The 144,179-nt window shown below is 44.3% G+C and overlaps 5 protein-coding genes across 18 annotated transcripts in view; 3 read left to right on the top strand and 2 right to left on the bottom strand.

Moving 5' to 3' along the window:
* LOC139373012 (histone deacetylase 4-like) overlaps positions 1–7,676 on the top strand; it is a 70,555-nt gene extending 62,879 nt beyond the window's left edge. For 3 of the 4 annotated variants that reach the window (XM_071112973.1, XM_071112971.1, XM_071112974.1), the window contains 8 exons: positions 74–217; positions 357–476; positions 562–659; positions 1,495–1,613; positions 3,210–3,343; positions 3,507–3,591; positions 3,822–3,954; positions 4,041–7,676. In XM_071112973.1, the coding sequence (XP_070969074.1) occupies positions 74–217; positions 357–476; positions 562–659; positions 1,495–1,613; positions 3,210–3,343; positions 3,507–3,591; positions 3,822–3,954; positions 4,041–4,083 (876 nt within the window). In that variant the 3' untranslated portion in view covers positions 4,084–7,676. The remainder of the gene's footprint in view (positions 1–73; positions 218–356; positions 477–561; positions 660–1,494; positions 1,614–3,209; positions 3,344–3,506; positions 3,592–3,821; positions 3,955–4,040) is intronic. The other variant, XM_071112972.1, reaches the window with a different exon arrangement.
* Positions 7,677–30,645: 22,969 nt separating this feature from the next.
* Positions 30,646–78,721, bottom strand: LOC139373011 (lysine-specific demethylase 6A-like). Of its 2 annotated transcripts, XM_071112969.1 has the most exons (29): positions 78,219–78,721; positions 78,017–78,080; positions 66,124–66,232; positions 64,921–64,970; positions 60,697–60,755; positions 59,498–59,618; positions 58,763–58,817; positions 53,644–53,678; positions 52,962–53,055; positions 52,610–52,835; positions 52,079–52,298; positions 51,089–51,223; positions 49,359–49,490; positions 49,095–49,172; positions 48,886–48,993; positions 48,346–48,711; positions 47,352–48,136; positions 47,040–47,169; positions 46,729–46,834; positions 45,598–45,803; positions 40,932–40,993; positions 40,767–40,841; positions 40,515–40,663; positions 39,901–40,015; positions 39,133–39,320; positions 38,797–38,938; positions 37,084–37,210; positions 32,689–32,865; positions 30,646–32,471 (listed from the first exon to the last, which is right to left on the bottom strand). In XM_071112969.1, the coding sequence occupies exons 1-29, from the start codon at positions 78,392–78,394 to the stop codon at positions 32,445–32,447; spliced, it is 4,317 nt and encodes a 1,438-aa protein (XP_070969070.1). In that variant the 5' UTR covers positions 78,395–78,721; the 3' UTR covers positions 30,646–32,444. The 2 variants fall into 2 exon arrangements, with proteins under 2 accessions (XP_070969070.1, XP_070969071.1); XM_071112970.1 differs by lacking the exon at positions 51,089–51,223 and having other exon boundaries at positions 78,219–78,689.
* A 1,099-nt stretch (positions 78,722–79,820) lies between these two features.
* Positions 79,821–86,412, top strand: LOC139373010 (FUN14 domain-containing protein 1-like). Its single transcript, XM_071112968.1, has 5 exons — positions 79,821–79,839; positions 80,582–80,761; positions 82,958–83,034; positions 83,426–83,539; positions 84,052–86,412. The coding sequence occupies exons 1-5, from the start codon at positions 79,821–79,823 to the stop codon at positions 84,127–84,129; spliced, it is 468 nt and encodes a 155-aa protein (XP_070969069.1). The 3' UTR covers positions 84,130–86,412.
* Positions 86,413–90,981: 4,569 nt separating this feature from the next.
* LOC139373008 (peripheral plasma membrane protein CASK) lies at positions 90,982–141,836 on the top strand. 9 transcript variants are annotated; one of them, XM_071112956.1, is made up of 29 exons: positions 91,089–91,936; positions 100,761–100,873; positions 111,819–111,924; positions 112,130–112,207; positions 112,847–112,919; positions 118,020–118,122; positions 118,234–118,412; positions 118,814–118,936; positions 119,907–119,990; positions 120,087–120,186; positions 121,430–121,447; positions 123,570–123,691; positions 123,913–123,990; positions 124,167–124,247; positions 126,226–126,414; positions 126,491–126,569; positions 126,644–126,729; positions 126,872–126,976; positions 127,069–127,137; positions 127,224–127,259; positions 128,211–128,249; positions 128,679–128,875; positions 130,664–130,779; positions 131,750–131,830; positions 135,454–135,534; positions 138,403–138,605; positions 139,582–139,665; positions 139,807–139,833; positions 140,063–140,818. In XM_071112956.1, the coding sequence occupies exons 1-29, from the start codon at positions 91,878–91,880 to the stop codon at positions 140,237–140,239; spliced, it is 2,886 nt and encodes a 961-aa protein (XP_070969057.1). In that variant the 5' UTR covers positions 91,089–91,877; the 3' UTR covers positions 140,240–140,818. The 9 variants fall into 9 exon arrangements, with proteins under 9 accessions (XP_070969061.1, XP_070969059.1, XP_070969057.1 ...); XM_071112959.1 differs by lacking the exon at positions 139,807–139,833 and having other exon boundaries at positions 118,234–118,409; positions 126,872–126,940; XM_071112958.1 differs by lacking the exons at positions 121,430–121,447; positions 139,807–139,833 and having other exon boundaries at positions 91,077–91,936; positions 118,234–118,409; positions 140,063–141,834.
* On the bottom strand, positions 114,905–118,159 carry LOC139373009 (probable G-protein coupled receptor 34). Of its 2 annotated transcripts, XM_071112967.1 has the most exons (3): positions 118,138–118,159; positions 117,200–117,246; positions 114,905–116,216 (listed from the first exon to the last, which is right to left on the bottom strand). In XM_071112967.1, exons 1-3 carry the CDS (start codon positions 118,157–118,159, stop codon positions 115,116–115,118), a joined length of 1,170 nt encoding a protein of 389 aa, XP_070969068.1. In that variant the 3' UTR covers positions 114,905–115,115. The 2 variants fall into 2 exon arrangements, with proteins under 2 accessions (XP_070969068.1, XP_070969067.1); XM_071112966.1 differs by lacking the exons at positions 117,200–117,246; positions 118,138–118,159 and adding an exon at positions 116,801–117,036 and having other exon boundaries at positions 114,905–116,386.
* Positions 141,837–144,179: the final 2,343 nt, after the last annotated feature.

Here is a 144,179-nt window from a genome sequence, read left to right as displayed (position 1 = left end):
CAAAGAATGCACTCAATCTCTCCCCCTCATGGATGGAGTTGTGGGTAATGTAGTTGTTGCATCTGGTTCCCAGAACGGCTTTGCTGTGGTTCGACCCCCTGGACACCATGCAGAAGAGAGCACTCCCATGGGCTTCTGCTACTTTAACTCAGTAGCCATCGCAGCCCGGCTGCTCCAACAGAGACTCAACGTCTGCAAGATCCTCATAGTAGACTGGGTGAGTTTGTGCTGGTCCTTCACCTGACCTTTTAAAGAGAAAGTGGGTTTTGTATTAGACTGTAGAATTACCATTGGATGTAAGAAGAAGAAAAAATTGGACAATGGTCATCTGATTGGCCATGTGTGCTGTCCATCAGGATGTTCACCATGGCAACGGGACCCAGCAGGCATTTTACGACGACCCCAACGTGCTGTACCTGTCTCTCCATCGATACGACGATGGAAACTTCTTCCCTGGCAGCGGAGCACCCGACGAGGTAATGTTGACACATCTCATGGGAACGTGTGTGTGTGTGTGTGTGTGTGTTCTCATGGCTATTCCTCCCATCCTTTCTCTGTCAGGTGGGCAGTGGTCCAGGAGTAGGTTTTAACGTTAACATGGCCTTCACCGGGGGGCTGGAGCCACCTATGGGAGATGCAGAGTACCTGGCAGCCTTCAGGTAACACACAACACTTATCCCTCCAGACATGTCACCGGGGGTCTTTTCATAGTCCCCAAATCCAGAGCAAATTCAGGCAAGCGTACAGTATTATATCGAGCCATTATTGCATGAAACTCCCTTCCATCTTATATTGTTCAAATAAACAGGAAACCTGGTTTCAAAATACAGCAACACCTCATGGCACCATCCTCTCCCCTATTTGACCAAGATAGTTTGTGTGTACAGTATGTATTGATGAGTGTATGTATTGATGAGTGTATGTATTGATGAGTGTATGTATTGATGAGTGTATGTATTGATGAGTGTATGTATTGATGAGTGTATGTATTGATGAGTGTATGTATTGATGTGTGTATGTATTGATGTGTGTATGTATTGATGAGTGTATGTATTGATGAGTGTATGTATTGATGAGTGTATGTATTGATGTGTGTATGTATTGATGTGTGTATGTATTGATGTGTGTATGTATTGATGAGTGTATGTATTGATGAGTGTATGTATTGATGAGTGTATGTATTGATGTGTGTATGTATTGATGTGTGTATGTATTGATGTGTGTATGTATTGATGTGTGTATGTATTGATGAGTGTATGTATTGATGTGTAGGCGATGTGTGCCATTTTTAAATTGATGTAGTTCTGTCCTTGATCTGTTCTATTAATGTTGTGTATTATGTCATGTTTCATGTTCTGTGTGGACCCCAGGAAGAGGAGCTGCTGCTTTCACAACAGATAATGATTCTAATAAAATACCAAATATCAAAAAACACACATGCACTGAATTTGCGAAACTGACCAACTCTCTCTCCCCCTCTCTCCCTCTCCCTAGGTCTGTGGTGATGCCCATAGCTAATGAATTTGCTCCTGACGTGGTGCTGGTGTCCTCAGGCTTCGACGCCGTCGAGGGTCACCCTCCTCCCCTAGGCGGTTACACCCTCACCTCCAAATGTAGGTTTATGTGTAAAGTAGCACTGGTGCAATGATGTCTGGATCTGTTCTTTCTGTTCCAGACACACAACATGACAGACAGGAGATGTAGACACCACTCATTTAACAGGGTGTCCACATACTAGTGTATGTCATGCACTATATTCTTTGCTGCTGTGGTGTACGGTGCATTCTGGAAGTATTCAGACCCCTTGACTTGTTCCACATTTTGTTGCGTTACAGCCTTATTTTAAAATGGATGAAATAAAAAATGTTCCTCATCAATCTACACACAATACCCCATAATGACAAACATTTTGCAAATGTATACAAAAAAAACTAACAAATACCTTATTTACATAAGTATTCAGACCCTATGCTATTAGACAAAACATTTTGCTCAGGTGCATCCTGTTTCCATTGATCACCATTGATTGGACTTGATTTGTAAAGGCACATACCTGTCTATATAAGGTCCCACAGTTGACAGTGCATGTCAGAGAAAAAAACAAGCCCCCAACAATCTTCCTAGAGCTGGCTGCCCGGCCAAACTGAGCAATCGGGGGAGAAGGGCCTTGGTCAGGGAGGTGACCAAGAACCCGATGGTCACACTGACAGAGCTCCAGAGTTCCTCTGTGGAGATGGGAGAACCTTCCAGAAGGACAACCATCTCTGCAGCACTTCACCAATCAGGCCTTTATGGTAGAGTGGCCAGATGGAATCCACTCCTCAGTAAAAGGCACATGACAGCCCGCTTGGAGTTTGCCAAACGGCACCTAAAGACTCTGACCATAAGAAACAAGATTCTCTGGTCTGATTTAAACCAAGATTGAACTGTTTAGCCTGAATGCCAAGCGTCATGTCTGGAGGAAACCTGGCACCATCCCTACGGTGAAGCATGGTGGTGGCAGCATCATGCTGTGGGGATGTTTTTCAGCGGCAGGGACTACGAGGCTAGTCAGGATCGAGGGAAAGATGAACGGAGCAAAGTACAGAGAGATCCTTGATGAAAACCTGCTCCAGAGCGCTCAGGACCTCAGACTGGGCCAAAGGTACAGCTTCCAACAGGACAACGACCTTAAGCACACAGCCAAGACAACATAGGAGTAGCTTTGGGACTGAATGTCCTTGAGTGGCCCAGCCAGAGCCCGGACTTGGACCCGATCGAACATCTCTGGAGAGACCTGAAAATAGCTGTGTAGCAACGTTCCCCATCCAACCTTAGAGCTTGAGAGAATCTGCAGAGAAAAATGGGAGAAACTCCTCAAATACAGTTGTGCCAAGCTTGTAGTGTCATACCCAAGAAGACTTGATGCTGTAATCACCAACAGTGCTTCAACAAAGTACTGAGTAAAGGGTCTGAATACTTATGGAAATGTGATATTCTGTATTTTTTAATACATTTGCAAAATTTCCAAAAACCTGTTTTTGCTTTGTCATTGTGGGGTATTATGTGTAGATTGACGAGGAAAAACATTTATTTAATCCATTTTAGAATAAGGCTGTAACGTAACAAAATGTGGAAAAAGTCAAGGGGTCTGAATACTTTCTGAATGCACTGTATTGATGATCCCTCTCTCTGCCCCTCCCTTCACACACACACACCCTCCCCTGCAGGTTTTGGGTACCTGACACGTCAGCTGATGACCCTGGCGGAGGGTCGCGTGGTGCTGGCATTGGAGGGAGGTCACGACCTCATGGCCATCTGTGATGCTTCCGAGGCCTGCGTCTCCGCTCTGCTGGGAAACCAGGTGAGGGAAGGAGGGAGAAAGGAAGAGGGGATAAGACTAGATCATTTATAGTGGTCTGGTGAAGAACTGAAAAGGAGAGGGAATGGATGAATGGTGAAGATGGAATGATGTGTGTCCAGTTATCAGATACACACTCTCAAACAGTGATTTGTGTTGTCCACAGCTGGATCCTCTCCCTCAGACGCTTCTGGAGCAGAGACCCAACCAGAATGCTGTGTGCTCCATAGAGAAAGTTATAGAAACACACAGTAAGTACCAAGCACAGTTTCCTATCTGAGATTGAAATGGCAGGTAGTTCTTCCTCAACTTATTCCTGTCTTAAAGGTTGAGTAAGTTATCCATCCCTCCCTCTCTCTTGCTCCATCCCTCGCTCCCGCCCTCCCTCGCTCGCTCGTTCCCTCCCTCGCTCGTTCCCTCCCTCTCTCTTCCCTCCCTCCCTCGTTCCCTCCCTCCCTCTCCCTCCCCCCTCTTTCTCCAGGTAAGTACTGGCGCTCCATGCAGCGTGACTCCCCCAGGCTGGGCCTGTCTGTGCTGGAGGCTCAGAGAGGAGACTCGGAGGAGGCTGAGACCGTCAGCGCCATGGCCTCTCTCTCTGTGGCCAACAAACAGAGGTAGGTCACTATAGCTACTATCATCCAGTTCTATTGAGATGCACCTGTTTTGCTAACGCACCTTTCTCTCCTCTTGTTCCCCTTAGCAGGTCGGAGGAGGAACCCATGGAGGAGGAAGCACCATTATAGCGGGGGAAGCATAAGGGCGTCGCACCGTGACTGTCGGCCTCTGCAGCTCGGAAGACTACCTTCTGGAGAGTCTCGACTGTCCCTTTCATTTAGTCCCTCCGCGCCGTGCCTATCACCTTGATTGGCAGCTCCTCTGCCAATGAGAGAGAGGGATGGGCTTCAGAGTAGGGAGTCAATGGGGATACGATATGAAGGACGGAAGTGACAAAGCGCTGCAGCCAGGCAGCTCAGCGTGGTCAGCTCACCGTTTGTTTCTGCCAGTCAGACTGAGGCAGCCCCAGAAGACACCCTAGCACCGAGGCAGGGCGTGGGTTCTCGGAGTGGAGGCGGATAATGGAAGTCTTACTCCTGAAGGGAAAGATCTGGTGCTTTACAGAGCTCCCCCGTGGCCAAATATGGAGACAGAGGACAGGACAAGTCCGGCTGTCACACACAGCGTGGACATTTATTTTCTCTCCTGCTTTTGTCCCGCTAAATGGAGGACATGCTACTGATGAGAGATGGCGGACAGTAGACTGTGGTTGGCCGTTGAGCAAGCGTTGGCCGTTATTGGATGATGAGGCTATTGGATCTTTGCCTTACTGATGCAGCTGGTAGTTCTGTGATGGAGGATCCACCAATGAGAGAGTGCCTTTGTGAAGCTCTGATGGATTTCAGGATTGTGTCAGAAATGAAGATTGCCTTAAATGATGATCCTGACCAGGGGAGAGAGAGAAATACATTTTCCTGTTTGACAGAGGACGGGATGGTGGAAACAATGATCTTTCAGCATGTTTACCAGGATTGTGATGTAGACAGTGTTTGTCTTTCACAGCCTCTTTTAGAGGTCATTATACCTTTGGATTGATATATTTTTCTGTAAAAATGCTTCAAAAAGGTAGTTGCAAGCAAACATTTGAAACGTTCGACTTCCAGTTGATTCGTAAAGCACTGTTGAAGGTTAGCATTTAGCCTTATGTAGCTTCCCTTTATCACATTACCAATCGCTAACGGAGAAAAAGCATGTCTCACCAGAAAGACCTGTCGGTTGCAAGGTTAGAAAGTTATCCAAAAAGAACTAGTCGAGCAAAAAAAAAGCCAAAGCATGAGTTTGCATCCAGCTCTTTTGTACCACTAGTAACAGCAGGCATACACAGTATTACTACTGGCTTTTCATACCAAGCACACTGTCCGAGAGCTAACGGATCAAACATGTCTGTCTCAACCCTTTGGTTAAATAATTATTGAATTCCAATGTATTGTTTGGCAACTACCTTAGTTAATAGTTACTATAAACATCTTGTCATGTATATTGAATTGAACATATTGTGAAGCCAAGTGTTAATTTGCCATCTTTGAAACTATCATTTCCACATCGAGCTAGTCAATTGACTATACCATCATCAACTTTTTCTTAATCAACGATCTCAAGTGTGTGACAATTCTATTTTTGGCATGTATGAAAATCTCTAGTTTTGAACATACTTTTTATATTTGCATATTTGTCATTTTGCGTTGTTACTCTGTACAGTTGATGTGCCACATGCTCTTAGTGTCCTCATCATGCATTGGGATGGAGATCAGCCTTTCTACTTTATACCATGATTCCAGCAATTGTCTATTTACTTACAGAATGATCCTGTTTACAGAGAGGTTCTACATGGAAAACCTAGAAATATATTATATTCGTAGCCTACATGAGAGCTATGACGTTGTGAAAGAGAATAGTTATGGCAAAGATGGTCTCACTCCAGTAAATATCTCTAAAAACCTTATGTGGGGGGTTGAGGTTGACTGTTTTTTAACTGGCCCTGGTTGGAGCAGCCCTGCACTCAGCAGCACTGGATTTGGTCTCTGTTCCACACATCACTCTGAACACAAAAAGGGGAACACACTGGTTTGTTTTTGTACTGTATTGTTCCTGGCTGCACTGTAGCTAGACTAGACTAGACTAGACTAGCATGGGGCATTTTAAAGACACTTAGCTTTCACGTTTGACTTCATTGGGACCAACCAAAATGACATACCGAGGTTACTTTTGACACCATAACACACTGTTGTTGATTTGATAGCATGGTTACTGCTGTCCTGCCATGGTTACTGCTGTGTTGCCATGGTTACTGCACATTAGCATACCTCAACTTCAGAAAATGTTGTGACATCACTTCTTCCTGTCGTAGCTACATTAGTCGGGTTGTCAAGAAACCGGAGTCATGATATTAGTGGGTTGGCATGGTCTCATTGTAGTTCAAACTATTCTCATCCCTAGTAAATAACTCTTTAGTTTTCAATAATTTTCTTACACTAATTTTGGTAGTATCATATTTCCTTTTCATGATTTAGTAAACATTCTATTTATTGTTGCTTTGCTTTGTGTTTGCTCTCAGATTCACCATTCCTATGAATAGTTTCAGAGCCCCAGGGTTTGGTATGCTTTAAAAAACATTTCTTTAACGGCATCTAATTCTCTGCATGGTTTGTCTGTCCGCATGCCTGTCTGGCTGTACGTCTGTGTAACACTGTATTTGCACAGTAGAAGAAAACTGGAGGACTAAATCCTATCCCAGAAAACCCAGCGTGAATGTCTCTTCTTCTTTGGTGTACTAAGGATACAAAGGACTTGTCCAAATGAATTCCACATTAGATTTTTTTTAAATAATTAAATGCTCAGTTTTTGTAGGGAAATTACCCAGCACTTAAACAAGATAATGGACAATAGACTTGACTGTGTTCAGAGTAAGAGGAATATGGATTAGCTAGGCTAATCTCCGAGTGTATTTATGCTGGCTTCACATGCTCATGGGAAATGGGGAAGTGGAACAATTAAGTCCGACATGATTGTGTTTAAGTGCTTTTGAAGTCGGAAAAATTCTTCAACCAATAGGATTTTAGCTAGCTTATCAAGGTTGCTAATAATAAAGTTAGCTAGCTTATCAAGGTTGCTAATAATAAAGTTAGCTAGCTTATTAAGGTTGCTAATAATAAAGTTAGCTAGCTTATCAAGGTTGCTAATAATAAAGTTAGCTAGCTTATCAAGGTTGCTAATAATAAAGTTAGCTAGATTGCTTAACATTGACAATATGATGAGGTCGTAGTTGTCAAACTGATTTGTTATTTTTTGGTTGAAAAGGTCAAAGGTCAGTGGTGAAACATCATAACTCACCTACCTGGGCAACAACATTTTCAGAGTTTCCCACTTGAAATTCCGACTTGGAGGTTCGCTCAAGTGAAACTTCTCAGTTGGAAATAGGAACTTCTGATACCACATGAACGTGGCATTACACCCATCTAGACTGCTTGTCTCACCCTAAGAGTGTTTCTAGGGTGTTGGGAACAGACACAAAAAGTAGACAATGGCTAAAACATCGGACCTTTAAAACACTCCATATGTGGTTGATTGGGAAGGGAATTTTCTGCAGACTCTTATCCACTTAAGCCAGTTGTATTTAAAACCACTGTGGTTAAAAAGAGCTATTCTCGGTTTACATATGTAAATGTTAGTTATTTTTGTTTTCTTTCCATTCCATTGTTACAAATGATATCTTGTTGGGACCTATATGCTTTTGACATTTTGTCTCAGACATAAACTCTAAAATATATTTCTGAAAAATGAAGCCGTCTTGTGTGTTAATTGTGATGCTATATTTATGAATCCAAAAATGTATAGTTACCAGACCTATGTCAAGTCAATGTGTTCTTGAGTGTCAAAGGCCCTGTCCAGAAACCACAACCGTCCTAGGCACTGGTGTAGATCTGGGCCAGTATTCATAAAGCGTCTCAGAGTAGAGTCCTGATCTAAGTTCAGTTTGGCCTTCTTGATAATGAATTAAGATTACTGAACAGAAGACCCTAGATCAGCACCCCTACTCTGAGACGTTTGATCCGTACGACCACTGAAATGATTAGAGACCCCAGGAGTTTGGGGAGAGAGTCTCTTTGTTTGCTACTCGCTGGGTGAACCATGTACCTGCAGGGGGGTCGTAACAGCAGTGTGACACATTGTACTGTGACTTCCCCTGCTACTCGCTGGGTGAACCATGTACCTGCAGGGGGGTCGTAACAGCAGTGTGACACATTGTACTGTGACTTCCCCTGCTACTCGCTGGGTGAACCATGTACCTGCAGGGGGGTCGTAACAGCAGTGTGACACATTGTACTGTAACTTCCCCTGCTACTCGCTGGGTGAACCATGTACCTGCAGGGGGGTCGTAACAGCAGTGTGACACATTGTACTGTAACTTCCCCTGCTACTCGCTGGGTGAACCATGTACCTGCAGGGGGGTCGTAACAGCAGTGTGACACATTGTACTGTGACTTCCCCTGCTACTCGCTGGGTGAACCATGTACCTGCAGGGGGGTCGTAACAGCAGTGTGACACATTGTACTGTAACTTCCTCTGGAGTTTCACTAGATGTCAGCAGAGATGTGAAATAAGATGTCTGTGTTGGAGAAACACATCTGAGGAAGAAAACAATATGAGACCGACCGTTTGTTAGCTGCCCAGATATCTGTTCGGCTTCAACTCAGTTATTCATCACAAAATGCATCAAAGCCATACATTACCAGGTGTATTTCAACAGTATCGCCATAGGAACTACAACCAGCTATCACAATGTTAGGAGAAAATAATAAAATCTAGTTGTAAATAATCTAGTCTCTTTCTCCTAATGTGAAACACTAACAATACTGGTGTTTAGTTCTCAACACTGAACTGTGAAATGGTGAGGTACTATCCTGATTAAACCAGACTTAATCCTGTGCAGGCTAACCAGGCTTTAACCAGGCTAGTTAATGACTAATATGTAAGGGAAATATGAGGACAGCTCTGGTAGATACTGGTACACCTAAAGGCCTACAAGTGCAAAGGTAATGCTAGAAGATAGAGGCCAATGCTCTATAATAATTTAGCATGTACTGTCGCTTAGCAGCAGGCTGGATGCTTCTAAATCAGTGTGATGCATAATTACATTCAGAGAGAGAGAAGAGGGACACCCACACATCCTTGCCCGTGCATTTCAATGTACTCCCCTACCCCACTCAGCCTGCTCATAACAACTAGGAGAGCCCGTGATAATTATCTTGTGTAATGTGTGTGTTAGCCTGGAGGGTGGAAATGCAGTGCTAACTTCAAGTGTATATTGTGTCTCTTCTCTCACCTACTCTGGCACAACACATTTACATTTTAGTCATTTAGCAGAGGCTCTTATCCAGAGCGACTTGCAGTGAGTGTGTTAATCTTTAAAATGGCTAGGTGAGACAACAACACATCACAATCGTATCAAGTGCATTTTCCCTCTAAGTATTTGTTAGCTAGCAGGAAAAGTGGCTTCTTTCTTTAAGATCCTCACCAGTGGAACACAGATGGAAGCATTCAATAAGAGTCTGAAATAAACGTTTTATTAGTCAAACACACTCAGGCTCATGGCTGTTTCCTAAGTGATGCTGTAAGCAATGGTAATAGGCTGGCCTTAACAGAGATTAACAGGTGCTGTAGTGGCAACCAGGATCTGGCAACCAAACTAACATAAGCTTTGGATTGGGGATAGGATCTGGTGATTCATCTTGTTGGCAACTTACATAAACATGAACAGTACATATATCTATCTGTCTTTATACTATGGACATGGCCAGATTACCAACTGGGCACAAGCCCCGGGCCCCCGGCCTTCAAGGGGCCCCCAACCCCCAAAAATGATTATTACGAAGAGCGAAAAGATACGAAGAGAAAATTCAGCAGTTTAAGAGCTAATTTCCTGCAATTCTACACAGTATATTCTTCTCTCTGCCCTATGGTAAGTCTACTGGGCCCCAAATGCGGTAGTCTGTCCCTTTTTATAGCAGTAATAGTTCCTCCGGGACTTAAGTTTTACGTCACTGGTTATTTGGATGAGATGATCTGATGCTAGATTGTGTGATTAAGTGATTGTAATAGTAATATTAGACATAATAAATAGACACTCCCTTTTTATTATTATTTTGGGGTAATAACTTTCGACATGTGGCTCATTCACATGGTACTGTGAAGCAGACTAGTATTTTAGTATATGAGATGGTTTTGTGGTTATTACTGAGTACTGCCTTGTCAGGCACCGTTAGGCCAGCTACGAGGTTTTAGGGGTCGTCACTAGTTACCAGAGCCACAAAGTCATAAACCCTGCCTATTTCTTCAATTTCTCTTATTAAAATGTTAATCCTAACCTTAACCACACTGCTAACCTTATGCCTAACCTTAAATTCATCTCGTAAAAAATAATGGAAACCAAAAATAGTTTTGGTCTTTAATTTTTTGCCAATTTTGACTTTGTGGCTATGGTAAGTAGTGGAAACCAGTCTTAGGGGTTTTAGATGATTGACCATCAGTTGAAGGAGACCTAGTGATGATACAGGCAGCATGTCTGATGTACCCAGTATGTCTTGTGGTTTCAGGTGAGTAAAGATGTCCTTAAGTGCATAAAAGTGTTATTACACATGTTAAGTGAATGTATAAACAAGTAAGGGTAGCCTAGTGGTTAGAGCGTTGGACTAGTAACCCGAAGGTTGCGAGTTCATATCCCCGAGCTGACAAGGTACAAATCTGTCGTTCTGCCCCTGAACAGGCAGTTAACCCACTGTTCCCCAGTAGGCCGTCATTGAAAATAAGAATGTGTTCTTAACTGATTTGCCTAGTTAAATAAAGGTTAAATAAACCAAATAAAATAAGGGTATCAGGGAAATAAGTGATGCTAAAGTCACAGATATAGAGAAATATACCTACAGTAGTAGGATCTTAATTTGAGACTGTTTACTACAGCAATTATTATATGGATTATAATTCATGGACATTTTATGTAGGGGTTGGTACCTTTTTGTTAGGGCAACTTTAAAGTGGACATGGCAAACTTTAGAAGCCTTTTTAAACCTTGAATCCACGACATGTTTGCATTTCCTGCTGTGCAGGGAAATTCTCATCAACAAAAGAGTGATCAAATTAAGATCAAACAGCTGTACTGTGTTGTATACTTAGTGCCTAGCTAGCCAACTGGCTAGGTGGTACGTCATAGTGAGATATGAAATTAGCCATCTGTAACCTAGAATTTGAGTGGAAATGTATCCGTTTTTCACTGTTTATTAATGTGAGAGAAGTGTTTTGCACAAGTTTAAATCCTTTAAGAGAATGAGAATTGACATATTTGTGATTGAGATGATTGACCAACAGTGGGAGACCTAGTGATGAGAGGCAGCATGTCTGATGTACCCTGTCTGTCTTGGGATTTCAGAATAGAGAGGTACACGTTGTAAACTGCTACATGTGACAATAGGACCCCCTTGCTTCTCCAATAGGGTCAACATGTTGGATGAGAGTAGAAGAGGTTAAGACACAGGGGCTATGCCAGGAATGTGGGGAATCCCATTGATCCCATTGTGTCCCGGTATGGCTCCGAGCATTCCCGTAAACGTTATGGGAAACCCAAGCCAGCTACCTGAAGGGCTGAAACGTGACACCTGTTGGAACATGGTAGACAGAGACCGGAGAAACTGCACTACGGGTTCTGAGAGGAGAGTTAACCTGGGGGAAGTGCTCTCTCTCTTTCCTTTCCTTCTTTGTCACATTGTTTTCTCTTTCCTTCTCCCTCTCTCCCTGTGATTCCTCTCTCTCTCCCACTGCATGGAGGAGGTGGAGGTTGCATTTGCCCTCTGACCCCTCTCTAACTTCCTGTGACGGGGCCACTCAGTAGCAGCAGGGGATTGTGGCTGTCGGTGGAGAGGCCAATAAGAGCCCTCCTGAAACTCCTCCAGATCAAGAGCATCACTACCCGAACGCCTGTTCTTCATCCGTTACCCTGGCAACAACACAGCACGAGTTCTTCTCTTGGCCAGAAAGTGTGTGTATGTGTGCGTGGGTAGCCAAGATTCTTCCGAGCTGTTCAGCAAGCCTCCCTGCTGTACGTTGCCATACAATTCTAGCAACTGCTAGATAGAGATGGAGTAAAACAAAAGAGCTGGAAAAGTACATGTTTACTGCATGGCCTAAATGCAGAATTGATTTTTCTCTCTGTCACTGAAGTTAATCTCAAACTGGTCCTTGGACAAGATTCTGTCATCTATTTTAGAAATACCTTAGAGGATTTGGAATGGTGTGGGTGGGTGTGTGTGTGTGTGTGTGTGTGTGTGTGTGTATGGACAGCAGTAGGCACCATTACATTGGTGTGGGTTATATTTATTCATAGTTGTGTTGATCCACAGGCTTAGATGGTTTCATCTCTCTCTCCCTTCTACACTGGTGAATTAGGAACACGTCTGGGCTTTTGTGTTCTGTTCCTACAACCCACGTGTGTGTGTGTGTGTGTGTGTGTCTGAGAGTGGCCCCATGTTCTCCATCCCTCCTCCTCCTCCTCTGTTCACTGAAGACACTTCGCCTTCTTCTCTTAAAATGAGTGGGCTTTAAGGCTGAACATTGAATGTTGTAGGATCAGTCAAAGTTCGACACATGTACAGGTGTAGGCAGGACAGCAGGCTAGAATAACTCATGCAGATCAATGTCTAACAAGACATATTATTCAAATGACTCATTGTCGATCACTCATATTGTGTAACACCACCAGTCACTGCAAAAAAGTACTTTTTCAATAACTTTTTGAATGTATCATTGTTTAACTTCCAAATCACACTTTGTGACTTCAGCTGTATGACAACCCAGGGCACATCTTGATTCTGTTAAGAGCCAGTCACACCAACCCCTGGCATGACTTAGCCTGGAGCCCTCACCAGGTGCCCCCCATGAAGATCACAGCCCCCTCACCAGGTGCTTCGGAAAATGAGGGCGTCTTCTTCTTAGCATTTTAGCAGCGTTGCCTGGCAACGGAAAATGAGCCCTGGCTCTGTCAAACACAACATTGTGATTGGGCAAAATGGTCACTTGTTGTCAGTCGAATTCTGATAATGCCTGTTGATCCAACGACAATGTTTCCCTGCTCAGAACATGTGCTCTTCAACAGGAGCTGGGCTTGAGGGGGGCACTGATTTATGTGTTCACATGAAAGATATGCCTGTCTTGCTTTGTGTTGAATCTATTCATCACACACACACACACACACACACTCCTTGCGCATTCACACTTCTCCTTCGTTGCTATGGATTCGGGAGTCATATCTCTTTGTGTACAATTGATGTCTGCCCGTCAAGGCTGTTGTCTTGAAAAGATGAATCATTTTGCTCCACACTGTATGTGCTGCCTTGAGACTACTGATGGAGGGAAACTCATATGAGAGTCCAACACAATTCTCTTCAAATACAGCAGCTCAAACAACTGAAGACGATCGGGAATCTTTGTGGCTCAACCTTTTTGATCGAAAACATCGACATCCTATTTATGAAATGCTCAGACCTGAACTAAATTGCATTGTTGTCGTGTACAGCATATGATACTTCACATCACAGCTGTGGAGGGTTTGCAGTGTTACAATTCTGTGCACGTTTCATTTACAATTTCATTTTGATCATGTTGATCATGTTGATTGTGCTTATAGACAGCAAAAGGCAGTACCTCCAATATTTCCTGCTTTTTTAAAATCCAGGAGTCAAGAGAGCGGTTCTTTGCCAGAATACACCTACACACCCCATGTGTTCTCTTTCTCCCTCTGAGAACACACACACACACACACACACACACACACACACACACACACACACTGCATGTTCACAGATACATTCATACATAGAAGCATGCATTTCAAAGAGCGATTGAATAGGCTGTTCAGGGTCAGCTCCCCAAGGCAGAGATACATCCCATGGTCTTTATGTGGTACGACAGAGCAAATACCACTCACTTACTTTAGATCCTGTTCTAACATCATCCTATACCAACTTAAGATATGTTGTATAAAGCACAAGTGGGAATGAATAAACATTTCAAATGTGTCCTTGTACTTAGTATTGTTTTGTCATGTATCTTTCAATGTGACCTTCCATTATCCATCTATTACATGGTAGTTAGTGTTTGCAGTAGTAGTAGTAGCAGTAGCAGCAGTGGTAGCCTTAACAGTAGTAGTAGTAGTAGTAGTAGTAGCAGTGGTAGTAGTAGTAGTAGTAGCAGTAGCAGTAGTAGTAGTAGTAGTGGTAGCAGTAACAGTAGTAGTAGTAGCAGTAGTAGTAGCAGTAGCAGCAGTAGTAGTAGTAGTAGTAGCAGTAACAGTAGTAGTGGTGGTAGTAGTAGTAGCTGTGACAGTGTAACTACCGATATCCAAATAAAGGGATATCTTTTTCATATAACATCAGTATTTATGCTGCAATTAAAGTAATTTATTATTATTATTATTACCAGCCCTATGAAACAGTGAGTTCCATTTCAGGGTGATTCCTCCTCTGCCTGTAGCAGTGTTCTCTCCACAGACCGCACTGTGAGTCAGTATCACACAGAACCCACGCCTGCACCCACACACACCCACCGGCCGGCCGTATGCACACACTCACGCACGTATACACACAACGTGTTCTCACACACACACACACATACTCTCCAACAGTTATGTTACAGAACAGTGGCTATGTGAAATCCTTCAACGAGACTCATTTGACTGCTACTAAGGTTTCAGCTGCAGCTGTCATCCTCCTGGGTCTGGTGGGTTCTTGGCCCTTCACCAACTACAGATGCAGGTTATGGAGGTAGTCAGAGGGGGATTCCCACACATTCCTCTGTGTGTGTGTGTGTGTGCGCACGTATAATGTGATTGTGTGCATGTGGTATGCATGTGTGTGCATGTGTGTGCATGCATACAGTATATGATTGTGTGTGTGTCGTACCTGGCTGACTAGCTTTACGTGACAGTTGTGGACCTTTTAAAGAGGCCTCTCCCTGAGGTCACAGGGTTCTCCTGAACAGTACATCTCTGCTCCTTTTGTCCTGGGCGTTGTAAAGCACATTCCATAGCAAGAGGCTGACCACTCAGCAAGAGGAACAGGATTCGCTACCCGCCTGGGGCGCCTGCAGAAAAAATACCAGCCCACCTAAAACCAGTAGGATGAATGTTCCAGCTCACCCAGCAGGATGAGTGTTCCAGCAGGATGAGTGTTCCAGCAGGATGAGTGTTCCAGCAGGATGAGTGATCCAGCAGGATGAATGTTCCAGCAGGATGAGTGTTCCAACAGGATGAATGTTCCAGCAGGATGAGTGTTCCAGCAGGATGAATGTTCCAGCACACCAAGCAGGATGAGTGTTCCAGCAGGATGAATGTTCCAGCGCACCCAGCAGGATGAGTGTTCCAGCAGGATGAATGTTCCAGCACACCCAGCAGGATGAGTGTTCCAGCAGGATGAATGTTCCAGCGCACCCAGCATGATGAGTGTTCCAGCAGGATGAGTGTTCCAGCAGGATGAATGTTCCAGCACACCCAGCAGGATGAGTGTTCCAGCAGGATGAATGTTCCAGCACACCCAGCAGGATGAGTGTTCCAGCAGGATGAATGTTCCAGCGCACCCAGCATGATGAGTGTTCCAGCAGGATGAGTGTTCCAGCAGGATGAATGTTCCAGCACACCCAGCAGGATGAGTGTTTCAGCAGGATGAGTGTTCCAGCAGGATGAGTGTTCCAGCACACCCAGCAGGATGAATGTTTCAGCAGGATGAGTGTTTCAGCAGGACGAGTGTTCCAGCGCACCCAGCAGGATGAGTGTTCCAGCAGGATGAATGTTCCAGCGCACCCAGCATGATGAGTGTTCCAGCAAGATGAGTGTTCCAGCAGGATGAATGTTCCAGCACACCCAGCAGGATGAGTGTTTCAGCAGGATGAGTGTTCCAGCACACCCAGCAGGATGAGTGTTTCAGCAGGATGAGTGTTCCAGCGCACCCAGCATGATGAGTGTTCCAGCACACCCAGCAGGATGAGTGTTCCAGCAGGATGAGTGTTCCAGCAGGATGAGTGTTCCAGCACACCCAGCAGGATGAGTGTTCCAGCAGGATGAGTGTTCCAGCGCACCCAGCAGGATGAATGTTCTAGCCACCTAGTCTATATTATTGTGTACTTTGTGTGCCGGTGTGGGAAGTGTGTCCTCTCTTGTCTTCTATTGTTTCACTAACTGTTGCTGACTGTTTTTTGTAAAGAGGGAGGCCGCCCTCAACAAGACTCCCCAAGCTTTGCCGCAGAAAAGAAAACATTGGAATGATTGGCAGAGTTGTCTATTGCAGTTGCAAAATACAATGTTCTCTTTAGAAATGGACAACTTCCCGAGAATGGTAGGAATTGTACTAAATCGGTCAAATTCTTCCAATCATGACACTGCAGAATCTCTAGGACTATTAATATACAGCTAGTCCTGTATTGAATTGACTGATTTTAGAAAATGATATTAAAATAGAATAGTGAATCGTCATGAACCATAGTCCAGATGTAGAGAAGACATAAGAGAGTGAACAGACCCTCCGTCTTTATAAAAGGCTTTACTTCAGCAGTAAAGTTTGAGGTTCTGCATGACACACCGCAGGACATGGGGAAACTGGTTCCTTGTTTGCCCTTCATTTTGAAACGCCTACACATCTCCAAGCCAGAGACACAACAGGGATGGTGTAATTAATACGGGGCAAGCCCCAAAAATGATACTGTCTAATATGGGTTCTTGTTGTGCTCTGTCAATGTTCTGTGCTTGCATGCAAAGCATTCTCCCTAAACACATGACAACACTCCTCTTCTCATTTTGCCCAGTGCCCAACAACTATCTCTTAGAGAGTACTGTTTCCTTCCCAGCGGTGATTTGATATGTAATTAATCGTAAACTCTGAGTGACTTAACTGTCTGATAGCCTCTCCCCCCTTTCTCTCTCTCTCTCTCCATCATACTCTCTCTCTCTCTCTTTCTCCCCCTCTCTCTCCATCATTCTCTCTCTCTCTCTCCCCCTCTCTCTCCATCATACTCTCTCTCTCTTTCTCCCCCTCTCTCCATCATACTCTCTCTCTCCCTTTCTCTCTCTTTCTCCCCCCTCTCTCCATCATACTCTCTCTCTCTCTCTCTCTCTCTTTCTTCCCCTCTCTCTCCATCATACTCTCTCTCTCTTTCTCCCACTCTCTCCATCATACTCTCTCTCTCTTTCTCCCCCTCTCTCTCCATCATACTCTCTCTCTCTTTCTCCCCCTCTCTCCATCATACTCTCTCTCTCCCTTTCTCTCTCTTTCTCCCCCCTCTCTCCATCATACTCTCTCACTTTCTCTCTCTCTCTCCCTTTCTCTCTCTCTTTCTCTCCCCTCTCTCTCCCTCTCTCTATTTCTCCCCCCTTCTCTCTCTCTCTCTCTCTCACCCTCTCTCTCTCACCCTCTCTCTCTCTCTCTCTGTCTTTCTCTCACCCCCTCTCTCTCTCTCACCCCCCTCTCTCTCTCTCTCTCTCTCACCCCCCTCTCTTTCACCCCTCTCTCTCTCTCTCACCCTCTCTCTCTCTCTCCATCATACTCTCCCTCTCTCTCTCTCTTTCTCACCCTTTCTCTCTCTCTGTCTCTCTCTCTCACCCCCCTCTCTCTCTCCCTCTCTCTCTCACCCTCTCTCTCTCTCTCTCTCTCCATCATACTCTCCCTCTCTCTCTCTCTTTCTCACCCTATCTCTCTCTCTCTCTCTCTCCTCTCTCTCACTCGATCTCTCTCTCTCTCTTTCTCACCCTATCTCTCTCTCTCTCTCTCTCCTCTCTCTCACTCGATCTCTCTCTCTCTATCTCTCTCTCTCTCTGTCTCTCTCTCTCTGTCTGTCTCTCTCTCCTCTCTCTCTCTCCTCTCTCTCACTCGATCTCTCTCTGTCTTTCTCTCACCCCCCTCTCTCTCCTCTCTCTCACTCGATCTCTCTCTCTCTAACAGTCAGTCTGTTTTCATATTCCGGTGAAGAAGTGTATATTTTCCACCCACCCAGATTTGAGCCCTTTAGACACCAACACATTACCTGAATGTAAATGACTATGGTGTGAGCCAGCCACTCTGGGAATATTGCTAAAACATTCAGTGAGATGTTTCAAGCTACACCGCACAGAGACTCGATAACGCATACTTTCATTACATAAGTCAGTTACTCTGTCTTTTTCCATACAATTGTCACATACTGTAGGCTATACAGAAAAACATTGGAAACCTTACATCTAGACTAGCTTCAATAACATTGGTCTAGATTCACCCGTTTGGGTTGGGTCGAGGCACAGCAGGTCTTCTGATCCATGGATTTCTCCCCAAACTGCTGGTTAATTCATTCTAATTAGATTTGACCCTTGTGACTCTTCAGGTTAAATAATTCCCATTGATTGTGTGCTGGTTGCTGTTGCTCAGATAGTGGATGGAGCAGAAAGATACTGTGGCTGTTATATAAGGGTTATAGCTAGTCTCTGTGTCCATACAAGGCCTGAATTAAGAACACATCTTCCTAGTCACAAGGCTGTCAATATAATAGCTGATGAAGGAAGGGAAATGGGTAATGACATTCAATACTAAGATGTGAATTGTGTGTGTGTGTCGGCGCTGGAGTGCTTTGCGTGGGGTATGGAGTGGTCAGCTGGCGGGTGTTTTCTGGGTAGGCACTGTGGGGGCTAAAAGCTCTGGAAAGCAGTGTGTGGGAAGGAAGCCTCCTCTCTCTCTCACACACACACACACACACGCCGACACGCACACGCCGACACACACGCTCGGGAGTGTTAAACTGAGGGTGGGAGGCGCTAGGTAGTTAAGCTTGCTTGCAGCTAGCCCATTGATCAGTATGGACTGGGACTGCCACAACAGACACTGCTCACAGACAGACTGACCAACAGACAGACAGATGGACAGACAGACAGAGGACAACACCTATACTCTGTAGGCTACTGCAGAGAGAGAGAGAGGAAAAGAGAGTGAGATTGCCACAACAGGTTTCCATAGACTGCTGTAGAGAGAGAGAGTGAGAGGGAGGGAGACGGAGAGATGAGAAAATAGAGAGAATTGAAGATCAGATAATGAAAGAACGGTGACCAGTGAATGGAGAGAAGAGAGAGAAGATAAATAATAACAGAAAAAATATGCAAAACAAGACTAAGACAAAAACCGACATTGTGAAGAGAGAGAGTGAGAGAGAGAGAGAGAGAGAGAGAGAGAGAGAGAGAGAGAGAGAGAGAGAGAGAGAGAGAGAGGAGCCAGAGCACGTTGTTCAGAGTGTTCTGAGCAGACACTGTCTGGACCATGTGCACAGGTAAGAACTCACTATCTCAGCTGTGCGTGTGTCTGTGTGTGTGTGCATACTGTATGTGGTTGTATATGTGTGTCTTTGTATTTGGAGCACTGCAGACGATTCACAGCTACAGCTGTGTTAAATTTGCCTAGATATTGCTCTGCAGTCAAACAGTCACGCTGCTGATTACTCTGAAATCCTATCAGTACTGTTCCGCTTACAGTACTCTTTCAAAATGAGCTCTACCGATCATGTTGTAGAAATGTGATAAGGATATTTGTCTTACCAATGTCTCCAGTCTTGTTGAGATGAAGGAGAAGGAATCATTTACCATTGACAACAGCTGCTAACGAAAAAGATGGTGTTTGTGCGTGTGTGTGTGTGTGCGCGTGTTCACTTATGATTTGTTCCCGGACATTTCTTTCGGAAGCAATGATATTGGGAAAGTGGTGAGAGTGCCGGTGTGTGTGTTGGGGGTATGGTGAAGGCTGAAGAGGGTGGGGCCCAAGATAGGTGGTTGATATTGCCTTTTTTTAAATACTTGTTTAAGTAGATTTCACATTAGTGTTCCTTATAGCAGAGTTTTGCCACCTTAGACTCTTTGGTGTCTTTTTTGTATTTCTTTATGAGTGTCTGTGGGTTTAGACTTGGCAGTGAAAGAGCAGGTGTTAGGGGGAATAAATAACAAGTAGTCTGCCACTCATCCAAGAAATGATTTTACAAATGCAGATTGACCACACAAATAATTATCACTCTCTCTCTCTCTCCCAGTCAATTTCTGAGATGTTGACTGGCATTACCTTTTGACTTCTTTGATTTTCAATTTCTAATTGATTTGAAGCAATCGATGTGTCATGTACTTGCGACAGTATACTCACAGTCTCGATGAACCGTCTGTCTCCGTCTTCATTGCCAGACGTCGAATAACCAACCATGGCATGAAAAACACATTTGATTGTGACATTGGTTAAGCCTATATTGACCTACAAGAGACCCCTCCCACGACTGGCCTGGGGGTTTCGGAAGTGTTTGCGGTAGACAATGAGATCAGCGGTAATTATGGAGAATGTATGTCTTCTGTGGATAGGCACCAACTTGCCTTCGCGGAAGGCATTACGAAGCGAGGCACTTCCGACCAATGCCTTGGTGTGCGGTCCATAAAAGAAAACCCTCGAGGCCCAGGGCAGGCAGGCTAAGGATATGGACGGGGAATCGACACGAGGAGGAGATGAGAGGATATTGGTAAGACATCATGAGGTAGCCTTGGCTACATTCTCGATAATGCACTTTTTACGCATTTGTAAGAACTTTCCTGTCTACTTCTTGGAAACAAGTCAGTTTGTTTCTCAATGTTTTCTCAGATCAGCTACAACTCGGCGTGGACCGTTCAACACATGCAGTCACAAAAGGTAGGCTGGTTGAATGGATAAACCATTTTCTTTAGCTTAGGGGTTGAGCTACTTTAGTGGTAAGAATAATGGCTAGATGTTCTGAAATATGGTTGTTCTGAAAATAATGTTATATAATGTTTGCTTGCAGGGCAAAATAGAATGCCAACATTCCAATGCGCTTATCACATTTGTTTATTCTGTAAATTAAACTGATGAAAGTTGTAAGAGTATTCTACGTTATCATTAAAGTTGTTAAGGCAATGCTATAACGAAGCTATAGATAGGCTACTGCAGAATTATGGGACAAGTTGTGTTCCGGTGTGTGTGGTAGGTAGCGCAACAAAGTGTGTGGTCTCGCGGCTTGGCGCAGCCAGGGTCTCACGGTCGGACGATGTTGGCTCCAGATCACTGGAATGCGCATAGCGTTTTGATCTCTTTTAGAAACACAACGGTCGCTCATTAACTAAATGACATTTGTCTATTTTAACATAGAACCGTGAACCAACCATACTGTTAAACGAAACTGGTTTTGAGAAAGGTTTCTGAAGTTAACTGTTTTTTTTGCCTTTTGGAGGAGAGAATGGACAGCCTGGTCTCATAGACTAGACGTAACATATCAACACTCAAGTCAGAATATTTTACATTTGAACATATTAACACTCAAATTAGTATATGTTAAGTTTGGTATGGTTATATAAGATAGAAGGTTACTTAATGCAAAAACGAAAGGAGGGTGGTATAACACAAACCCAAAGGTTCATCGCAATGGTTGCGTTCGAATCTCATCACGGGTGTCTATCAAAAAAAGTTGTGTGTTCGAAACTCATCACGGACAACTTTAGCAATTTAGCTAATTAGCAACTTTGCAACTACTTACTACTTTATAGCTACTTTGCAACTACTTAGCATGTTAGCTAACCCAAAGCCTTTAACCTAACTCCTAACCCTAACCTTAAAGGAAAGATTCACCCATTTCTGAGTGATGTTCTATCCATTCCTGGGGTCATTTCATGTGTTCATGTGTATCTGAGCTATTGCCATTCTAGCAGGTAGAAATTAGGCCGGTATGACGTAACATTGTGATACAGCTGCTCTCACAACCCTGGAAGTTAATAAGAATACAACTTTTGGATTGCGAAAACGTCTAACGTACATGTCCGATTTCAATACATGTCGATGTCAATACGGGAGGTTGTCTTCTCTTGAATGAGCCATTACAGTATTCCTACCTTGAGAAATGTGTAATTTAACAGAGGGTCCACCACATTGTCTGCCTCTTCAGTCCAGGGTGCATTGCATGGTGCCATTGCATGGCCGTTGTGAATGTCAGACTCCACTCTGTGAGGCACATCGATCTGCAGGTTGAACATGGTGACATTGTAGTCTCCTAAATTGATAGTGTAGTTTGTTTAGGCTATTTTACAGCTAACTAGCTACTTCATGTGCTGATATTGACTTTGGTATTATTGTGTGTACGTTATTATACGTTTGCTAGCTAGATAGCTAGCCAGCCAGCAAAAAGAGAGGATTGTATTGTGGGTTTTGTAGTTGACTTGAGCTGCAACAGATTTCCACAATGATTTTCACATGTTGCTACCAACCTTATTATAACGATAAAAATAAATATTTGTTCACAAAATATATGGTTTAGCACTGTAAATTATAGGAATTAGTTAGGTTTTAGGTTTTTCTTTTAACCCTAACTTTAACCCATAGCCTAGCTAATGTTAGCCACCTAGTTAACGTTAGCCACAACAAATTGGAATTCGTAACATCATACGTATTGCAAATTCGTAACATATCATACGAATTGTAAATCATAACATATACGAAATGGATGATGGACTTCCACAAATTAATACTTATCATACTAATATGAGCATCTCGGATGTTCGTTTACTATGTTACATCTACCCCTGATTCTAGGTTGGAGGGGTGGTATGTGAGGAGAGGGGGAATTCTTGTGTGTTTTGGAATGTGATTACCCAGGGGAGAACCCATGACTGAAAAGAGGGAGAGAAGGGGCCAGAAGGAAGAATGAGGCAAGTTCTGAAAGGACTACGCACATTCCTTGGCTTCCTCATTAGTTCTAAACGGCATTTGGGTTGCTGACATGTTGTTTCGTCTTCACATGATACTGTCTATGCTGATGGATCTGCAGACTGACAGCCCAGTGTCCAAGGGAAAGTAGTCAGATGACGAAGACTAACTAGGCTACTAGCACTCTCACCTATTTTACACCAAAACTATTGTTTCTTTCACTCAAAGGTCAGTCTTTTAAATAAATAGAAAAAAAGCACATGATTATGCTACCACCTGCACATTTCTTTGTTTGCACTGCAGCATTGTAGATATAGCCTGAGCCTAATGTAAAATGCGTTCACAGTTATAGGTTAGTTTGGATTTCTGGCCTGTTTTTTTCCAATCCTTTCCAACAGGTATGGTAGGCTACTGAGCTACAGGTGTAGGTTATTAATTTGACCAGTTTCTCACAACAGGAAAATAATCCTGCAGCAACAGGAAATTTCAATTATTGTGTGGATTATAATTAAAGGACATGTTTGTAGGTGTTGATACAAACTTTAGAAGTATTTTAAAACCGTGAACACACTACATGTTTGCATTTCCTGTGACAACGGGGTGGTCAAATTAAGATCCTACACCTGTACAATGGTTTTTGCTAAGGGTCAAAATACCTGACAATGGAATCTCCTAAATATTCCAACTATCCACTGTCATAAAGAAGGTAGACAAAATTTACATTTTATCAACGCATATTGACAGTTAGCCTATGCTCAGTGGTGTAAAGTACTTAAGTAGTACTTTAAGTATTTTTTACTTAAGTTGTTTTTTGGGGTATCGGTACTTTACTATTTATATTTTTAACAACTTTTACTTTTACTTCACTACATTCCTAAAGAAAATAATGTACTTTTTACTCCATACATTTTCCCTAGACACCCAAAAGTACTGGTTACATTTTGAGTTCTTAGCAGGACAGGAAAATGGTCCAATTCACACACTTATCAAGAGAACATCCCTGGTCATCCCTACTGCCTCTGTTCTGGCAGACTCACTAAACACCAATACTTTGTTTGTAAATTATGTCTGAGTGTTGAAGTGTGCCCCTGGCTATCCGTAAATGTAAAAAACAAGAAAATCATGCCATTTGATTAATATAAGGAATTTGAAATTATATAATTTAAAGTATATTTTAGCAATTACATTTACTTTTGATAATTAAGTATATTTTAAACGAAATACTTTCAGACTTTTACTCAAGTAGTATTTAACTGGGTGACGTTCATTTTTAATTGAGTCATTTTCTATTACAGTATCTTTACTTTAACTCAAGTATGACAGTTAGTGGTTAGAGTGTTGGGCCAGTAACCGGAAGGTTGCTGGATCGAATCCCTGAGCTGACAAGGTAAAAATCTGCCGTTCTGCCCCTGAACAAGGCAGTTAACCAACTGTTCCCCGGACGCCGAAGACGTGGATGTCGATTAAGGCAGTCCCCCCCACCTTTCTGATGGAAGACACGTTTCAGTTGAATACATTGTTGGACAACTGACTAGGTATCCACCTTTCCAATTGGGTACTTTTCCCAGCACTGCCTACGCTTCCCCAAATATTTCAAGTAGATAAATGCAGAAATGAAAATATGAGACACACGTAATAGATATCAGTAATTAATATAATAGTGTAGCTCAAAGGCATATATCTACCAGAGTTTACTATGGTTAGAGCTGTAATGGTGGTGCTGGATTAGCATAAAATCATCTGAGATTGTCCACTCTTCGACGCCTGCCTACAAAAGCAATCGCCCACTCACAAATGACAATTATTCCAATGAGCAACCCGATCCTGAAGTGGGATTCTATCAGCTCTCAGCACCCACATCAGATTGGAATGACTAGTCTACCACACATTCCTCAACATTGCATGTTGCAATGAAAAGAGGAGAACTTGTGGTGCATTTGCTGTGTGTGTGTAGACTTGTGGATGTGTGTTACAGTTAGTGATGTGCAGGCGGCAGTATCTCCTGTACTGTAGGTGTGTTTGTCAGATGTTTGAGGTGGATGACTTGTGTGAGAGGACTAGTGAGTGTCCATGTGAGCAGTGTTTTACTGTTTCCCTCCCCATAGGGGCAGTGTTTTACTGTTTCCCTCTCCCCATAGGGACAGTGTTTTACTGTTTCCCTCCCCATAGGGACAGTGTTTTACTGTTTCCCTCTCCCCATAGGGACAGTGTTTAACTGTTTCCCTCCCCATAGGGACAGTGTTTTACTGTTTCCCTCCCCATAGGGACAGTGTTACTGTTTCCCTCCCCATAGGGACAGTGTTTAACTGTTTCCCTCCCCATAGGGGCAGTGTTTTACTGTTTCCCCCCCATAGGGGCAGTGTTTAACTGTTTCCCTCCCCACAGGGACAGTGTTTTACTGTTTCCCTCCCCATAGGGGCAGTGTTAACTGTTTCCCTCCCCATAGGGACAGTGTTTTACTGTTTCCCTCCCCACAGGGACAGTGTTTTTACTGTTTCCCTCCCCATAGGGACAGTGCTTTACTGTTTCCCTCCCCATAGGGGCAGTGTTTAACTGTTTCCCTCCCCATAGGGGCAGTGTTAACTGTTTCCCTCCCCATAGGGGCAGTGTTTTACTGTTTCCCTCCCCATAGGGGCAGTGTTTTGCTGTTTCCCTCCCCATAGGGACAGTGTTTTACTGTTTCCCTCCCCATAGGGACAGTGTTTTACTGTTTCCCTCCCCATAGGGGCAGTGTTTTACTGTTTCCTTCCCCATAGGGGCAGTGTTTAACTGTTTCCCTCCCCATAGGGACAGTGTTTTACTGTTTCCCTCCCCATAGGGACAGTGTTTTACTGTTTCCCTCTCCCCATAGGGACAGTGTTTTACTGTTTCCCTCCCCATAGGGACAGTGTTTTACTGTTTCCCTCCCCATAGGGGCAGTGTTTTGCTGTTTCCCTCCCCATAGGGGCAGTGTTTTACTGTTTCCCTCCCCATAGGGGCAGTGTTTTACTGTTTCCCTCCCCATAGGGGCAGTGTTTTGCTGTTTCCCTCCCCATAGGGGCAGTGTTTTACTGTTTCCCTCCCCACAGGGACAGTGTTTTACTGTTTCCCTCCCCATCGGGGCAGTGTTTTGCTGTTTCCCTCCCCATAGGGGCAGTGTTTTACTGTTTCCCTCCCCATAGGGGCAGTGTTTTACTGTTTCCCTCCCCATAGGGGCAGTGTTTTGCTGTTTCCCTCCCCATAGGGGCAGTGTTTTACTGTTTCCCTCCCCACAGGGACAGTGTTTTACTGTTTCCCTCCCCATCGGGGCAGTGTTTTACTGTTTCCCTCCCCATCGGGGCAGTGTTTAACTGTTTCCCTCCCCATAGGGGCAGTGTTTAACTGTTTCCCTCCCCATAGGGGCAGTGTTTTACTGTTTCCCTCCCCATAGGGGCAGTGTTTTACTGTTTCCCTCCCCATAGGGGCAGTGTTTAACCGTTTCCCTCCAGATAGGGGCAGTGTTTTACTATTTCGCTCCCCATAGGGGCAGATGAGGGCGGTGCACAATTGGCACAGCGTCGTCCGGGTTAGGGTTTGGCCGGGGTAGGCCGTCATTGTAAATAAGAATTTGTTCTTAACTGACTTGCCTAGTTAAATAAAGATGAAACCAAAAAAATCCATCTCTACACGCTTACACGCACATAACTCCTCCACTTTGAACAGCCAAGTACCCTTGGCTCCAGGTTTCCATGGCAACACACTGCAGAAATGCAGCACAGGAAGAACCAATGGAAAACCATCTAGGTCACCTGATGGCCAAACTAAATTTGACAGAACTACCGTAAATGAATTGTATTCATTTATTTGATTTTAACACTGACACAATGAATGATCAAGAGTCAGATGCAACACAATATGATTGCACTGTACTTGAGATCATGGCACTTTCTCTGGGTCAGTTGCTACACGGAAAACCAACTCCCCTAGTTTTTCTCAATGAGTGTCCTCTTCCAAGCCTCCCCATTCACAAATATGTCAGAGTTTCTTGCGCCTCCGGACCAGTCGTTGACTGAGAAAGCCCAGCCCCCTAATGCTACCGGCTCCTTTTAAAGAGGTCAGCCATCTCCATGTCACACTGCGTGACTGAATGATTTTCTGTCACACATGCATACTGAAGTATGTGGATTCATTGAGAGATAAAAGACTGAGAAATATAGGATAGGAGAAGTACACGATGGACACAGGTGAGAAAAGAGCCAAAGAACAGACAAGTAGAAAGAAATAGAGAACACTGGGCCCTGCCTCAAGACACATCTACAGCTCATTACTTATTGAACACACTGGAATGCTGTTTCACATGGAATCTCTCTCTCTTTCTCCCCCCCCTCTCTGCCCCCTCTCTCTTTCTTCTTCCACCCCCACTCTCTCTTTCTTCCTCCCCCTCCCTCTCTCTCTCTCTGCCCCCTCTCTCGTTCTCCGCAGAGGAAAGAAAGGTGACAAGGAAAAGAGCTGCCACTGAGCGAGAGAGAGGAAGAGAGAGAGAGAGTATGTGAATGGTGAAGCTGGACTGAAAGAGATGCCAGGAGCCCTGGGTCTGGGAATCACACACATCAAACACAGTGAGTACAAAACCTGCTGGGGTGAGTGTGTGTCATCGTGGTATCCTCGTACCATCGTGGTATGTATCCGTCAGATGTTTTACTAGTTGTACAGGTCTCTCATGTGTGCAGCAGTGTGTGTGTGTGCATGTGGTTGTAACTATTTTTATGTATGGTAATGTTTAGGGCTTGGTGTCACTCGTACACCCTCTGAGCATATGGCTGTGTTATGAATGAATGGACTTGGTCTCTGGAGGAACAGCATGTGCCATGTTCTATAGGACCCTGACTTTATCAATGGGCTACATGAGAGAGACCTGGCATTGGCTGGGGACAGGAGCCAATCAAAATACAGCATGTTAGTTGTAGAAGTCCGAATGAATGAGTCAGAGATGATGAAGGTGAGTGTGTTGGTGTGCGTGTGTGTATGAAGAGAGTTGTCCGACTGACCCTCACACACTGAACCAGTTGGTTGATTGCAGGCCCATAGCTGTGAGAACCCCATCGGGACAATGAACAGGGCTAAAATTAGCAGTCAAGGCCACCTGTCTGCAACACGGCCAGAGAGGAAACAGGAAGGAAACGGAGAGGGGGAGACGGGGGCCATTAAGGGCACAGCTCACACTTACCCCTGCAGAAAAGTTGCCTCTCTCTTCAAATACCTCTCACGTCGCCAGCTCTCACAGAGGAGAGAGGGAGGGGAGTGAAATGGGCCATGACTGTTGGTTAGTGCTCACATGGTGGTGGAAAGACATATTCAGTGTTATGAGTTCTGCTAACTCTTTAACATGTTATCATGCCCCGCTAGTTTCCTGTCTACCTGACAGCAGACAAGCCAGGGAGTCTCCTCTGTCTCTCACCTGCTGCCCCTACCTTCCCCCCCAGTCTCTAGGACAAGGGGAGGTCTAGGAGAATTCAATCATCATGGGTAGTAGGAACCTAGCCATAGACTGTGTTTGCAGAACTGGTTGTAAATGGAACTAGCATTTAAAGCCTCCATCCTAAGAAGCCTGCGAGTCACATGATGGACTTGACTATTCATTTAGTGCTCTATTCAATCAGATCTGCTTTGGCCGACATCTGCATAGCGGTTGTTTTGGCGGTGTCGGTGGTGGAGCTGTCAAATCCACAAGCGGCTCCTGGCGTTATACCAGAAGTGGACATTGCCATTGGCTGAAGGGAGTCGCATTAACAGAAATCCCATGCAGCCTTCTTTACAAGTTTGAACACTGGATTGTGTATTACGTTGAATGATTTTTTAATTTGAGCGTAATTATTTCTAAATAGCCTAAATGTTCTCATTCTGAATTTCTAACGCGTGGGTGTGGCTTCATGACAATTATCGCAAGAGCAGCTACTCACCGATTTGAGGGCTTCAACCCAGTTCCACTTCCAACACCGCCAAAACATCTGCTATGCGGGTGTCTGCAATCGTTGTTTAACGCTTGATCTGATTGAATCTAGGCCTTGGTGTTGTCTGCTCTGTCCATTATAGCCAGACAGGTCAGAGGGGAAAACAGAGAAGTCAGTGGAGTAGCAGTTAGCAGTTAAGTTGTCTTGACATTTCAAGGTCATTTCAGATTGAGTCAACATCTGCAGCGTTTAACATGACTTGTCGGCAGCGCTCTACCAGCGCGATCGTATTGAATCCTAGCCTAAGTGATAGTCCCTCAGCACACAAACACACACGCCTGACTGTTGTGTCTCTATACCCATATATGGCAGTTGACCACCCAATTCCCTTACCTGGGACTCAAGATTTCAACCAAAGAGAGGAGGCCACCCCATAGAGGTAGATAGAGGACTCATCCACCTTTTTAAAGTAGTCAAGTAGTAAACTGGGTGGGGATTCCTATGGGTTGTAACCTCAATGGCGCTACCCATGCTGTCACAGATGCAAAGATGAGTCCTCTATCAATCTCTATGGGTCAGCCAGGTTCAGTGGCATCATGGAAAAGTGCTTTGTCACTCTAGTGACTAGTCTACTTAACAACTGCACCTGGATCAGTGTCATAATAATTAAATCAGCAGTTCAGAGCAGAAATGTCTAGGGCACATCTGGTGTCCCTGGTCTAAATCAGTCCCTGATTAGAGGGGAACTGGCTTTGAGGTCCAGAGTTGAATTTGAGGGGTCTAGGGCATCATATTGTATAATCTCCCTCCTAGTGCGACCTATAGCATGTGTAAAATTCACTCCGACACCATCACATAAAATCACACTGCACAAACACATGTGGGGGAGGGGCTACATGTGTGGGGAAAGAACAGGGTTTATCACTATAACCTGGGGATTGCTGTTAGGTTAAGGTGGGGTAGAACTCTGCTCCCCTGTTTGACTTTCCATTCTCTTCAACCCAAGGCCACCAGATTCCCTTTGATCGTCTGTTTCCAGGTCACAACAGGCTGATTAAAGGAGAATCAATCTCCCTCCAACTAGAAGTCCTCAGTATAATAATACAACAGGAACTATTAACCTGGAAGAGATGTGGTCAACTGAGCTCCATTGACTGCATGTCAGTTCTATGCAACTGACCTCTCTTCTCTGTTCACTGTATAGGTATGAAGCTGCCTGGACCGGATGATGGCGCTGCTATACAGACTGGCTGCACCTTGCAGAAAAACTCCCTCTTTGTAGATGAGTGGCCCAGTCAGGATTACTCACTGCAACGGTCTTAACACGCAGTACTCCATCTCAGAGGCTAAAAACAGACACGGAGACACCCTTAACAAGGCCTTATTATATTACTAGTGATCCTCTGCTGAATGTGTTTAAATAAGTCACAAGCTCCTAGGTATTCAGTGCTAACCCAGTGACAAGAGACGGCCGTCTTTGCTTGGACTGTGCCAAGCAAGGTTGGCCATTTTTGTTCGGTGTCTGTCAGCTGCTCAGTAGTCAGTGTAGATCCTGTGGGGCAGTCAGCAGCTACATCTGGCTACTGGGTCGTTGATGGCTGCCATGTTCTTCATGTCTCAAATATTGTGGATGTATCAATTACATGTACTGTGATTTAGTATAGCTTGTATTTTAAATTTACATACAGCCATCTTTAGTTCAGTTTGCTGGTAGGTTGTTGACCTGGCATACAGTGTAGAATTCTGTGTGGGTGATTCTACAGCTACATTGTCTGCTGGGTTTTAGGCCCTACTCAAATAATCCCTCACTTGTCACTTAATCTCACGGTAAGTATTTTCTCCCAATTCAGAGACCGTGTGACAATGATTGTGCATCATCAAATAAATACAAGTTCTAGAAGCAGAGTTGTGATTCCTAATGTGTTGAGGTCCGCTGGATTTGGATTGGGCCCTGCTTTGTCTAGAAAGAACATTTTACTGGGTTCCTTTGTTCACTGTGGCCTTGAAATGTACATCGTCTTAGAAGTTGAAACACTCCAATGCAAAACAATTCATTATTTCTGCAGACATACTGTACGCACACACTGGTGAAAGCAATTACATCCATGGATTATTTGACAATTGTGTTTAATGACTCGTCATAAAACATTCTTCAAAACAATAAAACAATTTTAAATGTCAGTTTCTGTACAACGCTTGCTAAGCAGTTTTATTTATATATAGAAAATGTACGAGGAGTTGTGTTAAAATGACAAAACTCCTTCAAATTTAATGGCAGGTACTCTGGAAAAAAATAACAGCATTCCATCAACAAATATTTTCAAGCAATAAATATGTATTTATAAATAGTGTAAATTTACATCAAGATTAGAAACATAAAAATCACAAATCAAACTTTATTCCTTAAAAGGAGAAGTTAGCTCTTTTTAAACAACCAAATCTGTATTTTGATGTAAATGGCATGTTATAGTAGTCCACATTTTTAAGCAATTTCACTTGTTTGAGAAACTTAACACAACCAGCAAATCATTTCCTCATCCTCGTTGTGCAGTGTGGGGGCCCTGAAAAAACATGATGCAGGTCTTTGAAATTGTGTCACTCCGCAGTGCTATATTCCATTTTGTGCGTCTGAAGACGTTTCCCATATCCAGCTGTTTCATTCTCCGTGTAGACTGCTGCTACAGGTAACTGCCAAAATAAAGGAAACACCAACATAAAGCCTCTCAATAGGGTGTTGGGACAACAAGCCAGAATAGCTTCAATGCACCTTGGCATAGATTCAACAAGCGTCTGGAACTTCCTGTGTGGAAGCATCTCCGTTCAATATACTTTGTACCCCTCATTTACCCAGATGTTTTGGCTGTAGAATGGACGGAGGTATCGCCTGAGTCGCAACAAAATGGAATATAACGTTGCGGATAAAGTTCAGAATGACGACGTCATCTGTACACAGTGTTTCCATTTCAAAAAGGACATATTGGGGTGTTTTTGAAGCCATTGTTCATTTTTCAGAGCCCACATACTGCACAACGAGGATGAAGGAATTCAAATCGCTGGTGGCGGACAGTTTCTCAAATCCAAGTGAAATGGCAAAAAACTGTCTGGACCCTTCAATTAACATGCCATTTACATCAAACATATTTGGTTATAAAAAAAAGCTCAATTCTCCTTTAGGTCAATGTGCAACCCATTTTTCTTTGTGACTTGGCTATTGATTTTCCCCAACATTTTTCCTCTTTTTTTTTTTTTACCTAATAAACAACCAAAAACTGAACGTCATAGCTCCAAAATAACAAAGATAAAACATAAGCTGTAAAAAAAAATTAAAAAAGACAATCACCTAAACTCTTCACATTACAATTTTTTTGTAGATTTTGCCATCCAAAGAGTCTTAAAATTACTATCTACCATAGAAAAAGACCAGTTAGGCTAGTGCTCCTTAGAGGGAAGGAAAACAAAAGGGATCACATCTCAGCCTGTTAACAGAATTAAAAAAAGAGAGAACAGGTTGTCCAGTCAGTAGTCTTTTAGGGTGGTGTTGCCAGTTGTGACAGATACAATATCTACAAAACATCTTCACTCAATAATAATTCCCACCCCTTTCCCCATATGTTTTTGGATTAAGTCCTCCATTAAAAAGAGCTGAACCATTGTTACAAGGGGGGGGTCCTGTGTTGGGAAGTGCGCTCTCTGGCGCCCCCCAGGGGGAAGAGGGGGGTTGACACGGCGCACTTGACAGGTTGCATAGACACACGCAGCCGCTGCTGCCTCCAGCCGTCGCTGTGGAGAACAGCCATACGGGGAGACTGTCTCGACTTTCCTGAATATCAGAAATGGTCCATTTTTCCTTTGAAATGAAAGATCCTGTAATGCTTGATCGCCCCAGAGAAGCTGAAGGGATGTCTAATGTCAAGATGAAGATGAATGCAGAGGGGCCTGGCGAGAAAGAGGGGGAGAGTTCAATACCGATTCAGCGCATGAAACAGGAAACAAAAAAAAAGGTATTTTATAGAATTCCATTTATTGAAATGCACATGGAACTCACTCGACAAACACTGGCCAATATACCAATCAAATGAGGAAGTAGTCCTTTAATAGGATCTCTATGTACATCCCAACAATGTCAATAGAGCCAAAACAAAGTGTGACTTACTAGTGTGAACTGGTCGTAGACCTGCATGAGATCATCCATCCGGTGTTTCTCTACAACCACAAAGTTGTCCAGCTCGGCGCTGCCTTTCCGGGCACAGTCCTGGCAGTGAACCACGTACTGCTTCTGCTTCCTGGAGAGGAGCTCGCTCCGCACAAACAGCAGGTTAAACACCTCCACCTGGAACAGTCAACCACCACACACCAATCAGTAACACAGTCAACCAACACACGTCAGCAACTAGGGATGGGCATGAGTAGTGGACCTGAGGTGTAAACTCCACCTTGAAGCTGTTCAGTCATATCCCTGTAAGCCGGGATTCATTTAGAATTTTAACACCCCTTGAAGTAGAATTAACATACATACTACAGTTTGGGGTCACTTAAATTCCCTTGTTTTCCATTAAAATATATATGAAATGAGTTGCAAAATGAAAAGGAAATAGTCAAGATGTTGACAAGTTTATAAATAATGACTTTTAATTGAAATAACTGCTTCAAAGAATCCTCCATTTGCTTTGGCATTCTAGTTGTCAATTTGTCGAGGTAATCTGAAGAGATTTCAGCCCATGCTTCCTGAAGCACCTCCCACAAGTTAGATTGGCTTGATGGGCACTTCTTACGTACCATAAGGTCAAGTTGCTCCCACAACAGCTCAATAGGGTTGAGATCCGGTGACTTTGCTGGCTACACCATTATAGACAGAATACCAGCTGACTGCTTCTTCCCTAAATAGTTCTTGCATTGTTTGGAGCTGTGCTTTAGGTTGTTATTCTGTTGGAGGAAATTGTCTCCAATTAAGCGCAGTCCACAGGGTATGGCATGGCATTGCAAAATGGAGCGAGTCTTCCTTTCAAGATCCCTTCAACCCTGTACAATTCTTTACCACCACCAAAGCACCCCCAGACCATCAGTTTGCCTCCACCATGCTTGAGATGACGTCAAGCACTCCTCCAGCATCTTCATGTTTTCTGCGTCACAAATGTTCTTCTTTGTGAGCCAAACACCTCAAATTTAGATTCGTCTGTTCATAACACTTTTTCCAATCTTGTGTGTTTCTTTTGCCCATCTTAATATTTTAGTTTTATTGGCTAGTCTGAGACCTGTTTTTTTCTTTGCTACTCTGCCTAGAAGGTCAGCATCCCGGAGTCACCTCTTCCTTCACTGTTGACGTTGAGACTGGTGTTTTGCGGGTACTATTTAATGAAGCTGCCAGTTGAGGACTTATGAGCCGTTTTTCTCAAACTAGACACTAAATGTACTTGTCCTCTTGTTCAGTTGTGTACCGTGGCCTCCCACTCCTCTTTCTATCCTGGTTAGAGCCAGTTTGCACTGTTCTGTGAAGGGAGTAGTACACAGCGTTGTACTAGATCTTCAGTTACTTGGCAATTTCTCGCATGGAATAACCTTCAGTCAATTCTTGTTCTGAGAAATGATGATTTTCATAAGTAGTTCTTTGTTTCTGGCCATTTTGAGCCTGTAATTAAACCCACAAATGCTGATGCTCCAGATACTCAACTTGTTTAAAGACTGCCAGTTTTATTGCTTCTTTAATCAGAACAACAGTTTTCAGCTGTGCTAACACAAATGCAAAAAGGGTTTTCTAATGATCAATTAGCCTTTTAAAATGATAATCTTGGATTAACTAACACAACGTGCCATTGGAACACAGGAGTGATGGTTGCTGATAATGGGCCTCTGTACGCCTTTGTAGATATTCCATTAAAAAAAATAAGTTGTTTCCAGCTACAATAGTCATTCACAACATTAACAATGTCTACACTGTATTTCTGATCAATTTGATGTTATTTTTAAAGGGCTTTTCTTTAAAAAACAAGGACCTTTCTTAGTGACCCCGGTAGTGTGAGAGAGCGAAAGATATATAGCCCATACAAACACAATGAATAACAGATTCACTACATGGAACAGTTCCCCAAAATAAACCCAATGAAGTTTGTTCTGTCGTGTCTGTCCTATATCTGAGAGATAAGATCTGTCAATAAAATATATATATATTTTTACATATATTTAAACACTTATTTTTGGCACTAAACTGTCTCCATATATACTTCCATTCATATTTTCAACTGGTATCGGGGCACCTTCAGTTAAGTCTTGTGAGGCCTGTGGGCATCCTAGAGAAAAACCTTTCCACAGAGGGGTCATATCGGGGCGGCAGAGTAGCCTAGTGCTTAGAGCGTTCAAACCCCCGAGCTGACAAGGTACAAATCTGTCGTTCTACCCACTGTTCCTAGGCAGTCATTGAAAATAAGAATTTGTTCTTAACTGACTTTGCCTAGTTAAATAATGGTAAAAATATATATAAGTGTGTAGCCCACTTGGCATAATCGGCTGTACAGACTTCATTCGAGTCAAGATGCTTTTGGGGTCCGAAAAGCAAAATGTTTGTGAGTCTTATCTTTCCATATAGGGGCTATGTCCCACAAACAAAATTTGGCATAAAGGTTTAAAAATAAGATATTTTATGAAACTAAATTGTAGAAACAGTGTATGACTTTGTGGCTGTGGTAACTAACATTAATGACAACCCTACCTTGCAAACTGCTAGAATTGGTTATTCAACTCTATTACCCCCTAAACATACAGGTTCCACACTAACAACATGACTTTGATAAAGACATTTATCAGAATCATTAAGCCTAGGCCTATTCACCAAACAGATGTCCTGGCCATAATTCATCCCCATGCGGTGTTCAATGGAGAACTTTTAACCCATTACAAACATTCCAAACAGGCATAATAACTAAATAGAACTTCTGTATATCCAAAAAGTTTGAACTGGCCAAATTTAATTTAATTGATCCCTGAGAATAACTGTTCCAGACAAGATGCAATTCGCACTATTCTGTTCTGTTTAATTAAAAAAAAAATAACTATAAAATACACATGGCCAAACAAGTCAGTTCCAACAAGTCAATTTGTCAAATTTCTGCCCTGCTTGGGCTGCCCCGGTCAACTGTAAGTGCTGTTATTGTGAAGTGAAAACATTTTGGAGCAACAACGGCTCCGCTGCGAAGTGGTAGGACACAAGCTCAGAACGGGACCAGCGTGTGCTGAAGCTAGTAAAAATTGTCTGTTGCAACACTCACTACCAACTTCCAAATGGCCTCTGGAAGCCACGTTAACAGTTATTGTGCTCATCTGGAGCTTCATGAAATGGGTTTCCATGGCTGAGGAGATGCACGCAAGCCTAAGATGACCATGCGCAATGCCAAGCGTCGGCTAGAGTGGTGTAAAGCTTGCCTCCATTCGACTCTGGAGCAGTGGAAACACGTTTTCTGGAGTGATAAATCACGCTTCACCATCTGGCAGTCTGACGGACAAATCTGGGTTTGGCAGATGCCAGGAGAACGCTACCTGCCCGAATGCATAGTGCCAACTGTAAAGTTTGGTGGCGGAGGAATAATGGTCTGGGGTTGCTTTTCATGGTTCGGGCTAGGCCCCTTAGTTCAAGTGAATGGAAATCTTAATGCTACAGCATACAGTGACATTCTAGACGATTCTATGCTTCCAACTTTGTGGCAACAGTTTGGGGAAGGCCCTTTCCTGTTTCAACATGACAATGCCCCCGTGAACAAAGCGAGGTCCATACAGAAATGGTTTGAGATCGATGTGGAAGAACTTGATAGGTCTGCACAAAGCCCTGACCTCAACCCATATGAATGATTTTGGAATGAGATAGCTGATGAGCAGGCGTCCACATACTTTTGGTCATGTAGTGTAGGTGTCTTGACTTTGATAAGCGCGCGGGAAAGAAGAGTCTTGTCTGCTAAATTAACAAAACAAGGCTATGCCATTCTACAAGCAAGCGCCACATTGCTGAGGTTACTACTTTTTCGAAGACTGTGTTCCACAATATAATATAACCTGTTAATATTACAGTTAAAACTCATCTTAAAATGCCACTTTTTTTTATTCACTGAATAAATCGAAGGCAATTTATCAATTAGGATTCGTTATCTGTAATGGTTATGATATTAGGAATTGTTGTTCACTGTTTGCAAATTGATAAGTGCTTTTTTCCCCATTTGGAGTATTGAAAAAAAATACGAACAGTCAAAACATGTAAAATGCCCATTCCTATCTGTAATACAATCAACCCCCACACACACACACACACACACACACACGTACGTCCGTAACAGTCAACCAACACACACACTGTAGTCAAAAACGGTCATTTACTCAGTCGTCAACACATAATCCTGTCAGTTACTCACATGATAGTCATGGACTAATCAATTTCTCAGTCGTCAACCAGAACATTACTGTCAGTTACTCAAAACAAACCTATCAATACTGACAATGTAATGACTGTGTGGGGTAGCAGCTTGGGTAAGGGACAGGGGGTTGAAATGGGCCGGAGCCCCTGACGTACCTCACAGATGGTGCAGTAGTGCGCAGGCTCATCCCTGTTCCTGCCCTGCAGTACCGTCTCCTTCCCTGCCGCGGCTAGAGCCTCCTTCACCGACTGACACTGCTTCAGAGTCCTCAGCAGGCAGTACCTACATCAAACACACCATGACATTAAAAGAAACCCAGACACCTACACGTTAAGGTTACGTTTTCCAGCAGCCACGTCATCAATATGCTCGTCATCATCCAATCTGAAGCCCTCTTTTCAGGGATGCAAACTGCTGAGGGCACAAAAAGGTAACACTTTTTGTTGTTGCACTGAGACATGCAAAAAAATCCTTGCTAGGGGGAAATGCAGGTTAACTAATTAAACAACAAAAGAACATGATCAGTCTCTGTGTGTAAAATAAAGTGTTTAATGTGAACCTAACTCACTGCAAAATAATTTAAGGAAAGCAATCCAATATTATTTGTTGCCTAGACTTTACTGCAAATGACACTCGAAGTCTTGAGGGAAAAAAACAATGCACTAATATTACAGTTAGCCATGACAGCCTTTATAATAGAACGCTTGTGACCACACACATCTACATCTAAATATTGCACATGGGAAAAAAACTATGTAGAAATAGAATGAAACAAACAGGCATTCTATTTTTGCTCTAATATAGTGGCCATTCTAGTAGACGATCAAGTGCACAAGGCAACATTTGTACATAAATGACGTTCACTGAGTAAAACATGTAATATTCCCCTCACTCACACTAAAGTTTTACTGTCAAATACAAAACAACTAAAGCATCATCTTTGAGCTACACTGCACGTTATTACATGGTACACTTTCTGCCTGTGGACATCTGTCCTACAATGTGCCAGCAGAGCATGATACCCTTTGTTGACATATTTGATATCTTTCAGGCAGAGAGTACACCTGGCATACCTCTTTTTATCCACTGCAAGGAGTCATATACCAGTTAATAATATAGCGAATTGGTTAGGTTACTAACGTTAGCGCATCTAGCTAGCTATCAGACTTCATTAGGCAGCAAATTTTCAAAAAAACAAACTCAATTATTTGATCAGTTAAGTTGGCTAATGTTGCTCGACATTTTTCTGGCTAGCTAACGGTGAATTTGATCCAGCTACCACAGCAAGATATTTAATAATGCTTACAATTCTTGATCCACCCCACTTTCTCCCTCACCTCAAAAACTTTCCAAATGCCAGTTGTTTTTCAGTTGCAGCTCATGAAGTACGCTTCCTCACCTTCTCACCCCGTCTCCGTGGTCAAACCTCTCACCTACCTCTTCGTTATGGTTCAGGGATGCGCTACTGTAACTGGCAAACTGCCTTTGCACCCTACTGCTGTCTTTCCAGAGCGCGGGCTGATTCTCTAACTAGCAAATTGATCGTCTCTTCTCTCTTCAGTCATGTGCTGCGCTGCATTCCGTTGTTATGTGAATGATTGGCTGAGCCTTGGATACAGCCAGTATTGCACCTAACGCACATCACTCGTTCGCTTACAGCCAGTTGTGATCCAAAGCACCGCCCCCTCTCATCAGATCTACACGAATCACGTAGGTCACCTATTTTGGCGTATTTCGCTGAGAGGAGACTAGTTTGCATCCCTGTGTCACTCTCCACCCCTCATGACAGACTGGACACACACAGTTGTAACATGTGGCTTGAGAGATGCTCACAGGGAGAAACTAAACTGTAAAAGACGGTGACGTACTTGATCATCTGGAAGAGCTTGTGGTCGGACACCTTGATGTTGCGGGCCATGTTCCAGGAGAGGTGCACCATGGGTACATGTGACTTGACGCTCTGGAGCTTGTTCCACTCGTAACGCTCCACGGCCAGCTTGTACTGGTGGGCTGTGGATGTTGTGAAATTAATTACAACACTTTACAGGTCTAGAAACAGCTGACAAACTGATCCTGAAGTCAACTATCACTTTAAAAGATAATATCCATGTATTAAATTGTATTCATAAATACGTATTTTTTTAAATTACTAAGTGTTTTTACAGTAACCGAAGGAGCAAACAAAAGCTGCATCGGAGGCTTACCACTGAGGGGTCCTACGTTCCAGGCAATGTTGTTGCACCAGCCGATGGCCTGGACCCAGTGGACGGTGCCCGTGTTGAGCCACACCAGGTCCCCCGGCCGCTGGATGAACCGGTAGACAGGCACATCTGCCTCATACAGGTCCTCCAGGTTGGGCCACCACGAACCCATCAGGAAGTTGATGTTGTTTCTGATGGAGAGCGAGGGGGAGGAAAAGAGCGAGGGGGAGGAAAAGAGCGAGGGGGAGGAAAAGAGCGAGGGGGAGGAAAAGAGCGAGGGGGAGGAAAAGAGCGAGGGGGAGGAAAAGAGCGAGGGGGGTATTTCTTTTCAGTATTTTCTCATTTCTGTAAGAGATGTGGAATTAGGACTCGTATTAAAGACCATCTAATTTCAGTCTTTTCTGTCTTCTGGGCCATTCCTTTGTCTGTATTTAAAATCAGAAATGTTTTGTTGTGGAAGGCCAGAGAGAAGAGATGGGTTAGTTAGATCTCCCTTGTTTCATTAATGCCCTCATTCCTGGATTCAATACAGCTCCTTTCCTTCCACTCAATATCTCCCTGAATCACTCCTTTTTCATTCAGACAGTTTGTTCTTCGTGTTCAAAGCGAGCCACAAAAGAAACCGACCCTCACCTTGACACCCCATCTGATGTCGTTCTTTTTCTTTTCTCTGCTGTTCTCGCAGACCCCCCCCCCCCATTTCTCATTCAATGACATCATCACTAGTTTATAATGTATTATCACTAGCCTCTATGGTTGTTAGGTCCTTACTTTTCACAGAAGTTGCTCATCACTCCCCAGTAGGGTTCTGGCACAGCAAACCACTCACAGTCCCCAGGGCCGATATTGATGTTGACAGAGCAGAAGTTATTGTGTTCCTGATGACCTGGACCACAGAGATAAAGCAAGACCGAGTTAGAACTGTATTATGTCATTTTTTGGTCGACCCCCAAAATAAAACCACATAGAAATGTTATTTAGAGATCTGTCATTCTCATTGAAAGCAAGTCTAGAACGCGCTAGATCTGTGAGAAATTTCCATGCTTCCCATTCTTTCGTTTTTGCCTCTTACTTTCAGTTTTGTACACCAGTTTTAAAACAGCTGAAAATACAATCTTCTTGGTTATGGAAAATATATTTCAGCGGTTTAATGATTCTCTACACTGTACTTGCTTGTCTTGGCACAAAGTGAATTAGGCAAACTATTAGAATTTCAACCAGGAAATTGTAGAGGGATTTCTGCATAGTGCATCTTTAACAGTCTGTATTTGTAACTCATAAGTATCAATATAAAAAAGCACTAGAAACTGCAACAGCTTGTCCTATAAAATTGTATCGCTGTACCGTGCCCTTGCCTAATATGTACAGTGTGTGTGTGCATCTACCTGGTATCCTGCTGCCGGGGACCTTCATGTAGAGCTGGACAGTGTTCATGCCCAGGATGGTGTGTCCTACGTGGCTGAGCAGATTGCCAGCAGACACCACCCTGGCGAACGCAGGCAGCTTACTCAGCTCCTGCAGCTGTAGCTTCCACCTGGGGGACGAGGAGAAAGGGGGTGTGTTCAGAGGAAGCAATGGGGTTTAGAAATATTTTGCAACGTGTGACCAATGCCATGTCTGACCACACAAGCACGTACTTTCTTTCGTCCGACACGTCGATGTTGGTCCCAAATTTGATGTGCTTTAGGGGACCCCTCCTTTTGCGTGCCACACTGAACACAGCAGGAAGAAATGATGATTAGAAAAGGTTGAAAGGTTGTGAATCTATCAGTGAGAAATCCTGACAGGTGTGTGTTGCTCACCTCTCTGCTGATGCTGGCTCAGCGTCTGAGGGCTCCTTCAACGCCTTCTTCTCATTCTCCTCCTGAGAGTAAAGAGGATCCCATTCAAAAAGACACCGAGCATTGGGAAACAGGTCTGTGTGTGTCAGGGTTTCTACATTTCTAAATGAAATCGCATCTTAACAGTTTTGGTACATGATTAAAAAGAGCTACTATTTTTATTTTTCAACTGGTAATAAGGCGCGCCTCCCATTCACTATGAAAGTGCAGGCCAACAAGCTATCAGCACGTCACCCACCACTTTACAATGTGAGCTGGAGGCAGTATGCATTTTGAAAACATACTTAAAAATGTTGAAACCTGAATGTTTATTTTCATTTCAATAATAAAGTTGTTTCTCAAAACCACTGTCACGTGGTTAATCAAAAATCGGAAATAAAATGATACAAATCTAAAAGTGAAGTCAACTAAGGCGAGATCACCAGCCTGCCATATGGACACTTATACCCCGTGATCCATTGGCAGCTAAAGAAACGACTGCATGGAACTCAGCCTATAGACCAATACAGCAGTAGGCTATAACGTCCATTGCTCTTTCACACCGATTGGTGATTATCGAGGGGGAGACTGTCGGAAAGATTGATCAAAATCGCTTACTGCAAGGAACTACAGTATAGTTTTAATATATTATCATTCACAGTGGATGTAAAAAAAACGGCAGCAGGACGTGTGTGTGTATGTATCCTCAGGCGCGCACTCCCTCAACATTATCAGGACAGAGAAACCAGACATGCTCACATGGAGGACTCCAAACAAAACAGAATTAAAAACATTTACAAATCTCGCAATTGCTTACGAAATAAACCAAAACTCGTTTCTCACAAGTGTAGCAGGTTGTGAACTCTGCAAACAACATTCCCACTCTTGAGAATGGTAAATGACTCATTAATACAAGCTAGGACTGGGCTATATGACGATATATATCGAGTGACAATATAAAAATGTCTATCGTTTCATATTGTGCTCTATCGTTTATTTCATTTTGTCGCAAATCACTCTTTACAGCAAATTTGCAACACAAACAAACATGGAAGAGAGTGAACGTGACACAGAGCAGAGACAGGGAGCTCATACCTAAGAGGGTCAACGTTGGTCGCATGGACGTGGTTTGGGTATGAAAAGCCTGACACCGACCAGAAAACCATCCAACGCAAAATATGCAGCAGGACGGTCCCAACAACAGGCTCAAACACCACTAACCTCCTTTACCATGTGAAACAGGCCGGTCCCAACAACAGGCTCAAACACCACTAACCTCCTTTACCATGTGAAACAGGCCGGTCCCGACAACAGGCTCAAACACCACTAACCTCCTTTACCATGTGAAACAGGCCGGTCCCAACAACAGGCTCAAACACCACTAACCTCCTTTACCATGTGAAACAGGCCGGTCCCAACAACAGGCTCAAACACCACTAACCTCCTTTACCATGTGAAACAGACCGGTCCCGACAACAGGCTCAAACACCACTAACCTCCTTTACCATGTGAAACAGGCCGGTCCCAACAACAGGCTCAAACACCACTAACCTCCTTTACCATGTGAAACAGGCCGGTCCCAACAACAGGCTCAAACACCACTAACCTCCTTTACCATGTGAAACAGGCCGGTCCCGACAACAGGCTCAAACACCACTAACCTCCTTTACCATGTGAAACAGGCTGGTCCCAACAACAGGCTCAAACACCACTAACCTCCTTTACCATGTGAAACAGACCGGTCCCGACAACAGGCTCAAACACCACTAACCTCCTTTACCATGTGAAACAGGCCGGTCCCAACAACAGGCTCAAACACCACTAACCTCCTTTACCATGTGAAACAGGCCGGTCCCGACAACAGGCTCAAACACCACTAACCTCCTTTACCATGTGAAACAGGCCGGTCCCAACAACAGGCTCAAACACCACTAACCTCCTTTACCATGTGAAACAGACCGGTCCCGACAACAGGCTCAAACACCACTAACCTCCTTTACCATGTGAAACAGGCCGGTCCCGACAACAGGCTCAAACACCACTAACCTCCTTTACCATGTGAAACAGGCCGGTCCCGACAACAGGCTCAAACACCACTAACCTCCTTTACCATGTGAAACAGGCCGGTCCCAACAACAGGCTCAAACACCACTAACCTCCTTTACCATGTGAAACAGGCCGGTCCCGACAACAGGCTCAAACACCACTAACCTCCTTTAACATGTGAAACAGGCCGGTCCCGACAACAGGCTCAAACACCACTAACCTCCTTTACCATGTGAAACAGGCCGGTCCTAACAACAGGCTCAAACACCACTAACCTCCTTTACCATGTGAAACAGGCCGGTCCCAACAACAGGCTCAAACACCACTAACCTCCTTTACCATGTGAAACAGGCCGGTCCCGACAACAGGCTCAAACACCACTAACCTCCTTTAACATGTGAAACAGGCCGGTCCCGACAACAGGCTCAAACACCACTAATCTCTTTTACCATGTGAAACAGGCCGGTCCCGACAACAGGCTCAAACACCACTAACCTCCTTTACCATGTGAAACAGGCCGGTCCCGACAACAGGCTCAAACACCACTAACCTCCTTTACCATGTGAAACAGGCCGGTCCCGACAACAGGCTCAAACACCACTAACCTCTTTTACCATGTGAAACAGGCCGGTCCCAACAACAGGCTCAAACACCACTAACCTCTTTTACCATGTGAAACAGGTCGGTCCCGACAACAGGCTCAAACACCACTAACCTCCTTTACCATGTGAAACAGACCGGTCCCGACAACAGGCTCAAACACCACTAACCTCCTTTACCATGTGAAACAGGCCGGTCCCGACAACAGGCTCAAACACCACTAACCTCCTTTACCATGTGAAACAGGCCGGTCCCGACAACAGGCTCAAACACCACTAACCTCCTTTACCATGTGAAACAGGCCGGTCCCGACAACAGGCTCAAACACCACTAACCTCCTTTACCATGTGAAACAGGCCGGTCCCGACAACAGGCTCAAACACCACTAACCTCCTTTACCATGTGAAACAGGCCGGTCCCGACAACAGGCTCAAACACCACTAACCTCTTTTACCATGTGAAACAGGCCGGTCCCAACAACAGGCTCAAACACCACTAACCTCTTTTACCATGTGAAACAGGCCGGTCCCAACAACAGGCTCAAACACCACTAACCTCTTTTACCATGTGAAACAGGCCGGTCCCGACAACAGGCTCAAACACCACTAACCTCTTACCCCCTACGCAAGAATCATGTGAAACAGGCTGGTCCCGACAACAGGCTCAAAAACCACTAACCTCTTACCCCCAACGCAATAATCATGTGAAACAGTACGGAGAGAGTCAACGGATGAGACCCAAAAAAACGATTTCTAAATTGAATTTACAGAAAATGTGCTATATCGTGACATGTATTGTTATCAGGATATGACATTTTGGCCATATCGCCCAGCCCTAATACACGCAATACCATAAAACAATGTTACCAAATAACAGGGATTAACGGTACATTTACTACTGGTGATGGAATATCACTGCAGGGAATACCAAGACTGTGCACAGCTGTCATCAAGGCAAAGGATGGTTACTTAGAAGAATCTCAAATATAATTGAATTAGTTTAACACTTTTCTGGTTACTACATGATTCCATGTGTGTTATTTCATAGTTTTGATGTCTTCACTATTATTGTACAATGTAGAAAACTGGAAAATTAAAAACCCTTGAATAAGTAGGTTTTGCTAAACCTTTGACTGGTACTGTATGTAATTGGGAATTGATCAAAAAAATAAAAATATTCACACAATGAATGCATAAGATTTGGCAGGAAACAGCCGAGTCATTCTGGAGAGCGACTCGCCTCTATCTTCGCCACACACCCCTCCCCTTCTTCTTGTCTAAACATTTAAAATTATACTCAACACACATTATCTTCATATTTGAGATGTTTTTCTACTGACAGCCACTCATTGCCACGGGCGTTGCCCACATTACGGGCTTCCCGAATAGGCATAGGCCTAGAAGCTTGTGATTTGAAACAGTCAGATATTTTTGTCAAAATAAGCTAATGATCCTCGATCCCTCTGTGGCCAAGTCATGCTCTCTGGTAAAGTATTTTGAATGATTACAGACATTTTATTACATGTACTTCCCTATTGGACCCACCACTATGCCATCTATCTACTGTTCTATTGGATTTCAGATCAACTTTCTTTAGTTGTCCAGAAGCCAAGGCACCATCCTAGTCATATTAACAACCCATCCTAGTTGTTGCCTCGAGATTCCCCCTCTTTCTAAGGTTCTAACAGAGATTTTCATCGGTCACATATGGAACTGCTACCAGGTGACCTGTTTAGAATGGTGTTTCCCAACAAAAATTATGTTTTATAGTCTGCTTCATTACAGGAGTTGCCTGTTCTGTTAAGCTGCATTACCATAATCTACATGTGATTTCTGTCATTCTGAGCACCGTGGGTGGATGCCTTACTGGACTACGTACCCAATGCATATGGATCCGGTCAATTTAAATCTTTCTATTCACGTTCTCCAGCGCCACATATTCCTAACGGTAACCCTGGGTGTATGTTATGTATGTATGCATGCATGCATCTCCCTCTACTAACCCGTAGTGACTCCTGGAAGGAGGCAGCCTGGTACTGGGCATATTTGGCGATGGTGGTGTGACCTCGGCCGCTCTCGCAGCGCCACATCTTCTTGGTACCACTCAGGTCCCAGTTCTCGTCAGCGGGCTGAGACAGCTGGGTACGACACTCAACCAGATGGTCTGGGTTAGCCTCCACTAGGGTCTTAGTAGAGAACAGACCCAGGTCTGAGAGAGGGGGAAAGAGGTAGGAGATGATGAAAAAGAGAGCGAGAGAAAGAGTGAACAAGGGTTAGAAGCGGGCACTCACTCAAAGGGCCTGGAAACCTGCTAATGCTCAAGCTGCATTGGGGCTTGCATAAGTGCAACATCAAAGTTAATGGTCGGCACCAAGGACTCCTTCATGGGGCATTTCTCAATTGAATTGGGGCGGCAGGGTAGCCTAGTGGTTAGAGTGTTGGACTAGTAACCGGAAGGTTGCGAGTTCAAACCCCCGAGCTGACAAGGTACAAATCTGTCGTTCTGCCCCTGAACAGGCTGTTCCCAGGCCGTCATTGAAAATAAGAATTTGTTCTTAACTGACTTGCCTGGTTAAATAAAGGTCAAAAAAAATAAATAAATAAATATAAAAAAAACTCCTGCGTCCTCTCTCGCCTCCTTTCGAAAAAGGTCAAAGGTAATTGAGGAGAGGCGGCAAAGAGAGGGAGGATTTTAAAGCTCTTTGAAGGAATCAGGTAGGATACTCATAACCATTTATTTTTATTTAACTAGGCAAGTCAGTTAAGAACAACTTCTTATTTACAACGACGGCCAAAACCTAACCCGCTGGGCCCTACGGGACTCCCAATCACGGCCGGTCGTGATCAGCCTGTAATCGACCCAGGGTCTGTAGTGACGCCTCTAGCACTGAGGTGCAGTGACTTAGACCGCTGCGCCACTCGGGAGCAGCAATTGATGAAAGATGGCTATTGAGGAGGGGAGGACTCATCCGTTCACCTACTAACAAATTAACATCTCCACCACCACTTATCGGTTTCAAGGTCACTGGGGAGAGAGGGTGGTGGAAGGACTTTTGCCCAAATGAGAAAAGGCAAAACCGGGTATTGTAATGACAGTCCTAACCAGCAGGTGGCAGTAGAAATGGTAGACTCACCCAGTTTGAGCGCCCCGGCCAGCCCTCTGATGACGGTGACAGGGTTGGAGGGGTTTGTGCAGAACTGGTGCAGCGGAGGGAAGAAGGCATCCCTCTTATTCTCCAGCTGGGGATCAAATACACAATAAAACTTTTTTTTTTAAAGGACATTCAATATTATTTCAATTGAAAATATACAAGTGTTCAAAACACCACCTTTTGAATGTTGAGTGTATATACATTTGTAAGATTCTCATTAGAATCACAACATTGACTAAAACATTCCCCTTTCATTATTATACTATGACGAGAAGTCTTTCTTCCATACTCACATAGATGCTTGGTGTGGGGGGGTTGAGTTTGTCCTTGGGCAGGACTGGGGAGGGAGGAGGGGGCAGGCGAGGAGGGGGACACTTATCCAGCAGTATACTGCTGCTAGACAAACCGTTCTTCCCCAGGTTTCTGAAAGAAAGAAAAACAGGGAAAGGAGAGACAAATAGAAAACAAGGTACAAACAAGATTAGCCTCTTGGTTTTACAGTATAATCTCTGCTCTGACAGTTCCCTCTACCAACAAATGCAATACTACATCTTCCCAAAAGAGGGAGACAATCAAAAACTGGTACAGGGTCCCCCCAGTCTAACCTGCAGGCCTTGAGCACGTCAGTGGAGGAGGGGTAGATGGACACGGAGGAAGAGGATGATGGGGGGGTGCGGGCATGGGGTGGCGTGGGTCTGCGACACGTGGCAGGGGGGTCCGCCTTCAACGGGCTCTGGGAGTCCTCGGAGATGCCCCCCTTGCCGTTGCCATTGACGACGGTGGCGGGTCCGGCTGATGATAATGTTGCGGTGGTGGTGGAGGGGCTGTTGAGGCCGTGCGGGCCCGTCGACTGGCCGGGCTCGGTGGATTTGGGCGAGGGTGTTGCGGTGGACATGGCAGAGATGGGGGAGGAAGCGGCCGAGGAGACGGCCGGGTGGATGTTGTTGATCTTGTTGTGGAGGGCGGAGGTGGTGGGGTCGCCCCCCTTAGGATTGTCTGAGCTGTGGTGAGGGGACTGGTTGCTCGTCTCGCCGTCTCCCGCCGCCGACTGTACGTGATTGGATAAGCGTTCCGCCGCGGCAGTGCTATTGGCCATCGTCGTCTCCCCAGGCCCTTTTGTTGCCGTGGCTGCGGGGCCGTTGCCGAGGGGCGTGCTCTCTTTGGTAGCAGGGGTGCCGGGTGCTCCACCTGAGGTAGCAGAGTGAGAGGGAGAAGGGGGGGACGGGAGGTGGTTGAGAGCCTGTTGCCGCGGCGACGGGGCGGAGGAATGTCCAACCTGATTGTGGGGCGTCTGTGGGTGCGAGAGGGGGTGGGTTGACCCCCCAGAGGAGGAGAGAGACCCATCCCCATTAGGACCCGCCCAATGTGGAGCGGAACCCTTCTGAAGCCCCTGTAGAGAAAGGGGAGCAGGGAGGGAACCCCACTGTTAGATCAGAATAAGGACTATAGCTAAAGAACATTCAGTAGGTCTGGTTCCCTCCTCACTAAGGAACATCTGAGATAACTAAGCAAGAACTAGCACAGAAAAGAATAGAAGTTCACTCAGAGCCTATATGAGCTTCACATAGACCTGAATAGAGTGAACAGGTAGGATCCTACCTGAGTGGAGTTTAGGTGCAGGGCCCGGCGCGCTGTGTCCTGTGATTGGGTGCTTGTGCAGGTGTGAGGTAGTAGTGCGCCGGGCTGCAGGTAAGGCACGTCTCCGTTGGGTCCTGTGGCTGCCACCGGGTCATCATCATTATTATTATTGCCCACAGAAAGTGTGTCAGAGTGTCCGTGTGGTGTCCCGCCTGCCAGAGGCCCGTTGGCCAGTGGTCGAGGGGGGCAGGGAGGCCGCAACGAACCCTGAGGGGCCAGGTGGGGCCGGGAGAGGGGCAGGCTAGAGTGAGGAGGGGGAAGAGAGTTGGTAGCTGAGGGGCCGTTGTTGAGGGAGGGACGCAGCTGTCCAGATGCATTCTGTCTCATCTGTAGAACAACATAATCACAACATCAGAGTTTAGTCTAATTAACAACAGCATTTTCAGTGGATTAACATGAATTAGTCAATATATTACTCTACATTAGAATAATTAGAAGGGACATACAGTATACTGCTTGTAGGCCATCAGGTAAACATCTGGGGGTAATAAGTGTGTGTACCTGCTGCTGGTGCTGCTGCATTAGGTTGAGTTGTGCCTCCAGCTGTTCCAGCATCTGCAGCTGTAGGGGCTTCAGACTAGCCCGGTTACTCCTCAACTGGTCCAGGAGCTGGGAGCACAGAGGACGTACAGATTAGTGTGTGTATGTGTAGAGACGGAATCAGCAGGGGGACGCAGGTGAGGGGCAGGGTGTGTTAAGTGTGTGTTTACCTGCAGTTTCTGTGGTGACAGGTACCAGTTGGGGACTGGCTGCTGTGCCGAGTTACTAGCCCAAGAATCTGGCTGGCTCTGCAAAAGGAGTGTTTGAGAGTTAGGAGTGAGAGATTCCTCATCTTCAGCCAACCTAAAATATTTAAATGGATGCAAGTGGTATTGTAACATACTGCTCACACGATTTCCTATGCTACCTGATAGACAATCATGTCTGTTCTACAAAAACACATCAGACCTCCATCTGAATATAGTGTAATATACCTTGGCTGGGCTGGAGGCCCTCCTCCTCTTGGCAGGGCTGGACTGGTCCTCCCCCTGGCCCATAGGGCCCACGTGTGGGGGCAGAGTCTGGCCCGATCCCCCTCCCTCCGAGCTGTGCTGGGGCTTACACGCCTACAGCGAGGGAGGGAAGGGGAGGAGGAGGGAGAGTGAAGGGGTTGCAAGGGAGGGCAGTGAAGGGTGTTGAAAACATGATAGAAGGTAAAGTAGTGAGGTAAAGTGCACAGAAAGACAGGAGGGATGCAGGAGAAGAGAGAAAGGGACAGGAAGGGGTAGATCACAGGCAGAGATGGAGGGATAAAAGGAGAGCAAGAGAAGAAGGTCGCAGGGAAAATTAAAGGGCAGGTAGCAACGTGAAGGATGGAGAGGAAGTGACAGAATAAAGGGATAGGCAGTTAGAGAGGGAAAACAAAAGCAGGAGGGTGATGTTGGAACTTCAAAACACATACATATTTCTTCCCTGCAATGATACCCTGAAGTCGACCGGTAGAGTGGAATTTCTCATCACAAACTGTCAACCCTTCCACGTTGACAGAGTCTCATCGCCAACAAAGACGCTTGGCCATACAAAGGCTTTGCCTGCTCATACCACAACGCTAAGCCCTTGGCAGATGCAGCTCTTAAAACTAAATCATCAAAAAGACAACTCCAGGTGTGAATTGTCATCCTCCATTCAACATGAAAATGGATTGGTTGAAAACATGGGTTGTGGTCATAATCAGAACACCTGAAACCATGTCAACCTGTTTTTTTTATGAATACAAGTGAAAGAAAACAACCCTCTCCCGTCTCCTCCCCAAAACAAACATCTGAAGACGGCTTCAGTTTGTAGTCTGATGCTGAGAATTATATTGTACTCAACGAACACACACACACACACACGCACTAGAACTAATGCTGTCTATAATGAAAGTGAATGAATGGTACTGCAACACTAGGGGGCATCGCTAGGTTTCAGAGGCAGCAAGGCACCTGATGACCTCAGGATGAATGATAGGAAGAATGTGAACCTGGAACTATTCTACTGAGACACAACCTCACCAATCACAACGACAATCAACTGACGTCTTGCCGCTATTCAACAATCGTCTCAGTGGAGAATAGAGTTTGTTTTTTTTGTATTTGAGTATTTACATTTTTTTAAATTTGTATTTTTATATTGTGTAAATACACTGGATGTCACAATTTAAATGTATTATTTTTAAATGGAGAAATTAAATTAAACCAATTTAATTTAACCAAATTGGTTCTTTGAGCTGTGAAGCCATGATAACAGATACTGGTAGACAGTGGGTAGTGAGGTTGGCCTGTGGCTGTGTCAGGGAGATTGGGGAAGGGAGGAGGGGATTGGGATGGGCAACACCTCCCTTGATCCTGTCAGTCATAACAAAAGCCCTAAGCAGTCATAACATTTGCATGTCATGTCTCAAGCCACTATGACTAGATCGCTGCCTTAACAAGCTACACCTAAAAACCACACCAGGTACAGCTATATGAATGACTGTTACCAGGGTTTTTTCCAGTCACTAACGTTTCCAGATTGTGAGCATAACTTGGTTAAATTGGTTCTTATGACTGCTCTAGGGCATCGGTTACTCCACAGGAAGACTCATGGAGAAGCTCCAGGTGATGTGTTGCCCGTTGGCGGTGGGGGTTGTGTGTGTAGAGGGTTGTGTGTGGGGGTGTGGGGGGAGTGGTCTATCTGGTCTCACCTGCGGTGCAGTGTTCAGGCCACCCTGCCTGGAGGTTAGCTCTGCTGGGATTGGTAGACTCCAGGCCTCATCAATAAGAGGAAGCATTTTACTTTTACTCTGTAGACTAGTGACCTGGGGGTTACTCAACTGAGCCTATGGAATGGAAAACGTGTGAAAACAACATTTTAATGACTTAAAATGATCTTGCGATCAAAATGTTATTGTCTTGTTACGGTCGCTCTCATGTAGCCGGTTAGCTACTAGCTTGGCCTATCAGTGGCCCCATCTGTTACTGAGGATTGAATATGTTTGCCCATTATGGTCTTTAGTAGAGTGGTCAACCAAACAGGGAAGTCATGTTGGGGGTCATATGTGCACTTTGAATGAATTTACACAACACATAATCATTAAAACAAACCATCACGTTGTCTTAATGCCAGGGAATTATGCTCAAATTACTGGTGACTGGAGAATGTTCCCTCATTCATACATACAGATGAATGCGGGGTAATGTTTTTACATCAAAATGGACAAGACACATGGGGTATGGGACTGGAGGAGCCTGGTTCCACTGTGAACACACACAGATTTGCCTTCTGGCATTCAGAAAATGGTTTCCACAATCTGTAGTTCAGAATCACGTTTGAGTAGCCCAGCAGCTCAGATCATAGGTCTCTCCAGCAGTGGGATTCAAAGTGGGTCTTCAGACCTCTCCCACCCAGTCCAATCAACTCTTAGCCCCTGAACACCCATTTTAGTTCTGAAAGGATGGGAGCAAACATGGTGGTCACTCATCCTAGTCAACAAGAGGGTTAGATTAAACCATTCCCACTTTGCTGACACCTGTCCAAATTCTTTCAGATCTCCAACAGGTGAAAAAAAAGAAGCACCCAACCAGTGGTCAGTGAACTCAGGAGTATCCCCTCCCCTAACCATCTTAGCGGTAGGGAGCTAGGGGTTGATTTGGGACTGAACACCTCCCTCCCGAGTCTCTCCCCCTCTCCTCACCTGCAGGCATTTGATGCGTTGTGTGAGCGCGGTGGCGTTGGAGCAGGCCTTGCTGCGCATGGCGTTGATGTAGCACTTGATGGCGTCATGCGGCTGGCTGCAGGACTCGTAGAGCGTGCCCAGGTCCATCCAGGCAGCGGCGTGGCCGTGGTCCAGCTGCACTGCACAGATGTACGCTTGCAGAGCATCCATGGGCTGATTCTGTTGCTGGTACAGAACACTAATGGAGAGAGGAAATTATTGAGGAGAGGGGGACAGGGAGAAAAAGGGGTGGGGAGAGGGTTGAATATTGAGAAAGAGGGGTAGAGAGGTTAAATATTGAAAAAGAGGGGTAGGGAGGACAGAGCAGTGAGTGGTAGAGGGTTAAATACATAAAAAGAGTAGAGGACACAGTTGTAAGGGGTGGAAAAGGTTAAAGAGAGAGTGGAGTGGAAAGGGTGACAGACAGAATGACAAAGGAGGGAGAGATATGGGATGGTGAGTGGGAGCGTGATAGCAGAGCAAAACAAAGATGTACGGTCTAATGCGTACCCTATTGAACACCAAGTGTCTGCACTGGCTTCTGATTTGTCTATGGACTGCCTGTAGGAGACGAACGCATCCTGGACCTTGCCAATACTGGAGTAGCACCTGCCCAGGAAGTACCAGGACTGTCCCGAGTTGGGGTCTGCCTCCAGTGATTTCTGCAGACACTGGATGGCATAGCTGTCCTTGTTGGCTCGGTCTCCTAGCTGCTCCACCGTGTGGTGCATCCAGCCTAGTAAAGGGGGAGGGGAGAACACAGAACAATAGGTCAACCTTCCCATCACTAGCCATCATCTCATCCATCCATTTATTCAGTGCCAGACCCAGTCTTTCTTTCATCAGCTGTGTGTGGTCTTACCTAGCTGCTGCAGGGTAGTGGCCTTCACCTGTGCTGGGAGATTCTCCGTCTGCAGAAGGCTCTCGTATGCCTCCTTGGCAGCCCGGTATCTCTTCTGCAGAAAACGGGAGAACGAGAGTGAGGGAAGGAGAACGAGAGGGAAAAAAGGGAGGGTGAGAATAACGTGCCATATTTGACAGATTAAGCAGTGTCCCTAGCCTGCACCGAGACATTTTACTCCCAACAGACTGCTGGATGTAATGACTCTGCTGCAGCAACGTCCTACTGACACAGCAGAACACTGACTGACCCACAGCTCTGCACTCCTGTGGTGCTACTGCAGTCAGTCAGCCAACATGGTCCGATTCTTAAGAGCTGCTGCTTAAGCCAAAGCAGTGTGAAAGACGAATCACACGGGCATACGAGAGAGATAGGGACTCCTGTTACCATGGCAACAACATGGAACTGGCCGAGAGGGAAACCCATCCATTTTCTATGATGCGTGGTCATTTGATCACAACACAAGGCTCTCTCGGATCAATTAGCCTAGCTGATAAAACGCTAGCTAGCATAGAATAGTTGTATAGTTAATATTTTAGGGTAAGTAACTTATTCTTGAACAGCGTTGTTGAATACTTATTGAAAAGGAAAGCTAGTAGCTACAGTAAACAATTCAATGAGATAAGAAAAGGACAAGGCTTACCTGAATCTCATACAAATGGGCGATGTGGAACTGAACTGAGGAAGAGAAGGACAAAAAAAATACAAATTGTTGGCTACTTCAGAGAAAAATTCCAACATTCAGCATCAAAATTCTAGTCAAAATGGAACGACTCCAGTAAAACAGAAATGATTGCAGTTAATCCACTGTGTTGAACAGATGAGCTGCTAGGCTGTCTCCTCCGGTGGCAGCAGGTTGACTTGTCTGTAGAGCAGTACTGTGTGTCTCTGAGCAGAGTGAATGAGCCCAACCAGACTGATACACAGAGGTGAGACTGCCCTTGATGTACCCGTGTGTGTGAGAAAGACCGAGAGAGGATGTGTGTGTGTAACAGAGATAGAAAGGACGCGTGTGAGAGAGAGAAAGAGAGGGAGGATGTGTGTGTTTGTCCGTGTGCCTGATTGGAAACACTCCAGCGGGACGGGAATTGGGGGTCTCCTAGGTAACAGGTTCCAGGCGATAGGAGCCAGTAGAGGGGGAGAAAGCCGAATGAAATAACAATAATATCATGCAGTGTAATGTTTTCGGTATGCTAGATAAACCCTACCACGCCACCTCCTTTCACTCTAATCAAATACATTGTTACAGTTGTTGGGTTAGCTACAGTGCATTCTGAAAGTATTCACACCCCTTGACTTTTTCCACATTGTGTTGCATTACAGCCCAAATTTAAAATAGATTAAATTGAGATGTGTTGTCACTGGCCTACACATACACGTCACATGGCGGCAGGTAGTCAAGTGGTTAGAGCGTTGGACTAGTAACCGAAAGGTTGCAAGACCGAATCACCGAGCTGACAAGGTAAAAATCTGTCGTTCCGCCCCTGAACAAGGCTGTTAACCTCTCTAGGGTATGTGGGACGCTAGCGTCCCACCTGGCCAACATCCAGTGAGATTGCAGAGCGCCAAATTCAAATACAGAAATACTCATTCAAAAAATTCAGAAAAGGTACAACTATTTTACATTGGTTTAAAAATGAACTTCTTGTGAATCCAACCACGGTCAGATTTCAAAAATGCTTTACGGCGAAAGCATACCGTACGATTATTTGAGAACATAACCCAGCAGACAAATCATTACAAACAGTAACCAGCCAAGTAGAAGAGTTACACAAGTCAGAAATAGAGATACAATTAATCCCTTACCTTTGATGATCTTCATATGGTGGCACTCATTCATTTATTCAGTAAATATTCCTTTTGTTCGATAAAGTCCATTTTATAGCCGAAAACCTCCGTTTTGTTCGCGCATTTTCTTCAGTAATCCACAGGCTCAAACGCAGTCACAACAGGCAGACAAAAATATCCAAATTGTATCCGCAAAGTTCATAGAAACATGTCAAACGATGTTTATATTCAATCCTCGGATGTTTTTAGCCTAAATAATCTATAATATTTCAACCGGACAATAACGTTGTCAATATAAAAGGTAAACAAGAAAGGCACTCTGGTCGCATGCATGAAAAAGCTCTGACACAGTAGGGTCCACTCAGTCAGACTGCTCTTACTCCCTAATTTTTCAGAATACAAGCCTGAAACAATTTATAACTGCATAGGAACTGCAGTTTGAGTCCTAAGTAATGGCATTGAATAGAAAACTACAACAAAATAAATCCTACTTCCTGAATGGATTTCTCAGGTTTTCAACTGCCAAATCAATTCTGTTATACTCAGACATTATTTTAACAGTTTTAGAAAAACTGAGTATATACTAAGTATATGCATACCCTATCTTCTGGGCCTGAGTAGAAAGCCGTTTAATTTGGGCATGCTTTTCATCCAAAATTCCAAATGCTGCCTCGTACCCTAGAGAAATTAACCCACTGTTCCTAGGCCGTCATTGAAAATAAAGAATGTTCTTAACTGACTTCCCTAGTTAAAAGGTAAAAAATTAATTAAAAAAATGGCACTATTTATTGCCTGAATATGAGGCAACTTAGCAATTAGGATTCGTTATCAGTAGGGATGCACGATATATCAGTGAACATATCGGACAATATTAGCTAAAAATGCCAACGTCGGTATCAGCCCAATGTCTAGTTTAACACCGATGTGCAAAACCGATGTCAACGCTGACGTGCATACCTATATAATGTCGGTACATGACGATATGACGCCGAAGTAAAATTTTGCACGACACGCAACACAGCATTCCTAACCTAGCCCACAATGTCTGCTGTGTGGATTGAGCAGTCAACAAGTTGAATAGTCATTTGAAGGAGTAACAACATTTTAGCGAGACAATTCAAAGGCGAAATCCATTAACGCCAAGATAATAGAATTCATTGTCTTTGACAATCAACCGCTCTCTGTCGTGGGCGACGTATGCTTTCGCAACTGGTCGAGCACCGGTACGCACTACGAAGTTTCCCTACCGGAGTTACAGTAATAGCATCACTGCTATTAGCTTGACGACATACAACAGTAGAAACTGCAATCATTTTTACTATTCTAAGCAATGATTTAGGAATCCATGTAAGTAGTAGCTAGGTAGCCACTTGTTGTTCGGCTATTGAAATTGAACTTCATGAAAATAAATAGCTAGCCAGCTACTTAACCCTGTTGCCCAAAGCTAACGTATAAGCAGCCAGCTAGCATCATTTGGCTTTTGAAGCTCGACCAGATAATTTTTTTGTTGTGAAGCTTGCCACAATAAGGATTAGGCACAAGTGTAACTTGCAGTTTGCCTTCAAAATAAAAAAGTACCTCTTTGAATGTGATGTAGAAGGTTACAATTGGTGGAATCATGACATTTATACTAGATAATGTTAAACAAGGTTGGAATGTGAAGCAATGAAATGCGGTATCAGTCTACTCTGACACCCACAGAACACAACTGTAAAGAGTTTACGCAAACATTGGCATTGTAGCTCTTATCGCGGGACTGTGACTGTGTGAAATCACCTCCCCAGTCAGCCTATTGTGTGTATTGACATACATGTTGCACTGTACAGCTTTACCTAAGGTTTGAGGATCAATGAAATGGTGTATCAGTCTACTCAATACCCAAGATATTTTTCCCCAACGTCGTCCTCAGAGTTATCAGACTCCAAAACATCCACGCAGTAGTGTTTTTCCTCAGGAATAGTGTTCAATACACATAAGTTGACAAAATGTGGCTCAACTCAGTTATTTCAAAGTCCCGCAATAAGAGCTCTAATAATAATTTTGCACGCCCAATTTTTCAGTTTTTGACTTGTTAAAAAAGTTTGAAATATCCAATAAATGTCGTTCCACTTCATGATTGTGTCCCACTTGTTGATTCTTCACAAAAAAATAACAGTTTTATACCTTTATGTTTGAAGCCTGAAATGTGGCAAAAGGTCGCAAAGTTCAAGGAGGCCGAATACTTTCGCAAGGCACTGTATACACACACACACACAGTGAGGGAAAAAAGTATTTGATACCCTGCTGATTTTGTACTTTTGCCCACTGAAAGAAACGACCAGTCTATAATTTTAATGGTAGGTTTATTTGAACAGTGACAGAAAAGCAACAAAAAAATCCAGAAAAACGCATGTCAGAAATGTTATAAATTGATTTGCATTTTAATGAGGGAAATCTCAGAAAGATTTCTAGCTCCCAGGTGTGTTTTATACAGGTAACGAGCTGAGATTAGGAGCTAATCTCAGCTTGTTACCTGTATAAAAGACCTGTCCACAGAAGCAATCAATCAGATTCCAAACTCTCCACCATGGCCAAGATCAAAGAGCTCTCCAAGGATGTCAGGGACAAGACTGTAGACCTACACAAGGCTGGAATGGGCTACAAGACCATCGCCAAGCAGATTGGTGAGAAGGTGACAACAGTTGGTGCGATTATTCGCAAATGGAAGAAACACAAAAGAACTGTCCATCTCCCTCAGCCTGGGGCTCCATGCAAGATCTCACCTTGTGGAGTTGCAATGATCATGAGAACGGTGAGTAATCAGCCCAGAACTACATGGGAGGATCTTGTCAATGATCTCAAGACAGCTGGGACCATAGTTGCCAAGAAAACAATTGGTAACACACTACGCCGTGAAGAACTGAAATCCTGCAGCGCCCGCAAGGTCCCCCCCCTGCTCAAGAAAGCACATATACATGCCCGTCTGAAGTTTGCCAATGAACATCTGAATGATTCGGAGGACAACTGGGTGTAAGTGTTTTGGTCAGATGAGACCAAAATGGAGCTATTTGGCATCAACTCAACTTGCCGTGTTTGGAGGAGGAGGAACGCTGCCTATGACCCCACGAACACCATCCCCACCGTCAAACATGGAGGTGGAAACATGCTTTGTGGGTGTTTTTCTGCTAAGGGACAGGACAACTTCACCGCATCAAAGAGACGATGGACGGGGCCATGTACCGTCAAATCTTGGGTGAGAACCTCCTTCCCTCAGCCAGGGCATTGAAAATGGGTTGTGGATGGGTATTCCAGCATGACAATGACCCAAAACACACAGCCAAGGCAACAAAGGAGTGGCTCAAGGAGAAGCACATTAAGGTCCTGGAGTGGCCTAGCCAGTCTCCAGACCTTATTCCCATAGAACATCTGTGGAGGGAGCTGAAGGTTCGAGTTGCCAAACGTCAGCCTGCAAAGAGATCTGCAAAGAGGAGTGGGACAAAATCTCTCCTGAGATGTGTGCAAACCTGGTAGCCAACTACAAGAAACGTCTGACCTCTGATTGCCAACAAGGGTTTTGCCATCAAGTACTAAGTCATGTTATGCAGAGGGGTCAAATACTTATTTCCCTCATTAAAATGCAAATCAATTTATAGCATTTTTGACATGTGTTTTTCCTGATTTTTTAAAATTATAGACTGATCATTTCTTTGTCAGTGGGCAAACGTACAAAATCAGCAGGGGATCAAATACTTTTTTCCCCTCACTGTATCTCACCTTGTGGAGTTGCAAAATATATATATATATATATATATATTTTTTAGACATCAGTTTGAGTACTCCATTACGCATGCCCATCCCTACTCTCAATCAACATAGTTGGCCAATTTGTCCAGTACATTTCTGTAGTTAAATCTCAAATGAACATCAACATGTAAACATGCATATTTAAAAAAGGAAACTTGCATTACCGAATTCTCTTTATTCACACTACTTACTTTCAGCTTTGGACAAAGTGCAGGGGTTGGAGTCAATCAAAGCCAGCTGGAAATGCTGTCGACAGAACAGAATATCAAGGCATTAACATCCACTGAAGGACAAGAAATACACAGAAACAGGGGTTGGAGTCAATCAAAGCCAGCTGGAAATGCTGTCGACAGAACAGAATATCAAGGCATTAACATCCACTGAAGGACAAGAAATACACAGAAACAAAAGAACAATGCAAAAGGTCATTCCTGTACATGAATCCCCATGCACTGAGACACTCCTTTTCCCTGACTGTCAGACACAAGGAAATCAATTCTTCAGCAAGCTGCCTCTCCCCTTGGTCACTTTCTGCACTGCAATTAGAGAGCAGGAGAGAACGAACAAGGGAGTGGGCAACTGATGGAGATTGCACACTGTGCAAGTCCTCTTTACAGGACCCCATTGACATTTCTTTCCGCCCCATGGCAAAATGAGTAGAATCGCATGAAATTAACTACTTTGTGCGTAGGATCCCCCAAAAGGACTGGCTGCATGTGTGGGTATGGATGTGGGTACACAGACCCACGAGCCACTGAGAACCCCATAATGAGTTCAGATTTTTGGTGGCCCATCCCTGATCAATAGAGTAAGGTGCCAACCTATAAAAATAAAAATATTAATTCTACACTAATGTTCCTCCCTGGATGTCCTGTGGGAAATGTTGTGGTGGCTCCACTGGTGGAGGGGAGAGGCAGGCAGAGTACCTTTAGGCTTGACTCGTAGTCGGTGTTGACCTTAAACATGAGGCCGAGTCGCAGGTGGATCTCCTTGGCTCGTGAGAAACTGGGGTCGATGTACAGCACCTCCTGGAAAGCTTTAATCGCCCTGGGGGAGGAGAAGAGATAGAGACAGACACAGAGTGAGTGAGTGAGTGGATATAAGTATATTCCAAGTTAGAAATGGGAGAGACGCCACTCAGAAGATGAAAGAGAAGAGTCAGTGCTGCAGTATTGAACAGAGACCACAGCCCTCCAGAGGAGAGAATATCACATGAATAAAACTGAAGATCTTCGCAGCGTGATTAAAACTGGAGATCTTCCTGGTTTCTTCGCAACGTGATTAAAACTGGAGATCTTCCTGGTTTCTTCACAGCGTGATTAAAACTGGAGATCTTCCTGGTTTCTTCACAGCGTGATTAAAACTGGAGATCTGCCTGGTTTCTTCACAGCGTGATTAAAACTGGAGATCTTCGGGGGCCTCCCGGGTGGCGCAGTGGTCTTAATCACCAGAGACTCAGGGTTTGAGCCCAGGCTCTGTCGCAGCCGGCCGCGACCGGGAGGTCCATGGGGCGACGTACAATTGGCCTAGCTTCGTCCGGGTTAGGGAGGGTTTGGCCGTTAGGGATATCCTTGTCTCATCGCGCACTAGCAATTCCTGATGCTGGCCGGGCGCAGTGCATGCTGACCAGGTCGCCAGGTGCATGGTGTTTCCTCCGACACATTGGTGCGGCTGGCTTCCGGGTTGGATGCACGCTGTGTTAAGAAGCAGTGCAGCTTGGTTGGGTTGTGTTTCGGAGGACACGTGGCTTTCGACCTTTGTCTCTCCTGAGCCCATACGGGAGTTGTAGCCATGAGACAAGATAGTAACTACTAACAATTGGATACCACGAAATTGGGGAGAAAAGGGGGTAAAATGTTATTTTTTATTATTTAAAAACTAGATCTTCTGGGATTTTTCACAACTGGATCCCTATTCATTACATTATGCGCTACTGTCCACCAGGGCCATAGGGGTCATGGTCAAAACTAGTGCACTAGTAAATGAAATAAGGTGCCATGTGGGAAGCAACTGGTGATGGTGTCACCATGGCAACCATACACATTTTTTCCACACACACTATAACTGTTGTAACACCATCATAATCTAGTCCTCCATACTTAGGTTGTACAAGACAGCTACTCACCACTGAAAGGCGTTGTAATGGAAGTAGACCATGCCCAGGCCATATAGGAAGGCAGCATTCTGGAAGAAGCAGATGCACACAGAGCACCATTAAGACTAATTAGTTACAGGCCACACACACACACACACACACACGCCTACACAAAAACAACGCTTTCAAAATGGCAGCAGCCCAGACATGTCGTCTGCATAGGAGCCCTTCCAGAAACCCACTCTATAAGGCATCCGTCTTAATCTGTCGTCATTAGTTATGGACCATTCATTTTAACCACAAGCAATAGAAGTCTTTCTTTGTGCAATGACTGGTTACTGCACTAGATGCCTTTTGGGGATCGTCTCTGCTGGCCACCGCTCAAATGGAATCACCATGTAGGCCTACCAAATGCTCACATCTCACCACAGATTTCTCGACTCAAACAGAAAAAGGCAGAGAATGAGTCTAATCTGAAAGCCACAACCCACAGCGTGCCTCCAGACAAATCCCTGAATCATAACCACACACACTTCCTGTGTCTGGTTGGTCGGCCGGTGCGATGTGAATGGGTTAACCTTGGCAGGTTGAGGATGAACATGAGCAGAATATAATATGCAGTAGAAGTAGAATGGAGACATTACTTCTATAAGAGCTCCACAGATAAGAGCGTGAGAGTAAAGGTGTCCGCATGCTTCCCCATCAGAAACTGTTGGGAACAGTTCGTTCATATACAGTGGGGCAAAAAAGTATAGTCAGCCACCAATTGTGCAAGTTCTCCCACTTAAAAAGATGAGGCCTGTCATTTTCATGATAGGTACACTTCAACTATGACTGACAAAATGAGAAGAAAAAAATCCAGAAAATCACATTGTAGGATTTTTTATGAATTTATTTGCAATTTATGGTGGAAAATAAGTATTTGGTCACCTACAAACAAGCAAGATTTCTGGCTCTCACAGACCTGTAACTTCTTTAACCTCTCTGCGCACCGAACCCGTTAGCGGGATTAAATTCGACAACATACGGTGATCGCTATAAATAGTCATATTAAACATTCATGAAAATATAAGTGTCTCACATGGTTTGAAAGCCTAGAATCTTTCTAATCCAACTGCGTTGTGAGATTTAAAAAAGGATTTATGGCGAAAGAATACGCTGCGATTATCTGAGCACAGACCCCCATATCAAACTACTTATTCAGCCAGCACTTGCGTAACAAAATCACAGATTGCATTGAAATAAATCGTTTACCTTTGAAGATCTTGCTCTGGTTGCAATCCCAAGGCTCATTGTTACACAATGAATGGTATTTTGTTCAGTTAAATCCATTTTTTATAGCCTAACACAAAACATTTTGTGAACGCTAATCTCGTTGAATTTCGTGTCATTCAATTTTCGACGTAACATACAACGTAAAATAGACAGACTTTCCCTGACTTTATCCAGTCATGTTTGGTTTCCTTGCAATCAACTGTTTGTAACACAACCAAACCTGATGGGTCATTTTGCGGGAAGTATTGACCCGGAAAAACCGATTGGAAGACAAGTGACGAGTCCATTGTGCACCAATTATATGACCACTGTCTTGCTGATTAACTGTCTTTTAACCGAATGACCACTGATCGTCTTGAAATCTAGCTGAGTAGATAGCCAATGAGCAGAAGTAAACAGCAATATCCCATGATTCTTTGTTGTAAGAGAAACCTTTCCATTGAACGCTGGCGTAAAGGACTGTTCTTTCACCATTCCCAATTCAACTGTGAAGGAGCAATCCTTATTAGCTTAGCTTATTACGCACAGCAGTATTTCGGTGACTTGCATCTTCAGCTGTTTATTTATCCAACATCATGGCGAATAAGTCAAGGAAAGCTAATTCTAAGACTACATATACGAATGTAGAAACAATTTTAGAGGAAATTCATCGTGAAAGTGAGACAGATCTGCTTTTTGAAGACTCTGAAACTGAGGCATATAGTTATTGTTTCAAAATGTATACCTTCACCAATTTGGCCACTTGGGTACATTTGGGCTACTTGTGTGGGATACCTGGGTGACTTCATGATAAATGTCATGTAGCACACTCATTTTGGCAGTTATCATTCTGAAACTTTGCACAAGTACTGTTGCCCTCATATTTTTCACTGAAATTGTCCCCATCATCCTATCTGAATTTTATCTTGTTCATTTTAAGATGATACAACAATAAAAAGAAAAAAACATGATTTTTTCCATTGTATTATCTAAACCAGATCTATTGTGTTATTCTCCTACATTCAATTCACATTTATAAACTTCAGAGTTTTTTCTTTCAAATGGTACCAAGAATATGCATATCCTTGGTTCTGTGCCTCAGCTACAGGCTGTTAGATTTGGGTATGTCTTCAGGCGGAAATTGCACAAAGTAGGGGGGAGCTCCAAGAGGTTGAGGCTGCTCTGTCCTCCACTCATTACCTGTATTAACGGCACCTGTTTGAACTTGTTATCAGTATAAAAGACCTGTCCACAACCTCAAACAGTCACACTCCAAACTACACTATGGCCAAGACCAAAGAACTGTCAAAGGACACCAGAAACAAAATTGTAGCCCTGCACCAGGCTGGGAAGACAATCTGCAATAGGTAAGCAGCTTGGTTTGAAAAAAATCAACTGTGGGAGCAATTATTAGGAAATGGAAGACATACAAGACCACTGATAATCTCCCTCGATCTGGGGCTCCACGCAAGATCTCACACCGTGGGGTCAAAATGATCACAAGAACGGTGAGCAAAAATCCCAGAACCACACGGGGGACCTAGTGAATGACCCGCAGAGAGCTGGGACCAAAGTAACAAAGCCTACCATCAGTAACACACTACGCCGCCAGGGACTCAAATCCTGCAGTGCCAGACGTGTCCCCCTGCTTAAGCCAGTACATGTCCGTCTGAAGTTTGCTAGAGAGCATTTGGATGATCCAGAAGAATATTGGGAGAATTTCATCTGACCATATGACACCAAAATATAACTTTTTGGTAATAACTCAACTCGTCGTGTTTGGAGGACAAAGAGTGCTGAGTTGCATTCAAAGAACACCATACCTACTGTGAAGCATGGGGGTGGAAACATAATGCTTTGGGGCTGTTTTTCTGCAAAGGGACCAGGACGACTGATCCGTGTAAAGGAAATAATGAATGGGGCCAAATCGTGAGATTTTGAGTGAAAACCTCCTTCCATCAGCAAGGGCATTGAAGATGAAACGTGGCTGGGTCTTTCAGCATGACAATGATCCCAAACACACCGCCCGGGCAACGAAGCATTTCAAGGTCCTGGAGTGGCCTAGCCAGTCTCCAGATCTCAACCCCATAGAAAATCTTTGGAGGGAGTTGAAAGTCCGTGTTGCCCAGCAACAGCACCAAAACATCACTGCTCTAGAGGAGATCTGCATGGAGGAATGGGCCAAAATACCAGCAACAGTGTGTGAAAACCAAACGTTTTCAGTAAGTCTTTACTGAAAACGTTTGACCTCTGTCATTGCCAACAAAGGGAATATAAAGTATTGAGATAAACTTTTGTTATTGCCCAAATACTTATTTTCCACCATAATTTGCAAATAAATTCATCAAAAATCCTACAATGTGATTTTCTGGATTTTTTTCTCTCATTTTGTCAGTCATAGTTTAAGTGTACCTATGATGAAAATTACAGGCCTCTCATCTTTTTAAGTCGGAGAACTTGCACAATTGGTGGCTGACTAAATACTTTTTTGCCCCACTGTATTATGACATTTTGTGACGTGTTTGTTCATTGTGAGCTTTGGCAACGGTGTTTCAGCTTTTCGTGCACGCTACATTTTTTCCGTGGCAAGCTGAAGTTGAGCCAAAGTCTACGCCTCTTCGTCCATCTTTGGTCAATTATAGTAATTCTTCAAATAAGTGTTTGTCATCAAGGATAGACGACTCGTTTTCATGCACATTTCACTTGAGAAACACTGCACCAAACATCTTATATGTAAATTACACAACTAAGATCTGACAAAAACATCCAAATTAAATGAAAGACCTTGAGTTAGGTTCATTCTGACTATTTTGAGGAAGTGTATACTGGCTACTGCGTCTAAAGAGGGACAAACAGAGCTATTGTCGCCGTCTCTATTTTTTCCAAGCGAAGGTCTTTTAAGGGAGTTTGTGAGCACATTTGTTCAGTTTGAATAGGCTCCAGCCGAAACCAAAGCATGCAGAAGCTTTCAGAGGGTGTCCGTCAGTAGTATTTTCTCACCTTCCAGTAGTCGGACTGTAAGCTGTAGTACCTCTGGTATGCTGATAATGCTGTGAAAGAAGAGGGATATTAAATACCAGACATACCAAAAGGTTAACACCAACTAACTTTGCTATAAGACCAGCTTTATTTTCAGCAATGCCAAGTTGGGTTCAACTGCATCTAACTGCAATTAAGTTTAATTACATTTTTAACCCAGGTGGGGGGACTAGGTAAAAATAACAAATAAAATAGAGGAAATAGAGTGTGACAGACAACATGTTACCATACTGTTTTTATGCACAATTCAATTTTATAAATATGGATAGATAACTTGTTCTTTCGACACGGTGGGATCTTTTTGTTTCTCTAAAATTAATTATGTGAGAAATGCTGGTGGAAATGCCTTTATGCACAAATACTGATTTTAATAACATTCATATGGAAGTAAACTTGGGAGTCATGCGATGATATGGTGCTTGGTCCTCCCACTATGACTTGAGAAACCATGCAGTTTATTAGGCTACAGACGAAATAACCCACTGGGCACACACCGGTTGACTCAATGTTATTTCCACATCATTTCAATGAAACGACATTGAACCAATGTGGAATAGACATCTGTGCCTAGTGGGAACTCCAGATGAACTTCACACTGTGCTGAAAGTGCACGGTGATCTTCTGATACAATACATTTCAAGGGGCTTGATCGATGCTTGACTGCCGTTTGACAAATATTCTCACAGTAATCTCATTGGGTAGACTAGCCTACCTGCACTCTGCTAGCTGTTGGCTGGAGCCCATGTGCCAAGACCAGAGTAGACACAGGTGTTGCACGCTATACTGAAACCTCTGGACTTTTTCCAATACTACAACATGAAAAATGGTTCGGGACTATCATTTTTGTTACCGTTGGTACTTCTGTCAAATGTGTCTCACGGTTCAACAGTCTATCAGTGCAGCCGATGTCCACCTTATTAAAGTGTGAAAGCACCCTGCCTGCTCCACTTGACTTTAGGCTGCACTGGGAGTCTGGAGAGCATCATGTTAGCTCCCCGCTGACGCTGCACAGAAGTTAACACACTTGAATAATGCCACACAGCATGTAGAAATGTTGACTTAATGTTTGCAAAACAATGTCCATACGGGGGGGGGGGGGGGGGGGGGGGGGGGGGGGGGGGCGAGCGAGCGAAGGGATAGAGCGCAAGAGGGGCGTCAACTCACCTTTAGCGTACTCCTCCAGGAGGAGGTTGAAGTGGCCTAGCTGGCAGAATAACTCTGGCTCCACTTTTCCTTCAGCCTTCAAGATGAGAGAATCATAGGAACGAACGGCCTGGGGACAAATAAAGCAAGAAGAAACTCAGCATGAACACAGACAGCAGTGTTTCTTACCAGGAAGTCTCACATGGGATGAGTCACAAACGGCCCTCTATTCCCTACATAGCGCACTAATCTTAACCAGAGCCTCATATGCCCTGGTCAAAAGTAGTGCACTAATATATATATATATATATATATATATATATATATATATATATATATATATATATATATATATATATATATATATAGCTTTTCAATCAGTTATCAATGTCCATATAAATGGGAGCGATGGTATGGATTTCCGTTCATTGTGTGTGTTGGACCATGTTTTGATTTGGACTTCTTCCACTGGAAAATAAAAAACACAGCGAGATGCGCATCACTCACAGGGATGGCTCTGCCTGAGGCCTAATCACACATATTAAACACACCCACTCCTGGAGGACTACTGCTGAACTCTAGAAACCCATAAACAGTGTTACCTTGCACTCTCAGTAACAGCTCTCTGAGGACATGGCTTCTGAAACAGAGCACAATCACTAAATATACACAAACAGCAACTAAGAAATGCACCAGAACATTCCTTCAGATAGTCGGTCACACACACTTACAGTTGAAGTCAGAAGTTTACATACACTTAGGTTGGAGTCATTACAACTTGTTTTTCAACTACTCCACAAATATCTTGTTAACAAACTATAGCTTTGGCAAATCAGTTAGGACATCTACTTTGTGCATGACACAAGTAATGTTTCCAACAATTGTTTACAGACCGATTGTTTCACTTAAACTCACTGTATCACAATTCCAGTGGGTCAGAAGCTTAAATACACTAAGTTCACTGTGCCTTTAAACGGCCTGGAAAATTCCAGAAAATGTCATGGCTTTAGAAGCTTCTCATAGGCTAATTGACATAATTTGAGTCAATTGGAGGTGTACCTGTGGATGTATTTCAAGGCTTACCTTCAAACTCAGTGCCTCTTTGCTTGACATCATTGGAAAATCAAAAGAAATTAGCCAAGACCTCAGAAAAGAATTGTAGACCTCCACAAGTCTGGTTCATCCTTGGGAGCAATTTCCAAATGCCTGAAGGTACCACATTCATCTGTACAAACAATAGTATGCAAGTATAAACACCATGGGACCATGCAGCAGTAATACCACTCAGGAAGGAGTGGTATTACTCCCAGAGATGAACGTGCTTTGGTGCGAAAAGTGCAAATCGATCCCAGAACAACAGCAAAGGACCTTGTGAAGATGCTGGAGGAAACAAGTACAACAGTATCTATATCCACAGTAAAAAGAGTCCTATATCGACATAACCTGAAAGGCCGCTCTGCAAAGCCAATGCTCCAAAACCGACATAAAAAAGCCAGACTACGGTTTGCAACTGCGCATGGGGACAAAGATTGTACTTTTTGGAGAAATGTCCTCTGGTCTGATGAAACAAAAATAGAACCGTTTGGCCATAATGACCATCATTATGTTTGGAGGAAAAAGGGGGATGCTTGCAAGCCGAAGAACACCATTCCAACCTTGAAGCATGGGGTGGCGGCATCATGTTGTGGGGGTGCTTTGCTGCACTTCACAAAATAGATGGCATTATGAGGTTGGAAAATTGTGTGGATATATTGAAGCAACATCTCAAGACATCAGTCAGGAAGTTAAAGGTTGGTCGCAAATGGTTCTTCCAAAATGGACAATGACCCCAAGCATACTTCCAAAGTTGTGGCAAAATGTCTTAAGGACAACAAAGTCAAGGTATTGGAGTGGCCATCACAAAGCCCTGACCTCAATCTTATACAACATTTGTGGGCAGAACTGAAAAAGCATGTGCGAGCAAGAAGGCCAACAAACCTGACTCAGTTACACCAGCCCTGTCAGGAGGAATGGGCCAAAATTCACCCAACTTATTGTGGGAAGCTTGTGGAATGCTACACGAAATGTTTGACCCAAGTGAAACAATTGAAAGGCAATGCTACCAATTACTAATTGAGTATGTAAACTTCTGACCCACTGGAAATGTGATGAAAGAAATAAAAGCTTAAATAAATCAGTCACTCTCTCAACTATTATTCTGACATATCACATTCTTAAAATAAAGTGGTGATGCTAACTGACCTAAGATAGGGAATTTTTACTAGGATTAAATGTCATGAATTGTGAAAAACTGAGTTTACATACACCTTAGCCACATACAGTTGAAGTCGGAAGTTTAAATGTAAGTGCATAAGTGGAATGACGCTTGCCTAAGAGATCCGCTTAGCTTTTTTCATGTTTAATTCACTGTTGCCAATTCTGATGTCACTTAGTTAGGCCCTATATCTGGGTGGCTCTTAGATCAGTCACTCACCGAGAGAGAGCGAGAGAGAGAGAGAAAAAAAAAAAAGTATGTTTGAACAAGACCGATTCAAAACTGTTTGCAAATCGAACACTTAAAGAACGTTGATAATGACCAGCCAATGATTAACTCAATGACAGCATTAGGTATTTGTCTCTGAAATGTGCGTGTCCGTGTGTGTTTGGGGAGGGTGAGGTGGGTAGAACGTCCACTTGTCACTCAACTGGACTACCAAGTTCAGGGGAGTTTGTGCCATGACAGTGAACCAATAACACTAGTGAGTGAAGAGATTCACATATGCCCTTGGCCTACTCAATATTCATCAACGTTGAGGGATAGTGGGCAATACTGTGGTGTGTTAGATCACTCAGAAGGCATGGAATGGGCTGGGGAAGAACAGAACCTAACGTAGGAATACTATCTGCGTACAGCAACTAACTCCATTACAAAACGAGTTCCCTCTGTGGGACCAGTCATTTGGTTACATCCTGTGTGTTATGCAGACCAGACGAGACGTGCGTAAATGTCTGTTGTACTGCATATGGCAAAACAAAAAGGGGTATGTTCCAGAACCTAAAATGAAACCCGCCAAATGCAGGTAGATTTTGGCACTGGCAGGTAAGATGTCTATTTCACCAGCCATATTGGCAAGTGGTCAGGGCTCTACAGTACAAGCATTTCACTCGCATTTGCGAATAAAAAAAGTTCAAAGTCAAGCATGAGCACATTTCCAGATACAATAAATGCTGCAGTTGCTGTGGTCAGTGTCGTTTTGTGCCATAGCTGGTAGCTAATCACACAAAGCACAACGAATCACACACAGTAAAAAGGTATTCACCCCTTTCTGAAGGGCTCTACTTTTGCAACCAAATAAATTATACTGAATGTGGTCAGATCAAAACCTAATAGATTAACTGCACACATACTTCATATTAAGCAACACCCAATGCCTGTGTGAAAAATTCATTGCCCCCTTAAACACAATAACTGGTTGTGCCACCTTTAGCTGCAACGACTCCAACCAAGCACTTCCTGTAGTTATTGATCCGTCTCTCATGTCGCCGTGAAGAAATTTCAGCCCACTCTCCCATATACAACTGGGTTAACTCTGACTTGTGGGTTTTCAAGCATGAACTGCTCGTTTCGATTTCACATGACTGGGAATACAGACATGCATCTGCAGGTCACAGATAACTTAAAGAAATAGATGGGCATGGATCAGAAAACCAGTCAGTATCTGGTGTGACCATTTGCCTCATGCAGCATGACATCTCCTCTGCATAGAGTTGATCAGGCTGTTGATTGTGGCCTGTTGTCCCACTCCTCTTCCTTAGCTGTGCAAAGTTGCAGAATATTGGTAGGAACTTGAACACAATGTCGTACAGGTCGATCCAGAGCATCTCCAACACAATCAATAGATGACCTGCATACTCACCAGACAATGTCATGGAAGCACTGGGACATTTTCAGATTCCAGGAATTGAGGACAGATCCTTGCAACATGGGGACATGCATCATCATGCTGAAACAAGCTGATGGTGATGGATGAATGGCACGACAAAGGCCTCAGGATCTCATTATGGTATCTGTGCATTCAAAAAGCCCATCGATAAAACACAATTGTGCTTGTTGTCAGTAGCTTATGCCTGCCAATACCATCACCACCATTGGGCACTCAGTTCACAACATTGACATCAACAAACCGCTCGCCCACACGACGCCATACACGCCATCTGCCCGGTACAGTTGAAACCTGGATTAATCCGAGAATATCACACTTCTCCAGTGTGCCAGTAGCCATCATAGGTGAGCATTTGTCCGCTGAAGTCTGTTACGACTCCAAACTGCAGTCAGATCAAGACCCTGGTGAGGATGATGAGCACACAGATGAGCATCCCTGAGACGGTTTCTGACAGTTTGTGCAAACCCACAGTTTCATTAGCTGTCTGGGTGGCTGGTCTCAGATGATCCCACAGGTCAAGAAGAGCCGGATGAGGAGGTACAGGGCTGGCGTGGTTACACGTGGTCTGCAGTTGTGAGGCCGGTTGGACATACTGCCAAGTTCTCTAAAACAACGTTGGAGGCAGCTTATGTTAGAGAGATGAACATTAAAATTATCTGGCAACAGCTCTGGTGGACATTCCTGCAGTCAGCATTCCAATTGCAGATATCTGTGGCATTGTGTTGACAAAACTGCATATTTTAGAATGGCCTTTTATGGTCCCCAGCACAGGTTGCACCTGATCATGCAGTTTAAATCAGCTTCTTGATATGCCACACCTGTCAGGTGGATAGATTATATTGACAAAGGAGAAATGCTCACTAACAGTGATGGAAATAAATTTGTCCACAAAATGAAAGAAATAAGCTTTTTGTGTGTATTTGAGTTCACCTTACATGTTGCGTTTATATTTTTGTTCAGTGTGTGCATATGTAGCCTGTACAATGAAAAATAGCCTCAGACCTTTATTCTTCTCCGCCAAACTTTACAGTTGGCACTATGCAGTCGGGCAATAAGCGTTCTCCTGGCATCCGCCAAACCCAGATTCGTCAACCGGACTGCCAGATGGTGAAGCGTGATTCATCACTCCAGAGAACACGTCTCCACTGCTGCAGTGTCCAATGGTGGCGAGTTTCACACCACTCCAGCCGATGCTTGGCATTGTGCACTGTGAGCTTAGGCTTGTGTACGGCTGCTCAGCCACGGAAACCCATTTCCTCAAGCTCCCAACAGACATTTATTGTGTTAACGTTGCTTCCAGAGGCAGTTTGGAACACATAATCAATACACAAGTATATATTTTTTTTTACCTGCATATTTAGTTAATATTGCCTGTTAACCTGGCTTGTTGCGAACTCTGAAGATATTTCTTCCTAACAAAGACAGCAAATTTCACCAAACGGGGGATGATTTAACAACAGCGCATTTGTGAAAAAAGCACAATCGTTGCAAGACTGTACCTAACCATAAACATCAATGCCTTTATTAAAATCAATACACAGAAGTATATATTTTTAAACCTGCATATTTTGCTAAAAGAAATCCAGGTTAGCAGGCAATATTAACCAGGTGAAATTGTCACGTCTCTACGTTCATTGCACGCAGAGTCAGTGTATATGCAACAATTTGGGCCGCCTAATTTGCCAGAATTTTACGCAATATTGACATAACATTGAAGGTTGTGCAATGTAACAGGAAAATTTTGACTTATGGATGCCACCCGAATGGTTCCGTATTTCACTGAAAGAATAAACGTCTTGTTTTCGAGATGATAGTTTCCGGATTCGACCAGATTAATGACCTACCTATTTGTGTGTTATTATGTTATAAGTCTATGATTTGATAGAGCAATCTGACTGAGCGGTGGTAGGCACCAGCAGGCTCGTAAGCATTCATTCAAACAGCACTTTCGTGCGTTTTGCCAGCATCTCGTCGCTGTGCTTCAAGTATTGCGCTGTTTAGGAATTCAAGTCTATCAACTCCCAAGATTAGGCTGCTGTAACCGATGTGAAATGGCTAGCTAGTTAGCGGGGTGCGCGCTAATAGCGTTTCAAACGTCACTCGCTCTGAGACTTGGGAGTGGTTGTTCCCCTTGCTCTGCAAGGGCTGCGGCGTTTGGGTAACGATGCTTCGAGGGTGGCTGTTGTCGATGTGTTCCTGGTTCAAGCCCAGGTTGGGTCGAGGAGAGGGACGGAAGCTATACTGTTACACTGGCAATGCTAAAGTGCCTATAAGAATATCCAATAGTCAAAGGTATATGAAATACAAATCGTATAGAGAGAAATTGTCCTATAATAACTACAACCTAAAACTTCTTACCTGGGAATATTGAAGACTCATGTTAAAAGGAACCACCAGCTTTCATACGTTCTCATGTTCTGAGCAAGGAACTTAAACGTTAGCTTTTTTACATGGCTCATATTGCACTTTTACTTTCTTTAACACTTTGTTTTTGCATTATTTAAACCAAATTGAACATGTTTCATTATTTGAGGCTAAATTGATTTTATTGATGTATCATATTAAGTTAAAAGTGTTCATTCAGTATTGTTGTAATTGTCATTAACTTAATAATTTAGAAAAATATATTTTATAAAAATATAATTTTTATTTATTTAAAAAATATATATATATATATATATATATATATATATATATATATATATATATATATATATATATATATATATATATTTTTTTTTTTAAATCTACCTGCCAGTGGCTGATGGACCAAAAAGTAAGTTTCGGGCCCTGGTACTTTCTCTTTGAACAGCTGAATAGTCTCAGCGTGATTGGGTGCTTGGGGGTGTTTGTCTATGCCTTCTTATGTCGCCATTCAGACTGACTGGAGGTTTGTTTATGGTGGAAAGGGGGAGGGGCCAGGAGAAATGACAGACAGCACAGCTGAGGGAGGCCAAGCCCAGAATTTAACAATCACAGATGACAAAATCAATCTAATTAAATTTAACTGCGGCTCAGGCTTTATGAGAATGCGAGCGCGCACACACCACACAGTAGGCTTAACAAGCATTCAAGTTCATACGACAACAAACTAGATGAAAGTGTGCTGTTTACTCCAGTAAAGCGATGATGCCTAATGTGGCACTGGTACACAATGCTGCAGGAACGAACATTGGTGCTTGGTAATGAGCTCCCACAATGCATCTGTTATTTCCTAACAAGCAACACGTCTCATGAAAGTAAAACACAAATACAATGATATGGGACAAAGCAAACAAGCTGTAAATGTGATTTTATACCAATAAACAAACCGCAATTGATTCCATAACATGTAGCGCTCAAAGTCACAGCTGAAACAAATAAAAAATACAATAAATTGATTGTATACCCATTTGTAAGTGTGTGTGGATGGAGATGTTCATTCATTGATCTAAATCAGTTTATTCCCAAAAAAGGGTCAGGATGTGGGTGGCATGAAACATCGATTGTGTACTTGTTTGGGGGACAGTAAAAAAAAACTCATTAGTACCCACTATTATGCTTCTTCATTTTAATGTCATCCTCATGCATTGAAGTTAATATGCAACACTCATTCAATGGTACACTTGTGCACATCCCAAACATGTGGTCCCATGTTTCATGAGGTGAAATAAAAATACACAGAAATGTTCCATTCGCACAAAAATATTATTTCTCTCAAATGTTGCACATAAAATTTGTTTACATCCCTGTTACTGAGAATCTCCTTTGCCAAGAAAATCCATCCACCTGACGTGGCATATCAAGAAGCTGATTAAATAAACAGCATGATTATTACACAGGTGCACCTTGTGCTGGCGACAATGAAAACCTACTAAAATGTGCAGTTTTGTCACAACAATGCCACAGATGTTTGCTGACTGCAGGAAAATCCACCAGAGCTATTGCCAGATAGTTGAATGTTAATTTCTCTACCATAAACTGCTTCCAACATAATTTTTGAGAATTTGTCAGTACATCCAACCGGCCTCACAATCGCAGACCACGTGTAAGCATGCCATCCCAGGACCTCCACATCCGGCTTCTTCACCTGAGGGATCCTCTGGGACCAGCCACACAGACAACTGATGAAATTGAGGAGTATTTCTGTCTGTAATAAAATCCTTTTGTGGGGGAAAAACCCATTCTGATTGGCTGGGCCTGGCTCACCAGTGGGGGGGGGGGGGGCTTATGCCCCCCCCCCCCCCCAAGCCCACCCATGGCTGCACCCCTGCCCTGTCATGTGAACTCCATAGATTAGGGACTAATTAGCTGCACCATAGAGGGCACTGGTTGCATCGCTGCCTGGTATGGCAACTGCTCCGCCTCCGACCGCAAGTGTGGCAACTGCTCGGCCTCCGACCGTAAAACACTAGAGGGGGTAGTGCGTACGGCCAAGTACATCACTGGGGCCAAGCTTTCTGCCATCCAGGACCTCTATACCAGGCAGTGTCAGGGGAAGGCCCTAAAAATTGTCAAAGACTCCAGCCACCCTAGTCGTAGACTGTTCTCTCTGCTACCGCCCGACAAGAGGTACCGGAGCGCCAAGTCTAGGTCCAAAAGGCTTCTTAATAACAGCTTCTACCACCAAGCCATAAGACTCCTGAATAGCTAATCAAATAAATGGCTACCCAGACTATATGCATTGTCCACCCCTCTTTTACACAGCTGCTACTCTCTATTTATTATCTATGCATAGTCACTTTACCCCTACCTACATGAACATATTACCTTGACTAACCTGTGCCCCAGCACATTGACTCTGTACCGGTAGCTCCTGTATATAGCCTCGCTACTGTTATTTTACTGCTGCTCTTAAATTATTCTTAACTTATCACTCATTTTTCTTAAAACTGCATTGTTGGTGAAGGGCATATAAGTAAGCATTTCACTGTAAGACCCGTTGTAGTTCTACTCATTCTATTTCTATGTAGTTGCCACTTAATCCAGTGGCGGCAATACAGTGACCCAGTTCTGTCAGTGGAGTTGAACTCTGCGTTATCTGGGCGCAGATAGCTGTGCAACAGAGCGACTGTGCACCGTTCCAGACAGGGCAGACACTCAAAACTAATAAAGCTATAGAAGAAAATAATTAGTGGTAGAACACCTCACAGCAAAAAATAAAAAATAAACAAACAAATCAGGAGACAAGTGATATAAAAATGGAACTCAAACTAATTGAGGAAAAAGGTCACGGTTAAAAAAAAATAAAGTGACACTGTCTAACAAATGCTGAGTCAGTAGCTTCACATAAGGCTACTGGTTTTATCATCATAATGTCCAAACTTATCCCTGGTGGTCAATGCGCAATATAAAACAGCTGATGGAGGTGGGCTACATCAAAATACACATTTTAGAGAGCAAGACAATTGCAAAACCAGGTGCAATGCAGCAGAAATGCATACGGGTCATTCATTTAGCGCATGAAAAATATGTTCCATTAATGTCAAGATTTAAATTGACCACATCCCTAGGAGTGTATCATGTGATGGCTGGGGTGAATACCAGGGTGTAGGGTAGCTAGTAATGTTACATGGGGCAGTTTGGCCAAGGGCTGCATTCCCCAAAGTGCAAGGGGCTGGTTTCAGTATGTGACATCCCGCTAGCATCTGCCCACCCACTTCTCAGAGTAGGGATATAAGGAGTACCTTTAACCTATACAATATGAAATCTAAGCAACCTTTAAAGTGAGACCTAAAAAAACAAAAAAACAACATGACATTTTAAAATGAACTGTATCTCGATAAAGAAGAGAGAACGGGGTCATTCCTTCATTGGACCCCTGCATCACTTTGGAGATAATAAATGTGGACAGAATGCATGGGTATAAAGTCCCAGCTAAATGCCGAGACAGTGCAGTCTTTCCCCTGTATTCCTTTTTATTAAAATAATTGTATTTACTTATTGGATGTTAAACGTTCTCAGTGTAAAATTAAGACGACTAAACCCAGATATAAAGTACGTAAAAATATATATGTATTATTTTTTAAATAAGATCACCTTCGATAACTAACGTTCACCAAAATACAAACTACACAGTCAGGAGAATCAAATTCTAAAAATGTCATGGCATGAGGTCCCCATTGATTTTGTTACGTTTGAGTCACTCAAATAGCGTAAGAACACAGGATAAGCCATGGCAAAATGTGTAGAATTGAAGGAAATTAGCTTTAAAACTGCATTTCTCTCAGCCACATGGTAAAACATGTAGAATTGCAGGAAATTAACTTTAAAATATCAACATTGTCTCTGCGGCCAAGCGGGACACTAAAATTTCAGTCAGTGACAGCTCCATTAGCCACACTCCCACTACAAAGCCAACTTTGCCACCGCTGGTGAAAAAAATACCAGGGGAAATAATGCAGGGAGAAGAGAATGGCTGAATTGGTGAGGGTTTGAACTGGCTGGCATAGTGGTGTGGCCAGTTTGCCATCATCTCTCCAGTGATTTGAATTTGCAATAGAATATGCATTTTTGTTTACGTTGCCAGCAAGCCTACTTTCTAAACACCCTGGGAAGCCAATCACTTCTTTTTGGTGGCAACATAGTATGGGGATAGAAGCTTCCTCCAATTGTAAACACCAACTGTGAAAATAAAAAGTTCAATATAAAGAGCAAAAATGTATAAATGTGTGTGCAACTTTGTCCTTTGTTCACTGTCCAATGTGCTAGCTACAGGTTGATGCTGGGATGCAAAACCTAGCTACGAAGGGACCCATCCACAGAGGGTCAATGAAAACTGTCAACAAACCAACATAAGCCACACGGCTAAAAGGGTCAATCAAAACCTGCCAACGAATTGCATGTAATTTCGTTCGATATATGTTTTAATTGAGCTCACCAGATAGCTAGATTTCGGTGTCACTACTCCCTGTCCCGCCATCTTGGACCGGCCCAAGCAGCCATGACTAGCTAGCTATCCAAACAGCTAATGCGTTGAGCTAACGTTAGTTAGCAGCCGTTGGAACATAGCGAAAGCCCGTCTCGAGCTCTTCACAATCAACACCAACTCCGGAGCACGAGAACGGCTCAAATTCATGCATACATTTTGCACGAGCCAGATACACAGTGCAGCAAGCAAACATACTTTCCTGGCACCATGGGACGTCTACTCCATAATAGAACGTTAAATCGCCATTAAAACAACGTAGCCTTCCTAAACGTTAGCTAGTTCTCTGACCAAGTTCGGTCACTTTATCATACTCGGTAGATGTGGCTAGCTGGCTACAAAACGTTACCTAACGCTTACATCACAGTAATGATGTTATCTGTAAAAAGCCTAATTCTATATGTCCCTGACCATTGAATCTCTAACTAGCTAACATTCAGAACGAGCTGGCCAACTCCAGAGTCCCAACAACGCACGTTCCACAAGCTAGTTAACGTTATCAAACTAGCGGGGGACTAGCTAGACATTTGCTAGAAGGCTAAATTAAAAGGTTAGCATGTGGTGGTTCGTATTATCAATATAAATTACTAGCCCGCAAGTAGGTACTTGAGATGTTATATTACACAGCCAGCTAGCTTATTCAGCTACCAGGCTTGTTAGCCATTTCTACTGCACCCAATACAAACCAGCTTGGAAGAAACATTTGATATGACAAGCCTTTGTGACTAACAAATAGCTAAGTTGACGAGTTAGATAAATGCAAGGCCACCCTAATAACGAAAATAGCCAGTTGGGTTACTAAAATGTGTTTATGCAATGGAAAAGCCGTTCATTTTCACTATTGGATTAGCTAGCGAGGGAAAGAAGTCGGGTAGGAACGCTGCGTAGCCGCAGGGTCGCTCTGCGCACATCGTGTGATGGTGTATGGTTAACCAGAGTCCGTGCTCTCACCTGAGAGTGGACTGGCTATGTTAGTTAGTTTAACATAGTTACACGTATTACTATGTGGGCAAGAATGTAGAAGGTGCAAGTGTTGTGGTTCAAGGACCGGCTGGTCCTGTGTGTTTGCAACTTAGCGAGCTACCTTCAACAGTAAGGCCTTCGTTCTGGCGCCATCTTCATGAAGCCTCTGAAATCCAAACAGTGAGCTGCAAGCAAGAAGACAACACAGGCGGTTCAGTATCACTTGCACTGCCGTGCAAATGGATTTAACGTATAAAAACGGCAAACGCGTATACAGAATATTAAGAATACACCAGAGGTGTGTGCAGGGCTTTGACTCCGACCTGTCAATTCCGACCAAGCTGTCCCTCTCTTGGGCTGTCAGCGTCGGAAAGTCCTCCTCGGTTTCACTGGCTTTTCCCGCCGCCATTTTCTTTTCCTCATCACCACCAGAAGCCGAGCCGAGACTCCGAGCAGCAGCGCAGGCAGCAACAGCGAGCGAGACTCCGCACGATTGCATGGAATCGCGACGAGAGGGCGAACGAAATACTCCACCAAATCAAAGAAGAAAAACTAAAAATGTATTAAGATAGAATAAACTTTTCTCCACGATCAAAACGCAATTCAAAATGGTAAATCCTTTCAGGAAAACAAGTACCCCTCCAAAAAGTATTCGCGTCACATTTTTAGGCACCGTTTATGCAACTAATCAGATGTAATGCATGAAGTTCAATTCTTGCAGTTTGAAAATAGTATTATTTGACCATAAAATTCCCCACAGCCACCAGCTTAAAGTTGTTATAATTGTGTCACACAAGCAAGCGAACCCACGCGCCGCCGTAGTCACGCCTCTCCTACCTCTTCAGCCAATAGATATGTCTGAATATCAGCATATGACATGAAGTTTTTTTTACCCATCTTCATTTATCTTTTTACAAACCACAGAAATCAATTATACATGTTCATTATTTTCTCAAAATCAATAATGTATATATTGTATAGGTATTCAAATTGATTGATTTGTTTTGCAAAGTGCATAAATAACAATGTTAAATAGCTACATGCAAACTGTCATATTACTAAATACATTTAAGAGTGACAACTGAGAAATTTGTGCAAATACTTGATACCAGTATTATTTGCTGTTGATGGGTAAGCATGTCTAAATAAAACGTTGCAATGATGTGTGGAGGTAAGAATTCTGATTAGGACTGTGTAACTACTTTATTTTTCTCACCCTGCAATGTTCATTCACATAATTTTAATCATCATCCTTGCCCAAGGCCCCACATTCCTATACATTTTTGTGGTTGATACCAATTTGATCTGTTTGCATTTTTTTGTTTATGTACTAGCTAGTTCTACTGTATTTATGTGCAGTATATCTACTGTGTTATGAATTACATTCTCACTTTTGTACATGTCTTGAAAAATAAATGAATAGCAATCATTCTTGTTGGTGTTTTTTCTCCCCAGCTGTGGACATTTTCAAAATACCCAGACTCATTTGTTAGACAAGACATATCCATCCAATGCAAAATCCTCACATCTAATTATCCAAATAGATTTTTTGATGTATCATAAAACCATTTGAACATATTACTTTATGAAAATATTACTATTTATTTTGATAACAATTGATTATATATAAGTTACAGTATTTGATGTAGATTTGAATCAATTTAAATGTGCAAGGGATAAAGTGATAGCTATTTTGTGTAGAAATTGAATCAAATGTGAGTGAAATTGATTCTTATTTCGTATGGAACATTATTATGCTTCCAAATGAAATTGTCAACATTCTGCAACATTTCAAAGAAAGAGCAAAGTGTTAAAATACTGATGTGGCAAAGCATCATTCTGTAGGCGGGGCCAGCAGAGGTTTATAAAGCTCAGGGGCGGGGCTTGCATACAGCAGTCAACATCCTGATGTAATTTTCTCCAAAATGGCGGATCGCAAAGAAGGTTAGTGCTAGTCCATGTTTATGGATAAAATAATCTCGAATTATAACAACGAATCAGCTATACTATATATAGATAGGTCCAATATCAATAAATCTAAACACCCAAATATTCCTATTCCTTCAGCTGCGGCTTTTGACAGGGGGACTTTACTGACTAGATGGCTAGCTTTGTTGCTAGCAATTTAGCCTAATTTCTAAACAATGGCATGCAATCGCCCATCGACCCAAATACCAGCCATTGGCATTGTGAACCTATTTGTTTTTGTCACCCATGGCTCCTATCCCGACTACTGTAACGTTATCGCAGATATATACATTATAGTTATGACGTGAACGTGATTACCAACTAAACAAGTATTCCAGTCATGTTTTAAATCAATATTCAATGAATTCATGTGTTTTGTGAATCCTATCAATACTACTATGAAGTTACAGCAAAGATTTAGATGCATGCATTGGAACTGTTTCTTGACTGTGAGGTAATTGGACTGAATTTGGACCTGAAACCTGCCTGCCCTAGGTTGCCTAGATGATAGAAAAACCTGCCCTAGGTTGCCTAGATGATAGAAAAACCTGCCCTAGGTTGCCTAGATGATAGAAAAACCTGCCCTAGGTTGCCTAGATGATAGAAAAACCTGCCCTAGGTTGCCTAGATGATAGAAAAACCTGCCCTAGGTTGCCTAGATGATAGAAAGTGAAAGCAAAACAGTTTAAATTCTTTGTATGTCTTTCCTTCATCCCAGATGACATCTTATCAGAAAAGGATGAGCTGGAGAGCGAGGATGACACCTATGAGGTGGTGGACCTGACAGAGTACGCCCGGAGGCACCAATGGTGGAGCATGATGTTTGGGAATAACTCTGGTCCCCTCGCAGAGAAATGCTCTGTGACCACGCAGATTGTGATGGGAGGGGTCACTGGCTGGGATGCAACCCAAATTGGGGTTGATTTTAATTAGGGCCAATTTCAAGTTTTCATAACAATCGGTAATCTGCATTTTTGGACACCGATCATGGCCGATTGCGTTGCACTCCACGAGGAGACTGCGTGGCAGGCTGACTACCTGTTATGCAAGTGCAGCAACGAGCCAAGGTAAGGTGCTAGCTAGCATTAAACTTATCTTATAAAAAACAATCTTAACATAATCACTAGTTAACTACACATGGTTGATGATATTACTAGTTTATCTAGCTTGTCCTGCGTTGCATATAATCGATGCGGTGCCTGTTAATTTATAATTGAATCATAGCCTACTTCGCCAAACGGGTGATTAACAAGTGCATTCGCGAAAAAAGCACTGTCGTTGCATCAATGTGTACCTAACCATAAACATCAACGCCTTTCTTCAGGGTCAGGGTATATGCAGCAGTTTGGGCTGCCTGGCTCGTTGCGAACTGTGAAGACTGTTTCTTCCTAACAAAGACAGCCAACTTCGCCAAACGGGGGAAGATTTAACAAAAGCTCATTTGCAAAAAAAGTATAATCGTTGCATGAATGTACCTAACCATAAACATCAATGCCTTTCTTAAAAACAATACACAAGTATATATTTTTAAACCTGCATATTTAGTTAAAATAAATTCATGTTAGCAGGCAATATTAAACGAGGGAAATTGTGTCACTTCTCTTGCATTCATTGCAATCAGAGTCTGGGTATATGCAACCGTTTGGGCCGCCTGGCTCGTTGCGAACTAATATGCCAGAATTTTACGTAATTATGACATAACATTGAAGGTTGTGCAATGTAACAGGAATATTTAGATGTATGGATGCCACCCGTTAGATAAAATACAGAACGGTTCCGTATTTCACTGAAAGAATAAACATTTTATTTTCTAAATGATAGTTTTCGGATTTGACCATATTAATGTCCTAAGGCTCGTATTTCTGTGTGTTGTTATGTTATCATTAAGTCTATGATTTGATATTTGATAGAGCTGTCTGACTGAGCGGTGGTAGGCAGCAGCAGGCTCATAAGCATTAATTCAAACAGCACTTTCGTGCGTTTGCTTGCAGCTCTTCCCAATGCTTCAAGCATTGCGCTGTTTATGACTTCAAGCCATTCAACTCCCGAGATTAGGCTGGTGTAACCGAAGTGAAATGGCTAGCTAGTTAGTGGGGTGCACGCTAATAGCGTTTCAAACGTCACTTGCTCTGAGACTTGGAGTAGTTGTTCCCCTTGCTCTGCAAGGGCCGTGGATTTTGTGGAGCGATGGGTAACGATGCTTCGAGGGTGGCTGTTGTCGACGTGTTCCTGGTTCGAGCCCAGGTAGGGACGCACAGGTAGGGACGGAAACTATACTGTTACACTGGCAATACTAAAGTGCCTATAAGAACATCCAATAGTCAAAGGTATATGAAATACAAATGGTATAGAGGGAAATAGTCCTATAATTCCTATAATAACCTCAAGCTAAAACATCTTACCTGGGAATATTGAAGACTCATGTTAAAAGGAATCACCAGCTTTCATATGTTCTCATGTTCTGAGCAAGGAACTTAAATGTTAGCTTTTTTACATGGCACATATCGCACTTTTACTTTCTTCTCCAACACTTTGTTTTTGCATTATTTAAATAAAATTGAACATGTTGCATTATTTATTTGAGGCTAAATTAATTTGATTGATGTATTATATTAGGTTAAAATAAGTGTTAATTCAGTATTGTTGTAATTGTCATTATTACAAATAAATACTTTTTTAATTTATTTTTTAAATCGTCCGATTAATCGGTATCGGCTTTTTTTGGTCCTCCAATATTCGGTATGGACGTTGAAAAATCATAATCGGTCGACCTCTAGTCCCTAGTGTTCCAGTCCGAGTCCTTTATTCTCGAGTCGAGTCACAAGTCCCTTGGTAGTGCTAAAAGCTGTGGTCCAACCATTTAAAAATCAAAATTCTCTTCAACTGTTGGCACATTTTAAGGATATCTCTAACATTTGCTGTTGTAGCTAGTAGGCCCCCTATTTTAAATTATGCATCACAGAGATTTTCTGACAAGAAAGTCACTTCTGGTCCAGTCCGAGTTGAGCCATGAAAATGGTGACTTGAGTCAAGTCTGAGTCCTGGACTCGAGTACTACAACACTGCTATCAGTCACTCCTCTCTCTCACATTCAGGTGTGCAGGATACTTGTTCCAGAGAGTAGGGAAGATAGCTGCAACTGCCATAGGTGGAGGGTTCCTGTTATTACAGGTAAGAGATGCATCAAATTTGTATTGAGTCAACGCTGGGTACTTACATAATACACATCTCTATTCCATTTTTTTAATCTTATTTAACTTGGCAAGTCCGTTAAGAACAAATTCTTATTTACAATGACGGCCAACCCTAATCCGCAAGACGCTGGGCCAATTGGGAGTCCCATAGGGCAGCGCACAATCACTGCCAGTTGTGATACAGCCTGGAATCTAACCAGGATCTATAGTGATGCCTATAGCACTGAGATGCAGTGCCTTAGTTCACATCAACTAAGGCACCACTCGGGAGCACCAATGAGATCACATGTAACAACGTGAAAAGAGTGCCACTTCACATGCAACCCAACAATCCTCACTCGTTTTCCTTTCTGCACCTTCTCCTGCAGATAGCGAATCACAGTGGCTACGTGCAGGTGGACTGGAAGAAAGTGGAGAAACACCTGAAGAAGAGAACCAAGCAAGCAGCCCCTGAAATTAACTCCTTCTTCGAGGAGGTAAAGGTATTAATAACACTGCCTGACTAATCATAACTTTATGGTAGGCTATTGTGCCTATAGTATTGTGTGATTCTAAAAGGTGAACATGTCTCAGATGTGTGCGTGCTCATTGGTCCTTTATCTAACTGTTCATTTATTCTGTGAGACCAACACTGGTACCTGGGTGTGGGAGCTGCTTTTTGATTCAATTGGATTGCCAGTCCGCTTGAATCTCAGTGCCTTGCATTGCATGTACTTATGAGGAAAAAAAAGGTATACTTAATTATCATATTTGGGGGGAAATAGCTAAGTTCATAAATACCTGAGTCATCCGCAGCCATTTGATGGACTAATAATGCAGCAACAGCGCCCTCTAGCGAACCCACACTGTAAAAGCTCATTCCTGGATTTATCACAAGCAGAAACTAAAGTATAAGATTCTTATTTTTCCATCTATTATCACTTATAACCCTTCAGTTATTGGAGGTGACCTCCCACAGTCTGCTTGTTTTCTCTCCTCCTTCCCCTCTCTGCAGGCCACAGAGTTTGTCAAGAAGAACATTGTCCTGTCCAGCGGGTTTGTGGGTGGATTCCTCCTGGGCTTGGCCTCCTAATGGCGTCGGGGCCAATTCACGACTGAGGAAGTCGTTACATAGGAAGAAGGAAGCTGTCATTACTGTGAACTGAGTCACCACACGAGATGTTGTCATTAACTGTGAATCGGTGTCTTTCTCCCAGCACGGAACTAGTCATGAAACGGGTTTGGGAGGAGGCTGAACATGTGAAGCTGCCACTTTATGTCCCCCTGGCTGCTCTCTTCCGTTACTGCCCAACTGATCAGAGTCTAGCTTGTCCACCCTCTTTTTATTCTATTTATCTGGTGGTTTCTGATCCAGGATCAGTTGTTTGGGCCTGTTGAATATGGAATTTTTATACTTCATAATCAGCACTACCCCCAACATCAATGTATGTTAAAATGTCATGTTTCTATGTTTTGAATCAGCTATATTATATATATATATTTGTTCACCGTCATATGGTGTGCATCATGTGATTTGAATCAATTACTGAGCAATGCCTACTCATAATTGGTTGAAATCACGATGCACACCGGATGATGCCATTACAAAAACTAATTTTGACTTCAAAACATAGAAACGTGACATTTTCACATACGTTGATGTTAGGGTAGTTCTGGAGATGATGAATACAATGTTGAAAATGTTAGAAATGTCCCTTTAAGTGCACAACGCGACACCTCTTGATACACTTATGATATACTACTAATATACTGTACCACACACTGGACATAGGATTACTCAGCCCCTGTCTATCTGGTGCACTCTTTTACCTGGAAGAACAGGTCTAGGATCAGGAATGTGTCCCAAATGCCCATAGTGCACTACATTTGACCAGAGCCCTATGTAGGAAATTAGGGTGCCATTTGGGACACTGGCCAGCTCTCCCTATACTCAGACCAAAGTTTTACCACCCTGTGCTATTCAACAAAATGTGTTTGCAGACCTGTTGTTACGGGGTTAATATACCAACACCTGATCACTGCACCTTTGCTGGCTAATGTACTGTACATTTTATCAGTGTGCAGGTTAGCGTTTTTCATAAAGAATCTTGTTCTGGGGGCAGCTCTGCAGAATGGTCACTAGCTGGCACAGCCACAAAATCTGATTTTAAATCTAACTGTAACCACACTGTTAACCCTAACGCCTAACCTTAAATTTAGACCAAAAAGTTCAATGTAGTTTTCATGAATTTTTACAATATAGCCAATTCTGACTTTGCAGCTGGCCTATCTAGCAGATTTGCTTAGTTCTGCCTCCAGGTCAATACTCATTCCAAAAAATGTGAACCTGCTATCAGTGTAGTAATAGGAAAACGTGATTTAGTCATGTGTAGAATATACTATCAGTTTTATAGATAGAAGGAAATGCACAGTATAAAGTCAGTGTTCAGTTGCTTATGAGTTGTTCCATATTGTGTCTTTAACTATTTAAATATTACTTGTCAGGAGTATGATTTTCCATTAGTTTCTGTACTTCACCAAGTGCACATTAACTTCTTACTGCCGTTAACCTCCATATGTTCTGACCTTCTGAATGCTATTTTGAAATCTTGATAACCAACCAACCATAACTATGGATTTGTCTTATGCTACTGTTTTGTCAAATAAAGTTGCCTGATTTTTGTTGGTTAGCAATGTTAACAGTTGTGTGTGTGGTCACTGGACTGCATGGCAGACATGCATACAATCAGGGCTTGCTTGGTGTGTACACTGAGTGGATTAACAGTCTATCTTGACACATTTAACTTCTCAACAATATATTTATTTTGATTATTAAAGCCAGCATGACTTTTCAGATTTCAGTAGCTCTATGGCTGCCTTTACACAGGAAACCCAACTCCGATCTTTTACCAAATTATTGGTATTTTGGCCAATCAGGTCAGATTTTTGCCAGTAATTTCGGCAAAAGATCAGAATTGGGCTGCCTGTGTCAGTGTAGTCTATGAGTTCCGGTAATGCAAATGTCCAGATGTGAATAGAAATGGATGCTTCCTTGTGTCATCATGGAGGATGGGTTTGTAATAACCACCATGCATGTCACAGCAACAATGAATGAGCATTGTCACAATACTAAGATATTTCACCACTATGTCTCTGTATTCATCTACACTGTGAAATCTGCTTTTGAAAGGTACTGCATGTAGAAAAGACAAAGGAAGATACTCACCAAATCAATCTGAAATAAGTACCAATTGTCCATTTTTTTGTGTTTACCTCTGTCACAGTACAATATCAATGAATAAATTAAATATTTTTTGGTTTATATTAAATGCACATTGAATTGGGGTTTGGTCCTGATAGGCTTTCTGTAGCTTGGGATTTAGTTCTGGGATATATGAAGTACTCTCAATTGACTTGACAAAAAACCTTTCAAATAAAATTGTATTGATTTACAGTGCCTTGCGAAAGTATTCGGCCCCCTTGAACTTTGCGACCTTTTGCCACATTTCAGGCTTCAAACATAAAGATATAAAACTGTATTTTTTTGTGAAGAATCAACAACAAGTGGGACACAATCATGAAGTGGAACGACATTTATTGGATATTTCAAACTTTTTTAACAAATCAAAAACTGACAAATTGGGCGTGCAAAATTATTCAGCCCCCTTAAGTTAATACTTTGTAGCGCCACCTTTTGCTGCGATTACAGCTGTAAGTCACTTGGGGTATGTCTCTATCAGTTTTGCACATCGAGAGACTGAATTTTTTTCCCATTCCTCCTTGCAAAACAGCTCGAGCTCAGTGAGGTTGGATGGAGAGCATTTGTGAACAGCAGTTTTCAGTTCTTTCCACAGATTCTCGATTGGATTCAGGTCTGGACTTTGACTTGGCCATTCTAACACCTGGATATGTTTATTTTTGAACCATTCCATTGTAGATTTTGCTTTATGTTTTGGATAATTGTCTTGTTGGAAGACAAATCTCCGTCCCAGTCTCAGGTCTTTTGCAGACTCCATCAGGTTTTCTTCCAGAATGGTCCTGTATTTGGCTCCATCCATCTTCCCATCAATTTTAACCATCTTCCCTGTCCCTGCTGAAGAAAAGCAGGCCCAAACCATGATGCTGCCACCACCATGTTTGACAGTGGGCATGGTGTGTTCAGGGTGATGAGCTGTGTTGCTTTTACGCCAAACATAACATTTTGCATTGTTGCCAAAAAGTTCAATTTTGGTTTCATCTGACCAGAGCACCTTCTTCCACATGTTTGGTGTGTCCCAGGTGGCTTGTGGCAAACTTTAAACAACACTTTTTATGGATATCTTTAAGAAATGGCTTTCTTCTTGCCACTCTTCCATAAAGGCCAGATTTGTGCAATATACGACTGATTGTTGTCCTATGGACAGAGTCTCCCACCTCAGCTGTAGATCTCTGCAGTTCATCCAGAGTGATCATGGGCCTCTTGGCTGCATCTCTGATCAGTCTTCTCCTTGTATGAGCTGAAAGTTTAGAGGGACGGCCAGGTCTTGGTAGATTTGCAGTGGTCTGATACTCCTTCCATTTCAATATTATCGCTTGCACAGTGCTCCTTCTGATGTTTAAAGCTTGGGAAATCTTTTTGTATCCAAATCCGGCTTTAAACTTCTTCACAACAGTATCTCGAACCTGCCTGGTGTGTTCCTTGTTCTTCATGATGCTCTCTGCGCTTTTAACGGACCTCTGAGACTATCACAGTGCAGGTGCATTTATACGGAGACTTGATTACACACAGGTGGATTGTATTTATCATCATTAGTCATTTAGGTCAACATTGGATCATTCAGAGATCCTCACTGAACTTCTGGAGAGAGTTTGCTGCACTGAAAGTAAAGGGGCTGAATAATTTTGCACGCCCAATTTTTCAGTTTTTGATTTGTTAAAAAAGTTTGAAATATCCAATAAATGTCGTTCCACTTCATGATTGTGTCCCACTTGTTGTTGATTCTTCACAAAAAAATACAGTTTTATATCTTTGTGTTTGAAGCCTGAAATGTGGCAAAAGGTTGCAAAGTTCAAGGGGGCCGAATACTTTCGCAAGGCACTGTATTGTAATTTCATAATGTCCTGTCAGAAGCATATTGATTTGTGTAAATAATGACTTCAATGTCTATTGAGCTGAATGAAGCTGAAAACAGAGGCAGCCATGATGTTACCTCACCAGAGTGCCTCTCTCTACTGTGTGTTACTGTAGCTGCCAGCACCACACTACCACTGTTGCTATGGAAACTGCTCTTTTTCTCTTTCTCTCTTCCGCTTGCTCTCTTGTGTGGTGTGGCCTTCCCTCTTTTCCACCCTCTTTCTCGCTGCCTTTCTCTCGTTCTCTCTCTGTTTCTCTCGCTTTCTCTTTCCAGTCCTGCCTTTTTCTTTGTTTTTACCTCTATCTGTGAGTGTGCCCATGTGTAATGGTATAGGGGTAGAGGGGGATATTAGAGTGGGGGGAATGAGATGAGGCCCACTCTCCACCATCCGATGACCACATCACCAACCAATCGGATCATCAATAGCCCCCAATAGATCCAACCAATAGTAGGGTAAAGCCAGAGTATGAGCGCCATGGAAACTGCAAGGGATGTTTTATAATAGCAGCTCGCCCTAGTGGCACCAGATACCGGTACACCTCAGTCAGGCTGTTCAAAGCAATTGTGTTATTAATCCATTGGTCGTAATATAAGGGCTGCATCTTCATACTTAAACCTCTCCTCATATCTCCTTTATCTGCACTGATCTGGAAAAAAAAATAGGAAAGGCGAATTCGATATGGTGCATGCATATACTAGGTACTGGCTTTCACCAGTTACTTCATATTAGTAGAGGAGAGACAGGAAACAAATTATAGTATTGAGATACAACCTAATACATGCCTTCAGGCAGCTGGCTTCAAAGGGTCCAAGCCGTACAATAGTTAACTCTGTCACAATCAGTTTGTTGAGAGCTGTCATTAATATGGTTACGCAATACCCTCTCTGTGGTACTAGTCAGTGGACAAAGTCAGAGATGAAACGTCAATGCATGTTAGAATAGCAATGTTCATTATTCATAGTACAATAATTCATAGTAATTAGTACAGTGAGAAGCTGCCTTTTTCTACGAAGCATGGGTTATTAAACAACTGATAGATAGAGACCATTTTAGGCCTATCACACAAATTATTCATGAGAGAAAATTGAAAATTGATCAAATGGGACCATTTCTCCCTGAGTTGGAGTGGAATTGTCATCATAATGCTAGCCTGGGTAGACTGAAATATATTTTTGTTTCTGAAGGAAGATTCTGTGTCAAAGTACATTTATTTCTTATGTATTTGGGGTATACTACAGAGCCTATGACTTGTGGGTCTTGGATGTTATCATATTATTCCTGCATTGCATCTAGATTTGGAGTTCTTTATCATATAATTAGGAATTAGAATACTAGAATGGATATGAACCTTCTTATGATGGCAGTGAGGTCAGCCATTTTGGTCAGGGAGTTGGTCAACCATGGTTTGCCAGTGCTGTTGTAAGATATTGTGTAAAATAATGAATTTGACCAACTCTGACCAAAATGTATAATTATATGACTATATTTTAGGTTGACAATAATTCTATTACACAATTTCAGATATATCATGTGCCTTACTTTTATTTCCCTCCATAAATAAAATCAGGATAGACATTAAATCCAATTAGACTGATTTGGATTTCTCCCTGACTGCCATTTTCACCCATTCTGGAACTTTTAGGGTTTATGACATAACCCCTCCGGTCATTTAATAAGATCTCTTTTTTTCTGTATGACCACCTCAAGGGGGCAGTGTCAACCAATCCAGAGTGACTCACTCACCTGTGACGTTGTGGCCGAATAATACAAATGCATTGGCGCAAGTGTGTCAACAATGTGGCCCAGGGATCAGTCAAAAGCAAAGCAGTGCATTCACTGCCATTAAGCCAATGAATTACCAGGTTATTTACTGAAAAGGTACGTGGTAGAATGGTAGTTCTATTGCAATAACCTATGACTTAGGCTACATGGTTGTTTCTTTGGGATTCAATTGTACAAGAACCACTAGGCACCTTATTTTAATGTTTTATTAACCCATCCCCTCTTCGGAGGACACATATCTTCTTACAGCTTTTCTGCTACATATACATACATTTTATATACACTTTTATAACAACAAGTTAGCAATTTTGTTTCATTCTTATCAGACAGCATCTGATGCAACTCCACAGACAGAACCTGCCCCTCCCTGTAAGCACTAGGCTGCTGGCTACGTTTAGCAGAGAGGCGAATGTGACAGATCCAAGATGTGGCTGTGACATGACTATGCCTAACAGGTCTAATATCTGTCAGGTCTCTTATCACCTATTATTAGAAAGTATCTCTGGATGCACACCTGAACAACAGACATCACTTCAAATCTCATCTCCTGCCCAGAGTGTAGAATGCATAGGCCCATTTATGTTGAGGCAGAGCAAAATAATGTCCAGCCAATGTGAGGCCATCACTTGCAGGAATCTGGTTGTACTTGCTTTTTTAATGCATGGCAACAAGGGCTTACAACATAAAAATAAAAAAAAACATATATTTCCAAGAGTCAACTCCTGTGTTTCCAATGCTGCTATGGATGCTGGTCCTTTTTTGATACCCTTATTTATAGACGTGCAATATTGGTCCGGACAAATCTGTATCAGATGGAAACTAATAATTAATACACAATACACGATAAATATTATTGAGAGGACAGTGAAAGGATTGTGGAAACGCTGACGTAAGGTGATGGGCTTTTGATGGTGTCAACGCGTGCGCGCGGTGCATTGAATGCGACCGTGGATTGGTGGAATGGGGAGTGTGAAACCGATTAGGAAACTGCGCCTTGGGGGACTTGGAGGGTGGCGCCCTGAACGTCATGTTGGCTCAAGTGGCATTGGAATTAGCAAAGAGTCTGAGCGCGCCTACGAAGCCATTATGGCTCTCCACACACCAGTATCACAACCTAGAGAGGGAGGAGTCTTCCATTTCTGGAGCCGGAGAAGCAGCATCCCAGACAGCGTAAAAATTGGAGTAACGGTGCTCGAAGGAGAACGGAATACGAAATAATATAATTTTATTTTCAACATACCAACGAAATATACATGGATGCACATTTTACGAGATAAGCATGAAGGTCTTTGATTTAAGATCAGGTAGCTGCAACCTTGTTTTGCATGTGCGGTAATATTCCAAGACATATGTGATACGTTGGGTGTGCTCAGCTCAATAACGGCGCTAGCAAGCTATTTCAAACGGTAAAATAAATCCAGATTGCTAGGAGATAGCCAACCATTTTATAGTTAGTCAGCTAGCTTGCGGGGGAGCAAGCTGCCTACTCGGGCAGAGGCATCATCGGATGCATCGACCAAGAAGAGGCATCTGGTAGGCATTAACCGACAATACAATCTCGGGGCATGCAAAGCGGTGTGTTTTGTGCAAACGGTTGATAAATCCCGCGTCCTCGGCTCTGGTCGTGGGATTAACCAGCCGGGAGAGAAGGAGAAGGTGGGGCCGAGGAGTGTCAGAGCTAAACCCAGCGCATGTAGCTTGGCGCTCTAGCTAGCGGGCTAACATTACATTCTCCATCGGTTTTCCATTTGGGAAATTAATTTCGTAAACTATAATTATTCGGCCATTGGAATTCTGAGAGCTTGCTGGGGTATTCCGTGGCAGTTCCCCCTCTCCCCCAACGAGGATCAGTCAGAGCTGTACACTTGAGGCCATTGGCTTCTCTACAAATAATACCGTGTGGGGCGAATTTCACGGGGGTAGCATCCCCGTTTGTCTTGGACCATGGCGGACGACGACGTGCTTTTCGAGGATGTCTACGAGCTGTGCGAGGTGATTGGGAAGTAAGTGTCAGCATATGTTTATGAACTGAACAATGATAATAAATTAAACATATTGTTTGCATTGAGTGCATTGTATTGCGTGTCTGCCTGCCTGTTTTTTTCTGTATGGAAGCAATTGCCATTCAAATATTAATTGCCACCACCATCATGACAGCTGTTTTACTTGGCCTACTTGTAGGTGAGTTGGTCATACAAAACCTCACACTACCCATCTCTTGTCAGGCCTATGTAAAATCACTTCCACAGTAGCTAATTCAATAAGCATATAACATGATTGCATAAACTGTTCAATATATGGGAAACCAGTTAGGCCTACTGACTTGTTAGTTTGATTGGGTGAGGCCCAATAATGTATGGTGAAGCCCCTGTTTAGTTCAAGAGCCGAGTGCATTGTTTTAGCTGGGCAGGATATCTTAATTTAACATGGCAGGAGAGAATATATCTGTTCAAAACGGAAGTTCATTGGCTCACATATATTCAAAACATTTCCCAATCTAGATCATTTTCATTCATGTCTTGTGCATCCATTCAGCTTTGTCAGATAGACACATTATTTTGACGAGGCGGTACTGGGCGACAGGTAGCCTAGCGGCTAGAGCGTTGTGCCAGTAACGAAAAGGTCACTGGTTCCTTCCAATACCCGAGCCGACAAGGTGAGAAATCTGACAATGTGCCCTTGAGCAAGGCACTTAACCCTAATTTGCTCCAGGGGTGTTGTACTACTATGGCTGACCCTGTAAAACAACACATTTCATGGCACCTGTCTGGTGTATATGACAATATACACCAGATAGGTCATTATTTTACTACACATAGGCATAGTGACTCATTTGTGGTTTGGAACATAGTTTTGGGTTGAAATGTAAACGTGTTTGGCTACTACAACTAGGTCTATAACGATCTCCACAAGTACTACTGTCAACACCACTACACTCTTCTCTCAGATTCAGATGCAGGGTAATTATAGTCAATCATTTAGTATCATGGCCATTTGGGACAAGACACAGGCTGCAGATTGTCATTGTGATGACGTCACACACTACTTCTTGATCCTACTTTAAGAGAAGGAGCATAGGCTCCCGGGGAGGATGGAACTTCTTCACCAGAACAGTCACATTCAGTGTTTTGGGTAGACTGCTGTGTTCTATGCCTGCACCGGTGTGCTGATATCATCATGCACTGCTAGTCATTATCCCTGCCCTGTCAATTGCAGACCAGTCTATTCATCCCCACCAACCCGAGGTGGCCAATCCTATTGTTGATGGACTTTTAAGCATTGCACACGCAAGCATTGCCCACACAGTTAATGATCATGTTTATCCCTGATCTATTTAGCCCAGATTTGTCTTACAAAGAGATTTAGGAGGCAACCTAATTTTACCCTGGATTGACAATTAGTCTAAAATCTAAAGTAGCAACTCTGGGTTTAGGCCAATTCAGAAAAACCCAGTTATCAGGTTTCCAGAATAAGTGAACAAATGTTTAAAGCATTCCCAGTTCCAACACTGAGATAATTGATAGGCCTAGAAGCAGTTCAGTTTTCTATCTGTTTCACACTATAAACATTGATTTATAAAGCACATAAATCCTAACACGCATTCGTGCAGGAAGAAGGTGGTTGTTGATTGAAGAGGGCCTCTTCTATTTGGTGCAGGCCTCATTTGCCCTCACATAGCTTACAACAATGTCATTTTCACAGATTAGTCTGGAAACCCAGATTTAAATGTATTGAAACTACCACCCACTCCAACCAATAGCCCCTTTACCCCGGATTTCTATTGTTGTGGCTGATGATCACACCCCTTCATATGAAGACTGGGCAGGCAGGCTGCTGTGGTCTTGGAGCTGGCCAAGCTCCCCTCCCCCTCTATGCTCAATCGAGACCCGTGGGTCCATTAGGGTCCAGGCTGAGACACATGCTGATTGCTCTTCAGCCCCTCAGGCTCTACTCTTTGTTTGGGGAGCTCTCTGCTTCGGTTACCTCCTCATTCAGTGACGGATCTAGGATCTGGTCTACTTTACCCAGTCCTGGTGTTAGACGTCATGTGGTGGGTGACAATACTGGTCTTGGGACAGCTGGTAAATAAGTAGCCGCCCAGGGCCTATCTTGGTGCAGTAACGCAGAGAGGGCCTCTAGTCAGAGGAGCCTACACCATGACTATGTTATCACCATGATCAGAAAGGGCTTCATGGCCTCCTACCTTCCCCTTCCCAAAGTAATTTGTTCCTCCTTTCATCTTTCCTTTCCGTCTTTCACCAAAACAGCTACACTACCAAAACAGCTACACTACCAAAACAGCTACACTGTACATCACCAGGTTCTGTTTAGTGAAGCAAATCTTTTTCAATAAACTTGATTTATATCCCAGATTTGTGAAAAAAAGTCTAACAAAAAGCACGATTCTAAATCAATCCTCTCCACCAGCGACACAGCCTAGTTTCTTACAGTGAAGCGATTGTCAGACAAAAGCACTGAGTACCAGCCAGTGTCTTTTAGGTAGAGAACTCTGCCAGCCTCTCCTGCAGAAAGCTGGGGATCATTTTCCTCAGCCCAGGATGAAGGGAGGGGATGCTGAGGAAGATCATTGGAGACAATAGAGGGTTCGAAATAGGATTGCCCCGAGGCTGGATATATAACTAATGTCAGCGGACTCCGGGGCTGACCTCCAATTTTTGTAAACCACACTCACTGTCAAGAAGAGCTAGGGAACCAACGAACAGAGGCTTAGAAGAAGTTCTCTCCTGCTATCCCATGCTCCCTTTGGTTCACATTGGTTCAGATGTTTTCGTTCCCTTGGTAGTTCATGGGGTGTTTAATGAACTGAAGACGTGCTGTTATCGCGGCTCAAGGGTCTGTATTGTCAGGGACGTCTGAAGCGGCGTTGACACGGCAACAAATGTTTGTCGCTTAGTAGGATGCGATTTTACAGCCAGTATTTTTTTCTGTTTCGCTTCTACTAGTGTTGCCTATGCTTCCATGCATGGCTCTGAGAATCATTTCCATAAGTAACTAATATAGTCTAGATGGGTTTTTACGAGAGCTGTAGCCTTAAAAATAACTGTCAATGGAATACTCACTTCACACGTGGCCTGTAGCCCTCTGAGGAGGTTTGTGAGCTATAACAAGACATTTTGTTTGACGAGAGAGAGAGACATTTGACTGACACTGTAGATCTGTGAATGATTGAAATGTTGTGGTGACACTTCCCAAAGTAGGTGTGACATGCTACCGACAGCGGCTGGTATAGTGTAAGTAGACATGTCAACCAGCGACATATGCAGGTGTTCGTGTTAGCTGATGAGGGAATAGTTTTGGGCAAGTACACGCACACATCCAAACACCTCTGCTATAATTTGTCTAAGGTTGGCAGACCAGTGGAGGTTTGGGGTTGGCAGACAGTGGAGGTTTGGGGTTGGCAGACAGTGGAGGTTTGGGGTTGGCAGACAGTGGAGGTTTGGGGTTGGCAGAAGGCCTTTGGGACGACTGAGCCTTTGTTTCGGCTCAGTTCCTGAGCTGGAGGAGTGTTTTAATCTCTCTGTTATTTCTACCTAATCTCGTTTAAGAAACTGGGTGGTTCGAGCCCTGAATGCTGATTGGCTGAAAGCTGTGGTATATCAGACCGTATACCACGGGTATGACAAAACATTTCGTTTTACTGCTATAATTACGTTGGTAAGCAGTTTATAATAGCAATAAGTCACTTCGGGGGTTTGTGATGTATGGCCAATATATGGGAGGTGACTGGGTGGGTGGGGAGGATTGCCAGTAGGGTCAAGCTCTGAGGATGACCTGCAACCTGCTAGTTGACTACTACACTAAGTTAATTGTTCTCTGAGGTGTAGCTTACTGTACGCTTAGCTGAATGGGGTGTTCAGTCTCACTATCTAGAACATTCTGAATCGACCAGAATGGAACCCCCCCCCCTGGCTCTGTAGGAATCAAGTTCCTCCGGATCCATACACAGTTGGCTGACAGCCAGCTAGTACCAGGCTCTCCTCTCCTCCTTTAAGAAAGTTAAAAGGAGATGTGGAGGGACACCCTGTTGAGAGTATTGGTAGACATTACGAGTAACTCAGACCTATTGCTAAGCTATATGTCTACTGCAGTACCATTGGTAGAAGCCTACTGGGGCTTTTGGAAGCAAACCTTTTTAAAATGTTATATCTTCCAATTTAGTTTGAATCATTTTGGTAAAAACAAATGCACAATCAGAATAAACAGATTCAACAAAGCACAGTAGTCAAGGCGAGACCCTGTACATGAGCAGTGAACTAAGGCCCATTGCCTATTCAGACATTATTCTAACTAAGCATGGCACAAGGCCTTACTCTCCACTGCATCCTTATCTGAGGGAAGTAAAGCTCATGCAAACAGGTTATGTAATCCTACTTATTAGCCCATTGTGTGTGTTACATTTCAGTAAACACAGTGACGTGCTCAGGCCGGGCATTTAAGCTCCAATTGAAGAGGATGGGCGAGGCGTGGGTAATTTGAGCCGTCTCTGCTCATAATGATTCTCTGCATGGGAATAGTAATGCAGACAAGTGCAACTGGAATCACACGCGGCTCTTCATTCTGGCTCTGGGGTACTCATTAGAGCCAGGAAAGATTGGAATATTGTCAGAATGGCTGGGAACTGGTGTAGTGATCAGTACTCTGACTCGCGTTGGCTCAGCTAATTAAACATCAACTCCTAGCCTACGTTTTAATGCTTTGGATCGCATTGAGCTCATTAAATGTAAGCATTTTTTAAAATGATTTGTTTGCAGTTTTTCTTAATTCATTCGTAGCTCTACGTACAATACACGCACTTGCTACACGTTAGGCTAACTACCAGTTGTGCGTGTTTTATAGCCTCTAATGGGTTCTGAGCAACCATAACACTCAGTACATTTGTTACTGATAGAACATACGAAGGCTAAGCTATCCCTGAACAAACATAACAAACCCTTCACCGTCTTTCCCGTACTGTGCATGTGTCTTGGGCCCAGTCATTCAGACACCCTCATCTACAGGTCTACGATCTGTTCTCCCTCCCTCCAGCCTCCACCTCAGCCATTATGATGAGATGATGTAACTGACTCTAGTCATGCTGGCAAGAATCTCCGTCTGCCCACACCTCCCGAGGCGCTTCTCAGAATTCTACATTCCATCTAACTTTCTCTTCTCTCCTTGTTTCTTGTCCTCACTATTTCTCAGGAAGTGTGTGGTCAGCTCCTCACAGAGTGTGGACTCTGGGGAGTTTGGCCTGGCTGATTTATTCTTACAGATGGGTTTGTTGACTGCTTTGAGAACAGGGGACTCGGAGGTGATATTGAATTTGGTCTCTGCTTGTCTAAGGGCTCCTGGGCCTCTAGTGTCAGACTCTGGTTATTTTCCAAAAAGTGCCCCATTGTTGTTTATTTCATCCTAATTTCTTCCTTCCTTCCTTCCTCCTCTCTCTCTTTACATCCCTATGTACTCTCACCTGCTTTCCTCTTTCCTTCGTTACTCCTCCTTTCCTACCTACATACTTTCCCCTCTTGCATAACACAATCGGATTCTGAAAGGGATGGTGTAAGTTAAAGAAGCACGATGGTTGGGTGCATTTAACTGGTAGTTCAGCTCTGACTACATGAGTGTTTGGGGGTCCCAGGTTCCTCCTCAGGCCCCCTACCCTACTGGAGTCTGGGAGAGAAGTGGAAATCTCTGCACTGAGACTGGCTTAATGTCCTAGAGGTATTTCGGCCTGTGAATTTCAGATGCACTCCGGTACAGCAAGATGAATCCTAATTGCCCTCTATTAATATTCAAAAGGTTGTACTCTTCAAGTAACCAGTAAATTAAACCAAGCAAATATTTAGGGCTGTGTGATTTCTTCCACTTTCCTACCTCAACAGACACTTGGCATTTTAGAAGCTTTTCGGTGCAATTAGTGTGTACACAGTTTTGGAATCCGGGGACGAGTTAACTGAATTCTGCCTCGTTGTTTTTAACACCAACATTGGACTGTAATCGGACTCTGACACGAAAGAGTTAAGTATGAGTCACATTCTTAGCCTACCTCAATGAAAGGCAACATTTCCTTACTACTCACTAGGAGTGTGACAAATTGTCAATTGTGCTTAAGGGTTAAACTGCCATTTAAACATATTTTTTTAATTTTTTAAATCATACAAATTTCACAATGCAGAATAATGGTCCGAATTCTGCCCGCTAGTGCCGGGCAATGACGTTAAATCTACCGCAGTCATATACCATTGAAAGCGCCTCGGCTACGGCATGTTTGTATGTAAGGGTACACTACAGCTTTTTAAATACCGACACGAAACCTTCTCTGGAGATGGTGTCGAAGCGCCACTGAACGGGAATTGTATTTGTAAAGGATCTGTGCTTCTGAATGGGGGCTAACATCTATCACTAGGCCACCAGAACTGTCAATCAAATAATATCAAACTGCCTACCTACTGCCTGCGAACAGATCACTCCTAAATAAAGTACTTTAAGGTTTGTTAAATACCGTGACATTTACTGAGGCATTTAGTAGAAAGAAAACAAGACTGATTAGTTGCCGTACTTGAGAGAACAAACACTCACACTGTATTTTGCGATTTCTTGTAAAGCAGGGCCTATCCACAATGAATAGGCTAGGATATTCTACATGCAACAGACCGAAGAGGGAACTCGCACCATTAGCGAAGAGGAAAGTAGGCGAGCCAGCTGCACCGCGATTATAATTTTGTGGGTAATAAAACATATTGTTTTTCCGTTTAGGGATTTTTTTTTTTTTTAAACGTTAAGGATCCACATTTCGTTTAAACGTTCCTACTCACGACCCGTCTCGACTCTTGGCTTTCTTCGGCTACCTCAGTTCCTTCTATCTCTCCCATTCTCTCTCGTTTCTCTAATGGCATTCTAGTTCCCATCCGAGGTCATGTGAGAAGGTGGCCAGGTGCTAACGGGTAATACTAACACTGCAGGGCAGTGCTGAACGTGGGAGGGGGCCCATGTCTCGAGCACAGCTGTGCCTATGTCATCAAAGCGTGCCTACCCTCTCTCTCCTTTCTCACAGTCCTTCCCCGTGGAATGACACTCCTGCGTGTAATCACTTGCCTTGGCGCCTTCCAGGGGTGGGGGGTTTGACGGGGTCAATTCCATTGGAACTCACTCAGTCTACATTTGACAACTAGGGAGATAAATTGCAATTTGATTCACAAATTCAAATTGAGCAGCTAGTCTATCATCTTCTGTGAGGATATTTGAATTCTTGAGCTTATGAAATTGACCTCAAACCCAACTGAGTTCACCTGGCTTTCGGCTCTTCACAGTGTCATGGAGGTAATGGGAGTTTTATTGACATTTAGGCTGGGCAATACTAGTCCAGTCCAATCCTACACCCATCCCTGGCCTCTATTCCATACCACTTCAGTGTTTGCAGACCTAGGTGTTAACTCTATGGTAGAATGAAATCAAAACCCATATGAAGGCTAGGTGTAGCCCACATCTTATTGCTTACAACTACCCTAGCCCTTCAGTCTGCATACACCATAGGAGGGCTTAGGGTGGAAAGGAACCAGTGTTACACCGTAGGGAGGAGCTAGGGGGGAAGGAAACCAGTGTTACACCGTAGGGAGGAGCTAGGGGGGAAGGAAACCAGCGTTACACCGTAGGGAGGAGCTATGGGGGAAGGGAACCAGTGTTACACTGTAGGGAGGAGCTATGGTGGAGGTGAACCAGTGGTTGTTTTTTCGGCTTGCGCCTTTGTCTTAAGGAGATAAACGTCTGTCAGCCAGGGCTGTCTTTCAACCCCGCTGTAGTGGGGGGTTTAGGGAGTCTCGCTCTGTTTTCACAGATCGAGTAATGTCTGAGGGATATTTTCTTTAGCATATGGGTCAGGCTTCACAGAGCCTCCACTCCCCCCCCCCCCCCCCACCCAGAGGCAGATAGCTGGGTTAATCATTATAGTAGGAGAGGCCCACACATGGTGGCTGTAACCCCCCTACCTATTGGTTAGTATTTATAGGATTTTTGAATTGTAGGCCTATCGTATTGGACACTTTTATGAATTAGCCTTAACTCTGTTTTGATGGAGTTGAAATCTCTGCCACTGAGTTTTATGCATTGCTATTTAGTGATGGCTCTTATTTCTGTGTGTGTGTGTGTGTGCTGACAGATGCCTTTCAGTCACGCGTCTCTTTCAGCATCAGTGCCACAGCCACAGCCTTTAAGATTATACTGAGTGGAACAGCTGAGCACTGTGTGCAATGGGGACTTGAGGGTGTGTGTGTAAATGTGTGTTTGGTCTAGGTTTATTTCCTCTACTACTCTTTGTGTGTGTCTGTGTGTCTGTGTGTGTGTGTGCCCTTGTGAGGGTGCCTTTGTGTGTGTGCCCCACAGTCCCTTTGGGATTTACATCCTTGCACAGTACACTTCCCTGCCTTATCATATCCTCAACCCAACCCACCACCCTGGTCCAAGGCCCCTGTCAGCAATGCTAGTTCTCCCTGCCTCGAGGCCTCTGTAATGGGGATTTTATTTTCATCTTCACAGCTGTGCTCACCACTGCTCTGTAATTCCCCAGGCGGAGGAGAGGAGGCTAGGCTACGTCGCTAGCTGCTCCATCTCCAGCATTAGGCTCCATCTTATCCAGGGCTGTTGGGTTATTGTTACTGCACTGTGATGACTGAAGGCCAACAGGGAAGAACAGAGAGAATGTAAAGGTGCCAGATAATCCAAGAATGAATTCCAAATCGACCCCTTCCCCCTATTCCCAAGGCACTGGTGTGTGTGTGTGCGTGTGTCTGTGAGAAACGTGACTGGCCCACTGTGTTTTCTGTCTTCCAGGGGTCCCTTCAGTGTGGTGAGGCGCTGTATCAACAGGGACACAGGGCAGCAGTTTGCAGTGAAGATCGTAGATGTGGCCAGTTTCACCTCCAGCCCTGGCCTCAGCACAGAGGGTAAGGAAGAGTCACACTCATGCGCTGTGTGTGTGTGTGGGTAAAGCGCTGATGCATACTAACTTTCCATGCAGTTTCCTGCCGTGTCATGCTGTTCTGTCTGTGTGTGTGTGTGTCACACTGTGGTGGCAGTGCCCTGGGTTTTGGCGTTCATGGTGTGCCATCTGTGATGCTCCGGTCAGAGCTGGGCTAAGGACAGGATCATAAGGGAATGGAAAGACAGAATTGTGTGTGAAAATATTGATAGTGTAATAAAGAGGGATTGTTGAGTAAACTGATATAGAGTCTGGAAGAACCTAGTAAACTGATATAGGGTCTGGAAGAACCTAGTAAACTGATATAGATTCTGGAAGAACCTAGTAAACTGATATAGGGTCTGGAAGAACCTAGTAAACTGATATAGGGTCTGGAAGAACCTAGTAAACTGATATAGAGTCTGGAAGAACCTAGTAAACTGATATAGGGTCTGGAAGAACCTAGTAAACTGATATAGAGTCTGGCTCTGGAAGAACCTAGTAAACTGATATAGGGTCTGGAAGAACCTAGTAAACTGATATAGAGTCTGGAAGATCCTAGTAAACTGATATAGAGTCTGGAAGAACCTAGTATACTGATATAGAGTCTGGAAGAACCTAGTAAACTGATATAGAGTCTGGCTCTGGAAGAACCTAGTAAACTGATATAGAGTCTGGCTCTGGAAGAACCTAGTAAACTGATATAGGGTCTGGAAGAACCTAGTAAACTGATATAGAGTCTGGAAGATCCTAGTAAACTGATATACGGTCTGGAAGAACCTAGTAAACTGATATAGGGTCTGGAAGAACCTAGTAAACTGATATAGATTCTGGAAGAACCTAGTAAACTGATATAGGGTCTGGAAGAACCTAGTAAACTGATATAGGGTCTGGAAGAACCTAGTAAACTGATATAGAGTCTGGAAGAACCTAGTAAACTGATATAGGGTCTGGAAAAACCTAGTAAACTGATATAGAGTCTGGCTCTGGAAGAACCTAGTAAACTGATATAGGGTCTGGAAGAACCTAGTAAACTGATATAGAGTCTGGAAGATCCTAGTAAACTGATATAGGGTCTGGAAGAACCTAGTAAACTGATATAGGGTCTGGAAGAACCTAGTAAACTGATATACGGTCTGGAAGAACCTAGTAAACTGATATACGGTCTGGAAGAACCTAGTAAACTGATATACGGTCTGGAAGAACCTAGTAAACTGATATAGAGTCTGGAAGAACCTAGTAAACTGATATAGGGTCTGGAAGAACCTAGTAAACTGATATAGAGTCTGGAAGAACCTAGTAAACTGATATAGAGTCTGGCTCTGGAAGAACCTAGTAAACTGATATAGAGTCTGGCTCTGGAAGAACCTAGTAAACTGATATAGAGTCTGGAAGAACCTTGTAAACTGATATAGGGTCTGGAAGAACCTAGTAAACTGATATAGGGTCTGGCTCTGGAAGAACCTAGTAAACTGATATAGGGTCTGGAAGAACCTAGTAAACTGATATAGGGTCTGGAAGAACCTAGTAAACTGATATAGAGTCTGGAAGAACCTAGTAAACTGATATAGGGTCTGGAAGAACCTAGTAAACTGATATAGGGTCTGGAAGAACCTTGTAAACTGATATAGAGTCTGGAAGAACCTTGTAAACTGATATAGAGTCTGGAAGAACCTAGTAAACTGATATAGGGTCTGGAAGAACCTAGTAAACTGATATAGAGTCTGGCTCTGGAAGAACCTAGTAAACTGATATAGAGTCTGGAAGAACCTAGTAAACTGATATAGGGTCTGGAAGAACCTAGTAAACTGATATAGATTCTGGAAGAACCTAGTAAACTGATATAGGGTCTGGAAGAACCTAGTAAACTGATATAGGGTCTGGAAGAACCTAGTAAACTGATATAGGGTCTGGAAGAACCTAGTAAACTGATATAGGGTATGGAAGAACCTAGTAAACTGATATAGAGTCTGGCTCTGGAAGAACCTAGTAAACTGATATAGAGTCTGGAAGAACCTAGTAAACTGATATAGAGTCTGGAAGAACCTAGTAAACTGATATAGAGTCTGGAAGAACCTAGTAAACTGATAGAGGGAAAGAATACCTGCTAATCAGAGAGTGAGAAGAAGAGAGGGGGAGAAAGAGAGTTAGAAGTAGAGCAACAGAGAGGGAGAAGAAGAGAGGGGGAGAAAGATAGTTAGAAGTAGAGCAACAGAGAGGGAGAAGAAGAGAGTGGGAGAAAGAGAGTTAGAAGTAGAGCAACAGAGAGGGAGAGGACCTCCAGTGTGTTTGAATGCTGAGAGATTGATTTCTGGCTGTAGAGTTGGGCTGGTTGGAACTCGTAAATGTCACTTTCATTTAAAACCCCACAGCGCTGGCAGAAAAGACAGTTGGACCCCCGATGAAACTAACCTCTCCCTCCCCTTCTGCTGTAATTTTACAGAAACTCACAGAAACCAGTCGTGTTAATTGTGAGCAGTGACATTTTGAGTTAGCAAGCAGACTGGGCTTCATTGAACAGTGATGAGTGCGTGTAGAGAGCACATCTACCCTGCTACGCTATCCACTAAATCCATACTGTTAGACTATACCCTCCCTCAGTTACTACCATGTATCATCTGTTCTGTTTTCCTCTCTCGTACTCTTGGTCTTCTGTGTGTGAGAGAGAGAGACAGAGAGAGGGAGAGACAGAGATCAAGGAATGCAGAGAGAGAGACTCAACACAGAGATAGTGAGAGAATAAGGACTCTGTCTCTGGGTCTTACGTCATGAGTTAGGCCCGTCACAACACCGCACACACGTTTGTAGTCTCTGCAGACCAGTAGACTGGGGGGGGGGGGGGGGGGGTAAATGAGGTCTGTATAGGGTGATGTGAACTACAGACCAGTAGACTGGGGGGGGGGGGGGGGGGGGGGTGTAAATGAGGTCTGTACAGGGTGATGTGAACTGCAGACCAGTAGACTGGGTGGGGGGGGGGGGGTGTAAATGAGGTCTGTATAGGGTGATGTGAACTACAGACCAGTAGACTGGGGGGGGGGGGGGTAAATTAGGTCTGTATAGGGTGATGTGAACTACAGACCAGTAGACTGGGGGGGGGGGGGGGGGGTAAATGAGGTCTGTATAGGGTGATGTGAACTACAGACCAGTAGACTGGGGGGGTTAATGAGGTCTGTATAGGGTGATGTGAACTACAGACCAGTAGACTGGGGGGGGGTAAATGAGGTCTGTATAGGGTGATGTGAACTACAGACCAGTAGACTGGGGGGGGGGGGGGGGGTGTAAATGAGGTCTGTATAGGGTGATGTGAACTACAGACCAGTAGACTGGGGGGGGAGTGTGTAAATGAGGTCTGTACAGGGTGATGTGAACTCCAGAACAGAGGACAACAGTGCAGTGTGTCTGACTGGGTCTAACTCCAGACGACGCCTCTAGTGCCACATGAGCTCCCACAGCTTCACTTTCCCTCCCAACGCTTTTTCAACTATTTTGCCCCTCTTCGGTGTGTGTTGTAACGGTTTTGACTTGAGGTTATTTTTTTATAGGGGTGCCAGGTAGGTTGTGCCTACCAGAGAAAACATTGGTTTCTCCTTTTAGTTTGGGAGGGAATGAGTCCCATCTGGTCCGTCAAGTCTACACCATACAAAGGACTTATGTAAACGTCAGAAGGGAAATCAACTTTTCATAAACCCTTAAAACATTGAAAGAACTTCAAAAACAACTATTCTTTTGCGTGGGTTGTATTAGCAACATCAATGGATTACACACACATAATAATATAACACAATGAGTTCTGGTTCCTCCAGAAATGTCCTGTACCTCGGGCCTAAAAAGAGTCCCGCCCGGTAAAGGAGTTCAGTGAACTCAAGTGACTTTGGTCACGCAATGTTGGTCCGTTCATTCCGTGTAGCGTAAACCCAGTATTAAATCATACAATCAATATAACCATTTTACCACAGAACTTTAAAGCGTATCTGCTCTTACTAATTCCTCAACTACATCTAACTACATAAATCATCACCGTATACATCATATCAAAACAAATGAAATACCGTATACAAAAAAGGTGGTAGTCAGTCGGTCAGTCAGACAATCCAATCCGCCAACAGATCTCCAGCGGAGAAAGGCCACGAAGAATAGAGAGGAGTAGTCCACGGACGCGAAGAGTGGATCCGATCCTGGGTAAACTCTCAGGCTACAAAACACACGTTTAACAGCAACAAAACAACCGGAATAGAGAAGCTTCGGGAACACATCCTCAGTCACGTCTCCATCCCAAACGCCACTTTTGCGCAGCTGATGCTGGCTATTTAATTGGGAATTAAAGGGAAAGCACCCTATTGGAAGGAGAAGCACTGAGACGGCTCAAAATAATTCAGGGCCGTCACACACCCCCTCCCCTGGAAAAAGCCGACCATTGCCCTGGAAGGCACATCTTGGTCGGGGTAACCGAGAAAGGTCTCCTCATCACTTTCCTCTACAAAAATTCTCATGACTTTTTGGAGCTCACGCTCCTCAGCTGAGGGGTCACAGGCCTTAAGGTGTGAGACTTCTGGGTCTGGGAATCCGAGAAAAGTCTCCTCACTTTCCTCTTCAAAGATATCCAAGATCTTGCGGCGCTCAATCGCCTCCAATTCCTCAGCCGAGGGGTAACAGGCCTTAAGGCGTGAGACATGGACAACGCGCATATCTTCACCTGTGTCCTCTTTCACCACTCGGTAGTTCAAAGGGCCCATCTGCTCCACAATCCTATATGGTCCTTGCCATTTAGGAGCGAGCTTGGCAGAGAAGAATTGTTCAGCTTTCGAGTAAGGATGAGAGCGAAGCCACACCCGATCACGAAGCTGAAACTGCATGTCTCGTCTGTTCTTATCATAATTTCTCTTCTGCTTGAGTCGAGCCTGGGTCATGTTCTTTGAGACAAGAGCTCTCAAGTCATGGAGATGGACTACCTGGTCATAGCAAGCAGCGTCTGGAGTAATCTGCTGGGGCTGTAGCACCATATCCAAGGGTCCTCGGAGGGGACGACTTAGGTTCAGCTCTGCAGGTGTGACTCCAGTGGACTCTTGCACAGCAGAATTCAGGGCAAATCGAAACTCGTGAAGGTGCTTGTCCCAGTGTTTGTGCTGGGTCCCTACATAGGAAGCAATCATTGTCTTCAAGGTTCGATTTACTCTCTCAGTGAGATTGGTCTGTGGGTGATAGGCCGTGGTCAACTTCTGTCTCAGGTTCCATCTTTGGCAGGTCTCCTCAAAGAGATCAGAGACAAATTGGGAACCTCGATCAGACAGGATGTAATCAGGCACTCCCCAGCGAGTCAGGATCTCTTTCGTAAGGATGTTAGAGACGGTCCTTGCTGTGGCCTGACGCAGGGAAAAGAGTTCCACCCACTTTGAATAATAATCAACAAACACAAGCATGTACACATTCTGATTGGAGCTTCTAGGAAATGGACCCATCAAATCCACTCCTAGCATTTCCCAAGGTCGGGTAACCACCGTTTGCTGCAACTTGCCAGCAGGCTTTCTACCTTCTGGTTTGTACATTTGACAAACCTGACAGTTTCGGATGTGTGACTTCACATCCATGCTCAGATGTGGCCAGTACAGTAACGCTTGCAACCGCTTGTAGGTTTTGAACCTGCCCAAATGACCAGCTAATGGGTCTTCATGGAAATGTTGAAGCAGTTGTAGGCGTAGAGTTTCAGGTATGTACAATTGGTAGAGGGTTCTGTGTGGTAGTTGTACAACACGGTAGACTTTGTCTTCCAGGATGGTCAGCTTTGTGGTAGGATTGACCATCTTTTCTCCATCTTCCAGGATAGTCTGGTACAAAGCCTGTACTTCTGGATCATCCTGTTGGGCTTTCCATATGGTCTCATCAGAGATGGGAAAGTCTGTTTTGGGCGAGTCTCGACTGCTTGACAGGACAGTAGCACATGTAAAATGAGGGCCACCGTTATCACAAGCAGGAGCCCTGGATAAGGCATCTGGAACAGTGTTGTATTTTCCTTTCCTGTATTCTACTGCAAAGGTGAACTCTTGCAACCGTAGAGCCCATCTTATGAGTCTGGTGCTTGGTTTGTTGGTCTTGAACACCCACACAAGGGAGGAATGGTCAGTGACCACAGTGAAGTGTCTTCCCTCCAGGTAGTACCTCCACTTTTCCAAAGCCCAGACAACTGCAAGGCACTCTTGCTCGGTTGTGGAGTAGTTCCGTTCTGCTCCATTCAATGTCCGACTGGCGAACGCTAGCACTTCTTCAGTGCCAAGTCCAGTCTGTTGGACTAGGACAGCACCAAGTCCAACATCACTTGCATCAGTGTAAACAACAAAAGGGGAATCAAAGTTGGGATGACCTAAAATGGGAGGTGTGACGAGGTGTCGTTTCAGGGTTTCAAAGGATGTCTGGCACTCTGCCGTCCATAGGAATTTCACTCCTTTTCGCTTCAACGCGTTGAGGGGTTCTGCCACCTGGGAGAAGTTCGACACAAACCGATGGTACCATCCAGCCATCCCAAGGAACCGTTGAAGGGCCTTGAGTGTGGTTGGCACAGGAAAATCTTGTACCGCCTTGGTCTTTTCAGGATCCACATGAATGCCGTCGAAAGACACAATATGGCCAAGGAACTTCAGGGAAGTTTGGCAGAAGTTGCTCTTCTTCATATTCACGGTCAGACCAGCTTCTCTTAGCTTGTCCAACACTGCTTGAAGATCTTGAAAGTGTTGTTCTCTGTTCTGGGAGTAGATAATTATATCGTCCAGGTAGACGAAACAGATCTTCCCTTTGAGCTCACCTAACGCAATCTCCATCAGTCTTTGGAAAGTGGCAGGTGCATTCTTTAATCCAAAAGGCATCACCTTAAAGGAAAACAAGCCCTCAGCACAGACAAAAGCAGTCTTGTCCTTGCTTTCCTGGTCCATCTCAACTTGCCAATAACCACTATTGAGGTCAAGGGTAGTGAACACAACAGCGCCAGACAATGACTCCAGGATCTCGTGGATGGTAGGAAAAGGATAGGCATCAGTCTGGGAAACATTGTTGGTCTTCCTATAGTCCACACAAAATCTAAGACCACCAGTCTTTTTTGGGATGAGGACAACAGGAGCAGCCCAAGGAGAGGAGGAACGTTCTATTATATCTTGTGTTAACATATCATTAATGAGTCCCTTTTGGATGATTAGCTTCGCTGGGGACAAACGATATGGCTTTTGCTTGATCGGCATTTCCTGTGTAAGGAATATTTTGTGCTTCAGGAGCCCGGTGCGTCCTAGCCTTGAAGTACATACATCAGCATTATTCTGCAGCTGTTCCAACAGCCTTAACTCCTCTGGATGTTCCAGCTGAGCTCTTCTTACAGCCTGTAAAAGGAGATCGTCAGAAGGATTATCAAGGGTTAGTGGTAACGGAGCAACGGCAGAGAAGACTGCCACATTTGAACCCCAATCATGTAACTTCGTAGCTTCTGATTGGAAGAAATGCTTCTTGCTCGGATTGTATGGAAACCAGTAGCAATTGTGTGCGATATCAATCTGGACACCACTGAAGTACATGAAATCAATTCCCAACACGACAGGAAAAGCAAGGTTCTTGGTTTGTAGGATAACTGAAGGAATCATATAGGAGCGGTTACACAGGCGGAACTCTACCTCACTCCATCCAAGTGGTCGTTTAGCCTCACCATCAGCCAGATAGAGTGGACCTTCTGTCCACGGCTTCAAGTTGTATTGCGGACCTTTAACCTCCTTCCACAGTTTCTCATTGAGCAGTGTGTAGGATGACCCGGTGTCCAGGATGGCTCTTCCTGTCCATGGGCCTATGGACAGGGGTAACACCAGTTGGTGCGGTATGAACTGAAAGGAAGGGGATGTCGATGGGGGGGCGTAGGCAGTGACTCTTGGGATTTCAGCTCTGGTTAAAGCACCCAGAGAAGGATGGTCATTCCTGCGAAGAGAGTTAGGCGTGTTGGCCTGTTGTGATTTGTGGTTTCTGGAAGGGTTTTCTTGATACGGTCTTGGACATGTAGCTGAAGAATGTCCCTTTTGGCTACATCTCCAACAGAACATGAGAGGGGTCATGGCTTGAGACTCTGGCTGTTGTTGATGGTCTGTCTTGGGTAACGGTTTGGGTGTCTGTTTCTTTCTTTGGTCATATTGCTGTTGGCATTCTCTGTCCTTCTCAAACTGCTGTCCCAAGCGAACCAGTCCATCGATAGTGGTGACTCGTTCTCGGAGTTGACTGGCTAGTAGTGGGTTGATGTTCTTCAAGATCAATTTAATGACCTCTTCCTCCTCAATGCCAGGTTTCCACCTTCTGCACAGGGAGTGGTAACCGTATGCAAAGTCACGGATACTCTCTTTCTCTCTTTGCACTCGATTCCTGACTCTGTCTGCCAGCTCATCTGTGTAGTCCTCAGACAGAAATGCAGAGGAAAACTTGGCCTCAAAGTCAGCCCAGGAGGTAGTGGTGAGACGTGCCACATCCCACCAGTCTCGAGCTGTCCCATGCAACACATTCCTCAATGTGGCAAGGAGTTCTTCGTCAGCCAGGGGATTGAGGGCAAGAAAGTCACGACATCTTTCTAGGTACATTAGCGGATCCGGACTGTCATCTTTTTTCCCAAAGGTGGGAAATTGCAATTTAATGGGCATCGCCCCCACATGACGTCTACTCAATTCACCATGAACAAACGAGCTAGGAGGGATTGAGGAAGTAGAGGGGGAGGGAGTTATCGGACAATGAAAATGAACACCAGGATGCATGGTGGATTGCATCCTGCAAGGGGTGGCTGTAGCATGGCCTTGTCTTGGCTCTTCAGAGGTACCAGCTTGGCCCTCAGTGGTCTGAACAGAAGTGGACACTAGAGAAACTCTGTGTAAGGAGTTGTGCCTAATGGAGGCCATGTCCACAGACACGTCATCCAACATTTTAACACAATTAGAGAGCTCTGTTTGCAAGTGGTCTACAGTGTTAACCATGGGAGAAAAAACAGAATTAACGTCCTTGAGGACCTCAGTGTGATGATGTTGCAGGCGCCATTGGAGAGTGGCAGTGAGTTGGTTTCGTTGGTAGTCAAACTGCCTGTCCATGGCACCAGTAATTTCCCGTCTTCCACTCTCACTGAGCTCTGTCAGTGTGTGGGTTAGAGTGCTCAGTGAGTTTCTGAATTCCATGGCACTCTGTTGTTGCTCTTCCCTCAGACATTTGAATTTATCGTGGATAAGAGTTTGGAGATGTTGTTGAGTCCGACGAATATCAAGGATGTCACCTTGAAGTTGTAAAACTACAACCTCTGGAGATAAACCAGACAATGGAGGAAGGTTGGGTGTCAGATGGAGGGCGGGCTCAGTACTTTCACACAGATCCATGTCAATAAGTGAGTAACTGGTTAGACCTCCTGTGGCCTGTGGTCCAGACCGAGCATTCAGATTCCCAGGGCTCTGGCCCAAATCAACTCCATTATCTCCATTCCCATTATGATTTGTGTTGTCAGCTTGATGGTCAGAATGGCCCTGTGTATTCCCATTGACAGGTATGAAATGGATGAGCACATTATCTTGGGGTGAATCCATTGTTTTAATTCCACACAAAAGATTTGCTTTGGTTAGTTCTCAATGTTGTGCTGTCCCATCTGGGGTGCCATTTTTTATGTAACGGTTTTGACTTGAGGTTATTTTTTTATAGGGGTGCCAGGTAGGTTGTGCCTACCAGAGAAAACATTGGTTTCTCCTTTTAGTTTGGGAGGGAATGAGTCCCATCTGGTCCGTCAAGTCTACACCATACAAAGGACTTATGTAAACGTCAGAAGGGAAATCAACTTTTCATAAACCCTTAAAACATTGAAAGAACTTCAAAAACAACTATTCTTTTGCGTGGGTTGTATTAGCAACATCAATGGATTACACACACATAATAATATAACACAATGAGTTCTGGTTCCTCCAGAAATGTCCTGTACCTCGGGCCTAAAAAGAGTCCCGCCCGGTAAAGGAGTTCAGTGAACTCAAGTGACTTTGGTCACGCAATGTTGGTCCGTTCATTCCGTGTAGCGTAAACCCAGTATTAAATCATACAATCAATATAACCATTTTACCACAGAACTTTAAAGCGTATCTGCTCTTACTAATTCCTCAACTACATCTAACTACATAAATCATCACCGTATACATCATATCAAAACAAATGAAATACCGTATACAAAAAAGGTGGTAGTCAGTCGGTCAGTCAGACAATCCAATCCGCCAACAGATCTCCAGCGGAGAAAGGCCACGAAGAATAGAGAGGAGTAGTCCACGGACGCGAAGAGTGGATCCGATCCTGGGTAAACTCTCAGGCTACAAAACACACGTTTAACAGCAACAAAACAACCGGAATAGAGAAGCTTCGGGAACACATCCTCAGTCACGTCTCCATCCCAAACGCCACTTTTGCGCAGCTGATGCTGGCTATTTAATTGGGAATTAAAGGGAAAGCACCCTATTGGAAGGAGAAGCACTGAGACGGCTCAAAATAATTCAGGGCCGTCACAGTGTGTGTGTGTGTGTACTGTGTTCTTCGCTCTTTGCTACTTCCTTGTGTGTGCACTTCCCGCGCTGCAGTCAAGCCTCTCCCTGCCTGCACACGTGCACCCCTCCATGTTAATCTCTTTTGATGTTTATGTGGTTGGGGAAGAGAGGGAAGGAAAAAACTAACACACACCGGAGGTGTTTCCTCTTCTCTTAACTTCCCTCCTGCGCTCCTCCGACTGGAGTCTGCCACCTGGGTCAGCACAGTGGAGAGGTCAGGAGAAAGAGAGGGAGGGCACACACCTATAAGCTATGGGGCAAGATGAGGAGGAGAGGAAGAGTGTTGAAAAGGGGAAATGAGGACAAACGGATGCATCTCAATACTGAAAAAATGGTTTCCATCTCTTAACTCTCCTGTTTCCTCCACAGATCTGAAGAGAGAGGCCAGTATCTGTCACATGCTGAAGCACCCTCACATCGTAGAGCTACTAGAAACCTACAGCTCAGATGGCATGCTCTACATGGTCTTTGAGTTGTAAGTTGGTTGTGTTTCGGCCATTTTGTTTCTTGAATGGTCAGCTATTGACTTTCGATTCTAGAATGGACCAAATTCTAGAATTTCTGTTCTAGATTTAACTTGATATTCTAGAATGGTCCCTCCCTATTGACTTTCTGTAGTAACGGTGTAATCCAAATTCAATAAAGTTTTGTTTTATGTGATTTCTACCTCTCTGACATAGTATGGATACAGCTGACCTGTGTTTTGAGACTGTGAAGCGGGCGGATGCTGGTTTTGTCTACAGTGAAGCTGTAGCCAGGTAAAAGTTTATTTCCCCTCTGCCTCTCTAGTATGGACGGAGCTGACTTGTGTTTTGAAATTGTGACGCCGGGCTGATGTGGACTTTGTCTACATTGAAGCCGTAGCCAGTTACACGCACGTCACATTGATATTTTCAACAAAGGCCTCATTTGAAGGAAGTGGCTTTGTATTCAGTGGTAGGACGATGAGAACCTTGGGGACTCTACATGCCTGTAATGAAGTGCTTTTAGAAGGAGCTCTCTAAGAAGTAGTGGCGTTGCTAATTCCCTCACTCTCCTCCTTCCACTTCATTCTCTCTCCCCCTTTCTCTTCATTCCCTCCTCCTCTCCCCCTTTCTCTTCATTTTCTCTCTCTCCCCCTTTCTCTTCATTTTCTCTCTCCCCCTTTCTCTTCATTTTCTCTCTCTCTCCCCCTTTCTCTTCATTTTCTCTCTCTCTCCCCCTTTCTCTTCATTTTCTCTCTCTCCCCCTTTCTCTTCATTTTCTCTCCCCCTTTTTCTTCATTTTCTCTCTATCCCTCGTCATTCTCTCTCTCCCCCTTCCTCGTCATTCTCTCTCGCCCCCTTCCTCTTCATTCTCTCTCTCCCCCTTCCTCTTCATTCTCTCTCGCCCCCTTCCTCTTCATTCTTGTCTTTTAGTCACTACATGAGACAGATCTTGGAGGCGCTGCGGTATTGCCATGACAACAACGTGATTCACCGTGACGTGAAGGTAAGCTCCCCTACCCCAGATGTCTAGTCCCACTTCCCCCTTGTCTAAACAGCACTGTTGTCAATGGCATCTATTGATTTCAAACAGAATGAAGTAACCATTGGTGATCCACCGTCTGTCTCCTCGTATTGAGTGTATATCGACTAACCCAACGATAACTGACCCATCAGCTTAGCCCATTGGGTTGTAGGAGTAGTAGGCTAACTAGTAATAAAGGTGAGTTAAGCTGGGGCTGGATTAGTGTTTAGTGTCAGGGGAAACCCTGCTGAAACCCTGTTTGACAGGCCAGACAGCACGGCTTCAGTGATCACTATAGGATTACCTCTCTAACATACAGTAGGCCACAATGCCAGACCAGATGGGGCGAGCCCTGCCCACAAACAGACACATTTGGTGACTCCCAGAGGGGATAAGGGGAGCTTTTGCATGTGTGTTAATACCAATGTCAGTAAGTCAGTCTGTTTGTGTGTTTACACAAAGTTACACCTTCCCCCTGTGTTGAGTGTATGTAGTGTTTAATGAAAGATGTGTTCTTGTTTGTTGTTGTGCGTGTATTTGTCTGTTTGAATACTTGTTATTTGGGGTGTGTGTGTGTGTGTGTGTGTGTGTGTGTGTGTGTGTGTGTGTGTGTGTGTGTGTGTGTGTGTGTGTGTGTGTGTGTGTGTGTGTGTGTGTGTGTGTGTGTGTGTGTGTGTGTGTGTGTGTGAGAGAGAGTGCCGGTGTGTGTAGTAGACTGCTGTAGTGGTAGTACCTAATACCACCAGTAGAGGGGACTGTGCGATGCTTATCAGCCATTCAGTTTTCACACCAAGGTGTGCCCCGCACGCCACCCAGCTCCATCCTCAGCCTCCTTGCCAGGCCCCTCCCCACTCCGCCCCTTCAGCTTCACATACCTATCCAGACTAATGAACCCCAGCAGAGTGATACTGATATACATGTTCATGTAGAAGAGGTTGCCCACCACATACATGTGAGCTTAAATCGTATATATTTATTTGCTTTGTACAGTGTTATATCAGATATGATTGTGTCACATACTATTGACAATATCAGTTAACCGACAGACACAGGCATTTACACTACCATTCAAAAGTTTGGGGTCCCTTAGAAATGTCCTTGTTTTTGAAAGAAAATCTTTTTTTTTTTTGTCCATTAAAATAACATCAAATTGATCAGAAATACAGTGCAGACATAGTTCATGTTATAAATGACTATTGTAGCTGGAAACTGTGGATTCAATTTTTATTTTTTTGAATGGAATATCTACATAGGCATACAGAGTCCCATTATCAGCAACCATCACTCCTGTGTTTCACTTTATATAATGTTTACATACCCTACATTACTCTTCTCACATGTAGATGTTAGATATTGCTGCACGGTCGGAACTAGAAGCACAAACAATTCGCTACACTCACATTAACATCTGTTAACCATGTGTATGTGACCAATGAATATTGATTTGATGGCACATTGTGTTAGATAATCCAAGTTTATCATTTTAAAAGTCTAATTGATCATTTAGAAAACCCTTTTGCAAGGGTTGCACAATTGAGCAAGAGGACAAGTACATTAGTGTCTAGTTTGAGAAAGTTAGAGAAACAGATGCCTCACAAGTCCTCAACTGGCAGCTTCATTAAATAGTTCCCGCAAAACACCAGTCTCAACCTCAGTGAAGAGGCGACTCCGGGATGCTGACCTTCTAGGCAGAGTTCCTCTGTGCAGAGTTCCTCTATCTAGTTGAGACTGGGGTTTTGCGTTGAGACTGGGGTTTTGCGTTGAGACTGGGGTTTTGCGTTGAGACTGGGGTTTTGCGTTGAGACTGGGGTTTTGCGTTGAGACTGGGCCTCTGTTCGCCTATGTAGATATTCCATAAAAAATCTGCCGTTTCCAGCTACAATAGTCATTTGCAACATTAACAATGTCTACACTGTATTTCTGATCAATTTGATGTTATTTTAATGGACAAAAAATAGCTTTTCTTTCGAGAACAAGGACATTTCTAAGTGACCCTGAACTTTTGAACGGTAGTGTAAATCACTTTGATTCAGGACATCTGGTCAGGTCCATTCTTGGAAACTGAGTCTAGTTCAAGACATTGGCCCTTGTCACATGCATCAGTTGTTGAGGACATGGTATACATTATAATGTAAATAGAGCTAAAGTCCATGAAGTTAAACAATGAGGTCTGTAAATTCACTGCTTTGCCACTATGGCTGCGCCTGGGAGGAGGGTGGGGCTAATCAGACAGAGGCTGGTCCTGGGCTCATGGGAGGGGTTAATGACAGTGTTGGGGGAAGTGACGGACAGAGAGGTCCGTCTGAACTCTGATACCGAGCTGTTGGAGGTCCCGTCGTTAAGGAAGTGGAGCCGGTTGCCGAGGCTCTGTCCGAGGGCTTTCACGGCGGCCTTTCGCACCGAGCCCGACAACAGGAAGTACATCACAGGGTCCAGGACGGCGTTGAAGGCGGAGAACAACAACATGACCTCATTGGTCCTGTCCACCAGGCGCAAGTAATCGCAGGATGGGGATTGGCTGAGCTGGGAGAGGACGTAGAATGGGCGGAAGGCATGGTAGGGCCCGAAGCAGACGGTGAACAGGAAGAGCACGAAGAAGGACTTCCTGGCGGCGCTACCGTAGCGGTGGGCATTGGGGAGGTCCGGTTTATCCCTGGACACCTTGAGGAGGCGCATGGCTATCTTCCCATAGGAGACCACCAGCAGGCAGAGCACCCCCCAGAACAGCAGCACCAGAGCCATGTTGAAGTAAGCCTTCCCCTTCGCCCCACGTCGTTGCTTATACTGGAAACACTTCCCAGGTTCCTCGTTTCCCTCCGACATGGCGATCATGGGCACGGCCGCCACCAGGGACAGCCCCCAGAGCGCCCTGCACGCCACCCAGCTCCATCCCCCACCTCTCAGCCTCCTGGCCAGGCCCCTCCCCGCTCCACCCCGCCCCTTCAGCTTCACATACCTATCCAGACTAATGAACCCCAGCAGAGTGATACTGATATACATGTTCATGTAGAAGAGGTTGCCCACCACTTTACAGACCAGGGGGCCGAGGACCCAGCGGTTGCCGTTCGCATGGTAGAGGACTCTGAAGGGAAGGCAGGCCAGGAGCACCAGGTCAGCTATGGCCACGTTGATGAGGAACACCCGGACAGAGTTCCTCCTGGAGTGGAGGACGAAGACCCACAGGGCCAGGAGATTACCTACCAGACCCAGGAGGAAGAAGAGGGAGTAGAAGAAGACCAGGGGGAGGCGCACGGCACCGTCATCTAGATTACATAGGGTCTGGTTTGGAGAGGAGGAGGTAAAGGGGGGATAGGTTGCATTGGAGAGGGGGAAGGAAGAAGAGGACAGGGGTAAAGAGGTGTTGGGAGAGGAGGTGGAAAGGGGGGAGGAGGGCAGAGTGGGCATTGTGTTGAAGCTGGGGTGTCTTTAGGCCCAGCAGATCTTCAGTGCTGTGGGAGATAGAGGGAGGGAGAGGTGGGGGGTGGAGAGATGGTTTTTAATGATAAGGATGAAAAACGTTGAGAGATGTCAATGAATTAACAAAAAAAGTGGGCTGTTAACAGGAAGGGACTTTGGCGGTTTGCATTAAAAAAACACTGTAAAAGTGCTCAAAGAACTAATCTATTTTTAAATGTCACCACATTTACCACTTCCTTTTCACAATGTTGTATTTCAAGTAACTCCCCTGTAGCAGGAAAATAACTAATGAAAAATCAACCACTACTTTAAGTGCAATTATTGTATTGTACCTATGACCTATCTTGGATTCACCACCTAGTAAAGAACATGGTCTACCTTGTGGTTTTCACAGATTCACACACACAGGTTCACTGATGTCTTTATTAAGACAGGATCTCACTCACCATCCAGATTCCCTCCATGTCAGAGACTGTGCAGCTGTAGTTTGACTGTCCACTGTCCAGAAATGTGTGTGTCGTTACATATCCTTTAACAGCCCCTGGTCCTACTGTCCCTTGGTTGTCAGGTTCAGTGGGATCGTGTTGGGACTTCTCTGGTTACTCTCCTACACACTTTTTGTCTGTTCGTCTGTTACTCTGAGCTCTCCTCCCTTCTCTCACTCTCTCGCTCTCTTTCCTCCTCTCTCTTCCTCTCTCTGGTCCTCTCTCTCTGTGCCTCGATGTTCTTCTCTCATGCCTCCCCCAACCACTCCTTGTCAGCTGTTAGCAGCCGTCAGAACCCTCAGACCACAGACCCCGTCCTCCCCCTCCAGTGTGAAGTGCAGAGTAGGGCAGGAAACCTGCGCTGTGAGACCACACACCCTGACTGTCACGTACTCCAGCGCTGCGCTCTGCTCCTCATCCTCCACCTCTTCTTCTCTCTATGTTCTCCTTTCTCCTCTCCTCTTCCTTTCTCCGGTGTTCTCTCTATCTGTCCAGTGTCGTTGTCCTCCTTTCTCCTCTCCTCTTCCTTTCTCTGTCCAGTGTCGTTGTCCTCCTTTCTCCTCTCCTCTTCCTTTCTCTGTCCAGTGTCGTTGTCCTCCTTTCTCCTCTCCCCTTCCTTTCTCTGTCCAGTGTCGTTGTCCTCCTTTCTCCTCTCCTCTTCCTTTCTCTGTCCAGTGTCGTTGTCCTCCTTTCTCCTCTCCTCTTCCTTTCTCTGTCCAGTGTCGTTGTCCTCCTTTCTCCTCTCCTCTTCCTTTCTCTGTCCAGTGTCGTCATTCTCCTTTCTCCTCTCCTCTTCCTTTCTCTGTCCAGTGTCATCATTCTCCTTTCTCCTCTCCTCTTCCTTTCTCTGTCCAGTGTCGTTGTCCTCCTTTCTCCTCTTCCTTTCTCTGGTGTTCTCTCTATCTGTCCAGTGTCGTCGTCCTCCTTTCTCCTCTTCGCAATCAGTTGGAGTGTTTCTGCAGTAAAGCAGGTAGCCCTTTGTCCCGTCTAGGAACCCTTTAGGTCCAGCACTACCAAGGTTTACTACAATAGGATGGTACAAAATGGAGCACTTTTTTTATGAAGCTTGAACCCAATCCCTCCATCTCTCTCTGTCTCTCTCTGTGTCTCTCTCTCTCTATCTCTCTCTCCCCCTCTCTCTCTCTCTCTCTCTCTCTCTCTCTGTATCCCTGTCTTGTAGCCTCACTGTGTCCTGCTGGCCTCTAAGGAGAACTCAGCTCCTGTCAAGCTGGGGGGGTTTGGAGTGGCCATACAACTAGGAGAATCAGGCCTGGTGGCAGGAGGTACTCTATATTCACTCTGGGACTGTGTATTTGTCATTCTCTCCTCTCTCTCACTCTCTCTCTCTCGTATCTGTGTGTAAACCCACACTCGAACCCCCCATTCCTCCCCAGGTCGAGTAGGCACGCCCCACTTCATGGCCCCAGAGGTGGTGAAGAGAGAGCCGTATGGGAAGCCTGTCGACGTGTGGGGCTGTGGAGTCATCCTGTTCATCCTGCTGTCTGGCTGCCTGCCCTTCTACGGTACCAAGGAACGCCTGTTTGAGGCTATCATTAAGGGGAAATATAAGGTAGTAGTTGATTTTCCAAAACTGCCCTCTAACACACACACACACACACACACTAACTAACTACAAAGCAAAGAAATGGGTGGGTGTGAAACCTGCAGTAGCGGGTCATTGCACGTGGTTAACAACCACAAGCTACGGCTTGGAAAGTTGCCTCAGCTGCATTTCCATCAAGGCCTTATTGAGGCCCATACAGAGTATTCAGAATGTACCATGTAGAACAGTCCTCATTCTGTCTTCTGGGCCTGGTGGGGGGTACATGGCAACCTTCCATCTATATCTATAGCTAGGTTAAAAAGCTCCAGGTATATACTGTGCCCAAGGTGATAAACGTATCTGGCATACCCTCGGGTGCTGCAGCCCTACATCCATCTGAGAGCGTGTGTGTGTGTGACCCTCCCCTCTAGATGAACCCACGCCAGTGGAGCCACATCTCAGAGAGTGCCAAGGACCTGGTGCGTCGCATGCTGATGCTGGACCCCGCAGAGAGGATCACTGTCTACGAAGCCCTCAACCACCCCTGGCTTAAGGTGGGAACAAACATGCAGACACACTGATACACACACACATGCACATGCATGCACACACACACACTAAAAGCCCTGTCTGCAAGATGCTGAATATGCAGACACACACTTAACCCCAACTGTAACACATGATTATAACCAGATGTGAAACTAACACTGGGTTAGTTGTTGTTTCCTCATAATTTCCTCCCTGTCAGGAGACGGCGCCCTGCATCAGCTACTTTCACAACCCAGAGAATACAGTCCACTTTATTGAGTAGAACCTGTGTCGTAGTGTTTTGACTTTATTAGTGTGGTATTCACCTGTCTGTGAGGGGCAAGTATTCACCTGTCTGAGGGACAAGTATTCATCTGTCTGTGTTCTCCCTGCAGGAGAGGGACAGGTATTCACCTGTCTGTGAGGGACAAGTATTCACCTGTCTGTGAAGGACAAGTATTCACCTGTCTGTGATGGACAGGTATTCAGCTGTCTGTGTGTTCTCCCTCCAGGAGAGGGACAGGTATTCACCTGTCTGTGAGGGACAAGTATTCACCTGTCTGTGAGGGACAGGTATTCAGCTGTCTGTGAGGGACAAGTATTCACCTGTCTGTGAGGGACAGGTATTCAGCTGTCTGTGAGGGACAAGTATTCACCTGTCTTTGAGGGACAAGTATTCACCTGTCTGTGAGGGAAAAGTATTCAGCTGTCTGTGAGGGACAAGTATTCAGCTGTCTGTGAGGGACAAGTATTCACCTGTCTGTGAGGGACAAGTATTCACCTGTCTGTGAGGGACAAGTATTCACCTGTCTGTGAGGGACAAGTATTCACCTGTCTGTGAGGGACAAGTATTCACCTGTCTGTGAGGGACATGTATTCACCTGTCTGTGTGTTCTCCCTCCAGGAGAGGGACAAGTATTCACCTGTCTGTGAGGGACAAGTATTCACCTGTCTGTGAGGGACATGTATTCACCTGTCTGTGTGTTCTCCCTCCAGGAGAGGGACAGGTATGCCTATAAGATCCACCTGCCAGAGACGGTGGAGCAGCTGAGGAAGTTTAATGCAAGGAGGAAGCTCAAGGTACACACACACACACACACACACACACACACACACACCATTGATGCTCTTCAATCAATCAGTCAATACATTCCTGTTCCTTGTGTTGTGTCGTAGGGGGCAGTGTTGGCTGCTGTCTCCAGCCACAAGTTTAACTCCTTCTACGGAGACCCACCAGAGGAGATGCCTGACTTCTCTGAAGACCCCACCTCTTCAGGTAAGACCCGCCCCTCTCCTCCTGTTGCCGTAACGGATGTCATGGCAACAATCGCTTACGTGGTTTGTGTTGCTAGCTCATTGTCCCACGGGCAGTCCTGAATTTTTGACTTCTCATAGTTTTCTACAACTATAGCCAACTTCTGCGATAACAGAAAAGGATTCTCATCATGTAAGACCGATAATGATGATTTGACCTTTCTATCACTGTTGTAAGCTCCTCAACCTCAACCAAGCCTCAACGTTATCTCATTTCCTGGTAATCAGATGACAGATAGTCAGTAGCTAACCACACAGCCAATCCAGTGTTCAGAACAGCAGTGGAACATTCAGGCCCTGGTCTCTGTGCTAGCCTATACATCCCCCTGATTGCTGGGAAAAGGAAACAGAAGTGTCCAGGCTAGCGTTGCCCAATGCCCTCACTTCCCTGTCTCTGTCTCGGGGTGCACTGTCACTCCCTATGGATGTTATCAACGGGGGAACAAAGAGTCTATGTACTACCTGCTGCCCTCTCTGTCAAATAGCCTACTGCTCTGAATGCTATGTTTGTCAGATGTTCTCAGACCTAACAAAAGGGCTGTAATGTTGTGATAAGGGCGTGTCCCACGCCATCTGTTTTGTAGGTCTCGTTAGAGGCCTTTTTAATAGGCTCCGTCTAAAATGGTCAAATGAAACGGTGCCTATCCTTCCCGTGCATGTGGGATTAAGGCGTGTAGCTGGGTCTACACAACAGATGGTGTGACGTGACCACTTTTCAGGATGAAAACATCTGACAAACTTTGGTAGAAATTGGAGCGGTACAAAGTCCAAATGAGTCATAGAAAAAGCATTGGAGACAATATAGGTGATAGTCTGGTCTTCCTCTTATGAGACCAGACAACCTCATTGCATCACTCTGCGTTTTGTGACTTTCTGCCCTTGTTTAAAAAAAGAAAATGCTTAGGGATGGAATTCACTTTCCTGTGGGGTGTGGCTGTGTGTCTTTGAGACTTTAGCCAGATACCCACAGTTCCAGACTCTTCTAGAGTCAACACAGCCTCTGCTTTTTGTTCTCTCTCTCTCTCTCTCTCTCTCTCTCTCTCTCTCTCTCTCTCTCTCTCTCTCTCTCTCTCTCCCTCCCTCCCCTGTTTTGCTCTCTGTCTGTCTTTCATTCTTCCTGGCCTCCTCTTTTCTCTCTTGTCTGCTGAATCTTTCCTCTCTATTGTTTTCTCTGTGGTGGTGTTTCAATGCGGCGCTCTCTGTAGGACTGCTAGCCGCTGAAAGTAGGTATCCCCAGGTAGCTTCCTGGTGTGACATCATGACATCATCACCATCTATTAAACTACCTCCCCCTCCCCCGTAGCACCCTTGATGACTCGCGTCCCAATACTCTAAAACAGCTTCCTTACCTATTTGGGGAATGAAACCGTATCTGACTCGGTGTCAGTTGATGGGGGTGAATTGAACTCCAAGCTGAGATGGACAGAAAGCCAATCAGAAGTATTGGGAAGTAGACTCTGTGTGCATTGTGATGTCACTCACCACCGACAGCTAATGAGGTGGACCCGCGCCTGCACGGCTTCCATTTGATCCAATCACAACCGTTGTCAGTGGCGTGTGCAATCTGGACCTGTCATGGCCTTGGAGGACAAACTGAGTGTTCAGCCTTCAAACCTCTTGTTATGTGTGAAGTGTTTTTCTATGTTATATAAGCAGCATGGCAACTAACTTTAGTCTTCCATACAATCTCTAGATCCAGCCTTCACTAACCTTCACTAACCTTCACTAACCAATCACATGACCTGACCTCCATACCATTATCTCCATCCCATGTGATATGGTTTATTTCTTCCTTTCTGTCTAATATGTCATATTGATGATGGGACATACCTGTTCTGCGTCTCTCTGTGTGCTGTGTCTCTGTGTGCTGTGTCTCTGTGTGCTGTGTATCTGTGTGCTGTGTCTCTGTGTGTGTGTGCGGTGTCTGTCTGTGTGTGTGTGTGTGCGTGTGTGTGTGCGGTGTCTCGTGTGTGTGTGTGCGGTGTCTCGTGTGTGTGTGTGCGGTGTCTCGTGTGTGTGTGTGCGGTGTCTCGTGTGTGTGCGGTGTCTCGTGTGTGTGCGGTGTCTTGTCTGTGTGTGTGTGTGCGGTGTCTTGTCTGTGTGTGTGCGGTGTCTTGTCTGTGTGTGTGTGTGCGGTGTCTTGTCTGTGTGTGTGTGTGCGGTGTCTGTGTGTGTGCGGTGTCTATGTGTGTGTGTGTGCGCGGTGTGTCTATGTGTGTGTGTGTGTCTGTGTGTGCGGTGTCTGTGGTGTCTCTGTGTGTGCGGTGTCTCAGTGTGTGTGCGGTGTCTCTGTGTGTGTGCGTGTATGTGCAGTGTCTCTGTGTGTGTGTGTGTGCGCAGTGTCTCTGTGTGTGTGTGCGCGGTGTCTCTGTGTGTGTGTGCGGTGTCTGTGGTGTCTCTGTGTGCGCGGTGTCTGTGTGTGTGCGGTGTCTGTGGTGTCTCTGTGTGTGCGGTGTCTGTGTGTGTGCGGTGTCTGTGTGTGTGCGGTGTCTGTGTGTGCGGTGTCTGTGTGTGTGCGGTGTCTCTGTGTGTGCGTGTGTGTGTGTGTGTGCAGTGTCTGTGTGTGTGTGCAGTGTCTGTGTGTGTGTGTGTGCGGTGTCTCTGTGTGTGCTGTGTCTGTGTCTCTGTGTGTGTGCGGTGTCTGTGTGTGCTGTGTGCGGTGCCTCTGTGTGTGTGTGTGTGTGTGTGTGCGTGCAGTGTGTGTGCATGCGGTGTGTGTGTGAGTGTGTGTGTGGTGTCTCTGTGTGTGTGTGTGCGTGTGCGTGGTGTCTCTGTGTGTGTGTGTGTGTGTGCAGTGTCTCTGTGTGTGCGGTGTCTGTGTCTGTGTGTGTGCGTGGTGTGTGTGTGCGTGGTGTCTGTGTGTGCGGTGTCTGTGTGTGCGGTGTCTGTGTGTGTGTGCTGTGTGTGTGTGTGTGTGCAGTGTGTGTGTGTGCGGTGTGTGTGTGAGTGTGTGCGTGGTGTCTCTGTGTGTGTGTGCGTGTGCTGTGTCGCTAGGTGTCTGTGTGTGGTGTCTGTGTGTGTGTTTGCGTTGTCTCTCTGTGTGTGTTTGCGGTGTCTCTGTGTGTGTTTGCGGTGTCTCTCTGTGTGTGTGTTTGTCTCTGTTTTTGTGTGCGGTGTATGTGTGTGTATGCTGTCTCTCTGTGTATGTGTGTGTGTGTGCTGTGTCTCTGTGTGTGTGTGGTGCCTCTATGTGTGTGTGTGCGATGTGTAAATATATTTGTCCTTGTTGTGTGTTTTTTGTGTGTGTTAAATGTAAATGTTTGTGTTTTTATGGTACTGGCTACTTATAATTGGTGTGTGTTTGCGTGTGTATATGTTATAACCTGTGTGTGTGTGTGTGTGTAGGGGCAGTGTCCCAGGTGCTGGACAGCCTGGAGGAGATTCATGCTCTGACCGACTGCAGTGAGAAAGATCTGGACTTCTTACACAGCGTCTTCCAGGACCAACACCTACACACACTGCTGGACGTGAGTGGGCTACACACACGCAGGTTCATGTCAAGTCCACTAGGTGGCACTTTGACACAAGTAAAGAGCTCAGACACACCACATTATTCATTGGGAAAATCCTTTGGGAATAAAAATGCATTTTTATTTCTAAAGCAACATTTAATACAAAAAGTGGTATGTGAGGAGGGATATGTAAAAGATGAGTGAATAATAATGGCTGTCTCCCCCTGGTGTTGCAGCTCTATGACCAGATCAACACCAGGTCGTCTCCTCAGATCAGGAATCCTCCCAGTGATGGAGTACAGAGAGCCAAAGAGGTGAGTGGCCTGGTCACGACATCAAGGTGGGACACCTCTTTTCTTCTGGGACTAGCGCTTGTTAAATACTTTATCTTGTTGTTTTGGTTAGTGTTTGGGGGTTTGTTAATGTTTTGTATTAAGTGTTGATGCTCTTATATGATACAGTACTTCCTCTCCCTCCTCTTATCCTGTAGGTACTGGAGACAATCTCCTGTTACCCTGACAACATGGAGGCCAAGGAACTCCGGAGGATCCTCACACAGCCACACTTCATGGTGGGCCATCTCCATCTCTCTCTCTGTGTGTGTATAAACAAATGATCATGACTGGGTCAAGCTCCTTAGTTTGTCCACTATAGACCCCAGGTAGAGAGGGAGTAATCTGTTAGACTGAGGGGAGGGGCTGTCAGGTGTAGCAGCCAGGGTTATGGGTGGGGCTAGTGAGGCTGCAGACATCCTGCTCCGCCCACCCAGCCCTAACTGTTACTGCCAACAAAAGAACAGAATAAAAAAAGCTCCCTCTGCTTTTCCTAATTTTTCTCTCTCTGTTCTCTCTCCATCTCTTCTCTGGTGTCAGGTAGAGAGAGTTTTCCTAATCTTTCTCTCTCTGTTCTCTCTCCATCTCTTCTCTGGTGTCAGGTAGAGAGAGTTTTCTTAATCTTTCTCTCTGTTCTCTCTCCATCTCTTCTCTGGTGTCAGGTAGAGAGAGTTTTCCTAATCTTTCTCTCTCTGTTCTCTCTTCATCTCTTCTCTGGTGTCAGGTAGAGAGAGTTTTCCTAATCTTTCTCTCTCTGTTCTCTCTTCATCTCTTCTCTGGTGTCAGGTAGAGAGAGTTTTCCTAATCTTTCTCTCTCTGTTCTCTCTTCGTCTCTTCTCTGGTGTCAGGTAGAGAGAGTTTTCCTAGTCTTTCTCTCTGTTCTCCATCTCTTCTCTGGTGTCAGGTAGAGAGAGTTTTCCTAATCTTTCTCTCTCTGTTCTCCATCTCTTCTCTGGTGTCAGGTAGAGAGAGTTTTCCTAATCTTTCTCTCTCTGTTTTCTCTCCATCTCTTCTCTGGTGTCAGGTAGAGAGAGTTTTGCATTTTTAAGCCAATTTCCTGCAATTCTACCAATTTTCCCATGGAGCTGAGAGAACATTTAGGAGTTTTAAAGCCAATTTCCTGCAATTCTATGTTTTTTGCCATGGCTGATGCTGGGTTATTTTACTCAAACATAACATCTATACTGCTAAATTAATTGTTTTTGGAATATTCCATTCTTCCTGACTATCTAGCTTTTATTTTGGTGATCAGTTGTTCTCAAAGACTATAATGTAAAAAATATATTGGTGCATTACCTTTTCTAAATACTTTATCTGTTTTTAGTCTGAAAACTTTTTCCATCACGAAAATGTATTTGGACTTAGGCGACCCTAAAAAATTATTTGGTGACCCACCCAAGGATTTCAATGGCAGAAAGATCTGTGCTTGTCTGTTACAGTTTAAGCTGAAATATGTCACTTTTGGGCGACCTGACCAAATTCACATAGAAATGTTAGTTATAGATCTGTCATTCTCATTGAAAGCAAGTCTAAGAAGCGTTACATCTGTTCTATGTGCACTATTTCTATGCTTCCCATTCTTAAGTTTCGTGTTTGCATCTTTTACTTTAGTTTTTTTACACCAGCTTCAAACAGACATTTTTGGTGGAAAATATATTTCAGCGGTTTAGATGGTACAATGATTCTCCAGACTATACTTTCTTGTTTTGTCACATAAACTGAAATTAGGCAAACTATTCGAACTTTAGCAACCAGGAAATGATTTGTGCATAGTGCACCTTTTTAAAGCTGAGTTGTGTTTGGTTCTCCATCCTCTTACCTTAGTCTCTGACCCACAGGGTGTTTCTGTACTGACATCTCAACGCTAGAGCCCTCTGCTTTTCGCTCAGCCTACAGACTGACACAGTGGCCTGGATATAAAGAAGGGGGGGGGTCCCCCTTCCCTGGTGACCAAGATAAAAATAAATAAAGAACGTATATCCCATCTGGATACAAGTCTTTTTGTGTAGACCATAGTAGTTTACACAGTCCTTTAGTCACTCATGTTTTATTTAGGAAGACCAAGCAAATACGTCTTCAGTAGAAACCAGCTAACACTGTTACACACTTACAATAAGCCAAGTGTGACCAATAATACATTGTTTAAAAGGCCATATTACACACTCATTGTCTGCTGTAGATGTCTGTGTGAGGGTGTGTCTTATTGTGTGTGTGTAGGCCTTGCTCCAGACCCATGACGTGGTGGCCCATGAGGTGTACAGTGACGAGGCTCTGAGGGTGACCCCCCCGCCCACCTCACCCTACCTGAACGGAGACTCTCCCGAGAGCACCAACGGAGACATGGACCTGGAGAACGTGACTCGAGTACGCCTGGTTCAGTTCCAGAAGAACACTGACGAACCTATGGTACGACACACACAAACACCGACCACACACATTTACTGAGTCTTCCTATTTGACCTTTCACCCTTGACCTCTTCAGGGCATCACTCTGAAGATGAACGATCTGAACCACTGCATCGTGGCCCGTATCATGCACGGAGGAATGATCCACAGACAAGGTACAGTACACTTTTGGAATATGCCGTACACCTGACCACAAACAGACCCACATTCACCCTCTGTCTTCTTGTAGGTACGCTGCATGTCGGCGATGAGATCAGAGAGATCAACGGGATCAGCGTTGCCAATCAGACCGTAGAACAGCTCCAGAAGATGCTGGTGTGTTGTCCAATCAGATTCTCTCGTTCTCACCATTGTCCAATCAGCTAGTTTTGTCTTTACACAGTACTACAGTACGTGTGTATCAGTGGAAGGCTCTTATTGGTTGTGATCATTTGATGATAATGTTGTGTCCCCACAGAGGGAAATGCGAGGGAGTGTTACCTTTAAGATCGTACCCAGCTACCGGTCACAGTCCATGTCTTGCGAGGTATGGACCGATTCTCTTGTGTCTCTAGAAAATCAGGTAAATGAGGTAAAGAAGCGTTCTATTCTTCAGTTATAAGTCATTTTTTGTTGGGATGTTTTTCACGTTTTTTTGTTCATGTGTGTCTGCAGAAAGAGTCCCCCGACCTATCCAGACAGTCGCCAGCGAACGGCCATGCTAGTGTCACTAGCTCCATCCTGGTGAGGAGCTGTGGCTCGATATCGCTTCTGTCAGATGAATCTATTGTGCTGTATTAGATGTGTGTTAACTCTGTGTGTGCTTGTAGGATCTGCCCTCTACCATCCAGCCTAAAGGACGACAGGTGAGAGCTATAGACTTCCCTGACTCCTCCACTCCCTCTCTTCTCTGATGTCTGACTCCTCCTCTCACATGGCTTTGTCTAGACCAGGGACACCATTTGCTTGTTTTTGTGTGTGTGGACTCGAATGTGTGTGTGCGTGCAAATGTGTGTGTGTGTGTACGTCTGTGTGTGTGTACGTCTGTGAGTGTGTGTACGTGTACGTCTGTGTGTGTGTGTGTACGTCTGCGTGTGTGTGTGTGTACGTCTGCCTGTGTGTGTGTGTGTACGTCTGCGTGTGTGTGTGTACGTCTGGGTGTGTGTGTGTACGTCTGGGTGTGTGTGTGTGTGTATGTTTGTGCGTGTGTATAAATCTGTGTGTGTGTGTGTGTGTGTGTGTGTGTGTGTACGTCTGTGTGTGTGTACGTCTGTGTGTGTGTGTGTGTGTTAAACATCATTTGGATCCATGTCATCTTAAATAACCCCTGCATGTATTAAAGGGATACTTCATGATTTTGGCAATGAAGCCCTTTATCTACTTCCCCAGAATCAGTGGAACTTGTGAATACCAATTGTATGTCTCTGCATGCAGTTTGAAGGAAGTTGCTAACTAGCTCTAGCGAAGTTGCTAACAAGTGTTAGCGCATTGACTTTAGACTTCGTCATTGCGCTAATGCTAGTTAGCATTGGCTCACATAAATACCTCCAACTTCCTTCATATGATATCCATGACTGTGGAGAAGTAGATAAAGGGCCTCATTGCAAAGTCTCCCTGTCGTAGCCTGTCTCCCTGTCGTAGCCTGTCTCCCTGTCGTAGCCTGTCTCCCTGTCGTAGCCTGTCTCCCTGTCGTAGCCTGTCTCCCTCTCGTAGCCTGTCTCCCTCTCGTAGCCCGTCCTACTCACTCTCACGTCCTTTGTCGATGTCCCGTATGATTTCTACTGCATGATGTGTGTGTGATGCTCTCAACCCCCTAGATCTCCAGACCTGTCATCAAGGACAAAATGTCCATCAAGGTAAGATCTCTCAGTGGATCCAAGTAGCAGTAGATCCCATGCAGTATGTCCCTCATTGCAGCTCTTGTAGATTCAACATTAGCTGGCGTCCATAATCCCCCTCCATTAAAATGGTTGGTCGTTTGCGCATAAGATGTAGCCAATCGGGGGCAAACAGAACGATTAAAATGGTAAAGCTTTCTTTGATGTTGCCATATTTGCTTTCTCTTTTTCGCCCGACTCTTCTTCTCTCCTCCGCCTCTTTGCTTCTTGTTTACTTTGTCAATTGTGGCCATTTCGACCAATCAGTGTCCCGTACAGCTCTCGTTAGGAGCTTGATCAATCAAAATCACCTCTTTCCTCCATACCTCCAGCTTGATCAATCAGTCCCCCTATTCCCTCCCAGATCAGCGGCCCTAACCAATCACATTCCTCGGTTTCCTCCCTCAGATCTACGTGCGTGCCCAGTTTGAGTACGACCCCGCCAAGGATGACCTCATTCCCTGTAAGGAGGCCGGGATCCGCTTCCGGGTGGGTGACATCATCCAGATCATCAGTAAGGACGACCACAACTGGTGGCAGGGCAAGCTGGAGAACACTAAGAACGGAACCGCAGGGCTCATACCGTCACCAGAACTACAGGAGTGGTGAGGACAGAACTAGAGGTCGACCGATTATGATTTTTCAACGCCGATACCGATTTATTGGAGGACCAAAAAAGCCGAATACCGATTAATCGGACAATTTGTAAAAAAAAATAAATAAATTGTAATAATGGCAATTACAACAATACTGAATTAACACTGATTTTAACTTAATATAATACATCAATAAAATAAATTTAGCCTCAAGTAAATAATGAAACATGTTCAATTTGGTTTAAATAATGCAAAAACAAAGTGTTGGAGAAAAAAGTAAAAGTGCAATATGTGCCATGTAAGAAAGCTAACGTTTCAGTTCCTTGCTCAGAACATGAGAACATATGAAAGCTGGTGGTTCCTTTTAACATGAGTCTTCAATATTCCCAGGTAAGACGTTTTAGGTTGTAGTTATTATAGGAATTATAGGACTATTTCCCTCTATACCATTTGTATTTCATTAACCTTTGACTATTGGATGTTCTTATGGGCACTTTAGTATTGCCAGTGTAACAGTATAGCTTCCGTCCCTCTCCTCGCTCCTCCCTGGGCTCGAACCAGCAACACAACGACAACAGCCACCATCGAAGCAGCTTTACCCATGCAGAGCAAGGGGAACAACTACTAGAAGGCTCAGAGCGAGTGACGTTTGAAACGATATTAGCGCGCGCTAACTAGCTAGCCATTTCACTTCGGTTACACCAGCCTCATCTCGGGAGTTGATAGGCTTGAAGTCATAAACAGCACAATGCTTGACGCACAACGAAGAGCTGCTGGCAAAACGCAAAGAAAGTGCTGTTTGAATGAATGTTTACGCGCCTGCTTCTGCTTACCACCGCTCAGTTAGATACTTAGATACTTGTATGCTCAGTCAGATTATCTGGGGCGGCAGGGTAGACTAGTGCTTAGAGAGTTGGACTAGTAACCGGAAGGTTCGAAGTTCAAACCCCCGAGCTGACAAGGTCGTTCTGTCGTTCTGCCCCTGAACAGGCAGTTAACCCACTGTTAACTGCCTGTTCCGTCATTGAAAATAAGAAGTTGTTCTTAACTGACTTGCCTAGTTAAATAAAGATTAAAAATATATATATATGCAACGCAGGACACGCTAGATAATATCTAGTAATATCATCAAGCATGTGTAGTTAACTAGTGATTATGATTGATTGTTTTTTATAAGATAAGTTTAATGCTAGCTAGCAACTTACCTTGGCTTACTGCATTCGCGTAACAGGCAGTCAGTCTCCTTGTGGAGTGCAACGAGAGAGAGGCAGGTCGTTATTGTGTTGGACTAGTTAACTGTAAGGTAGCAAGATTGAATCCCCCGAGCTGACAAGGTTGTTCTGCCCCTGAACAGGCAGTTAACCCACAGTTCCTAGGCCGTCATTAAAAAATAAGAATGTGTTCTTAACTGACTTGCCTAGTTAAATAAAGGTATAAAAAAAACGCCAAATCTGCGCCCCAAAATACCGATTTCCGATTGTTATGAAAACTTGAAAAATCGGCCCTAATTAATCGGCCAACCTCTAGACAGAACCCATGGAACCCATACTGTAAAACCCAGTAGGGTTGGTGCTTCCGTTCCAATTCCATTTCCAATTCAGGAAGTGGAGTGAAATTACAATGCAAGAATTTCAAAAAATCCTCATAGAAAAATATGCAGTGCTTTTCCCAAATGTTAAGCAGAAATTTGACTCAATCTCTGGTCTTTGGTTTTGAGGGCCGTTACCACAGAATTAAAATAACTAGGAGTAATCAGTGAAGTATCTTTATTTCCTTACATTTTACTACCCCCCCCAGGCGTGTGGCATGTATAGCCATGGAGAAGACTAAGCAGGAGCAGCAGGCCAGCTGTACCTGGTTTGGCAAGAAGAAGAAACAGTACAAAGACAAGTACCTGGCCAAGCACAACGCAGGTACACACACACACACACACACACACACACACACAGCATGTTTTAATAATACAATCAGAAACCTATTCTGTGGAACCGTGTGTGTAAAAGTGTTTGGCTTGACATGTTGGCTATAAGATATTCCAAGTGTTCCAGATGTTTCCGTTGTATTTTATATTGTATGATGCATTCAGATGTTATATCCCAGATATTCTCTTGCAGCTTTATTCACTGGCCAAAATATAGTCTCAGTTCTGAATTGAGTATTTTTTTTGTATAATAAAGACATTCCCGGTCTGTAGAGCTAAATGCTTAGCTTACTGCTTACTACTGTACTGTCTGTGGAATGGTTTCCAACTGAATCTGACTAATGCTGCATGTTCTTCCCCCAGAACAGGCCCCTTTCCTCCCTCAAAGAGCTCCTCTCTAAACGTTGTCTCAATGTTGACTCAATGTTACATGTCTAATGCTCCTGCCATTAACAACCTGGCCTCTGAGTCCAAGCTATGTACTGTAATGTTTTTAATTTGCCTTTTCTTCTATTAACCCTCCCCTCCCTCCTTCCCTCTGTTCTGTCCATCTTTCATGCGTCTCTTACCCAATGGCTTGGCTGCATGTAAGTAACTCTGAATAATGCCCAACGATGCCCTCTTCCGTTTCTCTCCCTCTATCCTCAACTTTATTCACGCTATTTTCCTTTTTTGACGTCAGTCCACAGTTTGAACTTCTGTCTCGCTGTTATGTGTCCTGGTTTGTCCGTCTCTCACAGACCTGAAGTATTAAACTTGTGATGTAAAATAATTCCAATCACACGTAGGCCCTTTAGATGGCAAAAACTTATTTCAGCGATCCAATCTTTATTTAAGCCATTCATTTGATTCACCTTCCTGTGCTGTGCACTACAGACGACCCCCTTCCATTGTGTCTGTGTTCCATTATTCCTATGGCTCTCAGTGAACTTCTCTAATGCCTTTCACCTTCTCTGTTTCAGTGTTTGACCAACTAGACCTGGTCACGTATGAAGAGGTGGTCAAACTGCCTGCATTCAAGAGGAAAACGCTTGTTTTGTTGGGTACGTTAGACAGATGGTTCTTAGGTAGTGTTAACCTGTTGCGACGACCAAACCCGGATCCGGGATTCTATTTATAGACCTAAGCTCATTACCATAACGCAACGTTAACTATTCATGAAAATCGCAAATTAAATGAAATAAATATGCTATCTCTCAAGCTTAGCCTTTTGTTAACAACACTGTCATCTCAGATTTTCAAAATATGCTTTTCAACCATAGGAAAACAATAATTTGTGTAACAGTAGCTAGCTAGCGTAGCATTTAGCGTTAGCATTAGCGTTAGCATTTACCAGGCAACTATCACAAAAACAAGTAAAGCCTTCAAATAAAATAACTTACCTTTGAAGAACTTCTGATGTTTTCAATGAGGAGACTCTCAGTTAGATAGCAGATGCTCAGTTTTTCCAAAAAGATTCTTTGTGTATTAGAAATAGCTCCGTTTTGTACATCACATTTGGCTACCAAAAAAAAAAAAAAAAAAAAAAAAAATTCAGCCCTCAAAACGCGAACTTTTTTCCAAATTAACTCCATAATATCGACTGAAACATGGCAAACGTGGTTTAGAATCAATCCTCAAGGTGTTTTTCCACATATCTCTTCGATGATATATCCTTCGTGGAAGCCTGGTTTCTCCTTGCTCTCAAATGGAAAAATAATTGCACCTGGCTTTGCGCTCCAATTTCGACGCAGGGACACCAGGCGGACACTTGGAAAATGTAGTCTCTTATGGTCAATCTTCCAATGATATGCCTACAAATACGTCACAATGCTGCAAACACCTTGGGGAAACGACAGAAAGTGTAGGCTCATTCCTTGCGCAATCACAGCCATATAAGGAGACAATGGAAAACAGAGCTTCAGAGATTCTGCTCATTTCCTGGTTGACGTATCATCTTGGTTTCGCCTGTAGAATGAGTTCTGGGGCACTTACAGACAATATCTTTGCAGATTCTGAAACTTCAGAGTGTTTTCTTTCCAAAACGGTCAATAATATGCATAGTCGAGCATCTTTTCGTGACAAAATATTGCGCTTAAAACGGGAACGTTTTTTATCCAAAAATGAAATAGCGCCCCTAGAGATCCAAGAGGTTAACTAGAGGTCGACCGATTATGATTTGTCAACGCCGATACCGATTATTGGAGGACCAAAAAAAGCCGATATTGATTTAATCGGCCATTTAAAAAAAAATGTATTTATTTGTAATAATGACAATTACAACAATACTGAATGAACACTTATTTTAACTTAATATAATACATCAATAAAATCAATTTAGCCTCATAAATAATTAAACATGTTCAATTTGGTTTAAATAATGTAAAAACAAAGTGTTGGAAAAGAAAGTAAAAGTGCAATATGTGCCATGTTAAAAAGCTAACGTTTAAGTTCCTTGCTCAGAACATGAGAACATATGAAAGCTGGTGGTTCCTTTTAACATGAGTCTTAAAGATTCCCAGGTAAGAAGTTTTAGGTTGTAGTTATTATAGGAATTATAGGACTATTTCCCTCTATACCATTTGTATTTCATATACCTTTGACTATTGGATATTCTTATAGGCACTTTAGTATTGCCAGTGTAACAGTATAGCTTCCGTCCCTCTCCTCGACTCTACCTGGGCTCGAACCAGGAACACATCGACAACAGCCACCCTCGAAGCATCGTTTACCCATCGCTCCACAAAATCCGCGTCCCTTGCAGAGCAAGGGGAACAACCACTCCAAGTCTCAGAGCAAGTGACGTCAGCGGTTGAAACGCTATTAGCGCGCACCCCGCTAACTAGCTAGCCATTTCACATCGGTTACACCAGCCTAATCTCAGGAGTTGATAGGCTTGAAGTCATAAACAGCTCAATGCTTGAAGCATTGTGAAGAGCTGCTGGCTAACGCACAAAAGTGCTGTTTGAATGAATGCTTATGAGCCTGCTGCTGCCTACCACCGCTCAGTCAGACAGCTCTATCAAATATCAAATCATAGACTTAATTATAACATAATAACACACAGAAATACGAGCCTTAGGTCATTAATATGGTCAAATCCAGAAACGATCATTTCGAAAACAAAACGTTTATTCTTTCAGTGAAATACTATCGTGGAAATGTCCTGTATTACCAAATCATGAGAGAGCAAACCACACACAAGTCAGAGTTATCATAAAGTCCATCTTTAATTATATGAGCTTCACCATAGCCCTGTGACTCTCAGATCAATTCAGTGTCCATAAATGAATTCTCTGAGAGTGCTTACAAAACAGTTCCTAGTATCATTTATAGCCAAGACACACATAGCCAGACAGCATTGGCTATAAATTATCGTTCAGTTTGGTCTCCTAAACCGAAGTTCTTATCTCGTTCTTGGTACCACTTAGAACCAAAACATTACCTTATCCAATGGCATATATCAATTGTCAATTCTAGACACTCCCATCAAAAATACAATCCCTCCTGGACAAGCTCAGGGAGAGAAGAGTGAGCCTCTAGGTCAAGATAAGGGCAACCTCAGAGGGAACATACAATGGTTCCAGACACTGCCTTCCTCCTCTCCCCAATGGGAAAAGTAGGGAGTGACTGGCACACAGACATTGTGGAGCCAAGAGATAATTGGTTCCCCCTCAATCATCCCTTCACATGGTTTAAAATATACTTTTACATATGAAGACAAGCCTGACCTCTCCCCTCTCTGGGGCCCAAGTTACTTTTTCCCTCATAAGCATACTTATGAAAATTGATAAAAACATATTTATCAATGTTACCTAAATAATTCTGATTCTACTACCACAATACGGAACCGTTCCGTATTTTATCTAATGGGTAGCATCCCTAAGTCTAAATATTGCTCTTACATTGTACAACCTTCAATGTTATGTCATAATTATGTACAATTCTGGTAAATTAATTACGGTCTTTGTTAGAAATAAATGGACTTCACACAGTTTGTATTGATTTTAAAGAAAGGCATTGATGTTTATGGTTAGGTTTGGTTCAACGACAGTGCTAAATCCTCACCCGTTTGGCGAAGTAGGCTGTGAATCGATGAGAAATTAACAGGCACCGCATCGATTATATGCAATGCAGGACACGCTAGATAAACTAGTAATATCATCAACCGTGTGTAGTTAACTAGTGATTATGTGAAGATTGATTGTTTTTTATAAGTTTAATGCTAGCTAGCAACTTAACTTGGCTTCTTGCTGCCCTCGCGTAACAGGTAGTCAGCCTGCCACACAGGCTCCTCGTGGAGTGCAATGTAAGGCAAGTGGTTAGAGCGTTGGACTAGTAACCTGAACGTTGCAAAAACAAATACCCGAGTTGACAAGGTAAAAATCTGTCGTTCTGCCCCTGAACAAGGCAGTTAACCCACTGTTCCTAGGCCGTCATTGAAAATAAGAATGTGTTCTTATTAACTGACTTGCCTAGTTAAATAAAGGTGTAATAATAATAATAATCGGCCAAATCGGTGTCCAAAAATACCGATTTCCGATTGTTATGAAAACTTGAAATTGTCCCTAATTAATCAGCCATTCCGATAAATCGTTTGACCTCTAGTGTTAACTAAAGGGGAACAGTTGACAACACATTATTCAACGTCTCTGTCTCATTGTCTTATGTGTGTCTCTCTTCCCAGGGGCCCATGGAGTTGGCAGGAGGCACATCAAGAACACGCTCATCACGAAGCACCCAGACCGATTTGCCTACCCCATTCCTCGTAAGAGACCTACTACCACTACCACTGTTACTACCACTACAACTGTTACTACCACCACTACTACTACTACTACTACTACTACCACTGCTACTGTCACTACCACCACCACTACCACCGCTACTACTACCACCGCTACTACCACCACCACTACTGCCACCGCTACTGCCACCGCTACTACCGCTACTACTACCACTACTGCCACCGCTACTACCGCTACTACCACTACTACCACCGCTACCTCCACTACTGCCACCGCTACTACCACTACTACTTCTACCGCTACTACCACCACTACTACTACTACTACTACTACCACCACCGCTACTACTACCACTACCACCACTACTACCACTACCACCACTACTACCACCACTACTACTACCACCACCACTACTACCGCCACTACCACCGCTACTACCACTACTACTGCCACTACCACCACTACTACCACCGCTACTACTACCACCGCTACTACCACCACCACTACTGCCACCGCTACTGCCACCACTACTGCCACCGCTACTACTACCACTACTGCCACCGCTACTACCGCTACTACCACTACTACCACCGCTACCTCCACTACTGCCACCGCTACTACCACTACTACTTCTACCGCTACTACCACCACTACTACTACTACTACTACTACCACCACCGCTACTACTACCACTACCACCACTACTACCACTACTACTGCCACTACCACCACTACTACTACTACCACCGCTACTACTACTACTACCACCACTACCACTACTACTGCTACCACCACCACTACCACCGCTACTACTACTACCACCACCGCTACTACCACTACTACTTCTACTGCCACCGCTACTACCACCGCTACTACCACCGCTACCTCCACTACTGCCACCGCTACTACCACCACAACCACCACTGCTACCGCAACTAGCACTACTACTACCACTACCACCACTACTACCCCTACTACCGCTGCTACTACTACTACTACCACCGCTACTACTACTACCGCTACCACCACCACTACTACCACTACCACCACCACTACTACCACCGCTACTACCACTACTACCACCGCTACTACCACTACTGCCACTACTACCACTACTGCCACTACTACAACCGCTACTACTACTACTACTACTACCACCACTACTACTGCTACCACCACCACTACCACCGCTACTACTACTACCACCACCGCTACTACCACTACTACTTCTACCGTTACTACCACCACCACTACTACTACTACTACCACCACCGCTACTACTACCACTACCACCACTACTACCACTACCACCACTACCACCGCTACCACTACCACCACCACTACTACCGCCACTACCACCGCTACTACCACCGCTACTACCGTTACCACCGCTACTACCACTACCACCACCGCTACTACCACCACCACTACTACCACTACCACCACCACTACTACCACCGCTACTATCACTGCTACTACCACTAATACTGCCACTACCACCACTACTACCACTACCACCGCTACTACTACCGCTACTACCACTACTACTACCACTACCACCGCTACTACTACCGCTACTACCACTACTACTACCACTACTACCACTACTACCACCGCTACTGCCACTACTACCACTACTACCATCACTTCTGCCGCTACTACCACCGCTACTACCACTACCACCACCACTACTACCACCGCTACTATCACTGCTACTACCACTAATACTGCCACTACCACCACTACTACCACTACCACCGCTACTACTACCGCTACTACCACTACTACTACCACTACCACCGCTACTACTACCGCTACTACCACTACTACTACCACTACTACCACTACTACCACCGCTACTGCCACTACTACCACTACTACCATCACTTCTGCCGCTACTACCACCGCTACTACCACTACCACCACCACTACTACCATCACTACTACCGCTACTACCACCACTACCACCGCTACTACTACTACCACTACTACTACTGCCACCGCTACTGCCACCGCTACTACCACCGCTACCTCCACTACTGCCACCGCTACTACCACCACAACCACCACTGCTACCGCAACTAGCACTACTACTACCACTACCACCACTACTACCCCTACTACCGCTGCTACTACTACTACTACCACCGCTACTACTACTACCGCTACCACCACCACTACTACCACTACCACCACCACTACTACCACCGCTACTACCACTACTACCACCGCTACTACCACTACTGCCACTACTACCACTACTGCCACTACTACAACCGCTACTGCCACTACTACCACCGCTACTACTACTACCACCACTACCACTGCTACCACCGCTACTACCACCACTACTGCTACTACTACCGCTACCACCACTACTACCACCACCACTACTACTACCACCACTGCTACCGCTACTACTGCTACTACCACCACCACTACTACCGCTACTACTGCCACTACCACCACTACTACCACTGCTACCACCGCTACTACCACCACCGCTACTACCACCACCACTGCTACCGCTACTACTGCTACTACCACCACCACTACTACCGCTACTACTGCCACTACAACCACCACTACTACCACTGCTACCACCGCTACTACCACCACCGCTACTACCACCACCACTACTACCATCACTGCCACTACTACCACCACCACCACTAATACCACTACTACCACCCCTACATGGACATATATGTACTAAGACTTGAGTGTAGGAACCTCCATTCAGGTTCTATCACTTTACCCCTCCCTAATTCTCTCCCCCCTTTCCCTCTCTCGCTCCCCCCTTTCCCCCTCTCTCCCTCACATTCCCCCTCTCTCTCTCCCATTCCCCCTCTCTCCCTCCCTTTCCCTCTCTCTCTCCCTCCCCACAGACACAACCAGACCTCCAAAGAAGGACGAGGAGAATGGGAAGAACTACTACTTTGTGACACATGACCAGATGATGCAGGACATCAGTAACAATGACTACCTGGAGTACGGTAGTCACGAGGACGCCATGTATGGCACGCGGCTAGAGACAATCCGCCAGATTCACCAGCAGGGTATGATCTCCATACTGGACGTGGAACCACAGGTAGGTGTGAGGTGGGGATGGGCGGGTTTGTCTGTGTGTGAGGTGGGAATGGGCGGGTTTGTCTGTGTGTGAGGTGGGGATGGGCGAGCGGGATTGTCTGTGTGTGGGGTGGGAGGTGGGTGGGTGGGGTTGTCTGTGTGTGAGGTGGGGATGGGCGGGCGGGCGGGGTTGTCTGTGTGTGGGGTGGGTGGGTGGGTGGGTGGGGTTGTCTGTGTGTGAGGTGGGGATGGGTGGGCGGGGTTGTCTGTGTGTGAGGTGGGGATGGGTGGGCGGGGTTGTCTGTGTGTGAGGTGGGGATGGGTGGGCGGGGTTGTCTGTGTGTGAGGTGGGGATGGGCGGGCGGGGTTGTCTGTGTGTGGGGTGGGTGGGTGGGGTTGTCTGTGTGTGGGGTGGGGTGGGGATGGGTGGGCGGGGTTGTCTGTGTGAGGTGGGGATGGGTGGGCGGGGTTGTCTGTGTGGGGGGTGGGTGGGTGGGCGGGCGGGGTTGTCTGTGTGTGAGGTGGGGTTGTCTGTGTGTGAGGTGGGGATGGGTGGGGTTGTCTGTGTGTGGGGTTGTCTGTCTGAGCTGGGGGTGGGTGGGGTCTGTCTGTGAGGTGGGGTGTGTGGGGTTGTCTGTCTGAGGTGGGGGGCGGGTGGGGTTGTCTGTCTGAGGTGGGGGGCGGGTGGGGTTGTCTGTCTGAGGTGTGTGTGTGTGTGTGTGTGTGTGTGTGTGTGTGTCCAGTATTTATTAAGCAGTATATATTCCACCGGCAGAAAATCAGTGATGGTGGAACGCTGATCTAATGATCTAACCTAAATATACCTAACCTTAACTCAAACATTAACTCTAACCTAACCCTCTCTCTTAAACCTAACCTTCATCTCTTCATCTCTTCTGCCAGTTGAATATACACTTCCTGTTTATTAATACTGTGGAGAGTTTTTAAATGTAGCTCACTAGTCAGTTTTCTGTCAGTCATCTCTTGTTTCTCTTCAGGCACTCAAGGTGTTGAGGACGGCTGAGTTTGCCCCTTACGTTGTGTTCATCGCAGCTCCCACCATCACCCCTGGAATGAACGAGGTTAGGGCCAAAACACACTGCTACTGTGCCCGTCATGTTTTGGGTTGTGTTTTTGCTGTGGTGAAAGTCCATCCCACTGCCTGTGTCCTGTCTGCATTCCTGTTGATTTTTCTTTGGCATGCCTTTCTCCTTGCACCCAAGCTTCCCAAGTGGTGCAGGAAACTGCCTGTAAGTACTGGATATGTACAAGTAGGTTAGCTCATATACACTCCTTTTATAGGTGTGTGTATTGTGTTTGTGTGTAAATGGTTTGTTTTTGAGTATACTAAGATCCTTCCAGAGTCCCATTTCATCTTTTTTTCCATTGTGTGACTCGACCCTTCCCACAATGCCTGGAAGGAGGGTATTTTCTTCCCCTGTTATTTTGACTCTTTCTTCCCTCTCCTCCTCCCTTTAGGATGACTCCCTCCAGCGGCTGCAGAAGGAGTCCGAGGGCCTCCAGAAGACCTACGCCCATTACTTCGACCAGACCGTCATCAACAACGAGATTGACGACACCATCCGTCTGCTGGAGGAGGCTGTGAACCTGGTGTGTACCACCGCTCAGTGGGTTCCTGTGTCCTGGGTTTATTAACCCCTGAACCCAGACCAACACCAAACTCTGACTGTCGTCCCCCATTCCCCAACAAACCCCGGTTTTCTTTTACAATGCATCTCTGTGGAACATCTCTGTGGAAACCGTGTGGATGAAGGAAAAAATGAATGAAAAAGGACCTCTGAAACCTCAGTCAGTCCTGAAGAAAAACAGTGACTTCTGTCGTCTTCCTCTCCACTCCTTACTGACTGCCTCAAAGGCACATCGTTGTGTGTGTGTATATATATACATATACATACATATATATATAATATAAAAATTATGAATATGGTCCTGTTCTTAGAGTTGAATGAAAGGGAGGGGGGGGGGACATTTTCTACCTTATTTCTTTTTGTATCGTTACAGCGACAGCTGTCTGAGGCGAGATAGTGAGGAGGACAGATGTGACACACGGTGATGGGTGTTTGTTGCTGTTTACCTTGTATAAGGCATTTCCTATGGTCGTCAGTCGGAAGCTTGCCGTGTGACCCCCTGACCCCTTACTCCTATTGGCCGCCTCATACTCTTCGTGCTCCGCCCCTCAGAGACAGCGGAGGTCCCTCTCGCACAGTCGCCGCTGCCGCACCACGTCCTATTGGGCACCACGTCCTATTGGGCGGATAGAAAAGCACAGTGAACACCCCTCCCCCTATCTCTTTCCTTTTATTTATTTCATAGGTCACGGTATCTGTCAATCAAATCGTTGGAGCACCCCCCCTGAACTCTCTTCATTCCCTACATACCCTGTTTGTTTACATCTCAGTTTGCACAATGGCGAGAACAGGTGCTCTCCCCCCTCTGTTTCTTTCTCTCTCTCTTTCTCTCTGTAAAGCGATGATTCTCCTCGGTCAGAGCGTGTGCTTGGTCATCGCCAAAGCACGGGTGTCCAAGCCAGAGGGCATCCCTCTTATCTGGATGGACGGACAGGAGGAGGGAAGAAAACAACAGAATCCAACACGGTCACCCTGCATGCGTCTGGGGCAGAAGACTCTGACTCCTATGCACACCCCCCAGTCCTGCAGGCCCATAAGAGTGAGCCGTGTATGTAAATTGTCCCTGTTTGATATGTTGTGGGAATGGGAGGGGATACGGAGTGGGACGTCCAATCCTATAGGTCCGCCATTTCAGAACTGTGTCGTCTTAAAAGAGTATTACTGTTTTAAGTTCAATGGAAGGAGATGCATTTTTATGGTGTGTAAATGTTTCAGTGGTTCGTACGTCATATGAGTGATGCCAAGAGCCAGTGTGTGTACAATATTAATACTAAAAGAGCTCATTGTGACAAACTCTTTATAACACTTTACTTGCGGTGACATGACATAGCGCCTTATGAGCACTGTCGTAAAAAGGGCGTAGTGCCTGTCTGAACTGTTGTAGCATAAAAAAAGAAACTGCTTTGTCATGCTTCTGACAGTGTTATGTAGGGGTTATGTCTCTCTGCCTGGAGTAAAGTGTTACCATTTAAAGTCCTGTGTAAAGTTCCCTCTGCAAACGACAAGCAGCACTTCGGTATGAAATGTTGTTCTTCTTCTGTTTTGTAAAAAATATATTTCATTTTAAGTGTTGACAAAGTAAACTGCCTTTGGGTTCTGTCTCATATAAGTCCCTAAAGTCTCTAGTGTACACCTCTACTATGTGTGTGTGTGTGTGTGTGTGTGTGTGTGTGTGTGTGTGTGTGTGTGTGTGTGTGTGTGTGTGTGTGTGTGTGTGTGTGTGTGCGTGTGCGCGTGGACGGGTTTGGCCCTATGTGTGGACTGTGGCTATAGGTGTGGATGGGTGGTTGTGTGTGTGATGCAATGCAGTAGTCTGCTTATACTGAACATTATGGTCATGCAAGTGCTTCCATTGACCACAAGATGTCAGTCTCTCTGTCCTGTCAGACATTGTCCACTAGAATGCAGTCTTTCTGTACTGTCAGACATTGTCCACTAGATGGCAGTCTATCTGTACTGTCAGATTATTTATTTATTTTACCTTTATTTAACTAGGCAGGTCAGTTAAGAACAAATTCTTATTTACAATGACGGCCTAGCTCGGCCAAACCCTCCCCTAACCCGGGCGACGCTGGGCCAATTGTGTGCCGCCCGATGGGACTCCCGATCACAGCCCGGGATTTGTGAGCCAAGACCTAAACATATGTCACCCAATTTTTTGTCTTCTGACCCTATCAAATAATGAGCTGTGATCGAACCCTTCAAATACTTTAAATAGCTTGCGGACTTAAGATGGCTTTCTCTAGTCCAAGTTAAAATGTAATGCTTTGTCCATGGTTCTGAAATACTAGGGAAGTCCATGGCCCTGTCCAGATAACCCCCTAGGCCTAGCTGCTGGAAAATGGTGTAGTTCAGAGATGATGTAATGGGTACAGTTCTGGCCCTAAATAATGACATGGATCATGATGGTGAAACCACTTTAACTCTTCTATCTGTGTCCATGGACATACTGCAGATTCACATTGACATCCCATACAAAAAGGCCTTCAATTTGCTTGTAAACAAGTGATGTAGGTAACTACATTAACCCAAACACACAACCTCTGTAGTCTCTCGTTTGATGATGGCATTCATAGGACTGACCAAATCACAATGAAAAAGGAGCTTACTCATGGTAATTCATGAAGCCCTAATAAACCGTGTTTATATTTATTGATTCAGAGCTCCCATCTCAAGGAGACTGAGCCCGCAAGGCAGAAATTAAAAAGGGATTGAGGACACTAATCCATGTGGGGTTTGTGGTGCGCTCCGTCTATGAGTAACATTTACATGATGGCCTTGGACTGTGAATCTACAGTGTGCTTGTGGCTGTGCAGTGTGCATGCTATCTCCACTAACATTAGTACAACTATGCCGTCGGGCAGTAGTCTCGTTTAAATATGCTGCCGGACAGTAGTCTCGTTTAAATATGCTGCCGGGCAGTAGTCTCGTTTAAATATGCTGCCGGACAGTAGTCTCGTTTAAATATGCTGCCGGACAGTAGTCTCGTTTAAATATGCTGCCGGGCAGTAGTCTCGTTTAAATATGCTGCCGGACAGTAGTCTCGTTTAAATATGCTGCCGGACAGTAGTCTCGTTTAAATATGCCGTCGGACAGTAGTCTCGTTTAAATATGCTGCCGGACAGTAGTCTCGTTTAAATATGCTGCCGGACAGTAGTCTCGTTTAAATATGCTGCCGGACAGTAGTCTCGTTTAAATATGCTGCCGGACAGTAGTCTCGTTTAAATTTTCCATAGTTTGCTAAATACTTTTCCACCGCATTTTAAAGTGAAAGGGCTGGTTTCCCAGACACAGATATCTAAACCTAGTCCTGGATTGAAAAACACTTTAATGGAGATTTTCCATTGAGTATGTCTTAGTCCAAGAGGTGGCCTGGGCTTAATCTGGGTCCTAAATGTACTAATTACTATCTTTGTCATCGTTCTTAGTGGTTTGGTCATCTTGAATTATGATGGCATTCTGAAGAATCTATTTGGGATCAACTTCCCATTCTAAATCAAATAATGTGGTAGTTTAAATCATTTTTACCCTTATGATAACATTGTGCCACCAGTAAGGGTGGGTGCTGAGCAATCAATGACATTTTGGTTATTTGGGGGGTTTTGAACAACTAATTCAGTGATGTTGGTTAAATTATTTGTGAGCTACAGTTTCTGTAGAGATAAATCAGATCAGGCCTGAGCTGTGTGATGTAGTAGAGCGTTAGTTTCCAACAGGCCAATAATCCATATATACTGAACAAAACTATAAAAGTGTTGGTCCCATGTTTCATAAACTAAAATAAAAGATCCCAGAAATGTTCCATCTGCACAAAAAGCTTCATTTTCAGAATTAAAAAAAAAATAATAATAATAATTTTTTTTTTAAAAATTTTACCCCTTTTTCTCCCCAATTTCGTAGTATCCAATTGTTGTAGTAGCTACTATCTTGTCTCATCGCTACAACTC

This window comes from Oncorhynchus clarkii, chromosome 18 (assembly GCF_045791955.1).
Source record: "Oncorhynchus clarkii lewisi isolate Uvic-CL-2024 chromosome 18, UVic_Ocla_1.0, whole genome shotgun sequence".
Classification (NCBI taxonomy): Eukaryota; Metazoa; Chordata; class Actinopteri; order Salmoniformes; family Salmonidae; genus Oncorhynchus; species Oncorhynchus clarkii.
Note: the sequence above shows the minus strand (reverse complement) of the source record. Positions and strands in the feature narration are given on the sequence as shown.

Excerpts from the sequence above, each read along its gene's own strand:
- LOC139373011 (XM_071112969.1), bottom strand. The coding sequence starts at position 78,394 with ATGCAATCGTGCGGAGTCTCGCTCGCTGTTGCTGCCTGCGCTGCTGCT. Across the intron at positions 52,299-52,609 it reads GACACTTGGTGTTCAATAGG|TGTTCTGTACCAGCAACAGA; the intron begins GTACGCATTAGA and ends TCTCTCCATTAG. Across the intron at positions 49,173-49,358 it reads GGGCCTCCAGCCCAGCCAAG|AGCCAGCCAGATTCTTGGGC; the intron begins GTATATTACACT and ends CTCCTTTTGCAG.
- LOC139373010 (XM_071112968.1), top strand. Across the intron at positions 83,035-83,425 it reads GAGGGTTCCTGTTATTACAG|ATAGCGAATCACAGTGGCTA; the intron begins GTAAGAGATGCA and ends CTTCTCCTGCAG. Across the intron at positions 83,540-84,051 it reads CCTTCTTCGAGGAGGTAAAG|GCCACAGAGTTTGTCAAGAA; the intron begins GTATTAATAACA and ends CCCTCTCTGCAG.
- LOC139373008 (XM_071112956.1), top strand. The coding sequence starts at position 91,878 with ATGGCGGACGACGACGTGCTTTTCGAGGATGTCTACGAGCTGTGCGAG. Across the intron at positions 118,123-118,233 it reads ATCAGGCCTGGTGGCAGGAG|GTCGAGTAGGCACGCCCCAC; the intron begins GTACTCTATATT and ends ATTCCTCCCCAG. Across the intron at positions 127,138-127,223 it reads GTGTCACTAGCTCCATCCTG|GATCTGCCCTCTACCATCCA; the intron begins GTGAGGAGCTGT and ends GTGTGCTTGTAG.
- LOC139373009 (XM_071112966.1), bottom strand. The coding sequence starts at position 116,342 with ATGCCCACTCTGCCCTCCTCCCCCCTTTCCACCTCCTCTCCCAACACC.